Source organism: Lathamus discolor, chromosome Z (genome assembly GCF_037157495.1).
Source record: "Lathamus discolor isolate bLatDis1 chromosome Z, bLatDis1.hap1, whole genome shotgun sequence".
NCBI lineage: Eukaryota > Metazoa > Chordata > Aves > Psittaciformes > Psittacidae > Lathamus > Lathamus discolor.
This window is the reverse complement of record NC_088909.1, coordinates 72802227-72924122: the sequence shown is the minus strand read 5'-3', so window position 1 is coordinate 72924122 and position 121896 is coordinate 72802227. Positions and strand designations below refer to the sequence as shown.

General features: G+C 41.3%; 2 protein-coding genes and 1 long non-coding RNA gene across 5 annotated transcripts; 1 reads left to right on the top strand and 2 right to left on the bottom strand.

Annotated features, from left to right (window-relative positions):
* Positions 1-5912: 5912 nt before the first annotated feature.
* Positions 5913-47822, bottom strand: LOC136004980 (uncharacterized). 3 transcript variants are annotated; one of them, XR_010608633.1, is made up of 7 exons: positions 47605-47822; positions 43579-43743; positions 19444-19489; positions 13302-13378; positions 10516-10723; positions 9756-9928; positions 5913-7357 (listed from the first exon to the last, which is right to left on the bottom strand). It is a non-coding gene; the product is annotated as an uncharacterized LOC136004980 (long non-coding RNA). The 3 variants fall into 3 exon arrangements; XR_010608634.1 differs by having other exon boundaries at positions 19444-19485; XR_010608635.1 differs by lacking the exon at positions 19444-19489.
* Positions 47823-48118: 296 nt separating this feature from the next.
* Positions 48119-64754, top strand: ZFAND5 (zinc finger AN1-type containing 5). The gene is given in 7 exon segments (XM_065662016.1): positions 48119-48353; positions 48356-48440; positions 51786-51943; positions 52433-52544; positions 52957-53054; positions 62739-62864; positions 63087-64754. Coding segments are annotated over 7 exon segments (948 nt in total). The 5' UTR covers positions 48119-48133; the 3' UTR covers positions 63236-64754.
* A 20470-nt stretch (positions 64755-85224) lies between these two features.
* GDA (guanine deaminase) lies at positions 85225-111345 on the bottom strand. The gene is made up of 14 exons (XM_065662236.1): positions 111212-111345; positions 105635-105723; positions 103814-103985; positions 101696-101783; positions 99136-99241; positions 96886-96913; positions 95606-95713; positions 94464-94571; positions 92111-92208; positions 91248-91315; positions 90635-90781; positions 88128-88246; positions 86430-86457; positions 85225-85380 (listed from the first exon to the last, which is right to left on the bottom strand). Exons 1-14 carry the CDS (start codon positions 111332-111334, stop codon positions 85310-85312), a joined length of 1353 nt encoding a protein of 450 aa, XP_065518308.1. The 5' UTR covers positions 111335-111345; the 3' UTR covers positions 85225-85309.
* Between the last annotated feature and the right edge of the window lie 10551 nt (positions 111346-121896).

Below are 121896 nucleotides of genomic sequence, written 5' to 3'. Positions count from 1 at the left end.
ACTCTTGGATAGTAGTTTGTGGCAACTTCTGTTTGTAGGCCCTCTCAGAACTTTCTCTGGACCTCAGAATGATTTCTGGCTATAATGGTTGGAATCACTTGGCAATCTCTGTTATTAAAAACAGAGAAAAGATTTCTGCGTCTCTTTCAGCATGTAGTAAAATGAGCAAAAATAATTTCTCAAGTTGTACACTGTCTGTGATGTGCAATGATATCATAATCAAATCTGAATAAATCCAGTCTAAATGCAGTGCTACATAACATTATATGCCTGACAAAATAGACTTATTAATCACAGATGAGAAGAATTCTTGGTAGGGCTTCAGACTTACTTCAGAATTATATTAGAATGAGGCATTAAGTCATGGAAAGGGGAAAAAAGTCAGAGACAGACAGAACTACTCAACTGTGTTAATCATTCTTTTAGTATGTTACAAGGCAGACTGAAATGGCAGCGGTCGAGATAAAATGAATGTGCTACAGGTCTTATTTTGTAGCTTGCTGAGCATATATTACAGTGGATGCAACTTTTTTAGGCTTTATTTATCCTTGGAAAAGAGAAAAGCAAGTTATGGAAACACATTATGGAATGTTAAGGTTTATCTGGCATCAATGGTCTTCGCTAATAGATTGAACATGGCTACATTTTATCCATATTTCTTTAGTATCTTCCATCCAAGGATCGAAAAACACATTATTAAAATTAGTATATTGATATATATAATTACAATAATTGACATGTATTAGTATAATATCCTTTGTTTCCATCATGCTGGTCTGGCACCCTATTTACCTATGCTTGTGGCATCAAGGAGTAACAACATTTTTATTGGTCTATGTCAGCTTCAGGAGGATACAAATCACAAGGAAACCTGAAAGAGGAGAAAGTTTTTATGGGATTCCTGTGGAGGTAGGACTCTGCATTCTCTCTGCCTTATTCTCATGGACATGGAAGTACTCAGGACCCTGTGCAGGACAGCCGCCTTCGAAAGCATGGAGGCAATGAGACACACTGGGACATGGAGAAGGTCCCATTCACTCCTGCACACACCAGAATGGTCTGATGAAATCTTGTGAAGTGTATGAGTTCTACTGCCTTCACTGGGCAGACATGCAAAAAGCCAGCAAAGTAATTGCATGACCATGTATACCGAAACATTGCCAATTACTATTTCAACAGAATTATGTTGAACCTCCAGGCAGCATCTGATACCCGTTGGATACTCTTACCACAGTCCACCAGTGATGCAAGTATTATCCCATCAATGATGTTGGCAATGCATTTAAATCCCCTAACTAAAGTATCAAGACAAATTTAAGCTACGGAAATTAACCTGATGAAAGACCTTAAAAACAAATAATAATTTATTTTGAAGCATCCTTGCTTCAGCTGTTCAGCAATTACAGCTCATGGAGCTGGTCTGCCTGTGAAATATTTTTTTTCTGTCTTTCTTCACGTTTTTGTCCCTGATGAACTCTTGTATTCAGTCCACTGTATGGCCTTGCGAACAGTTTACATCTTTACAATTGAGAGTGTATTGTAACTATATTGAACTAAACACACTCATAAAGGCAAGTTTGGGTCAGATACTCATTTCACTTGTGACAATGAAGGGCAGAGTATATTTACTCAAGTATACCAGGATAAGAATAAATGCAAGGGACAGAGCCTCTAACGAGCATAATGGCTAAAAGAAATGCTCATTAAGTCACTGTTTGAATTTATTTATGAAAATTACCTTCCATTAGATGACATTTTTCTTTCATTTCCAAGGACAATTTATGAAAAGTTTTTGCTATACAAACGGAGTCAAGATCAACTGGCTAAAGAACTACATTATTTTCTTATTTATTGTTTACTTGGGTTCTGTAACAGGTGATATAAAAAATCAGTAAAAAGCTTGAAATGTAATACGACTACATATCACGAAACAACTGCACTTATAATCAGTTCCAATCATCAAACCTGAAAATTATTCTGCATATCTTCTGAAAATGTCTACATCTTTTCCAAAGTGGCAAAACTGAATACCCTCAAGGATCTTGAGGATATGACTCTCAGAAAACCTAAACTGCTTTTAATTTGAAAAAAAGTGTAAAGTTATTAAGGTATTTAAACTTCTTCTAAATATTACACATAGGACAGGGAGGGAAAACATTCTTTAGATGATCCGTTATTTATTTACTCTGCAGGAAAGAGAACTGTTAAAGAAAAAAGGTGAAGATCACAGTAGGAAAGCAATAAAGCAGAGGGTAGCATAATGAGGAGGAAAAAAGCCACACAAACTTTGACTACAAATTGAGGGTTTGACCTCATTTATTGCCTATCTACTGTTCAGAAACTGAACCTAATGTCATATTGGAGACAAAACAGGCTCTTACAGCTGGCAACCCACAAAACGTAACAATGTCCTTAAGTTGGTTTGTCTGGCATACAGTGGAGTTATCTACAGCAGTTAAGAATGTCCTTGTGCCTTATACCTATTTTTTTCCCAAGATATCATCAAATAAAGAATCTCTTTATAGAAGAAACCTCCCTTATGGCAACTGACTTCTGAGACAAAAACTTCTGAAGAAGGTTACCATGAAACAAAGAGAGATGCAACAACTATCCCTTCTTTCTCCTCCATGAAGTAACTTTTTTGAGGGGTACTGGATAGCAACACTTGTGATTACGTGATTTTTTTTCCCCAACGCTTTAAGAAATATTTCAAAGTCATAACAAAAAGCACAGCAAAGAAAAAGAAAATGGACCTACGCAGAATGAAACAGGCTAATATTGTTAACGAAAGACCATGCTTTGCCCTGGGCAATATGCTGTATAGCGGAAGTGCTGTGATGACATTCACCAGCCACATTCTTTGCCTGTTCAAGATGAATCATCTTTATCTTCCTTGTCTTTACTCATACTTGCAACACCAGATCTTTCTGGTGATAGCCTATTTACCACGACTACTGGGAAATACATCTGTTTTATTAACATTAACAAAAAAGAGCAGCGGTAAGAGAAAAGGTCCTAAGGTCAAACTCAGAATTGTTGGTTTGGGTGAATTCTGAACCTACTGCTTCTGCTATTCACTGCCCTGTCCAGACTCTCTGTAAACACAGGCTTTAGTGTGACTATCTTTTGGTAAATGGCTGCTTGATAAATATAAGTTTGGCTTCATGTAGGCTTCAGCTCTTATATCACTCATTCGATCATTATTCTAAGATTTCAAAAGCACATATTATTAGCCTGCACCTAGTTTATGCAAGCATTGTGCAAGGAACCAAATCCATTACGAGCTATTTGAGCATTTTGTCTCATGGCTCATTCTCAGCTTGGCTAAATAGGGCAAATGCAATTAAATATGAATAAGCTACCTTGAAGGCTGGAGAAAAAAATCATATGGGGATAGTTCACACACAGAAGTCTCTTGTTTGGCATTGCTTACCCACAGATCCCTCAGGAAAAGAAAAAACTTGGATAAACTAAATATTATGGGGGTTAGACAAATGCTTAACTGGCAAATGGGTGTTCTGGTTTATGACTGGTTGTTACCATCCTCTGCCAGCCATAACCAGTGCTGCAAAAGGGAATCCAGGACTACTTGTTCATTTAACAGTTGGTTTATCCTGGCAGGTGGTTTGAGTTGACCTACCTGACTTTTCCTGATGTGGATAACTCATTCACAGGATCCCTTCCACTGGAACAAGCCTTTGAATGGTAACCTTTGCCTGGCAGATGGTAGCAAAAAGCTGGTAACAATAATCTCTTCATCTAGCAGAGGAGCATTCAAAAGTAGTCAGTCTTCACTTAAATGACCATCACCCCAGTAGGTCACGGTCAAAGTACTCTAGCTACCACAAATGTCAAGAGAAGGCACTGACAGAAATAAATATCCTCTCTGATAACATAAGTCCATTTCTTTCAGATCATTATAGATTATCCAAGTCCTTGAACAAGCGTCTTGAAATCAAAAGGACATTACACAGCAGGCACCTCCAGAGAGTCACTCACTGTCAAGTCAAAGCTGGTCAGAGTACTACCATAAAATACAACAATGTAAAAATACAAGAAGGTAAGGTTAGCAGTTATTATTTTCCATTATCCATTAGTCTGTGGGACATAAAATAGAGTCTTCAAGGTTGTGAATCCTGAAAACTGAATTCACTACAGAGAAGAAAAAGTCCTCCCCAGACTAGAGTATATTTATAAGGTACCTCTGTCCTTTAATATCCAGTAGTCTTTGATGAAGAAAAAAAGATTTGATGAGCTACAAAGAGATGATTATTTTTAAGCATGTCAGTAGCACCACAGGTAAATGTGCTACTCTACAAAGGCTTCTTTAGGCAATCACAGCATAAGCCACAAAATCTCTGCCTTGAGGAGACTGCAGTCTAAGTTCATTTATTCTCTAATTGGCAATTGTCATGCACTGCTGTTCTTTACACAGCTCAAAATATGTGTATCCTACTAACCACAGTCAAGAAATGGCTAATTTGGCGATCATTTCTTGTCCAGAAGCAACAGAGTTGACCATTAGAATATACACCTTAGTGACACAATGGGTGCACAATACCACTACTAAATATCTTCACAATGGGTGCACAATACCACTACTAAATATCTTCACACAAGTGCAAGATTCTTACTAGGGTTCAATTAGTTAGAACTACACTTTTTAATTTTTTTACTCCCCTCATTCTCTCTCATTCTCCCCTAACAACTTCATAATTATTTGTTCCAAAGAACCATTAAATTCAGGAGATATTTGTAAGAATACCATAAAATCTTAGCAGAACCTGTGACAAAAAAAAAAAAAAAAAAACAAAAAACAAAACAAACCAACCAAACAACAACAACAAAAAAAAAAAACGATAAAAAAAAACCAACCCCCCCCAAAAAAACCAACAAACCATGAGGCAGTCATAGATGCGAGCAGTTAATCTAGGCATCCTTTTCTGCAGTACTTTTGAAATAACTGGAATTAGGTCCACCATGGAAAGATTCAGTGAAGTCACTGTAATGATTCTTCTGTAAGTCCTCCTCCTTTTCCCTCTCTCACTCTCAGTGAGGCAGCAAAGGGTTTCCAGTTTCCTTTTTGAGGTCAGTGCCTCTCACTAGTTGACATGATTTTCATCTCTCTGCTGATCTCCCATGGCTGTTAGTCCTACTCAGACTCCCTTTTCTATATCTTGAGCTGTTATCTTGAGCTATAGCAGAAAGGCAGACTACTAAACTGTTGAATTTATTCTAGTCACGTCTGAATAATAAATTGTTTCAAGACTCTCCTATGCCTGGGTTGTCCTTCATTACTGCAAAACTGTTTCCCTGGCCTTTTATCTTGGTGTTACATTTGTTTGAAACTTTCCAGCTCCTCTGTGTGATGTTCAAGCACCTGCAGCCCTCACCTTCTCTTCCCTTTCCAATTTGCTTTTGCCTCACTTCTCAATCTCCTCTCCTGTAGAAAGAGATTACAACTATGACACTGCTGCACAAAACACTTAATCCCCGAAATACTCTTTCATCCATGCTAGTCAACTGTAGAACAATTATTTCATTCACTCCTCAGACACACACGGCTGAAGATTCACTCAGGAGTTCAGTAAAAGGTTATTCACAGATTACTCTAACTTGTCCATATTGATGTCTGATGGGATTTGAGAACTATCTGCAGGAAGAACATGTCATCCTACCGCGTGCAAATGTATGCTAATTGGAGGAAGAATGTGCTGGATAAGGATACAGACCCTAACTGATTAGCACATTGAGTCCAATGCAGTTAGATCTTATCCTTGCCACAAACCTAAAATGTAACTGTGACTGATTAAGATTTTGGGGTTCTTTTTTCCTTTTTTTTTTTTTTTTTTTTTTTAAATATTGCTTGGGAATAGAAAAGGCAAAAACTTCCTGAACAATTTGTTCTTTATTTGAGTACCAGACAGGCCTTCAGCAGCAGCATGTAGTAGCTTTACTTTAGCATATTACATGCAGAATATGTACTTCCTTTGCTATTAAGTAGACTGGCTTGAAAACATCTAGGGTTGGCTTTCAAATATAAAATGTCACTTAATTAATGTCAAGCAAAGTATTTAGTTAATTCTTTCCTTTTTTTTTTTTTTTTTTTCAGTAACTGCTACCATTACCTGAGGTACAAACCAGGTTACATGTGGCAAAGACTTCATTATAGTTTCTTTTTTGTGAACACTGTTCGACTGTCAATCTGGTTTTTTTTTGAGACAGCAGCTGAAGCTTCGCTTGCTTGTCCTCTGCTTTATCAACTCTATGATGTGTGCGAAGCCACAGCTGAAAGTTTACCTGATTAGGGCTTGTCATTTGCACTGTAAAAATCAGATGGATTTTACCTGCTCATATCTGGGAATGATAACTGATATAACAGCATCTGCAATAAACAGGGTAGAATTGTAAACACACTTGATGTAACTCTTTTCTGATCTTTTTGTACCCCATCAGGAGCAAAACTGTGCTTTTTGTTAATTACATGGATTACTGTAGTCTTTAAAACAGGTTAGAATCTAGAAAACTGTGGAAGAGCACCTCTTGCACAAAATCAATTTATTAACCTGAAAATCCAGCAAAGACTTTGGATCTTCACCAAAAGGAGCGTGACCAGCAGGCTGAAGGAGGTGATCCTGCCCTCTACTCTGCCCTCATGAGATCTCACTTGCAGTATTGTGTGCAGTTCTGGTGTTCTCAACAGAAAAAGGACATGGAACTGCTGGAACAAGTCCAGAGGAGGGCCGCAAGGATGAACTGGAGCACCTCCCGTATGAAGACGGGCTGAGAAAGTTGGGGCTGTTCAGCCTGGAGAAGAGAAGGCTGCGTGGAGACCTAATAGCAGCCTTCCAGTACCTGAAGGGGGCCTATAGGGATGCTGGGGAAGGAATATTCATGAGGGACTGTAGTGATAGGACAAGTGCCAATGGGTTAAAACTTAAACAGGGGAAGTTTAGATTGGATATAAGGAAGAAGTTCTTTACAGTGAGGGTGATGAGGCACTGGAATGTGTTGCCCAAGGAAGCTGTGAATGCTCCATCCCTGGCAGTGTCCAAGGCCAGGTTGGCTAGAGCCTTGGATGACATCGTCTAGTGTGTGGTGTCCCTGCCTATGGCGGGCGGGTTGGAACTAGACGATCATAAGGTCCTTTCCAACCCTAACTATTCTATGATTCTATGATTCCTAGATAACCACCCATGTTGTCATCATTAGCCTGCATGCACGAGGCTGTGAGAGTCTTACTCCATCTTCTCCTGTAGGAAATGGCACCCTTTCCTCCCAGCTGAGGTTCCAGATACAGTCGCCTTCTCTCCCATGTTCAGCAGATCCTCCCTGGAGTATTGCATCTCTCTCTGTACTGTGAGATTAAAGAGAAGCAAGAAAAAAAACTCCTGTTAGTAGACTATGCCCACCTGCTTTTTCACCTGGGTAGATGGCTTCCAACATTACCCATTTGGGTTGAAATCAATTTTTCTACAGTTTTTTAGTTTCTCCATATTGTCAGCACAATATCTTGACCAAGACATTGTCAACCTCCATTAAATCATGTTAATGATTGTGTCTCTGTGAACAACTCAGAAAGGTCTCAATGTCTTTTGGGGTAATAAAGCACAGAAAGAATACAGATATTCATGCACATGCTGGATGGAGAAAAAATCTCACTTCAGCCAAATACAAAAGTGTAGACCAAGAATGTGAAGAGTCCCAGTGACCCTTCCAATCTCTGATCCTGAACTTTAGGTTAGACCACACCAGTGATTATACCCATCACCCCATACCATATCCATAGAACCTCTCCAAGGATTAGAGCTAGGTCAGAGGCTCCTTTGCACTTCCCCAGATGCTTCCTACCAGCTACTAACTCTGCCAGATCCTAACCAGTCCTTTCTGTCAGATGCAAATAGGAGACACACAGTTGACCATTTTCCAGTGCTTGCAGCTTCTCTTCCTGTGCCAATTCTGTGTAGCTTTCCTGCACTGCCTGCTGCCCAGTTTACCAGATAGATTTCAATCGTATTTAAACCAGGTCTAGACCTAAATAAATGACATAATTTCTGCTACACTGTAAGGCTTGAGTCTCACCATAATGAAGTTGTAGCAGTGGTAGATCTCTTGATAAATGCTAGTCTAGACAAGTCTAAATGAAACAAAAGAAAGTGTTTGCGACTCTTCTAATGACTGATTTACATTCACTGGCAGAAGGCATGGTCTTTCATTTTAAACCTTAATACCACCATTCTTTAATCTCATTCACTGTTTATGTAATTGAGTTCTTATCTTGATAACTATCACCAAAGTATCGATGTCTCAGAAGGATTACATTAACAATAATAAATATCTCATCTTTTCCATCAGGTAGGAGCTGGAACTTAACTAGGAATAATTTAAGCAATTGTTACTCCTGCATTGCCCCCAGCAAGCAAACAACTCTTGTTGACTGAAAAACTAGTAAACAGAAGTATGGCGAAACAAATCATCAAAGTAAAAGAACTGGGGTGTGAAGCCAGACACATTTATAGAAATGCATTAGTCATACCTTGGAAATCAATCAAGACTTTGGGGAAAAGGGAGCAGAAGGCTAGAGAGGCCAAGAGGTAGACAGAACTAACAACTTCCCTCAAGACAGCTGACTAACATTTAGTGCATGAGCTGAAACTTGTTTATTTAAGCCCTGCGAACCCTGTACAGGTTTCTACTGGTCAAATGTTTAGGAGCTGGAGGTAGATACAAGTGGTGAAGGTTACTCCCTGGTTACCACCACAAAAAAACAACATGCTCCTTTCCAACAACATCACCTTTCCAACTGGGACTGGCACAGGGAGGCCAAGCAAAGAGACCTTCCCCTTAGACCCTGGGAAACAAACGGGTGGCAAGTGGGAATGTCCTGGAGAATAGCGTTGTGCATGTTTATGCACCAGACATTGTGTACAACCCAGAAGTAAGACAAGTAAAGGAAGGTGGGACAGGCTGGTTTGGGATTCCTTATTTATTTACTTATTTTCTGCAAATTCACAGCTACTGAAGGGGAAAGTAACAAGGGGAATTGGAAGGGTGCTTATCTCTCTCAGCACCCACCCCACCCCTCCCTCGTTCTCTTTCTCTGCCCGTGTCACTTTTTCACCTTGTCACTGATATCTTTGTTGCTAGAAATGGGTATTTTGGTGAAAACTGTGGAAAAAATAGCACTGTGCCCAGTGAAAGTGTCCTGCATAAATGTAAGGATTGATGCTTTAAACAGTTTCTAAAACAGGAGGATCTAATTATTTTTAGGTTTTTGCCAGTCAAACATCTCATCAATGAGATTCATTCCTCTGCAGATATTCTCTCTCTTTTAATATGTCTTCATTATGAATCTTAAGGAGGTGGCCCACACTGTAGATGTGGGCCCAAACAGCACACTATTTCACAGCACTAATAAACCTCTCACATCCCAGTGTTAAAGGTGAGCTGTAATGAACTTGTCAAATCACTTAAAACTCCTGTAATGCTCTAAGCCCACCTCGTGGTCTGCTCCTGCTGCCGCACATCTCATCTAAAATCAGTCAGCTGATGTCTGGCCCACTTCACGGCTGAACTCAGAAGCTAATTCAAGTTAAAAGCTGAATTAATTTGGTTGCAGCTACCTGAGATAGATCTCTTGTTCCTGAGACCAGTACATCTCAAGACATTACTGCTTCACTGCTAGAGTGGAAATGTTTATTCATGCAGGCAAAACCATGACCCAAATTTTAATAGGAAGAGGATGAAAGCTGTACCTAATTGCCAGCTGAAGTGAGAACAATTTTGAGTTCAGTGCACAGCAAGGTCAATGCAAAACAACCTTTTCACACAAACACTCCCATTACTACACTGGTGTCTTCTTTCCTTTTTTTTCATGGTTATGTATATCACTGGAAGGAAATCAATAGTCTCTGATGCCCATTCCTTGCTGGAAGGGAAGGAGAAAAATAATCCATCATTTTTACAACTGGCCCAAATTTCCTGCTGAAAACCTGCTGAAAAAAAAAGATTAAGTATACAAATACAGTGCATATGGCATTTTCTCCAAATAAAAATATTAACACTTGATTTTTCTAGAAGAAATTACAAAATTACATTATTATGCTTGACACGCTATTTTGTCATGAAACCGCATTTGAGTATATCCAAATAGCAACTCACAGGACTTTCAGTACAGCCAAAGCAAGAGAGCCAACTATGAAAAATGTAGCTGTTTTGGTCAGTGAAATGGTTCTTCAACAACATCAATTGCAAATTAACATTCATCAGAAGACTGGAACTTTGTTATTGTTATTTCAAGGGATGATAGGAGTATTACAGAAATAACAGGTTAATGTCTATAATGCAGTCAAATTCAATGGACTGCTCCAGAAAGAATATGAAAAGGCATAAACAAGTTTTGACTAATTATTAACTAGGTTGACATGACATAGTGTGTGTGTGCATGCGTTGGATAGAGATATTATTCTTACACAGTATTATGAATGTGTCATATCTGCAATACCAATTACTCACCTCTGCTTCCAGACAGACTGAAAGTACTTGCTGTTAAACATATGTACCAATTTAGTCAGTACACCCTAATGGATTAAGTGGAGAATACTGTCACAGAGGGCACTGGTGATTCAGACGTTACAGCTCGGTAAATGAATTCTGGTTTTTAACCATCTTCTGTTCCCTCATGTTACAGTAGCTTCCTCATTGTAAGAGACCAGGGCATGAGCTGGAAAAACATGTCCGCAATTAACAGCTAGTATTAGCCAGTCATTACATTGCAGCAGTCCTGAGCTCCCCACCACCACTTTCTCTGCAAAGCTCACAGAATAAATGGCCTTGAAAGCTCTCTGAGCCCCCAGTAGCTCCTCCATTTGTACTTTTCCGCAAAGGTCAAGTGATACCATGTGGCTGCACTCACCCCTTCTCTCTGTGCAGCTGTTCATCTTCTTCTGCAGTTACTAAGCGAAACCTACGCCCCACATGCAGCACCACCCTGTTCCCCCCAGTCCCGGTGATAGGCCAGACCTAACTCCCTGCCTAACACCACTATCAGTCAGGAGCTATGACTGCATTTTCCACACCCTGTTGTGCGAGGGACCGGTAAAGGTCAGGAAAAAATAAGTTAAAAAAAATATCCAACAAACCTCTGTCCTATTTTCAAATCTCAAAGGGATACAGCTGTAGTTTTATCAGGATCAAACTGGCTTTTACTTCCTCCTAACCAGAACCTCTTCAGAGAAGGCCTTAAAACTGCACATCTGCAAAACCCATACCACAGAGAACTGTCTGTAGAGAGTATGAAACTACTTCATCCATGCAAGTTATCCCACCAGCTTCAATAGGACAACTTATTTTGTAGGTGGATCTATATTCTTGAGAATTTGCAGAACTTGCACTAAAAATAGTTATTAAGGGAGAAATAAATTATTAGTGAATAATCAGCCTCAATGTGCCTTCTATGTTCCACAAGGAGAGTGAGGTTTAAAGATTTAGCTTTCCACTCTGCTTATGGATAAAGTATATTCAGCACTGCAACATGCAGAAGGACAGCCTTCCACAGGATAGAAGGGGATGAAAAAATCCACTTCCTTGCCAAAAAGGAAGTAACGTTAGCACAGATCTTAGCTAGTAATTTAATGAGATGTTTTGTCCCCTGTGCATAAAGCTTCCTCATGTGATTATTTCCTATTATTGCCTTCCTCCAGATGAATTTAATGACAAGATTATAACTTTAAATGACTGGAAGGTACACCTAACATCCACACCAGTTCACTCTGGAAGCAGTATGCATAGGAAACTGGAAAATTTTGGCACAGGTACCTGCTTCCAAGACAAACAGAAGAGATACTCCATGGACACTGGGGCTTACAGAAGAGTCGGTAGACAAATTTATTTCAAAACTTGAAAAGGTGGCAACTTGACGGAAGAGTAGGACAGGGTTCACGTCCACCTTATTGACAGACATGGCTTTGCCTACTTCCTTGGCTGCATTAATCCATTTAAACACCCTGTCATTACAAGATTATTTTGCAATAGAGGAACCTTGAACCTGCCAAGAAAGTAAACACTGCTCAAACATGCACATTTCCTACATATTAACAGGCCAGAATTTCTGGGCATGAGTGAGAGGCATCTCCCAGGACACAATAAATTATTATAACGCACTTTCTTCTTTTCGTGCTTTTGTCTCAAAAGATGCGTCACTACCTGTCCGGCTAGCATCCCACGTTAATAGTCTGAGAAGCAAGCTATTGATACTGTTCTCAGAATTTAGCCACTCAGGCAGACACGACCAAAGTCATATTGCACAGTCCCTATAACACAGGGACCGCAACCCCAGCTGACCCTGAGGAGTCTTTCTAACAGGCTGTCAAGGAGCTGTGGCCAGATTCACAGTGCCACAAGGCTTTGGTGCTCCAGAATAATGCTGTTCCTTGACATCAGCACAGGTCAAAATACAAGGACTGAACTGGCTGCCAGCAGCCCACATACAAAACTACAGCTCTTATTCTGCATTTCAAATAATGTAAAAGTCTAGACTGGGGGGGGAGGGGGGGGGCCTCTAAGCATCGTTTTTGTGTATGCAGATGTGTGAATCGTACACCCAGAATTGTGTCATACATACAATGGAATTTAGTTCCCAGTGTATGCATTCATTATGGGGATCTTTGCTATTTCTAAGATTTTAGCCTTTATTATTCCTGAAGAAGAAAAAAAGCAGTAACACTGTGAACACTAAAAGTTTAAAGCTAGAATGACCATTAAAGAAGCCAAAGTATGTTACAGTTGTGCAACTGCTTAGAGGTCCTGTGATTTTTGAGTGCAAGGAATCAACACTACAGGGCTGGTACAACTGTTTTTCTTACAAAGTGGAATACTTCCCTTCAGCAAGGAGAACAACGAGTTCTTGAAAAGGTGGATTGTTTTGTTCATTAGTATCAGTAAGGCCCTGCATGCCAAACTGTCTCCATGTTTGAAGGGTTAAGGACTTTGTGCAAGTGGTTCTTGGCAGACACAAACTAACTGCTGAAAACAATCCCATCCGTAATACTGACTGCCATCAAGTTTCCTCTCCTGCTAGCTGGTGGAATACGAATTGTGAGAATTAAGATCTATTAGCTTCTCTATCCTTCTACTGCCAGGCCAGTCTTATTCCCTGACATATATTTAGCACTGCTTTCAGTTTTATTAAAAAAAATATATATAAAAGTTGCATACAGACTTCCATCAGTTCTTTGCAATGCACAAGCCAAATTGGAAAACTTTTCTTAACGTGTAGCTTCTGCCTGATTTCATGGCATTACCTCCTTCGCATGCCCTTGGCAACTTCTCTAGATGTTGAAGCTTCTTTCCACTTGTTTCCACTTCTGCCATTCCACCCCTGTCAAATGCCACATCAAAAGAACAGATTCACAGCAGTGACAGTTTTTAGCTTTCTCAAGCTAAATTCTCAAATTTTCAAAGCAGCTCTACACAGGACGGCATGGCTGCTGGTGTTGACGGTAAGCAGCTACTAGAAAAGGCAGAATTACACAAAGGTACGGCAAGACACTTCAGCTAGTAGAGGCATGACTGAACCTTTACTGAGGAACAACAGGCTTTCCTTGTATGTTTCTGCATCTCACGCAGTCTGTTTACAAAACTAGAATCTACAAAGAAAATACTGCAAGTCAAAATCTGAAGTTTCCTCTTGCTGTTTAGATCTTCTTGTAATGGAAACTGAAAGACTTCTCTAACTGGGCAATTCTTCTGAATTCTTAAAATGCCATGTTTATTCACATGTAATTGTATGTGCTAGTTAGAAGCAGCATTTCTATATAATGTATCTTTCCTGAAGCAGCCTTTCCATATAATGTATCTTCTATCTATTCTTCAGACTGAAGTTGCAGGTTCTGCAATAAATATCCCACTTCAGAACATGCCAGGTGCTCAGTATGCCAAAAGCCCAGTTTAAAAGACCAGAGTCTAGGCAGCATACTTGTATTCACTACCTTCCCACCTGCAGCTCCTTTCCTAATATTACAAAGGTGGAATGCCATAGAAATTAGAAGTATTTGTGTGGGTTATCATTCACAGGTGATTCAGCTTTTGATTTAAGAGAAATCTTCAGCTGCATCCATCCTCTTTCATTATGGAAAACGTTGCCGTAGCTGGCATACCAGAAGGTGAGAAAATCTTACTACTCTGCTAATTATCTCCTAAATTACTTGATGGCCTTGGAGAAAGGCTGGTGGTTTAGAATGTTCTGACAGTGTCAGATCACAGCACACCCACTAGTGCCAGGCAGCAGGTTGAGCATGAGTAATACACCTCATTTTGCTGAGTGCAAGGCTGGAAATCAATGGTGAGCATGCAAAGCTTATTTTAATGGGTTAACAGAACACAAAACAGGGTTACAGAATCAGAAAAGTACAAGATAGGAAAGCCATATTAGTTCATCTAGTCTTGTGCTAGCTTGTTCCCTAAAACATATTTTCTAGATTGTAGCCATCTCAAATCAGTTTCTTCCACTTTCTTTGAAGTGTTATATTCAATCTAGTATGACCGCCAAAGCTCTGTCAAAACCACAGTCATCACTAGTACTAAGTTTTATGAAAGATTTTCACTGGTTATCCCTCTGTAAGGCCAGCAACCCAAAACTTCAAAATTCTTCAGGGAGGAAATTTCAGGACCTGGGGAGAAAAGAGAAGTGTTGGAAAAGTCAGAACATCTTAAAATTATCCTTTATTAATGTCATATTTTCAACCGCTATGTTGCATTATATATATATTGTAAGGTACGCTGTACACATACTTAGTACTTGAAATGAAAAGTTATTTATTAAACATTGTAGATTTGCAGCCTAAATATTGATTGGGAAATCTTCATATGGTTCAAACATTTTCCTGTTTACTTTTTTGAGAGTAGATCCAGCAGCAGAACAGTCCTGATTTCTTCAGAATTTTTATATTTACACACTTTTACTGTGCATTTTCTACACAGAAATCTTCTCAGAAATTTACCTTGTACATTTAAGGATAAGAGGAAGGGATTCTACAGGTACGTATCAAACAAACAACAGACTAGGGACAACATAGGCCCCCTGAGGAAGCTTTCGGGAGAACTGGCTACACAGGATTTGGAGAAGGCTGAGGTTCTGAATGACTTCTTTGCCTCGGTCTTCACTGGCAAAGGCTCTGACTGCACCACCCAGTTCTTAGAAGGTAGATGCAGGGACTCTGAGAATGAAGACCTTGGGCCCACGGTGGGAGAGGATCTGGTTCCAGACCATCTTAAAAATCTGAACTTGCACAAGTCCATGGGACCTGATGGAATCCATCCGCGGGTCCTGAAGGAGCTGGCGAATGAAGCTGCTAAGCCACTGGCCATCATATTTGAAAAATCATGGCAGTCAGGTGGAGTTCCCAACTACTGGAAAAGCGCAAATATAACCCCCATTTTCAAGAAGGGGAAGATGGAAGACCCGGGGAATTACAGACCAGTCAGTCTCACCTCTGTGCCTGGTAACATCTTGGAGCACATTCTCCTGGAAGGCATGCTAAGGCACACGAAAAACAACAAGGTGGTTGGTGACAGCCAGCATGGCTTCACTAAGGGGAAATCCTGCCTGACCAATTTGGTGGCCTTCTATGATGGGGCTACAGAGCTGATGGACAAGGGTAAAGCAGTTGACGTCATCTACCTGGACTTGTGCAAAGTGTTTGACACTGTCCCACATGACATCCTTGTCTCTAAATTGGAGAGACATAAATTTGATAGGCGGACCACTCGGTGGATAAAGAACTGGCTGGATGGCCGCACACAAAGAGTTGTGGTCAATGGCTCGATGTCCGGCTGGAGACCGGTAACGAGTGGTGTCCCTCAGGGATTGGTGTTGGGACAGGTCTTGTTTAACATCTTCATTGCTGACATGGACAGTGGGATTGAGTGCGCCCTCAGCAAGTTTGCCGATGACACCAAGCTGTGTGGTCCGGTTGATACACTGGAGGGAAGGGATGCCATCCAGAGAGACCTTGACACGCTTGTGAGGTGGGCTGATGCCAACCTCATGAAGTTCAACCATGCCAAGTGCAAGGTCCTACACCTGGGTCGGAGCTATCCCAGGCACAGCTACAGACTGGGCAAAGAAGAGATTCAGAGCAGCCTTATGGAGAAGGACTTGGAGGTGTTGGTCAATGAGAAAATGAACATGAACCAGCAGTGTGCGCTCGCAGCCCAGAAAGCCAACTGTATCCTGGGCTGCATCAAAAGGAGCGTGACCAGCAGGTCGAAGGAGGTGATCCTGCCCCTCTACTCTGCTCTCCTGAGACCTCACCTGGAGTATTGTGTGCAGTTCTGGTGTCCGCAACATAAAAAGGACATGGAACTGTTGGAACAAGTCCAGAGGAGGGCCATGAGGATGATCAGGGGACTGGAGCACCTCCCGTATGAAGACAGGCTGAGGAAGTTGGGGCTGTTCAGCCTGGAGAAGAGAAGGCTGCGTGGAGACCTCATAGCAGCCTTCCAGTACCTGAGGGGGGCCTATAGGGATGCTGGGGAGGGACTCTTCATTAGGGACTGTAGTGATAGGACAAGGGGTAATGGGTTCAAACTTAAACAGGGGAAGTTTAGATTGGGTATAAGGAGGAAATTCTTTCCTGTTAGGGTGGTGAGGCACTGGAATTGGTTGCCCAGGGAGGCTGCAAATGCTCCATCCCTGGCAATGTTCAAGGCCAGACTGGACGAAGCCTTGGGTGGGATGGTTTAGTGTGAGGTGTCCCTGCCCATGGCAGGGGGTTGGAACTAGATGATCTTGAGGTCCTTTCCAACTCTAACTATTCTTTGATTCTGTGATTCTATGATTTTAGTTTTGCAAGTCCAGATATATGGTAAAAACATTCCTATTTTGTTAATTTCATGTATACCAAAGTACGTGCAGTGTACACCCTTGAGTGAACTCCAACATGTTCTTAATGTAAGTATAAATATTTTCCGATTCATCATATGCATAAACCTGTTACACACAACTCCTTAAAATAAATTTTATTCAATAGAGAAAAACACATTGTGTTCTAGTTCAAAAGCAGGGAAAAGTGTGGGAGGGAGTTTTCTAATCAGTTCTGAATGGAGGAAAGAGGGATGCTCTGCTGTCATTTAAAAGACACTTGTGCAAACTGACTGTGATTTTATATTTCCACAGAGACTTATCGTAGTTACAAGTATTAAGCAACTCCCAGGTTTTGATAACAATTCCCCAAGGGACTGTCACAACTTCTAGGGTTCACAGAAGAACTTCAATGTCAGCCATAAGAAGAGTTCAGCTTCAGTAGAGACTCAAGCAGTGCTGATGTAGTAGGTTAGGCTCCACCTTTAACTGTTTATACTTTTGATATTATTTTAAAGAACGTCCAAGCAAATCACACGATCCTGAGAGAACAGAAAGAGGACCCAGTATCCTTAAAGCAAAATTACCCAGAGTTTTGATTTCTCATGATGTCAGTTCAAGGAAGGATACTAAAGTGCCCTGAACTTTGAAAATGTGTTCAGGTTAAAGAAATGATCAAGTATTTTCGGAATTAGCGCTAGCTAACGTTGAATAACCAGATACTGCAAGTTTCTAATCACTGTATTTGTCTCTACTCCTCCAATGTAGCCAGTCATGATTGCAAGATCCTAATTGTTACACCTGCTCCCTTTTACCCAGGCAGATACATGGGGAAGATACACGGTGTCTTTATGTTTTGCAGAATTAAATAACAGGACATCAGCATATAACATAGCTTACAGAAAGCTTTGTGTAAAGACACTGTAGAACAAGGCTTTAAAGCTTGGGCTGCTAAGCTGCACCAATACAATCTGCGTGCACACCCTGTGCACATGTAAAATAGGTTATTCCATATTGTGTTATTTTTATTCATTTGCATTTTGGTAATGATGACTATGTTCTTGGCATGCTCTTACCACACACAGAGAAAAGGCAGCTTGAACACACACATGCACACACACACGTCTTCTTTCATGCAGTTTGGGAGAGGACTGAAACTGTGGCCTTACATAATGTACAGCAAACAAGTAAGCAACAGCTGAGTAAGATAAAAAGTAATTCTATCTCACAACAGTCAAACTCAGCAAATGTAGCTTCTCTTTATTAAATTTTGGTTTTCATTACAAAGAAAGCTGGACACTGAAATGAAGACAAGAAAATTGTGAACAGAAGACAGGAGTTTCCTCCCAGTTGTTACTCTTATCTCAGCATTGGCTCTGCCAGCGTTCAGAGTGGCAGCCTGGTTTATTTTCATGCACTAAAGTCATCGTTTTTCTCACAGAGCTGCTGAGGAAAAAGAATTGTGGCATTTATGTAGCAACACTGAAGCAGTGAGATAAATGGCCTGCATTTTCCAGCCAATTGCTGGCAGGCTTTCAGAATTAGCGTTAGGGGATTTGAAGTCTCCTTGCCCAGCAGCATCTCTTGAGTGCTGTGATGGTGTTCAGTGGGCCTGGCAGCTCAGCCTCTATTCTCTGACCCAGTCGTAATTCTGGTCTATGGCATTTTATGGCAATACACAAATCTTACCATTCTGTAGATAGGCCATAACTTGGAACAGAAAAGGGAAGACAACAAAACTCCATTTAGCATAACAAGTCTGGGATTGGTAGCTAATTTTAGGTTTTGTTTTTTTTTTTCAGATATTGTGGTAACGGAGTACTGTTGCTAGACTTCATCACCAGCTTAAAGTTGGGGCCTTGGTACAAAAAGGCAGGAGTACTCCCAGACTGTTGAATTTTGTTTGCTGAAAAGAAGCTAAATTCTAGTGTCATGGCCAGCACCTAGGTTTGGGATCACATCAAACAAGTCAACACCTCTCAAAAAAGCAGTCTAGGGCAGTTGGAATGAATAAATACAGCTCACTTGTGCAAGTCCATTTACTTCAATGACATCAACCCAAGCCAACCGAATACAGAGAAAAGCTTCAGAGCTTGTCTGCTTTCTTCAGGTTAAATCAAGGTGATATACTTCATTTTGAGCATACCATCTGAGCAGGCACAGAGAGGCAGCATCCCAACAGCTTTCATTTTACAGTGAGTTAATGCTTTCAGAAAATGAAGACTTCCTCTGATGGCTTCACTTGCTTGTAACAGTGCTGATCTCCATTCAAGGCAGCATTTTTCTAGCAACTGGATGTCAGCCATGAACCAACTAAAAACTGCAGCACCCCATCTCACGATCACACACGAAAAATCCTTGAAAGTTCTACTATCTCATCATCTGACTCTTCGGAACAGCCAGAGTCAGTGAACAGCCACAGCCACTGTAAAGGTCACTCACACTTCAGTCTGATAGTCAGGCAGACACACCACACACGTGGCACATGTACATTTGACGTGACACTGATTTGACATGACACGTGATGACTGATCACTTGGCCACAAGCCAAGTACTGTGCTAGTCAACAGCTGTGACAGTACCTTTAGTGGCCATGATCACAGGTTCCTCTGTCTCATCTGCAGCTGCCTAGGAAAGAGAATAAGCATGAGGCTAAGGAAAGAGAAGAAGCCTGCATAGCTGCTTCAGTGAGAACACCATGGAATAGTTTCATTTAGCACACTGTTATTCTAGAAGCAATAGAGGTATTGTTAGGGCAAAAAGAGTAGCTTGTGGCTGCAGATGATAGACATCTGAGCACTTCACATAAGTCACATACACACAGGTGACCTCCTGCAAGCACCTAGGGCATCTTGAAGTTGGTGATGCTCTGCTGTGGCCTGCAGGTGCTAACCAATAGAGTGCTAAAAGCCCAAGAAGCAGAGCTGTTGTGAAGAAGGTGGGTACACCCCTTGAATTACAGATATTGCCACTGTATTGCCCTCAGCAGTCCTCGATTGTTACTGCCTGTTTGGATGTACAGACATTACTGTGTGTTTTCCTGTCTTGAGTCTTCCTTCTCTCTTCCAGATAGCACAGCTGATGAAGATGAGCTTATAGCAGGAACTGTCTAGCAGTCACCAAAGCAACTGCAAGGTAACTGCAGAGCATGCTTTTTATAACAATGATCCCTGGTGTGCAATATCAATCTCAGAACCCAGTTCTGATGTGTTGGCTGCAATATTGTCTGGAGCTGTATAGGACACATTGCAGAGAGAAAAAGACACTGATTTTCCAGGCAGTCTGAGTGAACTAGGAGATGCCACCGCTTACGGGAAAATTGCTAGGAATACAGTATCAGGGATGTCTCACGTAGATGCCCACACATTTATTTGGCAAAGAGGCTTTTTGACTAACATACTGGATCATTTGTCCTAGCCCATGTGGTGTGACACCACTAGCCAAGGCCCATGATTTCCTGGACCCATGCTTTTGCTGCACCTCCAGTATGCCTTATTGAGGGTACATCAGTATGAGAGACACTTACTGACAAGAAGATAAAACCTTTATTCTATTGATCTATGTGATCTATTTAAGGACTTTGTCCTATTGGCACAAAGAAATGGTGGCTGTCTCTGTGGAATACCTCCTCCAGTGTTTTGTAAAATGGTATTTTCTTAAAAAGAATGGAAAAAGAGATCTCTCTGGCCAGGAACATTTTGTTTAATGGGCAAAAAGAGAAAATCAAACCATACCTGAACAAACAATATCTCTGTCTTTTGTAAACTGCAACTGTTTACCTGCTGTGCAAACAATGGGGTCTTGAACTGTAGGATCAGAGATGTCTCCATTTGGAAACTTTAACCTTTGGATTCAAGGTTCCTTGTTGCCTCCTGGATCCCCCTGGAGAACCCCAGCAGCTGAAGAAATTCGTGAAGTATCAGCTGCACTTCCAGAGAAATCAAAGCAACTCAGCTTCCATGGGCCACTCTTTTCACTACAGCAGGAATCACTAGCTGAAGGGTTATGACACTTCAAGGTACATTCCCTGTCATTCATGCCTGTTCAAACAGAAATGTTCACCCAATTCCCTGACCAGCAGCACCACTGATCCTCTGCAGAGCAGCAGGAAATACCTTGCCAGCCCCTAAGCTTGCCAGGTCTACGAAGTGTCCAGGCCTGTGAAAACTGCCTGCAGACAACTGATCTGATATTTCATCTGAAGCAGTACACCTCACAGCTTCACTCTGGTTCACTGATTTACACACTGATTCACTTTGGTTTTCTCTGCTCTCATTGCCTCTATCTCACTTTTCATGATACAAAGAAAGGGCGGTTTATTAAGTGGAACAATGTCAATGTACAAGATAAATATGTCTAATTACAGCAAATGCAAACCTAATTCATATTTAGCAACTGGCTATTTCTCACTGCTTCAGTACTCTTTGCCTATAATCTATCAGCCAGGCCTAGATGTGACAGTGCGGAGCAGGGCTAGTGTGTGCCATTATGAGATTGTGGGGTCCTGGATCCTTTGCAGGAGCCTGGGTGAACACACAGCCACATAGCAATGCTGTATCCTGCTTTCCATACAAGGGAAACCCAAGCACAGAGGCCAGAATGAAATCACACTATGCAAGAGCTCCACTGAGTGAGGTGATCACAGGATCAGGACCTGAGAGATAGACCCCGGAGGACACTTGTTCTGCAGAGTAAACATAACCTCCATTACACTGCCTCCTGTGTAGTATCCACAGCTGAGAATGGCACCCCTTACACCCAGACTGTCCACTTTGTAGCCTCTGCATCTAAGTGGGACATCTGATATACTTACCACTGAGCTTGTATGCTCTCAAGCAGTATCAGCTGCCTAAAGCTATCACATGTAATATATTATTAATACAGATGAAAAAAAAACCTGTTGCTTTGCTTGACAATGCGTCGTCTTTCTGCCAGCTATTATTGGAGTTTCTGAGGCACATATTCGTATGAGCAGCTGTTCCTCACACATAGGCTTTTCAGAGTCTGCTGCTGGTGGGATTTAAGGTCAATGTAAAGGCAGTCAGACACTAAAGAGGAACAAGAAAGCATGCTTTGTTAGTTCATTTATCCAATAAGACGTGCTTCTGCAATGCCTTTCCAGTTCCCTGATTATAGCAATTTTCCTCTTTCAGCAATTCTTTGGTTTTGCCTCCTTATCCTGCTGCCTTTTTGACTGTCTTCTATATCTAAGCCTTCCAAACCCAGCCTCTCTCCTTCATTCTGTCATGCTCACGTAGGTTACCAAACATAAGTTTTCAGATGTTGTACAGTGTTTAGCAGCAGTGTTCCAGGAAACCTCTGAAACACTTTGAATGTAAATTTTCTGCTGCTCATCATTCAGATTTTATGATAGCAAAGCCAAACACAAAAACCACCAGTATAGCAACTGGCACTTACGTTAAACTAGGGGAATATACGTCCTCTATGCAGATTTTTTTGAAATCAATGCAGCTTGAGTTACTACTGCGTAAATTCAACATGCGCAAAAGTTCCTATGTACAATCAATATTGACCCAAAAAATTAATCTTTCCTTCCTGTGCTGTCCATGCTGCTGGAACCTGGTTATGCAACACTGAAATCAACTGAAAGTACTTATCAAGAGTTAATGAAGACCAAATTATATTACAAACTTTTTCTTTTGAAGTAGAAAAGGAGGTCAAATGTAAATGCAGACCTACAAATATACTTTAAAAGTTAATCGTGACTTTGCGCATAAATCACACTATTTACACATACTGTCATAGTAACTATCCAGCCTACAGCAGCACCGCCTACAGATTTTTAACCAATATACATCAAATACACATTGCCCATGTCATTGTTAATGTCCCTGTCCTACAAAAAACCCTGAAAGTTCCACTCCTCCAGAAAAAAATTAGCTACAGATGTCTCTCAAGTTTTTTTTGCTCAGTGAATGCCATATATTGTGAAGAAAATATACAGTGTATTGGATAACATCATAAAACATCTGTATTGTTTCACTGACAAAGAACCTTTCCAGATGATGATGAAAAGCTTTAATGGTTAATGCTCAGAAGAGGAACTGACAGATATGTGGAACAAAAGGGTGGGTAGTTGAGCCAAACTCCAGCACCCCACTGCAGATAACTCCAAGTCTTGTGCTATACCGGGTGCAAGTCTCCAAGCTACGCATTTTTGCTAAGCATTCATCTACATGGAGAAATCTGTAGGTCAAACAATGCTGGTATTATTACATCAGTAGAGCTGTATCAGTAGAAATCCTTACATCAACACTCTCCTTCCTAAGACTGCTCACACAGGAATTTATTTCAGCATAACTATAGCACTATAATTACATCAATACAGTTCTACTGGTAAAAATTCCCATCTAGAAAGTGTTGTCAAAATTATTAGAAGAAACAATACCAATTCACCTTAATTTGTTCAGCCACATTTCTTCACTGCTATTTTTGTACAGAGAAAAAGGAAAATAAATCCATTCTCTATGTACTGCAGAAGGGAGAATTTTCTGCCTTGTCTGATATATTTTTCTGTGTCGACAGTAATTGCTATGAGACTTTAAGAATATGGTAGTGTAATGTAACTCAGCACCCAGAGACTCAAAAGGCAATACAGACCCCCGAAAAGACTCAGTAGAGCTCAGTGAACTATGATTAAGAGGGAAAATGGCAAATTTCCTGTTTGCACTAATTAAATATAATCACAGCTGACAAGTAACTGTTCCCCCTAGGGGCTTACTGATTCTGTTTGAAAGCTCTAATTCCAGATTAAATCAAAGTACAAATAGTTCCAAAAGGCATAAGAGGTAACACGGTCACTACTGAAATATTAAAATATAACATCAGCCATTTGACACGAAATCAACTGATTTCTTATCTGGCCAGTTCTTGTCATGATGAAAACCCCTGTTCATCCTAGCTCAATACCATTCTTCTCCTCTGCCTGCATTCAGTAATTTGTTCCTTTCTCCACAGCCAGCAATAAACTGTGGAGGTGGAACAATGAACTCTTTCATGGCAAGAAAGAGAAGAAAATAAAACCCCTTTCACTGGACATCTTTTGCTCTTGGTTTCTCTCTTTTCCTTAGACAATGGTTGGCTACTCTCAGAAAAAGAGAGGGATAAAGAAGAGATTATTAAAGTTACAGTGGTCAAAGAGGACACCCTTTTCACAGCACATCTCTTACCTATACGGTTTCAACATTCAAAGAGCTGGAACAACCCTTATCAATTATAAGCAGGCAACTGCTTGTAAGTGCTGGAGGATCTCAGCACACAGCTGCACATTGACACCATGTCTCCTTGCACACTATGAGGTCTACATGCTCCAAGTCATTGAAGCGGGATGGGTGCGTACACCTCCGTTTGGGACTGTGGATGGGCTGATGCCAGTGCAGGACCCTGCCCTGCTGGAGCACAGGTCTGGGGAGTGAAGCCAGCACTCCTCACCTCTGTCCACATGCAAGTCCTGTTGCACAGCATATGAACTCATGCATCAATCCCATGTGCTACAGCAGCACAGTGCAGGCACCAAGCAGAGATACAGCACATCCTATTTGCTTGGCTTCCCAGACCCACTCTAGTGCTGTCACCATCATCATAAAACATCCCCGACCAAAGTAAGTCTACATTGGTAAAACTATAAAGCAGAGACCAAGCCAAGCAGTAAGGCTCCACAAAGCTGCCAGTTACCTCCCATCAAAACATTAACCTAATCATTAGTAAAATCAGTGGAGCTCATGGTGAGTAAAGGAGTTTGCCCACATGGAGCAACTTGTGACACTGGAGCTTTCTTCTTTCAGTGGTGCATCAAACAGTCAAATAATGATATCCATAAGGATTCTTGGATTTCTTTCTAACAGGATCCCAACAGAAGCTTACGTTTTTAATTACTGCTGGTAGACCTAAAATCTGTATTCCATTCTCTCAACCCCAACAATTTTTTCCATAAGTTTTTGATTTAAAAAGTATGTTCTTATTGTTCCTCAGTGTCTTTTCAAATGCCTGACGCTCTTTAAGAACAATGTCTAGGCTGTTGCAAGAGCTTTGCTTAAATATTAATTTATTTTCTCCTCCCACATATTATTTCATTAGAAGAATACTCTGTCATTTACTACATGGTCTGGGTCCTCTTAAGAAATTCAGCAGTTCCTGAAAATTGTGAGTGCTTAGCTCCTCATAGAGGAGGCTCAAGACGGTATCCCTCAGGGAGCACTGCAAGGGAACTGGGAAAAGACTGAATGATATTCCCATCCAACTGAAAAGCAGATGAATAGCTGCCATGAGAACAAAGGCTGTGTCTGCTGGCAGAAAGAACTGAAACTATTCCAGTGTTATGGGCCTGGAACTTTGATTCTTCTTGGAGCGTCTTCAAATTTATATTCAGCCTCCCAGACTGGAAAAGGAAAGGAAAAAGGAGAGCATTTTATGTCATCCATGAAGAGAGGCTGGTAGGCCAGGCTGCCTTACACATCTCTGGCTTTGCTGTTTAGCATTTTAGGAAACTTAAGCCTCTTGGGTTTCTACCACTACCAGTCATTCCTTTAGTTCAAAGGTATGAGAAAAGCATTAGGATTCCTTATCTCTGGTAAGGATTCATATGAAAGGTGGTCAGGAGGGCTCAAGAACATGACTTCTTCAGCTTAAAGGGTGACTTCCTTTTTAAAAATCCCAGGAAATCCGTACATTTCCAGCTAACTCCACACCCTAAGAAAAGTTTGATGTGAGAGAAGAGTTAGCAATGCAAAGTCAAACACTGAAAGGTTCATAAATGTTAGAATAATGGTAAGAAAAATTCTGAGTGGAAAAAAATGTATGCAACAACATAATTAAAGCTGGTAGCATAATGCATAACCTTAAGCGGCCTGAAATGAGGCTGCCTCAGCAACCCCAACTTTTAAATACTAGAGGTTTCTGTCAGCTTTGCTTGTGGCTGTATGGACTTCAAAATGCCACAGTTACAGTGATCATGAAAAGGGGCACTGGTTAGCACCCACTTTTGAATTTATAAGATAACCACAAAACCTTCTTCCTAGAAAACATGTCTTAACTCCCAGCTCTTACACTGCAAACCTAGTCTGGTTGTTGATGCTTGGGAGCCACAGCATTTCCAATACGAGAACTTCTCCTGTAAGCTTTTACCTAACTTAGTTAAATTCTGCTGAGTTGATGAATGAAGCCACTATTGCTCCTCACAAATGTACCAGCATCTTCTGTCTTTTCTGCAGACATGAGTATGCACCAGGCTCAGAAGTTCAGCAAAAGGAGTCTGCTGAACTAAAGATGAGTGATTCTCTGTGACGTACATCTAACACAGATTCACAGGCATACCTCCAGCTGTTTGGCTCCTCCTACTCCCAAATTCAGGAAGTTATCCCAACAATCCTTGTTTCCATCTGTGGAATCTGCTAGCTCAGTTGTAGGTGAAACTCCAACATGGAGAGATACTACTAACACAAAAAGGCATATTATTTCCCACTAAAATACTCAGTGAAAAGAGAGAACCAGCTGATGGCATTAAGACTCACAAACTGGACATTGCCACCACTAACAGATCTTAAAAAAAAAAAACCCAGATCATCCTGAAATACTTTGAAAGCTTCTAAAACAAGTGCAAGACCAAAGATGACAAGGTCAGCATGCCTGAGTGTTGCTACAGTATTTTGTCATTTGTCACTCCTTTGGAAAGGCTTGTTGTAACAGCTGGGTGATTTCAGACACATAGTGTGACTTCTTCAGGATAACCTATTAATCCCATGAGCTTGATTCCTTACAGTATAAAGTATCTTAAAACAGAAAGGCAGACTTTCAACAGTTAGATCAAACCACAAGCTTCTCTAATTTCCTCAAAAGTTCTAGGAAGCAGAATACTGAATTCTGTGTTGGTTTAATGCTAGCAAAATTCCAAAACTTAACTGCAAGACTTATCTACTTTGCTTTCAAATATAACCTCAAATCCAAGTTTCCCAGTTAGAAAACATTCACGTCAGGGTCACTGGGAACTGAAAACACATGAAAATTAGGAAGTATCCATGCAACCTTTGAAAAAGCAGATGAAAAAAAATCTTTAGTGAAACACTGGAGCTCCTCAGCCAAAGAAAACTGAAGAACATGATGCACAGGTAAGTTTCAGGAAAATCAATATTGCCACTAGCAGATGCTGAGATTCTTCAGTGGGTGGTAAACACTAACATACAGCTCCTGCCCATTCCCCCAGCCATCAAGAGTTCACCTCATAACAGACATCCATTAATGTGTGGATTAATGGTGCCATGATCCCCGAAGTTAGAAAATGCTGTAAGGCTTCACCAAAGTTTTTCATTTCAGTAATACAAGCAGAAGCATATACTGAAAATCATGACTATTAAAAAAAAAAAAAAAAAAAAAAAAAACCACCAAAACCAGCCATCATTGGAGATGTAGGTGAAAACAAACACATTAAAATATGCAAGGTTAGATAGTCCAGAATTTAATCTGGCCTAGTAATTTGCATTGCATATCAGATATACAGCGACTCACAGTAATTACAGACATGTAGCATGTAGACAGAGACTACCTGCAAATACGCTGCATATCAATTCAATATGAATATAAACCTTTGCAGCTGGTTTATTTTTATCCTTTGACCCTCTGGGGACATGTTAAATGCATATTTCAACAATACTGTGGTTTCTAGAAAGTGAGAAGCTCAGCACCAATTCAGAAGTACAACTTGGGAGTAAGTTGTTATTGAACACAGTTTACTGTCAGAATGCATCAAAACATAGTTGTAACTCTTCAAAAAGCAGGTAACTTGCTTTGATGGTAGCAAACATTTGCTGTCTGTCAAGGAAAGTGCCATCTAGCTTCCCCTCCTCCCTGGCAGAGCATGAGGCTCAGAAAGTCCTTGGTCAGACTAAAACATCTGAGCAGTAACTAAAAACATCAGCGTTATCAGTGCTGCTCCCAGGCCAAGAGTCAAAACACAGCAGCTACAAAGATGGAGAAAAAATGACTGCTACTGCTGAACCCAGGACAGTGGTAAGTAATGCTTGCTAGCAAAAATTACCTATAAACTGAAATAACAACCAAATTCCATTTCTATGACCATTCATCATGTAACAACCCTCTCTGGTTGCTGCTTCACTTCTAGCCTCTCAAATTACAATACAGAGAAGGTCCTTGCTACTGCTTTACACTATTGATCTTTCTTTGTACCTTCCTGGAAATACAAACATTAGCGGGGGAGCCTGGTACCATGCACAGACATGTGGCAAAGTTGCCAAGCCACTGATTATTGTTTGTTTGTACTTGAAAAACACCGTTTCAGAAGTGAAATCTAGCTTTACTTGTAAACTAATCTCCAGTGATTATTGCATTTTGTCTCAAAGGTTATGAATCCCTGAACCGTGTTTTATTGGATAACAGTAGAACAAACCACGTCATGTACTACTCCCTTTATCTTAGCATATTCACTCTGTAACTCTAAATTTAAAAAATACTGTAGGAGAATGACACCAGTGCTATGAGAGTTTTGTGTAGTAATTGCAAAGTGTTTGAGAAACTCCCCTGTGAGGCTTGCCAATGAGGAGAGCAGAGCTCTGTTTTGGTGTCATAATATGGTTCTGAATGAGGCTTTCTGCAGTGGAAAACTTGTTCACTTCATGCATTAGTAAATATCACAAATCAGTTTGTGAAGCCAAGATTCCTCTGTTGGGCTTGTTATCTAAAAAACAAATAGGTGTATTCTGATGAACTGTATGCACTTCAGTATATGTTCTATATTACTCAGATTTGAATAGCTTTGGGGCGACTGCGCTTCGACTCCCAAGTGAGCAGCAGATGTTCTGGTGTGTTCTATGTTACTGTTTATATATTTCTTTCTATTTTTCAGTTGGATAAATGCATGTCAGTTCTCCTTCATTAGTTCCATAGCTTTCTCTGAGAATAAAGCCAATGTTTGCTATCTGCATCTAAGGAAAAGACGTAAATGAAAATTAGTACTTTTCATGTATGCACCTATGCAGGCTGGACAAATGTGCTGACAGGAACCTCATGAAGTTCAATAAGTGCAGAGTCCTGCACTGGGGAAAGAATAATTCCATTCGTCAATACATGCTGGGGTCACACAGCTGGAAAGCAGCTTGGCAAAAACGGACCTGGGGACCCTAGCAGACGCCAAGCTGAACATGAGCCAGCGAATGTGTGCTTGCTGCAGAGAAGGTGAAGAGTATCCCGGGCTGCATTACACAAAGCATTGCCAGCACATCACGAGAGGGGGATCTTCCCCTCTGCCCAGCACTGGCAAGGACGCATTTGGAGCACTGTGTCCTGCTCTGGGCTCTTCAGTACAAGAGAGATAGGGATGTACTGGAGAGCCCAGCAAATGAACACAGAGATGATTAAGGGGATGGAGAACCTCACATACAAGGAAGTGCTGGTGAGAACTGGGAATATTGAGGCTAGAGAAGGCTCAAGGGGGGAAATTTACTGATGTATGTAAATATCTGAAGGGAGGGTGTACAGAAGACGGAGCCAGGCTCTACTACTTTCACGGTGGCTGAGCATTAAAGCAGGATGCCCAAGAGAGTTTGCAGAGTCTCCAGCATTGGACACAGTCAAAAGCAGTCTGGACACGCTCATGGACAGCCTCCTCTGCAATGGGCAGTTGGAGCAAATGAGGTCCCTTACAACCACAGTCATTATTTGCTTTGTGATATTCAGATGGTCCACAGAATTATTTCTGCCACCAGCCCCTGTGAGCTGACAGACAACTCCTTGAATTGACAAGGTGTGATCAGGGCCCCACACAACCCTTCTGTTATCCTTGCACTACCTTGCAATAGGTTGGCTTCTCCTGTGCTCCACCTATACACTTCATATCCTGTTAGTGTAATATAATTTAACACTATTCTGACCATAAAAAGGCAAAGAAAGATGCACTTTTATACCACACAATTAGAGAAATAATGTTTAGTTATAATACAGTAGCATGGGCATGGAGCATGACATCCAAGGATAAAAGCAGGAAAAGAAGGGAGCATGACAAACCTTCCCAAAAGACATTTCAGATGTGAAAGTAATCAGGACATGTACCTACTCTCCAAAATACAACAGCAGGTAAAAGTTAGGGAAGAGAAATCAAGCAATATGCCATACAAAATCCCCTGCCTACACTGTGAGAATTTATTTGAAATTTTGATTAGGAGAAAGCAGAGTGTCCAGACACTGGCACGAGTAAAATGCCACCCAACGGCAAACAAACACAGCCCACTGGGCTCCGCATACCTCTTCTCTGCAGTTTCAATCCTGTAACCTGCCAATAGACCATAGATTTCCTCTAACAAAAGCCATGGTTCATGACTATAACCTCCCTGAAGACAAGAACCCGCTAGCTTGGCACAAGCACTTACAAGCATGACTAATTTTATAGCTGAAATGAGCAGAGTCATCACACAAAGGGGAAACGGGAGCCAGAAGTGTGAAAAGCCTTCCAACACCCTCCTGCCCAAATCTGGACACAAGAAAAGGCAGCAGCGTGCAGACAAGCCAACCCTTTGTCTCCTTTTGTTCCTAAAGCACACACCAGCCCTGTTACAAAACAGCTGCAAGCTGGAAAGGGCCTCGGCGCATTCACATTCATCTGCTCAGCCAGGGGGCAGGCCAGAAGTACTCACTAATAATTCCTGGCTATTTAATAGCAGCACAAAGGCCATCAGAGAAAAAACTAAAAACGATGGTGGGCTTGAATCACACTGGCTCTCTCTTTGTAAAGAGGGATAAAATAAATCAACTAAGCAGTGTATGTGCCAAGCTCAGATTCTAAGTCTTAAGCTATGACATTTTCATTTGGTGCGGCTGGATTTTAATTTTTCAGTATTTCTGCTAATGTCTGCAGGGCTGTCTTCACAGTAGTATGAATGAAAGCAAATACATTGAATGTGCAGGTTAAATGGCAGGGTTGTTGGAATTTCTGTATCACAGGAGAGGACATAAATTCATTGTGACCCTCTACTAGGGAGGATTGCATCACGTTACGAAGATGAAAAGAGAAGGAGATGAAGAAGTAATGCTCTGGCCACCAACTGCAAGTGGGGCATGAATCCTGGCAGGCCACAGCCAACATGAGAAAGCAGATGACAAAACCATGCTCTATCTTGCCACTGCCTTTCCATGAAACTGCTTTCATGGAAAGTGTTTATTGGAGACACATCTTAGAAGATCTCCATATACAGTATCAATTAAAAGCTTCTGATACACTGCCAAATAGAGAGGCCCCGAGTCACTTGGTCATTCTCAGCATCTCCACGGAAATATCACTGGTATCGTATTTGAAACCTTCCCCTTCTTACCCCATCCTTATTTTCGGCAAAAGAGAATCAACACCTGCAAGGCACCGTCAAACCCGTAGCGAAGAAAGTTCCATGTACCAGACTCATCAAATCTAAGCCCAGGGTAGAAACCCAAAAAAGGATTTATTTTCCACTCAGCATAGCTCAGTCAATACAGCTTAGCACTTTTGAGAGACTGCTAGAGGCTAAACTGAATTAAAGGCAGCTAAGCTGGTTAGGCAGTGGATAAGCAAACACCATGAGGATTTTCCCATCACGCTATTGAGCAATCACAGAGGAAGAGATGCTAAGGCAGGACCTTCCCTGCTGCTCCATAATACCATCTTGCCAGCAGTATAAATCAGATCTCCAGCAACCAGTTACCAAAAGGCTGCCCTGAACCTATTCACTCACAGCTCACCAGCCATGGGCAATCCCCTGTTTGTGCCCTGGCTGGCAGCAGTGCTTACCTGCATCCAAAGAAAGGTTTGGCTGCCCTCTCCTGCCTTTTTGCAGAGTCCCAGAAACTGAATTTGTAGTAAAAGAAACCAACATAATTCCACACAGCACTTGGGTTAATTTTGCTGGGCAAAAGGAGGTGATTGGTGCCCAATACTCAGCCACTAAAACACTAAAGTGTCTTTTTGAAGGTGGGATGTTATGACCAAAAGAGTTCACGTCAGCATTGTTTTCCATGGGAATTGCTCTGAGAGACTGAAAATACAAGCTACCCTAAGGAACTCTGTAGGTAGGATTTCTATGCATTTTATGTTTTCATTCATACATTTCATTACTTTACGTTCTTTTATAATCTTACCAGTAATGACCTTAATGTTTGTTGCACTTTGATTAAGTGCAAATCTTCAAAATGTTCTGGGATAGACAGCCTCAAGTGTAGAAGGTAAACACAGTTCCCTTTAATAAAAAAACATTGGTATATTTTTTCCCAGGGTATAGCACACAGGAACAAAGATTATAATATCTTCATGGTTTGGATGCCCTGATGCCCTGAAACTGTTAACGTAATTTTATATTTTTTTGACTTCTTTGCATCTTTGGTACCTTCCTTTAGAAGAAGTATTTATTTTCATTATCTGTTAGCCATAAAATCAGCCTCCCCAAAAGAGAACAACTGGTATTTGGTATCTTCTGCCCACAGGTATTTCCACAGGGTTCTGGTTAGGCTCAGTAGATGCTGCATTAATGTCTCTGTCCCTCTTCTGTTGTCCTAATTGCAAGCATGCAGTACTGAGTATTGTTTATGTTTTGCTCCACTACAGTCAATGAGAGTTTCACCATCAATTACAAAAGAACACAAGTTACATATGTGATAATATACCAGCCCTAATTATACTCCTCCTTTGGCACTTGTCTTTTATACTCATTTCTTAATCGCAGTTACATCATTTTAACTACTTTGGCATCATCATTTTGAGACTGATGACAATTACATTTGTGTTTCTTTTGGTTCTTTGAATTCCTCGGCCAATTTCCTAAGCATCCCTCACCTTCCTCCCCCCCCCCTCCTGGCTCTATCAGTATCTGGTTTAATTCCACTTCCCTCATTATGGCTCTAATACCGATGAGTTTGCAGGTCAGCTAACTGGGCTATGCATTTTTTGCCTCAGGTGAAGGGGACCCGCCGAACTGGATCTCAGTATCATCCCAGTTTGTACCTGCGGAGGAAAAGAAAGTAGCAGATAGGACCCATTAGCTGGTGGATTTACTGTCAGACTCACAGTCTGCCTGTATGCATCACACCGCATGTACACACCCCACCGGGGTGCCCAGGTTCCCTATCCAATCTCCCTTCTTCCTGGTGATTCCATCCTGCATGGCAGCAGTTCCAATCTTAACTGTATTTTTTATCATTGTGCTTTTCCACTGACATTAGGAAAGCAATTTTTATCTCAAACTGTTTCTTAATCTTCAAAGGATACAGGAAGAAGATTAAGATTGCAAAGGCAATCAAAACAAACTACAAGATGCCAGTGTTAATGTTAAGGCTGCGAACAGGTTACAATACAGACATCTGTTCTTTGCCAGCAAAAAGTTTCCCCCTACACAAAGTCTGCTATATTACACTGACGGATTATTCCTGTTCCAGCAATGTATCACTGGTACTAGAATATTAAAACCTCTTCCCTACTCCTCTTACAAATCAAAGAAGCCACACAGATGAAAACAGAGTTTTGTCATTATAAAAGCGCTGGCACCAGAACAGTCTGTAGCACAGAGTCAGAGATAACATCACCAAGTCAACTACAGCACAATCGTGCAGCATAATCCTGCTCTGCAGTTATCTAATCCTCAATTTGGCTAAAAGGCATCTGAAAAATAACCTCAACATTAGCAGTTGTACTTGCAGGGCCTACCAACAGGCTGTCTACTTAAATATCCACCAGCTGTTTTTATCACTTTCTGTGGACTGGCGTAAAAGATGCCCAAGTAGAAAGCTACGAGTTTGAAAAAAGAAAAAGGACACAAATATAATTTTAAATTATTAGCTATACTTTAGATGTAACCTTTTTTCTTGCGAGTGAAATCAGACATCATGGAGCTCTTCCACACACTGTATTCATCTTTCTTTCCTATTTTATGAGCTGCAGTAATAATTTTCTTCAAAACACTGTTCAGGGGTATATTGCCTCTGTTTTGCAAAAGCTAGTTCGTTTGTAGCAAAGTAAAGGAAAGAAATGTTTTCAATATTAAATTACACTCTTGGGTGTAATTATGCTCTCCTGTGCTTTTCAAATGTTGAAGTGATGAATCAAGTGAAGTAGAAGTGTCAGTAAGATAACCCACCTCCTTCAACAAATGACTAGTAGGAGATAAAGGAAGAGACCAGGATAACATTATGACATTCAATTACCACTTGAGAAAGGTACCTCACCACAGGATCTCTTGCCAGGAAAAAACAGTTTTTCTTATGTGTGCCTAGTTGGAGCGTGCTGAAAAGGTTTTCTCCAGCGTGTACAAAAGTACCTTGCACAGCTTCTTTCTTATGAGATACTGATGGTGGAGAGAAGATCTTGTAAAAAATCACTGTGAATGTTCTGGAAATGCCATTACTGTGACCTTGTACACACAGAACTCAGGGACCTCAATTTCCACAGGACTAAGAATCCAAAGCCCCAAGAGTTCAGTGCAATCTGACAAATTTTCAATAACCAACTCAGTGGCTATCTAGCTTTAAAATCTGCCTTAGTCATAAACTGTGTGTGAAACTTACAAAAATTAAAATGTCCTGCTAAAAACAGGGGATAATAGGAAGGTTATCAAAAGTGGAAGCCTAACAGGAGGAACCACGCTAACAATTCAAAAGCATATAAAACAAGTAAATTAGCTCAGGTACTGAAAACCTAAGAGGACGATAAGATAAATAGGATACTTAGACATACTGCAAAAAGAAGCAAGAAAAGACAATTATAGTCCAAAGAAGTAATTCTTTGAAGTTCTGGTAAATTATATATTTTCCCATACAGAAAAATGTTCATGGCATAGTTTGGTTTTTTTGGTTTTTTTTTAATTAGTTGTTGAAATACTTACTTTAGAAAAAGTCAATTGGCATTTTCAGGCCAATGATGAGAGTACGCAAGACAACTGATGGGCCATGGCAAATGCACACAAAGTGCCTGGAGAGGTACCAGTGGCATTGCTCAGGATGAGCCTGGAAATCTACCTTATTACTTAAAGACTGAATTCCAGCTTTCAAAGGAAGTTCTCCCTGCCTCTACAGTTTTCAAACTCCAGATTATCAAGCAATCAGATTTATCCAGTGGCAGAGTAACTAAACTGTCCAGTCTCTGCCAATCCACACAATTACAACAATGATCCAATGCTGTGAATAAACTAATTCATATCAGTAAATTTGCTTCTCAGGATTGTATAATGCTTAGAAACAGATTTCACTGAGTTTGTGTGAACTAGCATGGGTGGTCTGGGCTAATCTTGATAAAGGAGGAGTACTGTAAGTACTGAAACAGTCTCATAGGTATTAAACAAATGGCAGGGCACCAAGGTTCCTGGGGTCCTTCTTGGCTTCTCCTGCTGTCACAACATTTGTCTTTGTCCCAGACTCTTAGGTCAACGTGTTTGACTAAAGTTAGGTATATAAATCCATATTTAGGCATTGACCTGCTTTCTATAAGTGTTCAGTGTAATTCCCACTTTGTCCCAGTACAGGAGGCCCTCTCCAGCCCAGGAGAGAAATGCATCTTCTCCCCAGCAGCTGAGGCTTTCTAAAAGAAGTAGTAAATGTAATGAGATGATCAACAGGAAAATGGCTATGCATTCTACGTATCCATATTGTGAACACTGGAATTTTTTCTTATTATTTCAGATTAAAATGCAAGGGAGCATGCAGCATTACCCAAAATGGCAAGACAGTCTGGCAAGCGAACCTGGGTAGACAGTACTCTCTTGCTGCCATCTGCATTCCCTTCTGTATCATCATCTTATATTCAAGTCCGGGTAAACACCTATCTTTATAAACAATTTTTCTTTATTATTTTATTTCTAGTAATTCTACCAAAGGGAAGAGAAGTTAGAAACTGATTGCAGATACCTGGAATGGGTCAGGAACACACACAGACAAAGAAACCTCCTAGCACTGAGAAATTAAGAGGTAGAAACATTAAGTTTCCTCTAGGCTTGTGGTGCCTTTGGAGTGCAATGAAGAAAATGCTTTCTCAGATTTGATAATTTTGCATATTCATTACGTTTCAAACTGTACTTTCAGCAGTGGTTACATACTTTTTTTCAAGAATGTTACTCCTGGAAATGAAACATGAATGACAAACTGACATCTTAATGAAAATTATCTGCATTATCTGTTTACTTACAAGGCTTTTTAAGTAGACTAAGTTACATAGAGTTTAAAGACTTGCCAAAACAAGCAGACACGCACTTGCAAAAGGAGTCTGAAAGGAGTCTGAAACATTTGTGAATGTTTCTAAATTCACAACTTAAATAAACATCTTCTGTAGCTCCACAGTAACAACACTAGACTGGTGTCATGGTTTAAGCCCAGTCAGCCACACAGCCACTCACTCACTCCCTGCCCTTCCTCCCCCTGACTCCTGGAGGGATGGGGAGGAGAATCAAAAGAATGTAACTCCCACGGGTTGAGATAAGAACAGTCCAGTGATTAAGGCGTAACACAAATCACTACTGCTACCACCAATAATAATAATGATAAGGGAAATAACAAGGGAAGAGAATACAACCGCTCACCACCTGCCAACAGATACCCAGCCTGACCCGAGCAGTGATCTAACCCTTCCGGGTAACTGCCCCCAGTTTATATACTGGGCATGATGTGCTGTGGTATGGAATACCTCTTTGGCTAATTTGGGTCAGGTGTCTTGTCTCTGCTTCCTCCTGGCTTCGCCTCCTCCCTGGCAGAGCATGAGACTCAGAAAGTCCTTGCTCAGAGTAAACATTACTGAGCAGCAACTAAAAATATCGGTGTTATCAGCGCTGCTCTCAGGCTGAGAGTCAAAACCACAGCACTGCACCAGCTACTAAGAAGGAGAAAAAATGACTGCTATTGCTGAACCCAGGACAACTGGCACACAAACAATTCATTTGCAGAAGCCCAAACTCGTCACTATGTGAAATCAGGCTGTGGAAATTAGACTAAACTACATTTTGACTTTCGTGAGTTGCTATATACCTCTTAAAAGTCACTTAAGATATTTAAAAGCTTTAGGAATTTTGTCTAGATGGATCTCTAGGTGTCATAGCTTGGATACCCTGAACGTCATATTAGGCTCATGTTCAAGGTTTGGCTTACAGGAACTTTCCCAAGATCATCTTCAAAGGCTATCTCAGTCTGGGTATGCACCAGACTGCTAACTTCTTTGAAGAAAATCTCTGTGTGAGTTACTGCATAAATATCAGGGATACAATGGAGACATTTTAGTTTTCTGAGTGCTTGCAAATCTAGTGTTGCCTATAAATTTGGTGTTACCAGCTAACGAAACTCTACTAATAAGTAACTATGTGGTTACAGGGAACTGCCTATTTAAGTCACCTTAGAACTGCAGAAGGTGCTACAGTGCCATTTCATATACATGCATACACCACAGCACATCAAAGTACTGTAACTTCATATTCCACATGCCTCAGAACATTTTATAAATCCAGAATAAGCAGGATCTCAGAACAGCATTACCATTTTATTTCAGAGGGGTGCTTTCAGTTTCACCAAGCAACTTTTATACCAGTGCCTTCTGAAGGTGATATGCTTTACACACTAGAGACCAAAGTTCAGTTGGTCCTTATTGTTCCAGTAAAAATCTATATTTGCAGAGAGAAATTACCCGTGTACTGATCATTTTTCATTCAGTTTTGCAGGCATGTATGGATTTGTGGATATCATTTTCAGACTCTTCAGACCTGAACCAAAGTTCAAACTCCTTTTAAGTTCCAAATACTGAAGTAGTGTCCCCTCAGTGCAAGAGGAAGGAGAAACAGGAGAAAGGGTATATCAGCCCCGACCCTGTTACTTCTCTTAAAAGATGTATTCTACATAAATTTATATCTATCTAAAGTGTCTGAACATTTTTCATGTTTATTGCACTTACTTCAAAACACACAAATACTGGTTTTAAACTATTTATTTTCCTGTGAAATCAAATTGTATTTAATAGTTTTTACAACAATTACTGTTTTCTTTGGTCTACAAATTACATGGAATGTTATGTACCCATATCTAGCTCTAAGATCCAAATAAAACTATAAATAACACATTATATAAAATGTAAGTAATGCTACAAAAGATAGAATAATGTAAATAACTCTTAGAATTGGGGGCTATCAATATGTTATCCCACAAAAGACCTCTTTCACTCTCAGTGCAAAGATACCATAAACCCTAACCCTCAGTTAAGCACTGTTGAAAACTTAAGAAGGAAGAAAATTTTCAAAGACCAATAACTGAGTAATGCTTCACATAATTATATAGTCTTCTGAAGTCAGCAGACCTCATTCCAGCTAGTGGGGAACATTTTTATCCTGATATGCAAGTTTCAACTATGCCTTTTAAATGCTCCCTATTAGCCATAAAACAAATTTGGCTTTATACACACAACATGCTGGAAACCTGCTCATTACAACTTTGCTAGTATTGCGTGAGTCTCCATACTGCAGCAGATGCAAAGCATTTTTCTTTCTGTTTCATTGATCCAGTCTTAGCTCCAAGGCATAAGAATTCCTAGGGCTCTTTTGTGTGAAGGATCTAAGCAGATTAAAAGGGTAAATTTCTTTCATGGTTCCACCAATTCACATTCCCAATTTTCATTCTCTGAGGAAATCTGCTACAGGCTAGTTTTGACTCAATACTATGGTACTCATGGGGTTCCCACAGAACAGCATATGAGGGTGTTGGGGTACAACAAATGGAGATTAGAAGATATTTTCTGAGCAAATTGATGAATTATGCCTGAGCTCTTCCCATCATCAGGGAAAACAAAAGCAACATCGTCCTGAAAAGTCCTGTGAGGAGAGAGTTAAAGTAGTGTTGTTCGCAGGTTTTGCTCTTTTTAACTTCCTCAAACTCAATGACAACATTCATAGACCACTACCCAGGGGTGTCCTAACAAATATTTACATCTCTCTGGTAAGCAAATTATAAACCACATATCCAAATTAGCTCAAAAGAATCCCACTCTGAAAAGACAGAAAGGTGACCTGCTCCAAATAAAGTCCTTCCCTCATCGCCGGCATCTTTTTGTCACACAGAAATCTGAGTAACTGTTGTGCCCTGAACAAATTATCTTTCACACCAGATATGTCCCAGTATTGGTCAAAAAGGATCAGTTTAGATTGATATCAGACAAAAGAACTGTATTAAGGTACAGACAGCCAAGACTGAAACACAGAAAGTGAAAGAACATGATGCAAAATGCAAAGCAACTAGGGAAAACTAAAGAGAGACCTCAAGCGCATTACACAGATCAGTAGAAAAATTTTCAAAGGTCATGAAAAAAAAATTTGTTTACAAGATTTAAAATTAATTCTATTTATTATTTATATCCAGTATCAAAAATGCTACAAAACTCATTTATCACCAACAAATATTTCAGTAAATGAACAATGCACATATCCATTTCACGACACATGGCTGATTATGCTGATTGCATAATAATAATAATTATGTAAACCTTATTTTTTGTCAGGCAATAGCTTCTGATGAATAATTTGGAAAGTACTATTTTTAATGAAAATGCTTATCTATAGTCATACTACATTCTACAAATTTTATATTTTACACATGTAAAACATAACTATGTTCATAAAGCCAAGATTTAACCTATGCAACAGATTTTAGACAGACTGAGATACAAACAGCGTATCCCCAACTCATACTGTATACTCCTCTTTCAGTGCCTCCTGCTTCCTCACAGCTTCTTGTTCGCCTCCTTGCTGGCAGAGCATGAGAGACTGAAAAGTCCTTGACCTGGGTAAATGCTACTTAGCAACAACTAAAACATCCATGTGTTATTAGCATTGTTCTCAGACTAAAGCCAAAACACAGCATTGCATTACTCACTAGGAAGGAGAAAAATAACTGTTACAGCTGAACCCAGGACAGCTCTCCACAGTACAGTGGAAGCAGAAGACTCCAGAAGAAGAATCAGGAGGTAGAAAAAAGTCTCAAATTTGACGTGCTGAAAGCTGAACAATCTGCTTAATACAACATGATCAATGTTTGCAATATATTTGAGTTACTGTCAAAAAGCTTTAGTAATTACTGTATGAAAGACATAATATATTTTTTCAAACACAACTAATATATATGAGATCTAAGGTGCTTCTTGGTGTACAACACAGTGTTAATTCTGTGGATGCTGTGACATATTTTTCTTATAGCAACCAGGTATGGTTGATGCAGTTGACTGACATTTAGATCACTGGCTTCCAAATTTTTTGATTATGCATCCCTCCTACTAAAACACTTTCGAGCACAGACACACAGAATACTTATGCATTACATTCATTACTGAACATTTTCTTCCCCAGTGGATCATCTTACACATGCCACTTTGGAGACCACTGATTCAGATGATCTAAGTAACTTAATTGCAGTGCTTTGAATGCAAAACACCTGGGTTTCTTCCTTGCAGAAAACAGTTGGATGCAGAAATCTGTAGTCCTTATGGTCTGATAGAGTTTGCCAGTCACAAGTACAGGTTGTCAAACTATGGATTATATTCTGCCTATCAATTTCGGTTTTAAAATAATGCAGCAATTAGAGAAACTAAGCCAGGAGCTGACGCAGCGTGTCAGGGACAGCAGCTAATGACCCATGGTGAAAACATACTATTTGCTCGCTTTGGCTCCTCCCCGGAAGGTCCTGCCTTGGTTCCTCCCGAGAAAGTTCAGCTTTAGAACTCCCTGGAGAAGTCTCGACCCTTGGAGACCTTTCTAGATATTGCTGGCCACTTCTTCCGATGTAGGCTGGGCCCCCTGTGTCGGAATGTGTGTCTATTTTTGTTAGTATAAAAGCCTGAGCCTCATGCAATGGGGAGAAGCAGAACCTCATACCACCCAGGTCAACATTTCCTCCCTAGGGACGCCCACTAAGGTTGAGCCTGCCACCTCACACTGCGATGATGTTTCTCGGAGCTGGTTTCCTGATCACCATTACATGGTCTTTGGGGTTGGTAAGATAACCAAACACCAGAAGTACCCTTTAATGTATCTGTTCCTATAGTAATAAACTAGTTGTGAGCTCTCTATTTGTGTCTCATTTTTCTCACCCGGAATCCTCAAACTCTGGAACAGGCAGCCACCAAGTACTCCAGTGATACAAAACTATCACCAGAAAACAAGCTGCGAAAGTATTAAAATGTTGAAAAGAGCTCTTAAGGCTGAAAATAAGATGCATCAGAGCAGGATATGAGGACTTGCAAGAAGAGCGAGCACCCCATGCAGAAAAGCCCATGAACTGACATGTCTTTGGGAATACATAAACCTCTGAAGGTCAAAATGAGTCTGGGCAAGACTGAGGTGCCATTAGCACAACTAGGAAAGTGAATTGAGAAGCACTGGGTAGGATCAACACAACCAGCCTAGGTGAGGCACTCATTTACCATGGTCATAGTGGTTCGTAACTCAACATGCGTAAAACAAGGCCCGCTCTGGGCTGTTCGGTAATGTAGCATTACTTTTATCTGCTTCAGAATACAGACATTTCAGTCCCATAAAGGCCTTGCTACACCTGATTATGTATTTTCCTTGTTGATCACTGTAACACTGTCCATGTTGGAACTAACTAGGACTTCAGTTTAATAAAAAATGCACAGATTTTTCTGCCAAGCCCACAACCACTGTTCTACATCTCAGACCTGCATCTTACAAGCAGCAAATAGAACTGAACATGTTCAATTGATAAAGCCCCAAAATTACTTAAGACCTGACTGCTTACGAGATGATGGCTTCTGCCATGTGGCATTTCCACTGATCAGCATTTAAGGAAGACAACAGACCTAGATATTCAAAGAAAATGCATCCAACAAGGTATTTCCAATGCAAGCATTGTAGTGGGACAGCTTACACAAATGAGTGCTCCAACAGAAAGAGACAAGCCTTTCAGAAGGGAAGGACAGATAAGAGGAGGAAGGGGGGCCCCTCCATGTGAAGGAGCACTTAGATGTGTGGGGTTCAGGTCTGGGTAATAGCTTGTGGGTCATTTTTGGAGAAGAGGTTGATGAGCATGAGACTGTGGTTGGATGCCTTACAGACCAGGGTAAGGAGGAAGGTGAAGCTTTCTTGAAACAATCTGAGGAAGGCTCTGTGCCACAGACTCTCATCCTCACTGGGAAATTAAAACACATGGGGATGCCAGCCACCCAGAAGATTGCTGGAGGATGACAAGGATAACAGCCTGTTACACAGACACTGGATGGGCCAAGCAGGGCTGATGGACAGCAGGTGATGCTGTACTGACCATGAAATAGTAGAGTCAAGTTAGAGAGGGGTGAGGGAGAAAAGCAAGTAGCAGAGCACAGACCCCAGGCTTCAGGACAACGGACTTTGGGTCATTCAAGGAACTGGCAGGTGGGATACCATGGAAGTCAGCTCTGAAGGAAGAAGGATCCCAATAAAGGTGGTTAGCCTTTGAGAAGAGCATACTTGAGCACATAAACGGTTCACCTCTACACTCAGGAAACTAAGTAGATGTACCAGGAAGCCAATCTGGCAAAACAGGAAACCCATGACAGAACCCCAATACGAAAAAGGCAGCATACAGAAAATGGAAGCAGAGGCAGCCTACAAAGTGAGAATCAAAAAATACTGCCCAGGCACACAGGGACTGCATGAGGGAAGCCACAGCTCAGCTGGATTTGAGATATAAGGCACATCAAGAGGAACAAGAGGTTCCACTTATTACAACAGTAGTAAAAGACTGAACAGAAAAAAATACATAACTGGTGCTGAATGGAGTGGATCACTTACCCATAGCAGACACAGAAAAGATTGAGATACTCAGTGCATTAATTTCAAGTATGTGCATAAATTTCACTTCAGGAAACCCGTATAAAGTGCAATTAGAGCAGAACTTTTCCTAAATAAAATTAAGTCTATTAGAATTGGTATTCACAAATGTACCCTTGAAAACAGGTCATATAAAGATTTGCCAGCAGACCTTCCTATTCTGTAATAATGCAAATAATGATTCATTCACTATGACAATGATCACCATTATCATCTCTTTGTAACCTAGGAACAGGAGCTCTATTAGGATCACAATATGTCAAGCAGTACACAAATACAGAAAAAAAGACACTGACCAAAGAGCCTAAAGTCATTGTCTACATTTCTTCCACTGCCAACAATGAAGATGAGACCATCAGAGTGTCATTACGCAAGATGTCAGCATTACAGAAGAAAGTAGAGGGGAGAAAGTACTGGCAGCTTTTACCACCCTTCTTTGGTAAAGGCTTACAATTATGTACTATGAGGTAGACTGATACATATTAGAGAAAAAGAACCTGTGGGAAAGACAGGCACTTGTCCCTCTGTGCCAGACCGATCACCATCTAAATCTGAAAGAATAATCTCCACTAAAACATTTCAGATACGACACATTTCACCTTGGGGCTCTTCAGAGGGCAGCTGCCCTTCATCAGGAGATAAGCTTGCTCTTTCAGAGGAGTGCTCTGAACTCTGCTCCATACCCTGTCACCCTTGGATTCCCAAATTTTGTATTTCCTGCCTCCCTCACCTGCTAAGGTCCAGGTTCCTACACCATTGAACAATTAATGAAATACAACCAGGAGAACAACAGCTCTAACACAGCGTAAGGTGTGTGTTTCTGCTCTACATATTAACTTACAATCACGATGCTCACCTGAGAAGATTCGTTTAAAGTCTTCTCTCTCTAAACAAACTCACCTGCTTCTTCAGGAACGCAGCACACCTGATTCCAATGAGCAGACCAACGTGAGGTCCAAAATAGCCTCCTTCTTCTGAGGCTGTGAATTTAGTAAAATGTGTAGCTATTTCTTTGTTCCTTCTGGGGTTTTTGTTGGGTTGTTGGGGGTTTTTTTAATCCTTTCTCTAAAGATCTAAAGATCAGCAACTAGTAATGAAATTCATGATCAGCAATTTAAATGTGAAGTTCTGTTTTGGGGCAATGCTGCTGCTGCATTTTTGCTTTCGATCTCACAAGATACCTAGATCTTCTAGGTAAAGTAAGGTCAAATAAAAAATACCCAAGAAAATTCTATTTTAAAGGCCACCTATTTTCTCTAAGGTACTGTGCAGTAGGAGGGTATCCCTCAGGGATCGGTGTTGGGACCAGTCTTGTTTAACATCTTCATCTCTGACATGGACAGGGGGATTGAGTGTGCCCTCCGCAAGTCTGTTGATGACACCAAGCTGTGTAGTTCAGCTGATACGCTGGAAAGAAGGAATGCCATCCAGAGGGACCTTGACATGCTTGTGAGGTGGGCTGATGCCAACCTCATGAAGTTTAACCATGACAAGTGCAAGGTCCTACACCTGGGTGAGAGCAATCCCAGGCACAGCTACAGGTTGGGCAAAGAAGAGATTCAGAGCAGCCTTATGGAGAAGGACTTGGGGGTGTTGGTTGAAGAGAAACTTAACATGAGCCAGCAGTGTGCACTCGCAGCCCAGAAAGCCAACTGCATCCTGGGCTGTATCAAAAGAAGCGTGACCAGCAGGTTAAAGGAGGTGATCCTGCCCCTCTACTCTGCTCTTGTGAGACCTCATCTGGAGTATTGTGTGCAGTTCTGGTGTCCGCAACATAAAAAGGACATGGAACTGCTGGAACAAGTCCAGAGGAGGCCACAAGGATGATCAGGGGACTGGAGCACCTCCCGTATGAAGACAGGCTGAGGAAGTTGGGGCTGTTCAGCCTGGAGAAGAGAAGGCTGCGTGGAGACCTCATAGCAGCCTTCCAGTACCTGAAGGGGGCCTATAGGGATGCTGGGGAGGGACTCTTCATTAGGGACTGTGGTGACAGGACAAGGGGTAATGGGTTAAAACTTAAACAGGGGAAGTTTAGATTGGATACAAGCAAGAAATTCTTTACTGTAAAGGTGGTGAGGCACTGGAATGGGTTGCCCAAGGAAGTTGGGAATGCTCCATCCCTGGCAGTGCTCAAGGCCAGGTTGGACAGAGCCTTGGGTGACATGGTTTAGTGTGAGGTGTCCCTGCCCATGGCAGGGGGGGTGGAACTTGATCTTAAGGTCCTTTCCAACCCTAACTATTCTATGATTCTATGACTCTAAGGCAAACAGGCAGCCTCTGTCTAAGCTTTAAAGTTAGAAATCTCAGGTAGATATGCAGAGACACAGAGGCATTTTTTCTGTGGTTTGGGAAACTGGAGGGCCTCCCAGCATTGCAGCACCCCATAAAAAAATAGGATACTGCTAAGTAGTCATGCATGCTCCTGGTTTCTAGGCCTGAGAGCCTAAGACAGCCTATATATAGGAGTTAATGGCCATGAAAAAAACACATAGGCAAAGAACCTTAGTAGAGAGTTCTGCCCATTTCCCATTCCTCTGAGGCTCCTTATCTTTGGGAGAAATTTTGTGTGTTGACATACTTCTTGAACACTTACTCTGCTCTTTTACCTTGGAAAAAGGCAGAGAAGTAAATGGCTTTCAGTTGAAACTATTCTGTTTCTGCCCTCTACCCTACCATTGTTAAGAAAGGTCAAAATTACTCTCCAGGGCTGCTAGCAGACCCACTTGAATTTTTACAGCAAGTTTACTGTCATCCTCAGTTTTGGTTCTGGTCATAAAATCCCTGCAAGAGAAAAATACTACACATCTCAACTCCTTTTCATAGTTTTCCCCTCAAAGTAATAACGATATCCAGCTCTCAGAATCTTGAGAGCATTGATCTCAGAGGACTTCTCCTCTACATCATACATCAGGAAGCTGTGCTTAAATGTTTTTTTATAATAGTTGAAACTATTTCATACTATCAAGTAGTAACTGCTAGCCCAAACACTGCAGATCACAGGGGTGTTATTCCAAACACTGCTTAGAGAGCAGCTGCTGTTCCACGGCACAACAGCAGTCTTCTGCAGCTAGCAGAGCACCCTGTACTTCTGTAGAGTGTACTATACTGCAGCACTACGCAATGCCATTTACCTGAAGCTTTTGGGTCTCAGGAGACATTTGACAGAGAAAAAAGATGAGCTCTAGAAGACAGACACATTAGGCAGAAAGACTTCATAACAATTTCTGTGCTTTATTCCCCACATATCCATGCATTCCAATTCAAGCTGTTTTCTTCAGATTAAGTAACATGGAGGCCCATATATGCCCCAATATTCTGTTCCTTTGACTACCCCTAGAACATGGTGGAAAACAGTTCAGAAAAGTTGAATTATTCAGAACACTTATCTAAAGCAACTTTGAATTTTACAGCTGAAGATGTTCTATCCTTAAGAAAAACATCATGCTTGTAGGAATCCATGTATTTTCCACTTCCCAGGAACAAAGCAAGTAATATACCTATTAACAGTGTTTTGAAGTCATCAGATACCCTCTTTTCTCTTTCCACACTACCCAGGCTTCCAAGACCTTCCAATTCCTTCTCCCCAAAGCAATGCAACCTTTCCTCCTCTCTTACTCACCTCGGTCAATTCCACAGCCTCAAACAGAATAGCCTCCACCTGGGTCGGAGCAATCCCAAGCACAGCTACAGGTTGGGCAGAGAAGAGATTCAGAGCAGCCCTATGGAGAAGGACTTTGGGGTGTTGGTTGAAGAGAAACTTAACATAAGCCTACTTCAGTGTGCGCTCGCAGCCCAGAAAGCCAACTGTATCCTGGGCTGTATCAAAAGGAGCGTGACCAGCAGGTTGAAAGAGGTGATCCTGCCCCTCTGCTCTGTTCTCCTGACCTCACTTGGAGTATTGTGTGCAGTTCTGGTGTCCTCAACATAAAAAGGACACGGAACTGTTGGAAGAAGTCCAGAGGAGGGCCACGAGGATGATCAGGGTCTGGAACATCTCCCATATGAAGACAGGGTAAGAAAGTTGGGGCTGTTCAGCCTGGAGAAGGCTGCATGGAGACTTTGTAGCAGCCTTCCAGCATCTGAAGGGGGGCTATAGGGATGCAGAGGAGGGACTCTTCATTAGGGACTGTAGTGACAGGACAAGGGGTAATGGGTTAAAACTTAAACAGGGGAAGTTCTTTACTGTAAGGGTGGTGAGGCACTGGATGGGTTGCCCAAGGAACTTGTGAATGCTCCATCCCTGGCAGTGGTCAAGGCCGGGCTGGACAGAGCCTTGGGTGACATGGCTTAGTGTGAGGTGTCCGTTGGAACTGGATGATCTTAAGGTCCTTTCCAACCCTAACTATCCTATGATTCTATGAAGTCTATTGATGACTACATGAAGTACCCGTAACATCTCCGAACCAGTCTGGGCATGCAGAAGTACAGAAATATTTAATCTTGAGGTTCAATGAACCACAAATGCACAAACCTCAGCACCAGTCAAGGTCTGGCCTTCAAGTCCTCTTTGTGCTTTTACATGGTGACAGCCAATAGCTCAAGCCCTCAAAATGTGAGCATTCAGCTGGAATACACCTTGGCCTCTAGGAAGTGTGGGAAACCCTCGGGCAGGCCTGGGCACGAGCAGGAAGGTATCCGTTATGGGCCTGATTATGGGCCACAGAATAACAGGATGCCTCATACATGGAATTAGCCGACATCTTTGCACACCACAGATACTATTTCACTTTTCGCAGGCTGCACTTTGCAAGTACTCCAAAATTAAGAACTGGAGATCAACACAGCTCACAATATGCAGGACTAACGTCTCTACACCGTCACCTAGCACAAGTAAACCACCCACAACGGGGAGTCACCCGTGGCTGCTCTGCCATCACAGCCCACTCGCGGGCTCTGACGGCCGCTAAAAGACTGCCCAGAACTTACCTGCCGTACACTTTACCTGCTTTACACGTAAAACCCGCAGGCACACAAGAGCACCGGGATGCGGCCAGGGCGCTCCTAACGAGCGCGTTCAGAAGCCGAAGCATCCCTATCCTCAGCGAGTGCCGGCGCTGAGACACCCCGCGCGCCTCCCGGAGACGGGATCGGGCACCTAACAGCAAGAGGCCGCTCCGGGAAGGGAAGGGAAGGGAAGGGAAGGGAAGGGAGAAGGGAAGGGAGAAGGGAAGGGAGAAGGGAAGGGAGAAGGGAAGGGAGAAGGGAAGGGAAGGGAAGGGAAGCCCGACCCAGCCCTCCCCGCAGCCGCCCCGGCCGCGTCACGCAGCCCCGCCCCGGGCCGCCCTGCACACGGCTGCCTCGTTCCCTCCCACCCGGGACAGACGTCAGGCTGTGACGTCACCTGCTACGGCATCCTCCCTGGTCCCTCGGGAGGCGGCGGCACCATGGAGAGCGGCGCGCGCACTCCCGCCTCGCCTCGTGCGCGGCTCGTCACCGGCGCCGGGGAGCAGCGCGCATGCCCATGCCGCCGCAGGGGCTGAGGGGAAGGGGAGGCGGGGCAGATAAGGTTCACTCGCGCTCCTCCTACCGCAGCGCCCCGCCTCCGTCCCGCGCCTTGCCGCCGACCGCCCCCTGCGTGCGGCGCGTCTCGCCTCGCGCCGCCGCCGACGCGGCCGCCGCTGCTGCTTCAGGAACAAAGGAGGGAAGTGGCGGCGGCGGTGCCGCCAGCCCCGCGCCCGCTGCCCTGCTGCCCGCCGCCTGGAGACACCCGCTTCGCCTTCTCCGATACCCGCAGCGGGGTTTCTGGTCCCCGCCGGGAGGAGGTGAGCTGGGGGTGGGCGGCTGGGCTGGGATGCGCGGGGCTCTCCCGGCGGCGAGCGGTACATGGGCCTGCCCTCGGGCGGCCCCGCCGCCTCTGAGTCTGCTGGCGGCCGTGTCTCGAGCGGTCCCCTTTGGGGGGAGGGCTCGGAATGGTGCGGGGCAGCGCCGGCGGCGAGACCGGGAGATTTCCGTGGCCGGCGGCAGCGTGGCCGTGGGGGCCGGCGCGGGGCCCGGTGGCGTAGGGGCCGGGCGTGACTCAGGGGTTTACGAGGAGCGGCCCGGCCCCGCCACCTCGGCTGGGCACCCCCACCCGCCGCGGCTGCTTCTCAGTCCGGCATCCTCCGAATCTTTTGTGTTCCGGTGTCCTCGGCGGAGGAGGCGGGGGACTTGGGTGGCAATTAAGACGTACCGCGCTGCGGGCGCTTGGCAGAGGCTCCGCTTTTGTCTGACTCGCTCAGCCGGGCTTCGCTCTCCTCGGGAAGCGCCCGGCGTTGGTCTGCCTGCACCGTATCGACTTCTCCATCACGCTTCTCCCGAGCGCGGCCGCGCTGGGGCGAGCGCCCCGAGCAGCCTTGGTGGCACACACACGCCGCCTTTTGTTTTGCTTCTGTTTCTCTTGTTTAATCGTGGCACTTCTTGGAGAGGACGATGTAGAGGGAAGTAAGTATGTAGGTCAGCAAGCCCCTTGGTGGCGCGGCTCCCGGGTTCTGTGGTTGCTTTTGGTGCACGATGTCGGGGTCTTGCACTGAAAGGCGGGACCGCCTGGAGGGAGAGGGCCAGGGTCTGTGCCCGCCGCCTCTAGGGCGGCCCAGCCTCGCCTCGGGAAGCGAGGTTTTACACAAAACCCTCTACCCTCCGAGTTTCGCTGGTAACGGTGAGGACGAGTGGCGTGAGTCGCTGTTGGAGCGAGCCCCTCCAGGAGGGGACTGACGTACTGGGAGGGAGTGGGAGCGGCCCTGAGGCGAGAACTTGCTAGTGAAACGAGACCTTTCCCATGTTACTGTCGTTGCTTCCTCCCTTTGGGAGGAGTGGCCGGGTTCAACCACCCGGACTCGGCTGTGGCCCCTCGCAGAGCCCTAGTGGCGGCCACCGAGCGCCCTCCACGCGGGGTTGAGGTGTGTGGTGGAGGTGCCGGTCGGGTGATGCTGCGTTTTCCGGGTTGGCTTTCAGCACCCGCTCTGCCCGCTGCCCCGGGAGGGAAGGGCAGTAACGGGATTCCGCCGCCTGCCGCCGGGGCTATAAATAGGAGCTGATTTCAGCGGGGCGGCGGGGCCCGCGCCCGGGCACGTCACGCCTGACAGGCGGAAGCGCCGGCGTTCGCCCATGTGACGCGGGGAGGGGTCGGGCCGGTACCGGAGGGCTGCGGCTTGGGGTCGGCCGGGGTGAGCGCGCGGTAGGTGGAGTGGTGGCGGCGGTGGTCGCCTCGGCAGCAGCAGCGCGGTGACAGCCGGTCGCGTTGCGGCGGCAGGAGCTGCGACTCGGTCAGGGGCGTGCGCTTCAATCGGGGGAAGTGTGTGCTGCTGGCAGAGAAGCTGCGGAGGCTCCGGCTTGTCGTAGGTTAACACCAGCGTTAGCACTTCGAGCTGGATTTAGATGGTGGTGAAACGTGCTCGCAGCGCGCTCGTTTGGAAGCAGAGCAAGTCAGCTGAGGGTGGCGGTGGGAGTGTGTGATAGCTGTTCCAGTTTACCTGCTTGATAAAAGGGCCGAAGGACAGTCGTTACTTATATTGATATGTGTCTAGAGTGTAGATGACAAGACTTTTACTTTTCTCTAGGTGGGCTATGGTTTCTTCTGACTCCTTTGGCTGGTGTGTTCATGGCTGTAAAACACTTTAAAAAAAAGTGAAGCTGTTTTCTAGTCCAGAAGGGAAACTGTTTGTACCTGGAAGGTGTTACAAAGGTGTTAATAGTGTAGTATAAATAAAGTATTTATACTTGGAAAATGAGGTCCTGTGACCACCAGCAGGCAAGCAGATGAATTTTGCTTGTTTACTTTTTCCTGCTCTTGGTTTCTTTGATCACAGAAATTTAGTTTAGACAAAGGTAGTTGCTGGTTGCAGTTGTCATACAGCTGGAATGTAAGTTTACTACTTGCAGTGTGGGACTTCTTAATTAAAAAGTATTTCTCTGTAAGTTGTAGTGAATTAGCTTTTGGCATGTTTAATTTCTCACAGGAATCAACAGTCAGATATCTCACTGTAATTCTTCCTGGAATAAGAAGACGGCAATCTAGACATTATACTAAAATGTCTCCAGGTGCCATATACAATGCTTCTACTAAATTTAAATTTTGGGGGGGCAAGTGCAATATTCTTACATGCCCTCAGTTTGTAGCAATTGCTTGATTACTGTGGGCCAGTTTTATTGCCCTTGGGAATCAAAGATTTGGTTGTTCGTTTTTTTTTTTTTCTACTAACCTTGCTTTGCAGAGTTTAACTGGCAATGAAGGTTAAGTATTTTTATTCCTGACCTATGCAGTTCATGGCAGAGTTAGCATTTGTGAGCCTTTGGGATTTCACAAGTCTTGCTTCACTTTATTAGCACAACGGATTTAATTGCCATGTGTTTGTTTATGTGTAGGCTCTGAAATAGAACATATTCAACAGTTTAAAGTTGTTATCTTTATTTCTGTTGGAAGAGTAAGACCCAGTCTAAACTTATTTCAGAAACGGCCTTTAGATTCTCGGTTGAAATGCCTGTTGTACACATGTTGTTGCCAGTTAGTACTCAGTATCAGATTTTAGGTGCAATTTAAGCAGTGCACATGAGCCTTGTTTTGGAAACTCCTTCTAAAGATAGGGATACGGACTGCTGTGTTGGCTGCTGCCAATACTTCAGGGATTGTTGTTGTTCTGTTTGACAAATGTATTGTGAAAGTAGGATTTAATAATACTGGAATTAGCATCAAAATAAATAAAAATATTGATGAAAAAGTGGGGCTTTTCTGCTGGAATTTGGGATAAAAATAAACTATGTTATTTGCCAGAACTGTTTAGTAGATATGAACTTGGTTCTGCTTATTAAGCATGCTCCTCTTAGTATTAAGAGGCTGGTAATAAAGGGGGTTTTGTCTGCCAAATGCTGTTGTGCAACTCAGTGTCTAACAAGTACATTATTTCTCAGTATTAGTATGATGACACCTTTTCTTCCCTTAAAGGTTCTTAACGATGTTACTTGCCAATACAGTTGCAGTATCAAATGATATATTAACATTCATATAACCCTCTTTAAGAATGCTGATATCATTTTGGTGGGGCAGGGTGAGCAGACATGCTTTAATTCTATAACATTATAATTGATTTTGGTGACATGCCAGCCTCTAATGCACTTCTTGGTTTTATTTACAGCATCGAGATGACTCAGGAGACAAACCAGACCCCAGGGCCCATGCTGTGTAGTACAGGATGTGGATTTTATGGAAATCCTAGGACAAATGGGATGTGTTCTGTTTGCTACAAAGAGCATCTTCAGCGACAGCAGAGTAGTGGTAGAATCAGCCCAATGGGTAAGGGTATGTGTTTTGTGGTGGGGGTGTTTTGGTTTGGGGGGGTTGGGGGTGGGGTTTTTTTGTTTGTTTGTTTTGGGTTTATTTATGTCTTTTAATTTTTTTTTTATTTTTCATTTTAAAATAAAACTTAAAGAAGATGGCAAGGAGTCCCAGAACATTTTTCAGGAGAACTTATGAAACCTGTGTACTAAAACAGTGAATGTCAAAGAGAATACTACTTTAAATCACACTAAAGATAAAAATATATTTCTGTGTAATGTGTTCTGGTCTGCTTGGCATTCACCCGTAACTTACTTTCCCACTTATGCCTCCTCTTACAGTCTTTGTATTTTGGTTGTTAACAGTTTAGCCTGTCTTAGAGTACGAGTAATATGCAGTAGCAGTAAAGATTGTATCCAGACAGTTCATAGCTGTTTACGGAACTGTTTGCTTAACATGTATTTTACAATCTGTTTAAAACTAACTTATCAAATTCTTATTATATAGGAACAGCCAGTGGTTCCAACAGTCCTACCTCAGACTCGCCATCTGTACAGAGAGCAGACACTAGCTTAAACGACTGTGAAGGTGCTGCTGGCAGCAAATCTGAAAAATCAAGGTAAGATATCATTTTGAGGTTTGAATGAGGTGTGAGTGTGCCGCAAGTTGAAAGCCTGCGGCAATCCTGCCCTGTTGCAGTAATGTTCTGGGGAGGAAAAAGGGACAGTCTACCTTCCAGTGTTCCATGAATCTGTGTAAATGAGAGCTGATTAAAATATTTGGGGTTGAACTGCTACATTTAAAAGGATGGTTTTGATTTACCTGGAGAAGTAATTGCTGCAGGTTTGCCTGTTTTCTTCTAAAAGCTAAAATAGAGTAGTAAAAAATGCAGTTCGAAGATAGTAGAGGCAGAGGTCAAACATGTATCAGTAGGAATTGAAGAGGTACTTTATTAATGGATATGGACAGCTTAAGCTTTTGTTATGAGTTCAAAGCTAACAGAAATTGTGTGTTTCACTGCACTTAAACAGAAATGTGCCTGTTGCCGCCTTGCCTGTAACTCAGCAAATGACAGAAATGAGCATTTCAAGAGAGGAAAAAGTAACTCCGAAAACAGAAACTGAGCCAGGTATGTTTGCAGAGTAGCACTGTGTACAACTGGTGACATAGTGGGAGCTGACAGGTTGGTAATGTTCTAAGTAGGCATCTCCTGTTGTGGTGACGATCTTGAGGAACTGTTAAGATGATGAAAGATGCATCTTGAGTACTCCCCTGGCAGAATCAAGAAGGACTAGTGCCACAATAGGGTTTTGAGGTGCATGTTCAATGTTAGTAAAAAGAATCAACACCTGTGAGGGTTTTGACTCCCAAACCTTTGTTTTTAAAAAAACTGAAAAATTTGATTTTGGCAAGGTGTTCAGTTTTGAAGTGTTGAGATTTCTGTGTATTACCTACCAGTAGAATTCCTGCTGACTCATGGCAGTCAAAATTGCTTGTTGCATTTGGAGAATAGAGTTACTAATACATTAAATTTTACAGAGGAGTGAGTCTGTGGGTGAAAGGAGTATGTGGTTTAAAAATACTAACAAAAGCTGTTTAGAGTTCTTGAACTAATTTAGTAATCGGTAGGTATGGTCAAAGTATTGTTCTGTGAATGTAGCATACTTGCAGCATTAATTGCTGGGTGTGAATTGTCAATTTAAAAATTTTATGCTTGTACTGGAAGGTTGTAGCTGTAGTAATTGCAGCAAGCAGAAAAAAGGAATACATAAAATGGTAGTGGCAAACTAATGGGTGACATTACTGTTATTAGAACTGCCAGTAAGAATCTGTCGTTTTGCCAAGTGTAAAGGACAATCTATAGCTATTATTCATATTTTACCCATTTTAAGGTACTGTGGGTCAACAGTATGGTAGGTAGTGTCACAAAGGACTCTATTGATTAGATTAGGGGAAAAAATCCAAAAGCAGTACAAGACACTTGTTGATGGTATTGTTGTAAACAATACTATGGGCTGAAACCAGTGAAAGCTGTGTGTAAAGATCACTGGAAAAACTACCAGAGAATGTACACAAGTCTGGAAAAAAACCTGCCTTTCTGAGTATATACCTGTAAATTCATGAGATGGCCTCAGCTGCCGTAAAACTCCAGCTCCCTTTTCAGTGTTATGGTTTGGTGTAGGTTGCAGATAGCATAAAATAGAGTACTTTATGTACTATTCTTAGCGTTTGTTGGACATCTAAAATACAGAAAGTGTTGGCTGCATTCAGTGGTACATTGATCTCTGACTTGCAGGCAACAGATGATTGCCTAGACTTATAAAGATCCCCGTTGTGTCTGGACTTGTGTTTTTCTTCTCTTCCTTTTTCCAGCAGCATCCAAAGTGTGTTGGTCTCTCCTCTCAAGGAGGAACTGAAACAATGGTAAATAAGTCACATTGCCTCACACTAACAAATAAAACTTGGTGAGGTACACCTAAGATTCTCTTAAGATAATGCTACAGTCATGGAGCTGCTAATGAAACCAGTCTAGTTGTAAGTGCTGTCTGACTCTGGCAACTGAATTTCATAACCACCTGTCAGATAGTAACAGATCATGAACAGACAATGTAGCCTTTAAGCGAAGTAGCTTGTTCTCCTTATAGTATCTACAACGATATGAAGTCACAGTCTTTTCTGACAGATTTTCATTAGCAAATGACATTTTGGCTGTTTTCCTTACAGGTCAGAAAGATTTAAAAAAAACAACTTGTCATCAACAGATTTATTTATTTAATATTTTTTAGCAAGCTTTAGAATAAAATTATACTTATTTGCTGTTGGAATTGAAGTAGCTGACTTGAGAAGGCGAAGCTGAGAACAATGAAACAATGAAGCTTAACAACCTTTCCTTTCTTGATAATTTTTGTGTCTTTTTCTTTCATTTCAAACAGATTGAGGTTGCCACCTGTATTCACATTCAGCATAAATCTCATGCTAAGGCAATTGTATCTTGATATTTGAAAGAAGAAAGGCATGGTGGATGTAAATGACTTAGTTATAATTAACATGTGTAATGTCCTATATTTTAACTTCATAGTTAAACAGTGTAGTTCTGTGTTTAAATGATTCAAAAGTTAGAGATACCTAAAGGTTTTTATGTCCAAACTCAAATTACTAAGCAGGAAATATTTGCAAAATACTTTTCATAGCATTTTGGTAAGCTTTTACACTTAGTAGAATCATAGAATAGTTAGGGTTGGAAAGGACCTCAAGATCATCTAGTTCAAAGCCCCCTGCTATGGGCAGGGACACCTCACACTAAACCATCCCACCCAAGGCTTCATCCAACCTGGCCTTGAACACTGCCAGGGGTGGAGCACTCACAACCTCCCTGGGCAACCCATTCCAGTGCCTCACCAACCTTACAGGAAAGAATTTCCTCCTTATATCCAATCTAAACTTCCCCTGTTTTAAGTTAGAACCCATTACCCCTTGTCCTATCACTACAGTCCCTAATGAAGAGTCCTTCCCCAGCATCCCTGTAGGCCCCCTTCAGGTACTGGAAGGCTGCTATGAGGTCTCCACGCAGCCTTCTCTTCTCCAGGCTGAACAGCCCCAACTTTCTCAGCCTGTCTTCATACGGGAGGTGCTCCAGTCCCCTGATCATCCTCGTGGCCCTCCTCTGGACTTGTTCCAACAGTTCCATGTCCTTTTTCTGTTGAGGACACCAGAACTGCACACAATACTCCAGGTGAGGTCTCACAAGAGTAGAGGGGCAGGACTGCCTCCTTCGAACTGCTGGTCACGCTCCTTTTGATGCAGCCCAGGATACGGTTGGCTTTCTGGGCTGTGAGTGCACACTGCCGGCCCATGTTCATTTTCTCATTGACCAGCACCCCCAAGTCCTTCTCTGCAGGGCCGCTCTGAATCTCTTCTTTGCCCAGTCTGTAGCTGTGCCTGGCATTGCTCCGACCCAGGTGTAGGACCTTGCACTTGTCATGGTTGAACTTCATAAGGTTGGCATCAGCCCACCTCACAAGCGTGCCAGGGTCCCTCTGGATGGCATCCCTTCCCTCCAGGATATCAACCGGACCACACAGCTTGGTGTCATCGGCGCAAACTTGCTGAGGGCGCACTCAATCCCACTGTCCATGTCAGTGATGAAGATGCTAAACAAGACCGGTCCCAACACCAATCCATGAGGGACACCACTCGTTACCGGTCTCCAGCCGGACATCGAGCCATTGACCACAACTCTTTGTGTGCGGCCATCCAGCCAGTTCTTTATCCACCGAGTGGTCCGCCTATCAAATTGATATCTCTCCAATTTAGAGACAAGGATGTCATGTGGGACAGTGTCAGACACTTTGCACAAGTCCAGGTAGATGACATCAACTGCTTTACCCTTGTCCATCAGTTCTGTAGCCCCATCATAGAAGGCCACCAAATTGGTCAGGCAGGATTTCCCCTTAGTGAAGCCATGATGGCTTTCACCAGGCACCATGTTGTTTTTCATGCGCCTTAGCATGCTGTCGAGGAGCATGTGATCCAAGATTTTGCCAGGCACAGAGGTGAGACTGACTGGTCTGTAATTCCCCGGGTCTTCCATTTTCCCCTTCTTGAAAATGGGGGTTATATTTCCCTTTTTCCAGTAGTTGGGAACTTCACCTGACTGCCATGGTTTTTCAAATATGATGGCCAGTGGCTTAGCAGCTTCATTCGCCAGCTCCTTCAAGACCCGCGGATGGATTCCATCAGGTCCCATGGACTTGTGTGTGTTCAGGTTTTGAAGATGGTCTCGAGCCAGATCCTCTCCTACAGTGGGCCCAAAGTCTTCATTCTCACAGTCCCTGTGTCTTCCGTCAAAGACTTGCGTAGTGCAGTCAGAGCCTTTGCCAGTGAAGACCGAGGCAAAGAAGTCATTCAGAACCTCAGCCTTCTCCAAATCCTGTGTAGCCAGTTCTCCCGAGAGCTTCCTCAGGGGCCTATGTTGTCCCTAGTCTGTTGTTTGTTTGCTATGTACCTGTAGAATCCCTTCCTGTTATCCTTAACATCCCTGGCCAAGTTTATTTCTAACTGGGCCTTAGCCTTCCTAACCTGGTCCCTAGCTTCCTGGACAACATCCCTGGACTCTACCCAGGCCGCCTGTCCTTGCTTCCACTTTTTATAAGCCTCTTTTTTCATTTGTATTTTCTTCAGCAGCTCCTTATCCATCCAAGGAGGTCTCCTGGCCCTCCTGCTGCACTTCCTTCTAGTTGGGATGCAGCACTCCTGAGCTTGTAGCAGGTGATCCTTGAATATCAACCAAGAGTCTTGGGCCCCCCTGCCCTCCAGGGCTATATCCCTTGGAACCTTACTAAACAGGTTCCTGAAGAGGCCAAAGTCTGCTCTTTTGAAGACTGTCCTTTTCTCACTGTCCTGGGGATCTCAAATTCGACCATCTCATGATTGCTGCATCCAAGGCTGCCCTGGAGCACCACATTCTCAACGAGCTCTTCCCTGTTGGTGAGCACAAGGTCAAGCATGGCACCTCTCCTTGTTGGCTCCTCTTTTACTTGCAGAAGGAAGTTGTCTTCCACACAATCGAGGAACCTCCTGGATTGCTTGTGCCAGGCCATATTGTCCGTCCAACAGATGTCAGGGTGGTTGTAGTCCCCCATGAGAACAAGGGCCTGCGAGCGTGAGGCTTTTCCTATCTGTCTGCAGAGTGCTTCATCCACAGGTTCTCCTTGATCAGGCGGCCTGTAACAGATCCCCACAGTAATGTCTCCTATGGCTGTTTTCCCTTTAACCCTGACCCACAAACTCTCTGTAAACTGCTCCCCTGTCCCCAGACGGAGTTCCGTACTCTCCAGCCTATCCCTAACATAAAGGGCAACTCCCCCTTCCCGCCTGCCAGGCCTGTCTTTTCTAAAGAGCCTGTAACCTTCCATTCCAGCACTCCAGTCACAGGAGCCATCCCACCATGTTTCTGTGATGCCTATTATATCATACCCCCCATAGACATGCACACATCTCCAATTCCTCTTGTCTGTTCCCCATGCTACAGGCGTTTGTATAGAGGTATCTGAGCCAAGATCCAAATGAAGCCGGCTCATTGGCTTCAGCAGCTGGAGTATATCTACATAGTTCTGAGCATTTATTATAGGTGTTGGCAACTGACTGGGTGTGTTGGGATGGAATGATGCCCCCCTCCCCCAACACATCTAGTTTAAAGCCTCCTTGACCAGTCTGGCAAGCCTCCTACCAAAACTGCTCTTCCCCTTCTTTATCATCAGACCAGCTCCACCAGCCCCCAGTAGACCTGGCCTACAAACTTCAGTCTCGTGTTCAAGACACCCAGACCCTGGACTATGACACCACCCTTTTAACCATCTATTAACCTGGTCAATCCTCCTAGCTTTTTTTTTTGGTCCTCCCCTGTGTCCTGGAGAATTGACAAAAAGACTATCTGAGCTCCAGAGCCCCTAACCACCTCTCCCAGGGCTCTGTAGTCTTTCTTTATGGTCCCCAGTCTACTACTATCTATATCCCTAGCAACCACATGGATCACCAGGTAATAGTCTGTGGAACTTACTAGAGCAGGCAGCCTCTCTGTAACATCCCTGATCCGTGCTCTTGATAGGCAGCACACCTCCCTCGAGATGGGGTCAGGCTGACAGGTGAGTGCTTCTGACCCTTTCAGAGTCCCCTATTACTACGACCCAACTTCTTAAGGATTGGATTTTAATACATCCTTTCCTGAAGTCGGACTATACCTAAAGCATTCTAGAAATAAAATTCATAGCTCCTTTTTTTTTTTTTTTTGTGCTGAGTTGCTGGAATTAGATGCAAAACCTATTGAACTACTCATGTTACACTGTTGGAGCAATATTTCTACCAAGTTGGTGAGGCATTGTGGAGCCCTTCCTTAAGAAACATGGGGTTTGGTTTTGGGGGGTGTTGTTTTTTTTTAGCAGGTATTCAAGTGGAAATAAAAGTTTGCACCAGAAAGAGAATTAAGTTAACTAGAAACCACTAAAAATAGACTGTTTGAAACAAGTATGTTTAAACAATTATATTGTTCCCAGTTACAGCATACTTTTAGCGTTTTCTTATACTTTTGTAGACCATTACCTTTTTGAATGATAAGTCAGGTCTGTGTTTCAAGATGTAATTAGTATCAGCATGTGTACCAGAGGCTTGGGGCTTTTGGTTTGGTGATTTCGGTGTTGAGTTTCTTGTTTTGGTTGTTGTTTGGTTTTTGTTGTTGTTTTTAAACTAAGTAATAGCTCTGGTTTAGGGAGCCGTATGATTAGGTATCATATTGTGAAGCCATAAGTATGCTCCCAAGGCTTTGCCTCACTGCTATGTTACCGTTTACTAGTACTGTGAAAGTCATGCAGTTTAAGCTGTTGGGATCTTACTTTGGTTCATTTTTGTTTATGAGAGAAGGTTTTAAAAACTTACCAGAAAGGGCTACCAGAGTAAGGCTAGTCACTTCTGTTATGGGGAGGGTTAAAAAGTGCTATTTCTTTTACTTTCATGAAGTATCAGATTAATTCCAGTATGAAGTCTCAGTGGGGAAATTCCTATAGTAGGCATGCTCTTTTGCAGCAGCCGTACTGGTTTATATAAGGAAAGCTACTGTGAAATTCTGTTCTTAGTAGTTTGAGTGTCAGCCACTTGTAGTCACTGTGGCTTAATAGTTCAGGGTTTGATAAAAGCTTTGTTCTCCACTCGTGTAGGACCTTTCTGCATACAGGCTAAGTAGCTGTAATTCTAGTAGTAGGAGTGAAGTGACCATGGTGATGGAAAGGGTACATGCCAACAGCAGCTGTGTTAAGCGTGGTTTAATGGTGAAAGGTGGTTTGTTTCATCTGAGCACTGTTACTGAGGAAGCAAGTCTACTGGTTAGCTGTAACCATTATATTCTAACTTCCAGCATTTTTTCAGTTAATTCATTCCATGTTGATCATAGAGCAATCAGGTAGAGCACTTTGCCTGAATATTAACACCATGATTTTTTAAATATATTGAGGACTGGAATTAACTTGCCCAGTTGGGTTTGGATCTGTGCTAAAATAAGCCTTTTGTAACAAGCAGTTGTCAGGATAGTATCTGATGAATTGATACTGGCTCCTGATGTCATCCCAAGTGCACAGTTCACATTATTTTTCGTCTAAGCCGCAAGTTGATGAAAATTGATTTTGTCCTGAACTTTAAGCAAGGGGCAGGGTAGGCAGCTTTGCCTGTGTCCAGGCATTACTCGGAAGCACATTTCAGAAGGTTTAACATTTATAAAAATGCATAATCAGACTTCACTCTGGGGTAAAATAATCGGAGAGTGCTTTCGTCATGGAGAGCAACATATTGAACATTTTAATTGGTATTTAAGGGACTATGTCCCATCTTGTCTTAGCACTTTTTAGTACCCATTACTGCATGTTGTGCACTGCTTTTTCTTGGAGCATGTTGTGGTGGTGGGAGGAGGATCCTGCTCAGCAGCCCTTTCAGGAAATGTGCCACCAGTTTCTTAGGGTCACTGTCTATTTCCTGGGCTGCCAGTTGCCACAGTTCCCTCATGGTAAGGGGGAAGTATACTTGTAGTAGTTGGTTAACATTTTCCCCTAGATGAATTTGTTCTCAGTGTCTTGTTTTATGGTAGAATGATCTACTAGGCTATCTGTTTGCCTTGGTGATTCCTGGGAAGTTGCTGTTTGCATTTCTGCTTCCTTGTTGCTGCGTTAGGCAGTGATAACAGTTGCTCCTCTTCTAGTTTTCTTTTAGTGCATGTTGTGAATGGCTTTATTTAGGTCTCAGTTGATTCGCCTCTTCTGCATTTTCTTTGCATGTAATTGAAACAGCATGGGCTCATATCGGTAGGGTGGTTGTGGAGATGTTTGGTGATTTTTTTTTATTTTTTTTGATTTTTTTTTTTCTTTTTTAAGGCTATAGCTGATGTCAGCTAGGCAGGTTGAATGGTGTCCAAAAGGTTTACACTGATAGTGATATTGCTGGGTTTCAGCCTGGTTTTCAGTCACACTCTCAAGCAGATTGAAATACCAAGCACTGCTTTCTGTTGGATTTAAAGACATGTTCAGAGAAATGTAACTATTCTTCTGGAGAATGTTAATCATCAGGACAAAGGTGGGGTTTGTTTTTTTTTTCCAAAACCCCACAAAACAACAGCAAAAAAAAAAAGGCAGCAGAAGAAACTACTCCAAAAAGTACTAGTGGTATTAGTGACTGTAGTGTAGTAGTTTATTTATCCCCCAGACTTAGCAAAACAGCAATGATACTGAATTTCACAAACTTAGAAAGGTATCTATGCAAGGTGACAAAAAATAAAGGTAGTAAATGGTCTTGTTCATTAGGGCTGTTGCTGTAATCTAGAACTAAAGTATAAGAATACATTAGCAACTATTGTTACACTGCATGAAAATTTTTGCTAATGAGCAGTGAAGGTTCCTTGTTACTTCTGAGAGCTTGTCACTGTTAAATCTTGTTTAAACTATGAAGTCTTGACTGGGAGCTTGTACAGTGAATTGTGGGGCTTTCTAGGTGTTTGTGGTAATAGCTGGCTTTTAGAAAACCTGTGAATGTGGTAATGCAAATGCAGTTGTAAAAAGCAAGTTATGAAGAGTAAAGATAGAAAAAAGTCAACATAACTGTTTCTTCGTGTTTGGAAAAAACCTGCTTTTTGCAAATATGCCACTTGTTAATCCAAAAGAATTTCAGCTAACAAATCCTATGTGTGTGAGTAAAGTTGATTACAAAAAAAGTCCCTAAAGGTTATATACACTATTTATTCTGGAATGTTTGACAATTAGTTCTGGTTTAGAACAACAGATGTTATCAAAGAGATGGGAATGTTCAGGAAAACTGTACAAGGATTGTACAAATGCACCTCTTAGCTTTCCTCTGTTCTAGGTTAGATATAGAAAAAAAATTTTTAAAAAAAAGTGTGTTTAATTGGAAATAAACCCCTTTTGTTTGTTTTGTTTTTTACAAAATGAACAGATTCACAAAAGTTCACAAAAGGACAAATTCTTAGCCTTCAGGGAAGGTAAATAAACATGTTTGTCTGAAAGTGTTCCTGACAAAGGCAATTGAAAAACTACTTAATTTTGAACATTAACATAGTTGGAACACTAACTCTGGATACAGCACAAAAATACAGATGTTCAGTGTAAATTGGCAGTTTGTTCTTTAAATTACTGAAAGTGTCAAAAATGTGAGGGCTTTCTTGAACTGTGTGTTTTGTAGCTGCGTTCCGGATCTGTCACAAAATCCGTGGCTTCTTAGCTGCTGTCTTGGTGATCTGTTTCGGGCATCTGACTTCCAAAGTGTAGTGGCAGAGTAACCTAGTACTACAATAGTAACACATTACTGAATTACTTTTTTTCTAAAAGTTAGTTATATTCTGTAACATTAGGTATATTCTCTACAGCTGTCCCTTCTATTCAACTGGTTTAGATTGAATGTTAATGAAACATATGATTTTTTTAAGTATTAAATGTGTGCATGGAACTTCTGGAGTGCTTTCCAAGCCCTTAACACCCTTAAACACCTGTACAGATGTACTAAGGAAGTGCCTTACATTTTCTAACAGGTGGAACTGTGGGGAAAGTGAGATTGTCATGTGTAGAGCCAAAAGGAAAGAACAGTACCTAAAAATCCCTCTTCCTGATTTACATTTTTATAGACTGTGTGTGTCGCATTTTAGACAACAAACATTAGGGTCTTAGTAGGAGCAATCAATCCTTAAGAAATACATGCATGCTACTGAATAGCTACTGAAGTTAAGGAAAAGACATTTAATCTTCATTTTGTTTGCTTGCTTTAACAGTTGTTACTCAACCGAGCCCATCAGTTTCTCAGCCTAGTACTTTGCAGAATGAAGAGAGGGCTTCTGAACTGCCCAAACCAAAGAAGAACAGATGTTTCATGTGCAGAAAGAAGGTTGGCCTTACAGGTATGAGAAACATTTCATCAGTTCTGAACAGATCTGTATGATTGGTTGCCTCTTGTAGATTAAACTGAATTAAATAGCTGTACTGTTATTTCCCTCCTCATTTTTCTTACTCTGTATGTCACAGTGGTTGAACACAACCCCTTTGTAGTGACTAAGCTGTTAATTTACAACTTAATCAAGTGTGAAGCTTCCTAGTGATGTTGATTCTTTTTCTATGTACAGGATTTGACTGCAGATGTGGAAATTTATTTTGTGGACTTCACCGTTATTCTGACAAGCATAACTGCCCATACGATTACAAAGCAGAAGCTGCAGCAAAAATCAGGAAAGAGAATCCAGTTGTGGTGGCTGAAAAAATACAGAGAATATAAATTAAGTGCTTGTGAAAAGACTGACTTTTTGGTTTTGTTTTTTTTTTTTTTTTTGTTAATACATCCTGAAGAACGTGAAAGAACAAGTGCATGGCCATTTTTCTCTGTTCTTCAAAGTTTTACTTTTAGTCTTGTCTGTCTTAACGATATTTCAGAATGTTTGGGTGTTTGTTGCAGGCAGAATTGGATAGATACAGCCCTTGAAAATATATATGCCCTCCCCAGAATATAATTGGATCATCAGAAACCTGCACAGGAATACACATGCACAGAGGACAGACTAGTTCAGATGTGCCAACAGATGTATGCTATGTGCATATTTGTAGCAGATCTGCCTTTCAAGATGTGTTTGAGGTATTCATTTTTGGCTGGTGTTATGTACCTGTTTTGGAGAAGGATATATCAAAATGATTGGCAGTCTACTTCTGTCATTTAAAATCTCATCCTAATTTTAGCTTCCACACTCTGTTGTTTTCCAGCAGAATGTAAGCTACGTATAGGCGCCCACCATTCCAGTAAGATGAGTGTTAGTGTGATATTTAAGAAAGTTGTTTTATCAGTTGCACTGAGAAAAATAGGAAAAATCAGATAAGTATGAGAAGAAAACTCTTTTGGAAAAGATTACATTAACTTAGAGTCCTGAAAACATGTTCTCAAAGGAAATGTCCTGCTGGGAACTTACAAACTGGCCTACAGACAGAGTCTGCTTTTCCATGCATAGACGAAAATGTTATGCGCCACAGTATTGCAAGATTGGTATACAAAAAAAAAGTTACATATGTTTTTAGAAATACCAGAGCAGCTCTATCAAGCAACATCTCCTATGAATAAGTTGCTGTTGTATTAGAGCAGTTTGTTATTCATATACTACTTACATTCTGTGTTTTCAGAGTTGGAAAGAATGTTAGGACTTAATTTTCTCTAGTTTTAAATGTAGCAGTTGGCACTGTTCTGCATGGAAAACCGTACCCAGCATTGCTGCTGTAGACTTAAGTGGTAGCTGGAACCACTCTTGGAGGGCTGCTTTATCATTTTTAATTGTACTTGGGTGTAGGACTGTAGTGTTCTTGGGTGTATTGCATGGGCTGCATTATCTACAGCATTGTACAATAACAACTCTAGAAAAGGCAGTATACTTCACTGATGCTTGTCTGGTAATATCACTTCTGTGTTATAATGGAAGGGGTTTTTGTGATGTATGAAACTTGTGATTTTTTTATATAAACAAGTACAGTTTAGATAGACTAGTGTTGTGATAATGCCTGTTCTCATCTGTAAATAGTTACGTATGTACACAAGGCGCTATTCATGAACTGATTTTTATCACAATGTTCAATCTTAGTTTTTACTTTACTATTAAATTACCAAGTTTTTGCTTCTAACTTTGTTCTTCTGGGTTATTAGATATGCAAACATGTACAGATAGTTCCTATTTATGTATTGCACATAATTATGCTACCCAGCATTTATGCTATATTGTATTATGTAAATAATAAAAATCATGTACAGAAGGAAATAACTTCCTTTTGTGGTAGTGCATTGGTTTTAATTACTGCTGTAATCAGAAGGTGACCTTCTAGAGGTTGAGGTGCAAAGTTAGTACTAATTCTTACAGGTATCTTAATGTTATCTTAGTATGCTTATTTGAGTATACCAATTTCTCTTAAGATAACTTGCATGAGCAGCTGGAACACGGATTACTACTTGGTGGCCTGACAAAAATGCCAGCAACACAACACAAAGCGCTTAAAGGGGGCAAAGGAGTGGATTGGCAATGAACGTCAAAGCTTTCTTTTGCCTACAAAGCTTATTTTCAATGAATCTGTTGTAATAGAGCCAGTATACTGACTATGCCATTCTGTCCACAGTTTCACCAGCACACCTAGGCAGTTACTGTGAGGGTCAGCATCCAACAGATGTTAGATATGCCAGATTTATCACTGGGAGAGAAGGACAGAGGACACTGTAGATGTTGCTTTGGAGGAAGACATCTTGGACTGCTGGGTAATGCATAGAAATTGCTTATCTGAAATGGATAATGTGCATCCCACCAGTCAGCCGATATTTGCATGATAAGTTAGTACTGTAGCCACTGTATACGCCTCCAATAAGGGAACACAGGAATGCTTGGAAACTTCATTTTCCAGGGTGAATTTTATGACTTGATTGTGAAACTGCATTAAAGCACTAAAACTGCAGTTTTCTGCCTTTTGTATTAAATCAGCTTTTCCATTGCAGCTTAAAATGCCCCACTCCCTCTTTTTTTCCTTTGGAACCTGAAAAGGTTATTTGAGGAGAATGTGTCTGTTTTTTTGATACTGTTGTGGCTGGTGTTTTAGGACAGGTAGTATAGTACTGGTACTTATTCATTATGATGGCCTCAATCTCACTGTTTTTCATCTCAACAAAGGCTGTACTTTGGAAGACATGTTGAAATAATGGGTCTCATTTTTGAAAAAAAAAAATAAGAAATTTGAAATAATTGTGGAGGAAAGTATGAAATAAAAAATTCCTCATTGTCCTGTAAAATCATAAACTTTATCATATGTAAATTGCCTATAAGTGGCATGTGAGTCTGTAATGTAAAAGCAGGTCTGTAAGCTCTACTGGGCTTTGTTGTGTTAATAATTTATTGTAGTGTCCGTAATCATTCAGGAGCCTTAATTCTTCTGTGGCTCACTAACCACTTGGAGGAGAGGAAGGCTATTTAACAAGAGTAGGTATTGAGAAAGTGGGTGCAGGAGGGGGTATTTAATCTTTGGTGCAAACACTGTGGTACATCTGCCAAAACAGAAACATGATCACGTAACACCGATCCTCGTTCACCATTTGGCTGTTAAGACACTGATGTTTTTAGCTTATACATAAACACACTATTCTGAGAAGAGTTTTCATCTGTCCCAAACAAGTTTGCCAGATGATGAGGACTTAATATAGTTAAGGAACAAAATGGAACATATAAACAAATGAGTATATGAAAGCAGGTAGGTGACTAAAACCTGTTTAGTAATCTTCAGTCTCTGAAATACTTGCCTACTTCGTGTTAACACCCATGCAGCATTATGTTCCGCAGGATTCTCTATGATAGGCTAGGGCTGTGTTTGCTAAATGAACCACCAAGGCTTCAGTGTTCATGAAAAATGTTTAAATCCAAGGAAAGAGTTAGTGTCATTGACTAATTGCATAACAGCCATTAGTTGGACACGAGACACTTTGGCTGCCCACTGCCTCAATTGCTAAGCTACTTCAAAATGCGGTTGCATCCAAATTGGTCTTATTCTCCATACCCCTTGCCAGCATGCCTCACTCTTAGGAGAAATGATCAAGTTTTAAAATTATTTGTTTAGGGGTTTTGTTAGTTTCCTGAGCTTATTTTGATAGGACTGTGAGCACTGTTGATGGTAAGTCACTTTCAACCTGCTTTTCTGGGTTCATGCATTTCCAGGTTCCTCTTATACCTTCTTCTGGTGGTACAATAATGAAATCAATATAAATTGAGGCAACATGACCTAAAGGATGAAGTGAAGCTATGATTCAGTATGGCTGCTCACAGAATGAAGCTTTCAGCTTCGTTTTCCCACTGCAGCCATGGGTATCTCAGCCTCTTTGTCCAGTGTCTGAAATGCATCACTAAATGTTAGCTGTTCATATTTAGAGATGTATCTTTGGACTTATTTTTAGTTGATTTCAGGGTCAGATTTCATTGACAGTGGTCATTGCATGTAGTTTTATTTTCTGAAAGTATAGTGATGTTTATTCGCTTGCTGGCATACTCTTCTGTGAGAAAGGTGTTTGTTAGAAGCACAAGGTGCTTGTTGAACTGCATGGCAAATACTTAGGTAGAGAAATGCTCCCTACAGCTTAGACCTTTCATCTTTAGAGGCAGTGCCCCTCTAATTTTTTTGCGTGATTAGTGATTTTGCAATATAGTGAGATCAAGCCCCACTGTGAAACTTCACTTGTAATACCACCAAGACTATATAGCACTGTAGGATCTGATGAAAAGAGAAGGAATTTAATTCACTGTTCCTCATTCCTGTTTATCTACTCTTTACCACAATTGTACATTTATATTGTTTAAAACCCACCCAACATGCTTCATTTGCTGATCAGGATTTTCCTGAAGCAGACAGCATTTTTACAGTAGATTTGAAGCTTACTTTACTAGGTCAGAAAGAAGTTGGGCACATGGTGAATATGCCCTGGTTTCCCAAGGGAGCCTGTGAAACAATTTGTGCACCGGACCATTTGACTTTGATAATGCTTCTGGGAGACCAGGTCAGACTAGGTTTAAACAGGATTAGGCTAAAGGAGATTTTCCTTAGTTGTATTTTAAGTAGCATGGGATTTATGAGGGGAAAGTAAGTTTTTGACCTGGGAAAAATCTTGATCCCTTTCAGTCTGACTACACTCTTCAGAGTGAGACCGAGTTGGTTCCTTTGATTGCTATAGTGGACTCACCTGATGTACAATATCCATAGAGATTTGTGGATTTCTACTAGCTAACCTTCTGACTGACCTTGTAGGGCCAAAGACTTGGGTGTTTTGCTGCCTCTTCAGTCATCACAACAGCTCATAGAAAGCTCACCGAGTACTGGATTTAGTGCAAGGAGGAGGCAGTAAGAGGCAGGAGTCATGCTTCATGGTTTGCTAGCTGAGTCCAAGCACTTAACGTGCATGTTGCAGAAGTGGATTTACGTTTGATTTAAAGTGGTATTTTGCTGATATTAGTAATTTAGTCTCTTATACACAAACACCTGATTATAAAGGACCAACAGTGGAAATAGTTCACTGGCTCCCCAGCAAGATGCTCTGAGCCAGACTTTGGAAATCATAGGAATGTTAGGAAATGGCCTTGAGGTACAAGTTAATTTACTCAGCATTTCACATGAGCAGAGGTGGTTGTGTTAGACAGTTTGTCATGTAGCGAGACTGAATCACAGGTCAGGACAATCATTCCTCCGTGGAGACCCAGCCTTCAGTAAATAGATGCATTTAACAGTTGTCTGCAAATAGCTGCTGGAGACCAAAGTTTGTATCACTGAATAATAACATCATTAGGACTTTTACAGTTCTCTTACTCTTTGTTTCCTAGAGCCCTTCACAACAGTGGGTGAGGGTTGCCGTCCCCTGTGCACAGAGGTGAGGACAAAACACAGAACGGGTCAGAGGCGACACAGCCCTGTGATCCTGGCTTCTGTGAGCTGAGCCATATTACCAGGCTACTGCCAGCAGCTGCTTCACTCTCCTACAGAGTGAGTTTCCAACCCCCGTCCACCCCAGTGGAGTAGGGAGGTTTTTGTCCAGGTGCTCTAAGTCTAAAAGCCATGTTTTACAGAGCAATACCACAGACCACAGAGCGGGTGGGTGAGTTAAGCTGCCGTGAGCAGTGGTACAACAATCTGGGGTTGCCACAAGTGCAGGCCAAGCCTGTCTTTCAGTGGGAAGAGCACACAATCCATGTCCTAAACTACCCCTGGCTGCATAGAATAGCAGTTGCAATGCCAGGTTCCAGACCCAGCTCTCCTCGTTTCTTCAAGGATGCCTCTGCCACATCTCTGCTTCCCCCAAGCTCTGTGGTGGAAACAGCTTCTGCTCCTTCCTGAGTGCAGTGAGAGCCAGGAGAGGCGCAGCAGCTGGGGCCTGAGCAGGCACTGCACAAGCTGCACCTCTATCTAGAGGTAACTTCCCATTTGTACCTCATAGCAAACTCTACAGCCTCAAATTATCTGTGTACTGCAATATGTTTTTATGGAGGATCAAATCCACCCACCACCATGCTTTGTCCTTGATCAGGCTATTAAAAATCTTCAATTGCTGGCATTTCAGCTCAGGAAACTACTGTGTCACACCCACACCAAATAATAAAAGCAGCAAATAGGCTAGAATAGCCTTACCCCATTGCACTTCTGTTCCCAAACCTTGGAAACATCCTTACTCTGTAACTCCTGCAGCCGCTTTGCTGGCCTTTGCTTTCCTCTTTCCTCTTTCATCCTGTCTCCTTCTGGTAGCACTCTAACAGTCTGAAGCAAACCTGGACGTGATTTTCTTAAAGCATTTCAAATAATTTCAAAAGCTACTGGGGAAGGGAATTTTTTAACCAACTGCAGTAAGAGGTTTTGCCAAGAACATAGCTTTGCATAGCTTATTTACTGGAGAAAGGAAGTTAATACATGCGCAGCCTGCTTCTGAGTAGCATTTTGGTTTGGGCTACGAATCGAGGGCTATTTTTAAAAAAGCTAACACAAGAATGTCACTATTGACTGCAAGTCCTAAGCAGTCAGGGTAACTTCCACTTTTTTTTGTGCTAACTATGCCCTTTTTTAGGCCATGTTTGACCAGCATCAGTTGCTGACTTCTGCTTATTTTTGTTTTAACCACGTACAATTTAGTTACGTGTAGTACAAGCAAAGGGATTGAGTGAAATCCTTTTGTTTTCCCAAACCTGGTCATTGTATTCTAAAAAAGTCCATTGTTCAAAGACACCTGGCTGGTGCACAGCTCTTCTAGATGAGAGATGGATCTTAAAATCCCTGCCCTTTGCTCTCCCACCTCACTTGTCTGAGCGCGGTGTGCAGAGAAGCGAAGCCTTGTGCTTTTCAGAGATCAGGTGCACACTTGCTTTATTAAAAGGTTTTGCATTTGCAGGGTTGCAGCCATGAGCATAATGTATAGCTCTTTTGTTTCCTACTTCAAAGAAAAATCTACCACAGCTATCAGCTCAGGAGTCTGATTAGGGTCAAAATAAGCTGTGGATAACCACAGTCTTCTTTGTACCTCCGCTTCCTGCTGTCACGTCCACAAGTGATTGCCAGAATGACCTCGCGCTGCACAAACTCTGCTGGAAGGGAAGGGTGACCGTGACAGCCTAGCAGGGTTGATCCCGGACGCTGCCATCCCCATGCCAGCAGCACCCCGACAGCCCTGGGTGGGCTGCCCTTGCCCCTCCCGCAGTCCTGGGCTGGCTGACAGGGCTGTGGGAGTCCAGCAGTACCCCTGCGGTGACAGCCCCAGCCCTTCCAATCCCATCCTGGCAAACCCTCCTCCAGCAACGGCAAGACTCTCCCGGTCGTTACTCAGCATGTGAATAACAGTCTTTTCTTCTCTCCCTTGCGTGTTTACAAGGAATTTCAATATAAGGAAATTGAATTTAGAAGGAAGTTATAATGAAAAAACACACAAAACAGGGGAAAAAAACCCAACACCAAACACCCCTACCCCACCCCCCAACAAACATAACGGCCATCTTAAGGTTCCCCTTTCCAGGATTACAAACTAAGGACAAAGCTACCCCATTTGTTTAGCTAAAGAAATTATCAGGGACATCAGCTAGTCCTACAACGAAGTTTCAGAGCCAAATGAATATTTTGGGCAGGCATGTTTATTTTATCTGTGCTGACAGTGCCAAGCTCCAGCACCATGAAATTGGATTGCTTTGACAGTATCCTGCTGAGCACCAGACCTCAGAGGCATTTCAAGTAGCCCAGAAGGCTAACCAAAGGGCATGGCCATTCACAGTGCCCCATCAGTGCCGCTGCACCACCGTGGTGGATGGTGGATGGAGAGTTTTGGCAGTGTGCAGGTGCAGCCAGCAGACCAACCCAGCCTCCTCCTTTGCACCACAGAGGGGGGAGCATTTCCACCCATTGCACTGATTCTGCTGGTTCCCATTCTGCTGGGGCAACTGACTGAAAGATGGACAAAATGCCTGAAGTCGGCGAGGCAGAGCTGAGCCTGCACAGGACAGGCCAGCATCCCGTCCTCCAGCAGTGCTCCACAGTTTCACACCACCACACTCACTGCAAGTGCCAGGGAAGATTGAATTTCCCCAAGGGATGCTGACCTTGCTTTTACCTGAGCTCAGAGGCAAGACACAAATGTGTCACCACAGCCTGCACAAAGCAAGCTGCCATGTGGATCTCTCCAACAAGGGAGGGTTGTGTCTCAGGTCCCCTTCTGGATTTTCAGAGTGATGTTTTTCCTTTAGAAGTGATGAAGATAGATAGAATTTCTGCAGTATGCAACTGTCCTTCATAGGGCCTCTGCATGAATTTTACCAATATCCAACCTGACTTGTGAGATGTTTTACAGTGAAGGGTGCCTGGCTGCCCTTGCAAACTTCAAGGGGAGCACTACAAAATGTAAAGTAAATTATTTCTTGGAAGGGGGTGAGGGGGAGTGCTTGTTTTTCCTGTCTGCTTTATGATTTTACAAAGGTTGCAACTAGGAATTCTATGTCATGATCTGACATGCAAGCAGCAATAAACGACAGCACTTGTTCTGTTTTTATGATGATACAATAAAATAGTAAAAGCGGAGTCTCAAAGTCCACTGTGCAAATATTTTAACCCCTGGTGTCATGGTCAACTGTTATTTTAGTATTGAAGAGTACACAGTTCCCTAAAGATGATCACCTTCTGCACAGTAAGCAGACCAAGGGAAATGCAGAGGGGAGTGTGGGAGCTAGCTGTTTATGCCACTGAGAGACACCACACAAATCATGTGCTTGCTTAATTTTGTCTGAGTATTAGTATGCATTTTAGTGGGCAGTGGAGGAGTCTGCTTATTAAACACTTCTTGGAAATCCATTATTTCAGCCCCCTTATTTTGGACTTAAACATGTAGAGATTTAGCGAACTCAGTGAGTCACAATCACAGCAAATGCAAAAGACAGTTTGGTGCATTTAGCATTAATATCACATATGCAATTAACATTTCAGAAGCCAGGCTAAATAAGAAAACCACCCAAAACAGCTATTGAGGCAATATTAGTACCTAGTTTGCAGAGTTCTTTGCTGAACAGGCAGCAGTCCCCTTTATAAACATTTTCCCATGCTGTTGAGGCTGGAAGTAGTTGTTAAAATTATGCCTAAAGAAAAGTTTAACTGTCCCAGAGCAGCATGAACATTACAGAGGGGAACAATATGATTCTATTTTTCACTATCAGAATGGGTTGCTTAGACCTTTGCAAACAGTCAGTAGTGGCTTTTTTTTTCTCCAGAGAGGAGCAGAGCTGGCAGGTGAATCCTTGAAACCAAGAGAGATGCACATCATATCTATCTCCTGTCTTGGCAGAGAAGCAGCAGCCTCCTGCTGGTCTTTCCTCAGCTCTGCCAAGGACAGGAAAAACAATGGGGCCATGCTGATTTTCTTGCCCTGTAGTGTAAAAGGATGGGTAAGTCTTATTAAAGGACAGTTGTGGTTATTACGAAGTAAGTCTTAGTAATGATGTCTAGGACCTTGGGTTTTGTAAACTTCTTTCACAAGAAAAGACCAGCTGAAATTTTCATGGTCTTTGCACTTGAGAGAATGTCAGGGTTGCACAGTAAACTTGGGTTTAGAAAACAAGTTACAAGCGCTTATCATTGCTATATACCAGTAGCATGCAGTTCATCCATCCATCCCACATTTGTTACCATGGTATCTGAATGCTTACCTACTTGTTCTTGGAGGGCAATTTAAAAAGGAATGCAGTTGTTCTGGGCGCTCTGTGAGTTACAGAAATGAGTATGAATAATGATCCAAAGAGGTATTTTCCACTTTGTGCACCTATTTGCGGTCAAGCTATTTCAACTTTGAATTTGCTGGGGTCAGAGCTTGATAAGTCTGTAGTTTAGCCTTGTCCCAAAACATAAAGTTTTGGTAGGGCTCATAGACTGCACATCTGCACATCACAGAACTTGCAAAACATCCCTGGAAGAAGTTGTGAAGGGTGACACTACTGCAGCTATCATGCCTGTTGGTCTTGTGCCCTAATTAGGAGGGTAAAATCACCATGCTCTAATTGTACTGTCAGAAAGGACCTCTTTTAAGAATTAGGTTTTATGTAAGTAAGAGCCTTGCCTCTCCCCTTTTTCTAAGCTCTGGCATCCACTTAACTGCTCTCTTTTTCCTAGCAGCTCTCATCCCACACACCACATTTGCACAGGGAGGAAGACACTGTGGACATTTGATACTGTAAATCAGTCTTGGCTCAAGATAAGAACATTAGCTGCACAATATCTTTTCAGAAGTCTGGCCAACCCTGAATCTGACACTGTCCTTCGGCAATGCCTATCTCCCTGTTTCTATCAGCCTTGGCACAGAGAGATCAGATGTTTCCACAGCGGCAGATGATTCCCAAGCTGTTTGGACCTTGCACAACATGTACAAAATGTTCTGCTGCTTCCAGGTCTGGTTTGTTTGGAAGCTAGGTAGGACTGGCTGTTACTCTATGCTTTCTGTGAAACCAGTCTACTTCATGTGTAATTTGCTGTCCAGCCCTAAGCTTTCTCTGTCAAAGCAAATTGTGAAATAAATACATGAAAACACCCTTTTGATAAATCTCAGCCAAAATGATAAGAAGCACAAAACGCTCCTACTTTTCCTTGAAACCAGTTTTAAGGACAGTGATGCTAATGGAAGAGGTGACACTGTATTTATTCACTATAGCTTGCAGTCTGGGAATCAGGGGTGTGTTTAGGCAGCCAGTTTAAAACAAACAGAAGACATGACTGTGCCACCCAACACCTAATGAACAGGTGTGACTCACAGGCACTGGACGTTACAGAGAGCAAAAATGTGAATGTTTCAGAAAGGCCTTAGACAAGGTCAGTCCTTTTGTTCACTCACTTTACAACTCTGCTTGAGGAAGAGCACAGCTATCCCTGCAGGATGAGCCAAGGAGGCACAAAAGCACAAAATGCAATCAGTTCTAAGTAACACTAAGTTTGATGGCTTTGTAATGGAAAATAACTGAGGTGCTTGAAGGTAGTTGACATAGGTTTAGGTCCTTAATACAAAAGACTTTAGTACAAAAAGTGTAAGAAAAACTGAATAGAAAAACAGGACCTGGGGATGGGGAGTAGCTGGGACTAGCAGATGTCCAGGATGGGAACAGTTAAACTAACTGATAAGTAGAAGGAAGGGATGATTGCTGTGTTTGTGGTGTTAATGAACCCATTAAGCTGGTGTAAACATCTATTGGGGAGTATCAGGGACTAGCAGATGTCCAGGATGGAAGTAGTTAAACTAACTGATAAGTAGAAGGACAGGATTATTGCTATGTCTGTAATGTTAAATCGGTGCTTCAAAGACTGCCTGAAGTGATGAAGATTGTTGGAAGAAGTAAACGACTTTCAAAGACCAACACCACATTTTTGTATGCATGCGGGAAACTTTCTGGAAAATGATGTAATTCATGTGTATCCTTCTCCATATGTATGTATGCCCAGTGACTGTATGAGGGTGGCCTGTGTAGCAATACGGTGACACACGTTAGGAGGAGCTATCCCCCCTGTCTCCCAGTGCCACAATAAAGAATACCTGCTTACCAACTTGAAAACTTTGTTGGTGAGTTTGTTCCTGGAGTTTTCTCCGAATCAAGGAGGGTGGATGTGATGAGTAGTGTTTGGTGTGCACTAAGCAAATACCTGCTCTCCATATGAAGAACATAAGTCAACAGCTCTGGGGTTCTCGAGCCCACTCCCCTTCCCTGTTGTTTTTATCAAATTGATTGTTTCAAATGAATAAGAAAGGGGTGGGGTGTTTAGGTCTGAAGATGGTCATTTGATGGCCAGGGTCATTGATGCGACAGCTGAAGCCCTCTGTGGATTCACAGAAGATGTATTTAGTAAAAGCAAGAGTTGTTCAAGCCACCTTGACACCTAGTTAGTCCCATAACAGCCTAATATGCCCAGAAGGATTTAGAGATGACATCTGACAGGAGAAAATCAATTCTGCTTGCAATGGGTGAAATTTTACTTTCTGCTTTTTGTTTCTGTATTTTTAATTTTCATTCAGTTGCATTTCTATTAGAAAAAGCCACTAAGCAACTATTAGCTTGCAGTAACTTTCTGCTGCTGGCAGCCTAAGCTGGATTCAGTGGATACCCTAGAAGTGGCACTTCATGAACTAATTATAGGAGCAGCTGCTTGCAGTATCCCAGAAAAATGATTCCAAGCTGACACAGGGATACAGAAAACCATGATCTCCCAAGTGAGCACTTACCTCAGAGATATAAGCTCTTTCACCTATAAGCTGGATATAGCTTGCCAGTTGTGAAAATTCATACTGAAGACATTTTATCTAAATGATGGTTAAATTCCAGTGGCATTGATGAAACATTGGTAACAATACTTTCATCAAACTACATTTTTCCACCAGAAAGTGTTTCACATCACATTTTACAAGCAGCTCTATGCTGAATGTTTCAGTCAGCAATCACTTGGCTTTTCTTGCAGGGAAAAGCCGAGACGATGTTGCTGTGAGAAGAATCATTTTGTCTTTGCTGTGTATATCTAGGGTACCCAGGGATGGGTGGGGAACTGATCAGTTTCTTCAGTGCCATGCCTCTGGAAAGTGCTTTCTCTGTAAATCCCCACCATCATTTCAGGTGACCCCAAGCCCAGCCTGTGCCCAGGCAAGGAGCAGGAGGGGTGCTCTGTACCCTATTGTCCTAGTGGTTTAGGTGCTACCTTAATGGCCTCCATACCTGAAATCAGCCATCAGTTTAATGAGGTGATGTGACGATGAAGTAATGACATTCACTTGCCTGTATTACATTCTGGGTTTTACTGTACCAAGTGTACCTTGCTCTTTCTGCACAGGCGGTTGTGCCTGAATACTTGTATCTCTCATTATAGTTTACCATCCTGGCTAGAAACAAAAGCCACCCCTGTCAGCATTAATTACAGATGCTCTTTACTCAAAGGGGAATTAAAAATGCTCCTTTTTAGGAGCATGTATAAATACATTCCATTGTAAACCATTCTTTCTGTTTCACTCTTTCTTCTCTTTCCATTTGCCCTGCAAATTCTCAAAGGGTTTTACAAAGCAGTAGTAGTATTACCAACCACTGTTCTTTTTAAAGAGAATAAGAACCTGAAGTGTAGGTGTTTATGAAGGTTGCTCATAGAATTATGGAATGGTTTGGATTGGAAGGGACTTTCAAAGGTCAAATAGTCCAACCCCTCTGCAATGAGCACAGACATCTTCAGCTAGACCAGGCTGCCCAGAACCATATGCAGCCTGGCCTTGATTATCTCCAGGGGTGGCACATCCAACACCTCTCTGGGCAGCCAGAGTATTCTACCCACTATTCTACCAGGGCCAGTATTCTGCCACCCTCATTGTAAATAATTTCTTGCTCACATCCAGTCTGAATTTCCCCTCTTTCAATTTAAAACCATCACCCCTTGTCCTATTGTAACAGGCCCTGCTAAAATGTCTCTCCCCATGTTTCTTATATGCTCCTTTTAAGAACTGCAAGGCCATAATAAGGTCACTTAGGGGAAAATTTCCAAAAGTGCCAATCTGATCAGTTCATCTCCATTTTAAGTGTTGAGTATTTCCAAAGATCAGGCTGATTTTTTGCAAGCACTTGCACCCTTTTTCTTCCAAACAGTGTCCCATGACACACTGCCTCACCTTACCTTAGTCTCAAAACAGACAGAGCTGTCTATGCACATGAACTGTATTAGAAGATGTGCAAGTATAGCAATTTGAATTTAGTTTTACTCTTGACAGTTTGAGATGGTGTTGAGGTGAGGATGCCCTAGTGATAGGGGCACCAGCCGAAGAGTGCAGGAAACTGTGCTCTCTGCTCTCCAACCAGAGTTTGGGCTGCTTATGTATGCTGGCTGAGTGATGAGGTGTCCAAGCTACATCCCAGACTGTTAGCACAGAGTTCTAGCACCGTGCTTGATGGACAAAACCCCCATAATAAGCCCAGATGATGAGCATTTAGCATGTGCGTGGTGTCATGCTGCTCTTATCTACTGTGCCTGGAACAGCACTAACCCACCCACTCTGTGGATGTTTCTTACAGCTATGAACCTTCACAATGTGCTGGGGGGATGAGACTTGCTTAAGTGGGAGTTGAGTTTAAACTTTAGCTACCATTTTAATACTTCTAGGTTTTAAGAAGCAAAATGTCTTTTATATTTTGAGATAGGTTAATAGGTTTGCTTTGTAGGTTAATTCCTAAAGGACAGTTTTAATCAAAATTAACACAAGAATGCAGTCATAAACTCATTATTTTGGAAGGAAGACAGCTGGTTATGGAGTACAAGCATAGAGCAAGTAACCTTCGTCTTGCATTTTAACTATGCACATAACTCATGAGCTATAAACCTGTTAAGTTCAGTTATAAATGATCCAGTATCCGATCCCAAACCAAGAAGAGTCCTTGTTTTCTTCCTAATAGCCATGGGAAACTGACAAAATCAAACTGGTAATGTGTTCTTGACTATTCAATAGCTTTTTTAAGCCTGCAAATTCAGTGTTTGCTTGTGCACAATGTGCCTGCACCAACTCATTGTAGTGAAAAAGGTAATTATAGACTGAGATTTACTGACAACATACTCAAAGGCTCTCAAATTTTCAAACTGGCTCACAAATTCCTTATACTGTAACACCTACAGTCACATTTGGGATTTATAATGCTTTAAATAGGAAGTCTCAACATAGTACTCTAGCAAAACGTTGCACATACATTTCTTGCTGCTATTTTCCAAAATAAAATGTTAAGTAGCAGCATTCCTACATTAAAAACCTAAGTGTGCCTTTCTATTCAGAAAAGTTGTGTATACAGAAGTTTTCTTTTGCTTGTCTTTTCTCTGTAGTTTGAATGACTTCTGCTGCTAAATTGGTTGATGAAAATACAGAGCAGCTTTATTTCTTGTGGACATAATTTTGCGTAAGTTGATAACAACTTTCATATAATTCTCAAAACCTCAGAATACAGTTCCTCAGTGTGTAATTAGTGATTCTCCTGTGGTAGCTTTTGTACTAAGAAAACCCACTTCTGGTGAGTTTCAGAGCTGCTTAAACTGGGGATATATTTACACCTAACATCTGCAAAGTAAGAAAGTGAAGAGAAACACATTACAGGAGATATGACCCTGTATGCTTGCTGTCAAGCACAAGAAGCAAGCATTTCAGGATAGTCTACTTAGGCACAAAATAATAAAGAGGTTACTGAAGCACTGGCTTTGACTTATCAAGCCAACAAATCTGGTAATATAGATACATCAAAAGCTGTTAGAGGGTTGAATCTGGAAAAAGATCCCCAAAATACCATTGTGCACGTTAAGCAGAATTTGCAAACCACTATGATGGGTGTGCCTGAGTATCCCCAAGGAAAAGGTGAGTTCTGTGCATCTCCAACACTTTGCTGGGTATTATGATCTTCACCTTAAATCTTCATTTGTCAGTTTGACACTATTTTCTCTCTCTCCTCCAAAGTCAAACACATAAAGAGATGAGGGGTGGTGTAAATACAAGGCCTCTTTATTTTGTTTCCACAGTACATGACTTCCCATTTAGCATGATCAAAACCAAGCAGAACAGCAGAAATTGCATAAGCCATCTTTATCTAATACATTGCTCTTCTTTGAAACTACATGAGCACAACAGGAAGGATAAATTCAACATTAACTACGGTTAGGCACTTTTCACAAACAAAAGAACCAGAGCCTGCACACAACAGGCAACAAGCAGACAAAACCAAGGACCAGAATCAGAAAAGCTTATTCCACTGGGATGTCAACATTCCTTTGGGGAAAGAAGGTCTGCCTTGAAGCAAGGTCTGAAAACTTCCTCAGCTAAGGAGTATGTGCATCCACTTTTTAAAAGTTTCATCAGTAAAAGCTTTTTAAGTAAGATACAGCCCAGCTCTGAAGCCACAAAACCAGATAGCACACAGAGATCAAAGCCTTCTCTTGTCACTAAGATTGGTCCATTCTCCTGAAAGCTTATATCTAGGAAGTTTTTGTACCTAAATGTGCCTAGGAGCAGTTGGCTAAGCAAAGCCTTTGGTGACTTAAGTGCAGATCAAGGTAAAACGTTTTTATGCTTTTGTTAGCTGCTCACAGTTTACCTCTTGGTCTTTTATGTCCTGGTCTTGGCTGGATTTGTTAAGAGCTGACTTAAATCATTAAGCCAAATCACTGAGTGTAAGAGCTGTGCAAACATAGTGTCTACTTGCTGGGGCAAAGGTTTTGAGTTGTTTTAGGCAGACAGGTGTAAGATTGCCTTTTAGCCCTATCCTTCACCCAACTCCACTCATTCAGCACTTACTTTCAAACTAAAACTGGGAGTATGAGATACCATGGTCTAAAGCCAGAATAAAAGTGAGTCCTGACCAGAGGAGGAAGTATGAATCTAGGCTTGACTATTGCATTCACTTCTACAGAAGTGACTGCCTCTGCAGAAGCCACAGGGTACCCCTTTGGTTGGAGTACACTCTGATTCAGGGCCTTTTCCAAGAAAAAATTTCTACCAAAATGTCCAGGAGACTGCACTCCAAAAACATTGCTCAGCTTTTTGAAAACAAAACAAAACAAAAAAACCAAACCAAAAAACCTCATAGCGCTATTAACTTTGCACAACAGATTGCTGTGGATGTTGCTGATGTCCTTTTTGCTTCCCAAGAATTGTTTTTGTTGATATCATTATTGGTTTTTGTACATTCGCTGGCTTCACTGCTGAGAGAAGCACGAGTTGTTGCACATACAGTACCAGGGCTTAAAAAAGCTCCAACTTTAAGCCGAAGTACCTAGTACCTAGAAATTCACTATCAACTACATGTTCATGTAATTTAAAACCCTGTGCTCTCTGCAGTGTACTTAAGTTCAAAACAGTCTGATTTCTTAAGACAGCTAGCTTATTTTCAGTTACTCTAGCCACACCGCATGCTTGTCTTCCAGTGTTCAACTCAGTCACCACTGCTCCATGAGGCACATGACAGAGGATGATGTCTGAAGCATGCAGGAGCACAGATTGTTCCCCAGGACCAGACTAGTTTAGTCTCAGAGCCTGGCAATGCTAAATGCTTCATACGACATTTGGAGATAAAGCATAGCCTGCCCTTGCATGAGGTTTCTTCTGGAGTTTTTACAGTTTTGAAGTAGAGGTTGAGAGATTGAAAAGTGTTACGTAATTGTGCTAGGATTAGCTACAATTATTTGGGCTTGTATTATCAAGCATGTAAGTAACTACTTGGGAAATGTGCTCAGTTGTTGGGCTTCAATAGCTTTCAGAAGGAATGAGGTTTGTGATTTAACAGAAAATTGCCTGAAAATGTATCTTCTTTTCTGAGCATTTCCTACTTGAAACTTCACTGTCATTTTGGTTTTGAATTCCTCTGATATAGCTTCTTTCTGCTTTGCATTATTTTGCATTCTGATACCACCCTTTTAAAATTTCTTCCCTTTTTTTTTCTTTTCCTTTTCATGGTCCTTTCTCAAAGTTTCAAAATACTTTGGCTTTTTTTTTTTTTTAAATACCTGCCACTTGTACACTATCATTTTAGAGATGAGTTGACCAGTGCTACACACCGGCTGCAGATAAGGCAGCACCATTTATTCATAGAAATCCAGTATTTTAAAAGCTGTCCACCATATCATCTGTTATGGATTGTTCATGGAAATGCTCAAACCAATAATTTCAAACAGCCTGTTTGAGTAATGTTGTTAATATATTTTCATTTTAAAACTGGGATATTCTTTGAAAGACAATACGCAAGTCTTCATTTCAAGACTTGTGAATTGTTTTGAAATGTATGATCAGAATACTTACATTCTCCTTTGTTTGGTAGAATAGTAAATATTTAGCAAGGATTATTACCTTTTTGCTAATCTGCATTGCATAATCATTATTAAAATACAAAAGAATCTACTTCTCTGTAAATATTTTAAAATTAAAACATTACTGTTTATGTGAGCTTTCATTAAACTATTACAATTTTTTCATTCATGAGTGTATAATCACGCACAGATTTTTATATAGGGTCATTTTAACATAATTTTTTTTTAACAATAAGTCCACTTACAATACAATAATGAAAATGTTTAGTCCAGTGAGCAAACACATATTTTTTCCCCTACAAAGCTTTCTGGTTGCACAAACCCCATAGAATAAATATAACCCAAATGTTGCTTTAGGTCAAGGCAACATTTTAAAGTGCAGAACTCCACTTGCCACACATGAATAATTCAAATAATGCTGCATAATGCATAGGCAATACCTACTAGCATTTCATTAATAATCAAAACCTAAGGTGACACAATGAGATCAACCTGTAACAGTAATTTAAATACATTCCATTTATAATAAGTGCTCATATGAACATAGAACACAGTAAGCATATTGTCCCAACAAGCAAGCTTTCCATAAACTACCCTTTTCTTTGTCTGAATGGTGTGATAACTTTGAACACAAAAGACACATTAAGAAACAAAGATCAATCCACAAGCTGGCAAGAGAATTAATAGGGAGTGACATTTGGAAACAGCTGTGTGTACATTTTTCCAGAAGCTTTATTTTCAGTCAGTAGCACTGTGTCAATTTATACTGACTGAAAATTATCCCTTTCTTTTCTTCCACTTGCTCATCTCCCCTCAGTTTTTGGTTGCTCTATTTTTACCTTTTTTTATTTATTTTTTTTTCCTCTTAAGAAGAGGAAGGAAGAGAGAAGGAGGATGCTTTTATTTGTCTTCAGGTACTAAGTTCTGTGACAATAAGGCTGGAGGGAAAATAGTCCAAGTCCTCAGCTCCGTCTCCATTAGCATTTTGGTTTGAAACAGTAGTGCTGTTCTGAAGTGAATTTCCAATCATCCTCTCTTACAGAACCTTAGTTCAGTTTGCAGGGTGGTTTTGGTATGCAAGAATTGAGTTTATTTTGAAGAAAACGACACTGGAGGCCCAGCTGCATGCCAAATACACTATAGCCTCTAAACGAGACACAAAGAGTCTGAACCAATAGTTTGGCCTACTTCAAACTGCATATGCAGTGGGACATTTATCCAAGGAAACAAACTGCATATCCAGTGGGGACATTTATCCAAGGAAACAGACTATATGAAGTCTGAAGTTAGGTATAGCGTAGATTTACAAGTCCCAGCAGTAACTGCTTTCATCTGCTTATCCTCCCCTACTGGAACAAGTATTTCGGAAATCTGCACATAGCCAGAGAGTCACACGGACTGAAACTTCACAGTAAGATCCTCAGGAACTTTACCAAAATTGCTTCAGAGAAGTTCAGCAACTACATCCTCTGTATCTCCTAAACTCTTAAATTTCTGTGTGTAAGCCATCTTGCACTGAACAAGCTTTCAGGACTACCTCAAAGAACCCAACCTCACCTTTCTTTCTGACACTACAGCCTTCTTCCATTGAATTCTATTTCAGGTGCTGCAGTTGAAAGTACCTGCTGGTTTATTTGTTGTATTAATTCCTCCACTGGCTTCCTTTCACATAAAATTAAGGCTTCTTTCCTTCACCCCTAAGCACTTCAGCAATTAGTGTAATGCTATATAGATCGTGGTCCTCACTCCTTCTGGTCTTTGGCACTGCAGGGGCCCATGGCACTATCTGCAAAAAAAGTTCCTCCTCCAGCTAAGATTCTTCAAAAGTTGAGTCTCCATTTCTGAGTCTGGGTAGTGTCTGGGTACTAGACACTAGTAAAGCTATAATCAAAAGGCAGAGCTCCTACCTTGTGCCTGAATTTAACAAGAATTAAATTGCTCATGACACAGCCAACACTCAGATACAAAGCTCATTGGCAGCAGTTATCCTAGGGCTGCCAAAGCATCCCTTTGTAACTGGGCCAGCAGTATAGTGTTGAACTTGTTAAAGTTTTTCTGTATTCCCAGTTTTCAAATAAGCAACTCCTCCTCCCCCACAAATCTCTTTAAGAGAAATGCTGAATCCCATTCTTAACAACACTACAAAATAGTGAGAAACAGTGTAGTCAGAGACAGTTAAGGCTACCACTAAAGTAAAAGCGCTGATTTAATTTATAGTTCTGAAGGTGAAGAAGTAGGGCACAAACACATTGTACACAAAGCTGTGTAATCTTTCTCTGCACCAGAAAACATTCTTGAAGGAAAGCCAAAGCTGAAAACCATGCAACTCCCTAAAAATAGTTTTAAACAGTAGCCGGGAGGATTAAAATATATGTCTCACAGATCTTTGGTTTTGGAATGTGAAATCTGGTCAATTAAAGTCATGTCAAAATTCAAGAGGAAAAATGCCCCCTGAATCAGGAAACCAAGTTAAAGAGCTGACAATTGTATTTGCCAAGCATGTGTGCTACTGTGTAGGTGATTGGGACACATGAAAAACAAAGTGGTTAAGAAAAACACCCTGATGGAATGTGGAAATCTTAATCCCCAAATCTTGACTCCTAAAGCCTTAGGAATCATTGATCATAATGGATATGAAGGCTGCACCTCCGCAAGTGCACTCAGAGCACAGCGCCCTGTGAAGATACCGAGCTAACTCTGCAGGAGGAAGCAGCGTAGCTGCACCCCGGTGTGCCTAAAAGCCAATATCCCCTGCTGGTCAGTAGGGCTAATTGGCTGTGGCAAAAAAAAAACCCACACTGAAAAGACTCTGCTGCTTTAAGTGCCCAAGCCAGCTCTTACATTTCCACTTGATGCCATACTGGCTCGTGTAGACGTAACCATAATGGTACACAAGCTCTGAATATGCTTTTAATATCAGAAAGTTATCAGTGATGTTAGGTCAAGTACTCCCTCAGAAGTAGACATGAAATGAGACTTTGGTGCAGTAACCTCCCTTGTTCTGTGAACACAGGGAAGTCCTGTGCCTTTATATCCCCATAACAGTGAGATAATAGTGTGAAAAAAAGCTTAGTGAAATCAAAGGAGTTTGAAGCAGGCCATAAAATAATATTCCACACATATTTGTAGTAACTCAACACAATATTGTCTCTACTGACACTGAAATTAAAGCTTACATCTTTTGTCTTGCAAAAAAAAGTAATAAACAAACAAGAAGCAATCCCCTCTCAAACCAATTTCAGGGAAAAAAAAGGAGATGTCTCTGATACAAAATAGCAAAATATGCTTTTTTAAATAAAAGGAAGTCACACAGATTCCCAAAATAACAAGGGCACACTTTTTACCTGGAACAGTACAGGGCTGGAACTATGGCTGCCATATTGAAAGAAACCAAAGAGCACATCAAAGCTGAGCTGTGTTGTCCAGTGACAATTTCCACCTCAAGTCAAAGATGGTAATGGCCAGAAATACCCTGTTTCTCTTGGATTTTTTAAAAACTCACTCACTTCCCTTACAGAAAGAAGGGTCTCCTGTCTGAACAGTCAGGAACAAATGACCTTTAGAAAGTTCTGCAGGAAGCTGAATTAGATGAAGCACTCTCTCTAGTCCAGAAAAAAATCATAATTTGTTTGCCATTGAATAGCTGCTCAAGTATCTTAATGCCTGCTTCTAAATTAATACAGGGTTCATTCAGCTGTCACTCAGCTGAAATGATTGCAACAGAGTAGGTGGAAGGTCTGGCTGACCAGTTCTAGACCTAGAAAATTCTGTGGAAATGCATTTTCAGCTGATGGTATCACAGAACAATGCAGCCCTCCCACTCTCACAGGCCATGTCTCTACGACTAATGCCACATTTCTTTCAGTTCTTCCACTAATTCTCTTCTGTCTGACTACAAATGACAAATTGGAGCTCTTCTAATAATAAGGACCCTTATTTTTTTATGAATACATACTTCTCATCCAATTTCCCTTAAAAAATAAGCTCCTAAAGAAAACTGAAAAATGTTCTAAATGCCCCCAAATGCCACTGATTTATCATACTTGGAAATAATATAATATTACAGAAAATGATTTCTTCCATTATGTTCATTACCTGAAAAATCAATTTACTAGCACTGGCTTCTCTTTATTTATTATTTCTTTTTTTTTTTTTTTAATTCAGATGCATTATAGACAATTATGGTCTCCCTGCTCTTCATAATGCTTCCTACACTATTATTAAAAGGAATAGCAGGTGTCCTCTTTAATTAAGGTATTTACCAAATCCCTTATCTATGCGCACATGCTATTTTACACAGAAATTTAAATATTCTTTTCCTCTAGAACTATGACAATTTTGGTAAAGTAATTCTTGAAAGGTCTAACAAAATTTTAGTGTTTGCAAGTTTTAAAACATTAAACAAAAATGAGGTGTCATTCCTGATGGTCAGGCACTGTGTTTAATCAGTCTATTCCAAATCAGATGCAGAGTGATTAGCAGAGTATTTTGGAAAAGGGAAATGGATTTATACTGAACTTGAAAAAGGAACCACTTGTCTTCCAGCCACGTACACTTCAGAAATATTCCGATCGTCACCTGAAATAACATGGTCAAAACAGAGATTTGGACTTAAATCTACGCAATGATTTAATTGATGAAAATTATGCAATCCATAAATGAGTTTTGGACTACATCATTTGCAGCGACTGTTTCCTAGGACTGTGAAAGTTTATTTGGAGAAAAATAGTCAGGGCTACCGCAAAGATCAATGGATGTTTAATAAACTACCCGTGCTTTTTTTAAGAAACACAGCATTCAGCTGCTAATGTGTGACATGGGCTTTCTACATATTTAATAGATTCAGACCCTAAAAAAATTACTTATCTGTACAGAATTCATGTTGTTGCATCTGAACTAACTTAGGTACCAGGCAGCAGTAAAGCTGGATTGCCTCAGCCATTTTCTTGAAAAGGTAAAAGTTGAATTGGAGAATGACTCAAACATGGCCTGAACCAACACCGGTTATCTCTTTGTAGCAACATAACAGGCAGTGTAGCTCTTGTTCCATATGATGCTCTACAAAGAGTATCTGTTCTCTAAGCAGGGTAGAATTGTTTGGTTTGGGTTTTCTGTGTTTTAAAGGCCATCTTTTTTTCTTTTTTGGGGGGGTGGGGGGGGAAGTGAAAAATCCACAATGGTAACTGGTCTGCAGAAGTCCTTCTGAGCTGAACAGGTTCTGCACTGGTGATTAGCATGTCAGTGTTATTTTACTGTGAAATACAATTTAGCTCATACTGTATATAAATATAGGTGTGTTAACAAATATTACAAAGTGCATCTGATCATGCTAAACTATGTTTCAAAGAACAAAAGTTAAACCATTCAATTCTTACTCAGTATTTATAAATAAACATCAATAAACAGAAGTAAATGCTATTTTATGCAAATAAATACCGATAGTGACATTAACGTTTATATACATTGTAAATAACTGTATTTAATTACTGTAAACAAATGTGTATTTAATTATGTATAAATAAGTTCATTAATAACATTAACATTAACTTTGGCAATTTTTTATATAGGAAACAAGAAGACAATTTTATGAGATTCATAAAATAAAAAGGCAGAGATTCAGAACATACCTAGATACAGGAACTTCTGGAGAGTGTCCTAAAAAAAAAGTGTGAGAAAACCAAATTCAAAAGCATATCTGCTATCCTATATCATAATTACTTGAAGCTTGAAAGAACTAATATAAATAGTTTCCCATAATATTCCTATTAGCAGTAGCCCAAATCTTAATCTGCACGTTTCCTCGTCAGCAACTTTCAGTAAAGAGGCTGTATATCTTGGGAAGAAAACACTGCACAAGTTTGACAGTATAAACAAACACATGCCTAAAACAGAGTACCTTCGCTTCCTGTTTCTTAAGAGTTCTCAAATTCATTTCCTTATTGAAAAATAAGAAAAACAATTATGCATTCTTAAAGTCCCAAGGATTGTTAAGTTATCTAAAAATGTTTAGACTTAAACTCAAAAATATTTTTTCCAGACTTATTTGAATTAGGAAGAAGGTTTAAAGAATTTAATCTAATCCATATTATTGTGGTTTAAACAGACTAAGGAACAGCCACCTTACCACTTATGCCCACATAGAATCATACAATAGTTAGGGCTGGAAAGGACATTGAGATCATCCAGTTCCAACCTCCCTGCCATGGGCAGGGACACCTCACACTAAACCATCCCACACAAGGCTTCATCCAACCTGGCCTTGAACACTGCCAGGGATGGAGCACTCACAACCTCCCTGGGCAACCGATTCCAGTGCCTCACCACCCTAACAGGAAAGAATTTACTCCTTATATCCAATCTAAACTTCCCCTGTTTAACCCATTACCCCTTGTCCTGTCACTACAGTCCCTAATGAAGAGTCCCTCCCCAGCATCATTATAGCCCCCCTTCAGATACTGGAAGGCTGCTGTGAGGTCTCCACGCAGCCTTCTCTTCTCCAGGCTGAACAGCCCCAACTCCCTCCGCCTATTTTCATACAGGAAGTGCTCCAGTCCCCTGATCATCCTCGTGGCCCTCCTCTGGACTTGTTCCAACAGTTCCATGTCCTTTTTATGTTGAGGACACCAGAACTGCACAAAATACTCCAAGTGAGGTCTCACGAGAGCAGAGTAGAGGGCAGGATCACTTCCTTCGACATATCTAAGTAAACAGTGACATTCAGAATAGAGACAGCGAGCAGGAGCCTGGACACATCACTAAATTCAATTTGATCATTACCTTTTCAAATCATAAAGGATTTTGCATGAAATGTGCCTATTGCATAATGTCAATACTTCTTACATGTTTACATAAAAACTGTGCTTTCAACTCAAATAAGCTGTCTTGAGTTTTTAAGTTTACAACAGCAGTGCAGTCAAGGTAACCTAGTCTTTATCTAGTAACAGGTGGCCATTTTTGAGTTTGAATTCAAAGCATTAACTAAAACTAAATTGCTTTTTCTTGGCTGCCATCTGTCACTGCAAATAGATTAATTATCAGCTTGGGCTAAATAAGCATGCATTTTAAAATGTTACATGCATTTTTGCTCATGGGGATGTGGGACAGTCACTGAGGACAGCAAGGCTGTAAAAAAACATAAAACCAAAATACAAACACCAACAAAGAAATAACCACTGGCCTTCTTTGCTGCATACAGACAGCAGTGGTATATTACATCTGATTCCTGTTATTAGAGTAACTCCCAAGAGATTTATTCTGCCTGTATCACAGACCTTCCCCACATCCTTACTGGTAATTTCTTTGATAATTAATCCTGTTCTGATTACCTCAAAATTATCAGCAGAGAACAAGTCAAAAGGGCTGTCTGAGGCCTTCGTGTTGATTAGCAGTGCATCAAATTCTTTGCCAACCTCAAAGTTGCCAATCACGTCATCTAGTCCTAGAGCTGAGGATGAAAATAGAAGAGATCTTCAACACAAACCTCTTTCCACCATCTGGAAGCACCTGGAAATTTACTTGAGGTGTTCATGAGAAAAATGACAAGAATTTAGATGAATACAATGAAAAACATGAAAGCAAATTCAACAGTAAGTACGTTAGCATCTGAGTTCTTAAGTAACCTCTCAGTAAAAAGAAAAAAGTGTATTTTGGTGACTTTCTGAAGGGCATATGTTAAGGGTAAAAGAAATCTGAAAAACAGTTTGAAACCCTCTTTTTATTTTTGTTCTTTGAATGTACTCCATTAATTTTGTGTCATTGCAGATGTGATGTATAGACCACTATCAGTTTAAAGGGTAACAATAATTGTTTGCATTGCAAAAGCATTAAAGTTCCAACAGGGGTAATAAAATGAAGTCACAGAAAGATTAAAGTATATAATACTGCTGACCTTGCTAAGACACTATTAGATTTAATTGTTTAAACAGCTTAAGTAGCTTTGACAGTTTGTATATACTTATTATAATAGTCATGTATAACAATATGATAATAACAGAGGTGTGCAGAGAGAACAGTTTAAGGTAATTGCCAGGAATAAAGAACAATATGGTGTGGAAAAATAATCATAGCCAGATCTGAAGACTCATACCCACCTGTAAGGCTTGTTATTTCAAAGCTTTATTACAACCTCTGGTTCTCAGGTTCATAAGCACTGAAAATCTACAGTTTCATCTTCAGCAGCTAGGAACTTGCAAGTGCTTGGGATACCTAAAAAGAGGCCTCTGTGTCTCCTTGGAAATTACTTAAGATAGTTATAAATTGGACAAAGTATATGTGTACTAACTCAGCTTCTCCAATACTCCTGAGTTAAACTAAGTTATCAGAGGGGATAATATCTGCAAATAATTTGTTCGCTTGTTTTCAGACTGCTCCTCTCCAACAAAAGAAATTCAGCCTCCAGTGATGTTTGTGTGTGGCAGGAACTTCACAGTACTTTAACAATGGTTAAACTCCTGCAAATGGTGAAATATTTTGACTACCTACCAGTTTCAAAGAAAACGAGCTTATATACTACAAAAAGTAAGGCTTGCGAGCAGACTGCAATTTTTAGATTAAACACAAGGGGGTGATAAGTGCTTAGGAGTCTCGGCAAAACAAAGACCCGCAACACAAATAATCGCTCATTTGAATCTCTGCAAACCCTACCTGACCAGGCTACTGGAAAGCTGTATGAATAGCTTTTATTCTGTCCTCGAAAGTGACTCGGTAAGTAAAAACCAGCTCAAAATCAGTATAAAAAATATTCAGACTACTAAGTAGACCTAAGAACCCAGATATAACAAGAGCAAGAGTAGCTGGGAAGAGAGATCATGTGCGAGCTTGGGATTTTAACAAATATTCCTTTCCATATCTCAGCTAATTTATTCCCACCTTTCATGAGAACAGTATATACTGTGAAAAAAAACCCAAACCCTCTCCTTTTTTGTCCCCTGCCCATTTTCTGTCTTCTTTCCCCATTACACCCTCGAGAAATTCAAATGCAGTGCTGAGAAGACCTGTTTGGCAATATTTTCATTACCTCTTTTAGACTTCCATTAATAGTTCATAACGGTGTTTTCCAACAACTACAGGAAGACTTAGGACCAGTTCTTTAGCAGTTAGCTCATTTCTGCTATCTGAAATGGTATTAAATTTTTACTTACATGTGGATTTGCTCTCTGGTAAATCGTACAAGTTCTGCTAAAACTTTGCTAATTGTATAAATCTGTATCTGCATATGACCATAGCAAAACATGCCAGCGAACCAAAATAACTGATATACTATATGACGTACACTATATGAGTATATTCTGCAGATGTAGTTATACCTTAAAATATACTTTTGCATATCCTGCTTAAACTTTGTGCTTTTCTCTGACTGAGCAGTGATTTTCATGATGTTTTGATTTGCTGGAAAGACAATGATGAACTGCCTCACTGAGAGCTACAAAAACAGAAAAAAATTAGAAACCAATGACATACAGGATTCATGATTGTACAGTAATTGCACATTTCCTCTAAGTGCTGGTTGCTGAGAAAACAAATTTCCAATTGGTGTGATAAACACACTAGCACTGATGATTAAGAAGTCTGAGGATCTTTGAAAAGAAAATGTACAGCCCTGTAAAATCATTAAGATTCTATTGTTAAACTCTCAACATCAATATGAATACTCCTCTGCAATGAACCTAGTATGGGTATGAGAGACTGAAGAATCTCTCTCCCCAGATGCCATTTTAGATGCCGTCACTCTGGCACCAGAAATTCTGTGAATTCAGCCACCTTTTAAAGCGAGGGAGACTTAACATCAAGAAGAGCTGTAGTTCTCTAAAGAAATCCTAAAGAAATTTCTTACCTTGGCTTCCTCCCAGAGTGGCTAGTTGAAAAGCTTCTTCAAGAGTTAGTCCTGTTTCATTCACTTTATTGATCTGAAGGGTATTCGATGCCATCACTGTTTTCCTGATGGCATCAAGCATAGAAGCTGAATATCCACCAGCAACATCTAGAAGAGATCAGACTCTTAGAAACAAGCTTTGGGAATAATTCTCTGGGTTAAACTTCTATGAGCTTTAATTAAATGTTACAAACAGATGTGTTAAACACAAAGTTTTACTGCAAAGTGCTGTCTCTGGATGTGTAATTCCTAATAAATGTGCTCTCACAGACAATGTCAGGTAAATAGAACACAACACACAATATCAGAAACCTGAAAAGTTGTAGTTGAAGCCCTGTTTACTCTCACAACAGAAAGAGAACTTTCTTCATTCATTTTTGGTTTTCTTTTTAAACACTTTTAGAACCAGCTCTAGATTTCAGTACTCTAGACTTCACTGCTCTAGAAGCAGCGAAAAAACAAAAGCAGGTCCATAAGCTGGAGACATGCTGTCTTTTAAATACAGAGAAGTAGGCACATTTTTGCATCCCCCAGTGGTTTCCGAAAGAAACCATTTTTACAGTAAACTACTAACCTGTGCCAAGGCCAAGTTTCACATTGTTTTTCAGGACCTTTTGCACATTTAAGACACCATTGCGCAACCTGGATTGGAAGAAGAAATGTGTTCTGCATGAAACATGCAGAGAATGTTCAGGAAGAGTAAGGCTACAGAGCTGTTCATGACACAGGATATCAGAACATGTGCAGTAGATTTGGTTTATTAAACTGAGCCAGAACATTTGCATTCAGACACCTGAAAGATGGGGTTTAAGCATTTACAACAAAGGCAGTTTTTCTCAGTTAAAATATCCCAGTTTTATAGTTATTTGCTGATAACAAGTTTTCAGTATACCCATGAAAAAGTCCAAATATGGTGTAAAATATATTCCAGGAGATGGGAAGTCATGTCATGAGCTTCAGTAAGTCAACACAAACAAGATACTGATTATGTTAAAAGCAAAATTACTGTTAACATTTGGTACAGTATCCTGGCTGGATACTACACAATATCTCATTTCTCCTCAACAGAAAAAAGATTATATTGCACATTCCCATTTCCCCAAAACATACACATACTTTGGAAGGGAGATGGCCTGATTTTTCAATTGATAGAACAGTCAGAAGAAATTAAGATTAAAGGAATAAATATTTATTTATATATAGAGAGATAGATATGTATATGACTATGTTGAAAGATCACAGTTCAGTCCAGGTCCATGCAGAAGTGGAGCATGAATGGTCATGCTCAATCCAACATGTCACTTCTGGTGGAACAGAATAGTACATATATATAGTATATATACAGAATATGTAGCAGCTGTGTAATAGTAGGCTGAACTCGGGGTACTATGTGAACAACAGCTTGATTTAATTGTACACATCTTTTTCTTAACTTACGAAAAATTAGAATTGGGACAATGTGAAATTGCAGCTCCACGAAGACTAAAAAGTTTCAGCTCCTCTTCAGAAAGATAACAGGCATGAGCCATCACTGTCTAAAGAAAAACAGAATCACCAATTTACTCAATATTACATTTTTTTTTATTTTTTGCTGCATCTCCTTTAATAAACAAAAGGACACCTGTTACCACCAAGGGAAATTAATGCACTGCTCAAATGAAGCTCTTGGAAGGGGAGAAGCTCTCATTAACTTCAGTATGCCTGACATACTCACTCTCTCAGCTTTTTTTTCATTTATTAACCTAAGAAGATAGGGTGCTGACCCTTGCAGTGACCTAAAAGCTTCTAGGAACAAAAGCAAGAACTCCCCAGTTGCCCTAATGCTGCAGTAATCTAACAATTTATATTTTGTAGCTAACACAGATTTTAAGTACTGGAGCTAGGAACACATCAGAGAGAATGGAAGATGTACGTACTCTTCTTACATGTTTCCCATTGTCTCTCCAAAGGTTTGCACCAGGCATACATACACATGGAATATTAATGGAATATATATATACACACACATATATAGATACATATACATATATGTATATGGAATATTCTTTAATTAAAAGAATCTAATTTTTTATGCAATTGATTAATGACTTTTCTTTCTTGGCCTGCATAACTGACTTTAAAAATACGATCACAAGCAGTATACACAAAAGACAGAAGTATAGGATAGTATCATTTAATAGGACATAAAGCAATTATTTCTAGACAAATCTAATTGGAATTACCTCATATGCCAAATGCCTACTCAAAATGAAGCAAGAGCTCTGTTAGGCCTTGCAATCTGCCAATAACAATGAGAACAGCACAAGGCCTGTTTCCGCTGAGCATCTCCTAATAGCACTCTAGCTGTCTCCCTACTTATCTATCTCCCTACTTATCAAGCTCAAATGTAACTGAAAATGCAATGAGAATAGGCACATCTTAAGGACATACATATTAGCTGCTGACCTGTATCTCTGCTGATCTGTACTCTTTTTCAAAAAAAAAAAGGAAATATTTCACCACAGCTCTGAAAAACATACTTTCAGAACAGCAACAACAACATGAAAATATTGCTGCCTTAGTTTTGGTGGTTGGGGAGGAGGAAATGGCTTCAGTTTTGTTATTGTGCTTGTGTTAATCGAATACCTGAAAGCACTGGTAACCCTGATTTTCAGTGACTTTTCAGTGTTACGAGTATAAAGGTCTGACAGAATTAAGGCCTGGTTTTGCAGAGCTAATAATTCTCTTTAGGATACCGACGCAACAAATCAGCAAGCATAGGACTGCATGAGAGATCAAAAGTTAGTACTGTATACATATTAAAGTAGTCCATATTGAATTCTCAGATGAAAAGGACTGTAAATAAGTAACTTACTGGGGTACAATTTCAAAGAAACAAATGAGAGTTCAATAGCTAATTGTCAAGGAGTTCCGAGCTGCCCTTTGTGCCTCTGAAAATTCTTTCCTAAAATTTTAAATCAATTTGACAGATGTTTCAGCACTCTGACTGTAGTTGAGCTGTTCATACTCACTCTTGCATGGGCTCTCCATTGTCTAAGAAGCACTAATAAGTGCCTGGCACTCCAACCTGTATTTAAGTGGGGGCTGGTACCAGATCTGTTTTCATTTATCTACCAACATAAAGACTTATTGAATTTCAACTCTTCGGGCCACTGTGCCTCTCAACACTTGGTAAAATCAGCCAATAAGAGCACTTCTGAAGTCAGAACAGTAAAGTGTACCTCTCTGTGTGTGAGGTTCACGCACAGAACACAAAGAGTTGCTTTTTTGTAGGAAACTGCCAAAACATTAAGCTGGTCCTACCATTACACCATAGAACAAATCTTCTGCAAGAATATTGTAATATAAGGACAACTGGGTACTGCCCAAGAATTGCCATCTCCCACAATACCAACTTTACCTAGTTTTCTTCTAACCCCACTGTCCCAATTCTTTTTGGAGTCCTTGGAAAATGGATCAGGAAGCATAAAATACCTTTATTGTTCATTTACCCTAAAATGATTAGGAAAAGTGTGAGTTTGTCTAAAGTTCCAATAACTTGACCAACATCTGTACAACAAAGAACATAAAAAACAATTAACCTAGACAATAGAATCACAGAATAATTTGGGTTGGAATGGACCTTGAAGCTCATTTAGTTCCAATCCCTCTGCCATGTCAGTGACACCTTCCACTAGACCAGATGTCACTGACCTTGAAAAAACAATAGAAACATTTCAGGTACCTACAGTTAACCATCATATTGTCTACATAAATCTAAGCTACGCTGTGGAAGTTTTTATGCAGCTACCTTGCTGGTAAGCAGCTTGTTTTTATCATATAATTCAGTGTAATTCTGGTAGGCAGGAAACATGTTCTCCACAAGTTTGAGTTCTTCTTCATTTTCACTTATGTGACTCTGCAATAAGAAAATACATAGGAATGAGTGCTTCAAATAGCATTAAACCTGGCATTACAACCTTCTGAGCAACCTAATGTGCTAAACATATAACGACAGAAAGTAGTATTTGTAAAGCCTACAGTTAGATCTAGTCTTTGGCTTTTTTTTTTAATTGGAGAGGTCCTTGGGACCCAGGAGAGAACCTCCATTTGTTTCTTTAAAAGTGGAATGAGACGGTATGCTTCGATTATCTGTCACAGCAGTTTGGTGACATGATGGCCCACTTGTATTTGGCAAATTTCAACATAATAAATAAAATAATACAGATAACTATGAGGTGAAAGAGAAAACCAGCCTATCACACAGCGCACCCTCAGATCAAGGCAACATACAGGTAGCTGCTCCATGTATCTTCAGATGGGCTGATTAATTCCTGGTCTGACAAAATGAAAATCTGATCCTCCTGTACTCCCACCGGAGGATATATTTTCAAAATTCCCACTTTGCAATGACAAAAAATCCTAATGTAGGATAGGTTTTAAACAGAATATGCTTAGAACTGTGAAATCAAAAAAGAAATATCTTGACATTTCAACAGACCTGAACACTTTTGAATTTGTCTTTATTAGACAGAGGAACTTCATCATGCAGAAAATCCTACAGCAATGTTAACAGTGTTAAATAAGATATGAAGATGAGCAATTGTTTAATCTACTGAAATGTGGTCTGCACAGAAGCAGCAGAAGGCAGAGACAGATGTGGAAACCTTGGACTAGGAGAGAGCAACGTTTAGCAGACCCAGATGCTGGTCTTCTAGTGACCATGTGCCAGGGCTTGCTGAATTGTGCATCCTCCCACCTATGAGCTTTCTCATTTCCTGTGCAGGTCACAGCATTCTTGCAGAGCACCATTAATAAATTCAGAGGAATGTAAAAGACAGATCCCAAGGTAAGAATGTGACTGAAGTATTTTCCTGGCATTATGAAAACTCCCTGATCCGTATGCTATCTATCCAAACTATTTAAATTGGATACAGAGCTCTCTCAGGTTACCTGCACATGGAGGTCACGAGCCTGTGCTAAATCGCCAAGCGCACAAAGCAAATCCTCTGTGCAGGAAGGGCCAAAGCGGGGAGTTATTACAGGCTGTACCCTTGGATACTGAAAATATTAAAAAGACATATTAGGGATTCTACCTCTATATATCAGTGTACAAGCATTTACACAGAAATTATATTTTGCTCCATCAATTAATGCTTACTGCATCCTTGCCAACTCACACTGTAAAGCCATTTACTTGTTTTTATTAGAAATTTCACCATTGAAATAGAGAATCAAAGCGACGAATGACCACATGTTTTTCTGAGTCCCACTTCTGTGAGTATCAAAGATTCAATGATTCAAAACTGAAGAGCTCTTGCTTGATCTTCTCCAATCATTATAGCAACAAATTGTCCCTACACTTCCTAGACAGGAAGATTAGTGGTAGCAACAGATACGTTAGACACCAAGACTAGAGCTACAGATGTTTACCTTACACCTTGCACTTATGGATTAAAATTTTCATAACAAACAGACAACAGCATTGCAAGTCTGCCTTCAGTCACAGGAAATAATTGTGCATGCGGCACCATTAAAAGACAGTATATGATAACTTGATTTGCAGTTTCTTATACCATCTTCCTGATACAAGGATCTCAGGACTTCTCCGTATTAGCCAGTTTAGTAATACATATGATTTAGACATGAAACTCTATGCTCTTGAATATTTTGAGACACAAAAATCAACAAATTAAGCCACTGAAAAAAAGAAAGGCTGATACGAAAGGTATCCCTGATTGTAATATGTATGGAGTGTCAATTCCGTATTTACACCCCAAGAGTGTAAACCTGAATTTCTTTAGAAACACACTGGAAGACATATGCTGACCCAAGATACTAATTTGGTAATGGGTTAGCAACTGTACTGTAAACACACTGATTTCTGCTGGTGAGAACTTCTTTTCACTAGTCTATTTATATACCACAGAGTGAGAGACTGTGGCTTTCACCAGAAAATTTTCCTTTCTAGGAAGCCGAATATATTTTAAAGTTGAAGCACAGAACATTACTCTGCTGTGCTCTCACCACTGAATTTACACTGCTACAAGTCCATTTCTCAACATGGCTAGCAGAACATTTTTCAGACTGATGACATCTCTCTGCTATACAAAAAGACGTATATTTATTGACTTGTCACTAAGTCAGGAGTGTTTCTCAAAGGGATTAACTATTTCATATATTTACACAGAATTTCCTGAATACAGAAGTGAATAAAGAAGAACTCTACTTACTTTCTTTTCCAGTAGTTCTTTAACAAACCTGGAAAAAGGCAGAAAAAAAATCTGTTAGAAACCTATTACCTGTGCTATAAATTATGACAATAGCTACTTGGATACCTTGTTAAGTATTATAGACATTTGTTACAGAAAGTTGGGCCAGGTTCTCAGATGAAATAAAAAGAAGCAATACAGTGAAGTCAGGATAGTTACACCAAATTATGCTAGCTGTGAATTTGACCCTAAATATTCAGAATCTTTTTCATTTGCAGTAATTAGCATTAGACATGTGGTAATTGCTCTGAGTTGCCACTAAAAACCAAATGCGTTACATTAAATTCATTGAAAACATAATTATAAGCTACAGCTGCAACATTAGAGAAAAAATATTGCCCGTGAACCTAAATTACAGCATTAAGCATCATCTATTATTTAAAATCCTATTTTTAAAAGATGCTGCAATATTTTATGCTCACTTACAGCACTTGCATATGTCCTCATTCACTTACAGGACCCTTGCTTTTGTGGAAATGCTTATAATAATGTTAGCATATAGCTATCTACCTTATAGAAAATACAGTATAGATTTACTTACTTTGTTAAATAAAAGAAGCTTCCTCAGGGACCTCTACGTAAAAACCTCAAGCAGTCACTACAGATAATGCAGATGAGCAAATAAAACTACCTCTGATTTTGCGGGGAAGACATTCTGTGAAAATCCATATGCACAGTGTATGCAAATAATTTCCAGAAGCCTGTTTGAGATGGTTTGTGGAGAGGATCTCTGTGAATTCTTATGCCATAGTTATATTTAGAAAAACCTGTAATTTTGTTCACAATAAATGCTGAATCAAATTTGTCAAATATCTTCTGATGAAAAAGAAAATAATGCTGGAGGCTAGATTCACAACACTGAAGGTGGTGCTAGATCAGCAGCTAGAAGTGAGAAACCCAAGCTCAACCTCCACAACAACTGGAAAAACTTGAGCCCACCATCTGACTGTCAGAGCCAAAACGTAATGTGAATTAGATATCATCTGTCTGTCTCTCCTCTCATTGATTCACCTGATATAATAATAAAAGATTGACTGGAGCAGAAACTGAAACACAAAGCACAACTCTCAGATGATGATCCAAAATCTCCCGAAACAGATGGCTGTTTTCATTCGCCTTTACATTCTCTGAAAAGTGTCAGCATTGTTTCAAAACCGAAATACCTGTCTTAAAATACCCTACGCTTTTTTGGCTTATATACTTCATTATAAGGAAAGAAGCTCAGATTCAAACCACTGTCTTCTGTAGCAGTAGAACAGATTTGAACATCTGGGTCATCTTCTTTCCAGATGACTACAAATATTACCAGCATATAACGTATACAGTAGAGTGCAAATTATTAATACTACATGTTTTAAAATGTCTTTAAACATAAACACTGCTAGAAATCCATGACCATTTCTAACTTTTACTTGCATTCTTCTAGCATGATTTGCAAAAGTAAGGTAGCAACTTCACACAAGTGTAGCAAGACCTTTATATTACTGTTATTACTGTTTCAAATATCATTCTCTTTCAGCATGATACTTGAAACTTTATACAAGTTGAGAAATAGTCCCATGAGAAATGCTGTATGCCTGCTTACGCATTTTCTGAGCATGGATGTGAAACATAAGGGTAACCTAAGATAGCAGGCTGCCATTCTCCAGTCTTAGATCCCCTCCGCCATGTACATTTCATTGATTTCATTATCTTTCATTCTCTCAGCTGCAAGTTAGACTAATTTCACTAATGCTATGCTGGAGAAGATAAGAACCACAGCATGTTTGAAATGGGGTACATGAAAGCTGGCTCCTACAATCTGAATAAAGCTTATCCTAAATGAGGGAAAGAATTTGCTCAGAAGTTAATGGGAGTAAAGGAACTGATTGCCACCCCACCATTGCATATCAGGTCACATCACCTCCACACACAGAGCTGTGAAGGGAAAAAAGAAGGCAGAAAACAGACAACCACCTACACATATTCTCTGCAAACCCCAGAGCTGCAGCTTTTCCCTTTCTTTGGAAGAGCTACAGAGAAACTGCTTGGGCTGTGTGGCAACCACAGAAATTGCCAGAACTGTAGAAAGCAATGCCATCAGAAGGAAAAAAAACCCTGTTCCTAATAAATTCACACCTGTAAGTTCTTCAGTCAGATTCACATTCACTTTTCAGATGGATAAGAAAAGTCTTATTTCTAAGGGTTACGCCATCAATTTAATCACCTCACCTTTCTGTCTCTTGGACAGAGTCTTCAGTAGTCTCTTTGTATTGTGGCACACTGTCATTCATATCCATGCAGACTTTTCCAACAAATGCTCGTTGACCAAATTTATCTGGTGAGATCCATAAAAGAATAAAAACTCAGAATCATTTGTTCTCAAAAACTGCTATCAAAGCCTGTACTGAAATCAAAATAGCAAATGCCACCCCAGCAAGTTTCATTTTAGATGAACAGAATTTATCTTTTCTTATCTTTAAGTTGAGACCATCCCTGTGACTCTTAAAGCTAAAAAAGAAAGAGAGGAAAAAAAAAATAAAAATTCTTCTTCCACACTAGTACTCAAATTTTTAAATGTTCTAATTGAGGATGAGATTACTGTAGTTTTACCACAACCAGAATTCATAATGGCTGTACATGAAGATGACTGCTCTGAAGTAGAGGATGAGAAACACAAAACCAAAGTACAGTAGCTGTAATAGAAGATTACCCTGAGCTGAAAAAAGGCACAAAGACATCAGCAAACCATTTCTTCTTAAGAGAAAGGAATGAGGCTCCTAACATGTCTCCTACATGCAGTTGGAAGGAGAAAATTACCACCACTGCTTCTAGCATCCTTTCTTGAGCTTTATCCATACTAAGACCAGGAACTCACGTGTAAGGCTTAGAAAGAGTGCATATAATGTTCAAATCTAAGCTTTTAAATGTACTTGTAAACTAGATCTCTTTTACCCACTTTTACTGTCTGAGTTGTTGAATACAACAGCTTTAAAGTTTCAGGTTTTCATAAAAAATCAGAAAGGGAATTTTTGATGGATACTGAAATATTCATTAAATTGCTCTGCTATGGGAGCTGGCTGAGCCTTGAGAAATCCTGCAAGACTCACAACACTTTCAAACAGAAGATATTTGCACTGGTGAACAAGAAGGAAAGGATAAGATCCTGATGCAACTCCCATTGTTATGGTTTCTGAGGGTGTTTGGAAACTTCTCATGTTGATTCTCAACTGAAACTTGAGAGTATCAGGAAGTAAACGCACTGACTGCACCTCTTTTCATTCAGCCCTTTAATCCTCAAATAGCAAAAGGCTGAAAAAGCAGAAAACTGCAGCTGAAGAGCAACTCCAGCATACTTAAGCTCTGCAGCAGCTGATTTGGAAGTGAAGAGAGTAGCAGAAACAAGAGTAGGAGAGGGGCGGTTAAGTGAATAACATAGCTTCACTAAGGGGAAATCCTGCCTGATTGATTTGGTGGCCTTCTATAACAGGGCTACAGAACTGATGGGCCAAAGCAGCTGATGTCATCTACCTGGACATGTGCAAAGCGTTTGACACTGTCCTGCACAACATCCTTGTCTCTATACTGGAGAGAGATAAATTTGATGGACAGACCACCCAATGGAAAAAGAACAGGCTGGCAGGCTGCACGCAGAGTTGCAGCCAACAGCTCAATGTCCAAGTGGAGACCTGTAACAAGTGGTGTCCCTCAGGGTCAGCACTGGGACCGATCTTGTTCAACATCTTTGTCAGCAACACGGACAGTGGGATTGAGTGCGCCCTCAGCAAGTTTGCCGATGACACCAAGCTGTGTGGTTCGGTTGATACGCTGAAGGGAAGGAATGCCATCCAGAGGGACCCAGACAGAGATGGGCCAATGCCAACCTCATGAAGCTCAACAAGGCCAAGTGCAGGGTCTTACACCTGGGTCAGAGCAATCACAAGCACAGCTACAGGTTGGGACTTGGGGGTGTTGGTCGCTGAGAAAATGAACATGAGCCGGCTGTAGTGTACGCTCGCAGCCTAGAAAGCCAACCGTATCCTGGGCTGCATCAAAAGGAGAGTGACCAGGAGGCTGAAGGAGGTGATCCTGCCCCTCTACTCTGCTCTTGTGAGACCTCACCTGGAGTATTGTGTGCAGTTCTGGTGTTCTCAACATAAAAAGGACATGGAACTGCTGGAACAAGTCCAGAGGAGGGCCACGAGGATGATCAGGGGACTGGAGCACCTCCCATATGAAGACAGGCTGAGAAAGTTGGGGCTGTTCAGCCTGGAGAAGAGAAGGCTGCCTGGAGACCTCATATAAGCCTTCTGGTATCTGAACGGGGCCTATAAGCATGTTGGAGAAGGGCTCATAATCAGGGACCATACAGACAGGACAAGGGGTAATGGGTTTATACTGAAGCAGGGTAAGTTCAGGTTGGATGTAAGGAGGAAGTTCTTTACTGTCAGGGTGGTGAGGCACTGGAACAGGTTACCCAAAGAAGTGGTAAATGCTCCATCCCTGGCAGTGTTCAAAGCCAGGCTGAACAGAGCCTTGGGTGACATCTCTTAGTGTGTACTGTCCCTGCCCATGGTGGGGGGGTTGGAACTGGATGATCTTGAGGTCCTTTCCAACCCTAACTGTTCAATGAGTCTATGATTCTGTGACAAATAAAATGAACAAAAAAAAAATAATTAAAAAAATCATTAGTAAAACGAGAAATTGCTAGCAAGTCTATAACTCCTAAGCTCTGTTTCCTTCAACTAATACAGTCTGCACAATACCCTTCAAAAGTCACTGTTAGCCTTACCGATAATTTCAGCAAGAAGAAGAGAAGTATCTGTATAAATTGTTGCAAAGTAGCAAGCTGTAGTCGTGCCATTCTTTAGAGTTCGTCTCTATAAAAAGAAATCAACTGTTTCAACTGTCTGGAAAAAAAGATAGTCAAGCTGCCAAAATGCAGAACAGGCAGTCTGATTTCAAACTGCAAGAACATTAAGTTATTTTGAAATTGTGCAGTGAACTGAGAAAGTAAAATATAGATTTTTAATTTCATAATAGCTTTTTTTAAGTCTGAGTGTTCATAAATACACAAACTCCTCTCCCAAATTTACACAGGACTTTCACAATGGCTAAACCCATAAAACCCATTCTATATTTCCTTCAGTTGAACTGGAAATAAATTCTGACTTATATTTAGAAATACAACCAGTCTTTTATGTTTTTTCATGGTTTTGAAAGGCTCTCCAATTTTCACAGTGAAGCACTGTTTACCTAATGCTAGCAGAGCAAGGCTTCTGGGTTTTCATTCGGTTACCTGATGTGGCTGGTAAAAATATCCGTACTTTCATATATAACACCCCTTTGTTATGCCTGAATACAAAGGAATAAACTTCAAGGTAAAAGTAAACTGAGAACAACTGGTCAGAGTGCAATTCAATTACTGAATTATATCATTTGGAAGGAGAGGCTGGTTGATACCTGCTCATACTAGTTTGGAAGCACGTAAACAGTAAAGGAAGAGCCATATAAAGGTACATTAAGTCATGATGAAATTTATACCATCACTTGACTAGACTTGAGACTAATGCGTACTCTACCGGTTACCCATTCGTCATACAGGTTTAAATAAATCTTTGGATTCTGGCAACAATATAATTTGAGAAATCTTTAAAATATTTTTAAATGAGATAGAAGGTGGGACATTCAACACAACTTTTGAGAATAGTTAGAACTAACTTTTTACAACATGAAGGCAAGCTCTCTTTTCTTTACAATATTCAAATTAAAGGAAACAGTTAAAAATACGTTTTTAAGGGTTTCAAAAATGAGTCTCAAAAATAACAATGTCATTAATGAGGCAAACTACCTTGGTCTTTCTTAGCTTTTAAACCCCAAGATTCTCTACTTCTGGATTCCTAACATCATTGTTAAATTCAACCTAAAAACATGCTGTTCCAAATCATCAGCTTGAAGAATTTTCTTACCTAAAAGTGGACCACAGGAGGTTCCAGGTATAATATGGTAAATGTCACGTACTTTGTTTCTTTGACAAAGTGTAGAAAGTCTTTATTGGAAACAGAATTTTGATTTGAAAAATTCACTAGTTTTTCATTACAGCTCCAAAAGTACAAAGATACATATGAAACAATATCTGCTCTTTGCAGGTTTAGTCCTATTTCTAACAGTTTTAGACAAATGCAAGGGAAATTATGCTGGCCAGATCATTTAATCTGTTGAAGATATTTCAGTCCACATATTAAAGGACACATTTCCTTTAAGCACAGGATCAGTATGCTGCAGAATCAGTATACCTGCTTATTGTTCATCAAGTAGAATTTGACCTTAAAGCCTTTATATTGCTCAAAACCAGCCTAGCTCAAACACAGTCTCCCTCTTTGGCCACAATACCATTGACAGACTTCATCTAAAGCCTCTGCAGTGACAATCCTGCTACAAGGACCTCAAATGTAGAAACATCTTCCCTAATTACTTCAAAGCACCCCAGACTTGTTGTCTATGAGAAGCATCTTCTCTTTCATGTGGCCTTTGCAGAAAAGGAAATATCCTCCTATTTTTAATTTAGGGTTTTCTTTTAATATGCTTTTTTATTTCTACACCTGCTGGCTATACTCATAGAGTATTCTTAAATGTTGGTCATTGCACTCAGATATCAGAAAAGATGATATATAAATTTGTTGTTAACCTTGGGATTAAATGAACTGTTTTACCAGCAACAACAGAACAAGACTGGAACTAGTAGGAGACAACCTTGGCTGGCATTAGAACAGTGGCTGTACTGTTGGTTTTATCTAGTTTTCATGACACTAAAACATGCTCTACTATTTCTAGTGACCTTCTGAAAACTTACATGTATTTCACAAATACGAATATCATCAAGTCAGTAAATTATATTTGCAGTACTTACAACAACTCTGGTGTACACTTCTTCTGCAAAGTCACTGTCTTTGTATTTGGCTTCTGTTGGGAAGGTGTAGGTAGTCAACCACTGCAAAAGAGGTAGATCTACTCTTGTACCAGCAAATGAATACTGGGGAGCATGAATGTGTGTATCAACCATTCCTGGCATGAAGAATTCACTAGGGAAAGAAAAGAAAACAGTAGTAGTCAAAAATGTTAATAAATTTTCCAGAGAAAGTAGTTTTGCTTTAAACAGTGTTTGAGGAATATCCACCAGAGTAAACGGCAAGTACAGATAAGCCTTTCACTTTCAGCATCAGCCTATCAATTGCTACTGCACCTCTATCCATACTCTTTTTACAGTATATAGGAGTTGAAAAATAACTTTCATACAGACCTATATATAGCTAACAGGGTAAACAATGTAAGAGCATGATGAATCCAATGATCTTTAGTAACACTGAATACCAACAAATAAAACCAAACTGGCTTCATAATAACTAAAATGATTCAAGCTTAGAACCCACCTGATAAAGACAGGATTTGGGCACAGGCTTGCTTGCTAGTATGGCTATATTTGGAATACCTTTAGCTGCAAGAACATTGTATTTACAAAATGGTAACTCTCTATATCTCAGTTTTCCTCTAAATACGTCTCTCTCTGTATATTCAGTCTGGAATTTCAAGGTTTAATGGAAGAACAGCCACCATGTCTACAAATGCAGACACAGACACCCATGAAAAAGATCTCTACTGAATACCTGGACAGGAAAGGCATCCTCACAATGGAACTGTAATCTTTTTTGTTGTCATGTAGTGTTCATGCAATAACGGGGATGAATATATCAACATTTTGGTGGAACTTCATACAGTGTAAAATTTTTCACATTCTTCTGCCCTTCTCCCTGGCTACTGAATGAACAGTGATTTAGTCTCTTTGTACTTTCCCTTCTTCCTGTTTTAGTGCATGCTAGAAATGTTGAAAGATGTTTCACAACCTGATCCATATTCCCAGCACCATCCATTTTCGTCAGGCTATTTCAAGTGACGAAAACATCTGATGACTCACAAATACTGTATGATTGGCCTTCCAACAAAGCATACAGGTTTTTAAACAACTGAATACTAAATCAGTGCTGCAGCTCTAAATTCTAAGCCACAAGTGGTTTACACTCGTATAGTTTACAGCTGCTACATGCAAAGCATTGGAGGTGCAATCCAAAACTATTTCACTTCACCAGAAAGGTGGGGGATTACACTGGCTGAGGAAAAAAGAAACACTCAAGCTGCAATACAGTTCGAAATCCAAGCCTCTGTGTTCAGAAGGTTTAAATATTCTAATTTTATTAGAATTTATAAGGGACTGTATAGAAGCCCAAGCAAGTGCCTTATATCTGTAGTGTTAGTGGCACCTGTATTTGCTAAGTCTAGACTTTTGAGCTAGTTAGGCACAGCCCATTGCTAAGAAAATGGATATAAAATGTTATTTCAAGAAAGAACATCATTTATTTGTGTAAGCACAGAAGAGGTCATGTATGACAGATACATATGGCATTTTGTCCCACACAGTGTAAATCAGCCAGTACAGTTCAGCCATGGCTGCAGTCACAAACCAAGGAACACAAAAAACCCACAGACCATCCACCCTCTAAGGCCCATCCAGGATGGAGGCAGCTCTTGGATTAAGAGTTCTCACAGAGCTGAAAGGGAGTTTTGCCCATGAGACTGGACATAATGTGCTCCCTGCCAAAATGTATTCACAGAGACTTGCATTACTTCACTCAAAATAAACTGCATTAGCTGAAATTAATCTAAACAAAACACATACTGGTTACTCAGTTCTCTTATGTCAGATGTTTTGAACCCCCACTTCCTAGCCAGTTGCTCTTGCTGATCAGTTTGCTCCAAAAACACAATCTAGAAGAAAGAAAACATAGTTAGATACTGCAAACCTGTATCCCTCATCAGCTTTACACGAAGGCAAAATGAATCACATCTTAAAACAGATTTTGCACACTCACTACAAAGGTTATAGTTTTGCACTGCAATACTTGTTCTGCCTAACTATCAAGTATGATTTTGAAATGCCTACTCACAATACAGTGAATAACTGCACCCACTTTGCAACTAGTAAGGAAACAATTAACTCATTCTCAAGTGATGAGACTGAAGCAATAATTCCCAAGTAAGGACTTCAGTGTCCACTGGTGTTCCTGTAACATAGCACTATGCTAGCAGTGTGGCTGCTCGTTGTAGAGGTGTGTGGCAGCCTTACCGGAATGCAATTACAGCGTTCAGCACCAGAAGGGTCAAATTAATTGTTTTGCCTAGGAGTGACTAGCACTGAGCTAAGTATTTTCTAATTTTCTGCTCGTGTCATTACTGTTGGTTTTTTGTTTGCTTGGATTTGCTTTTTGGTTTTGGTTTGGTTCTTTTAATTTTATTTCTGAAGTACCTGGGAAGAGAAAAGTGAGGGGGGAAAAAGTGAGTCTGTTCATTTTCCAGAACAGATTTCAAGCATGCCTGACATCTTCATTTATTTCAAAAAAACTACAATCTGGAGCCTAACTCAGCCCCATTTCACTGTTGGAGGACACCGATGCTACTGCTGCTGAGTTTCTGTTGCCAAGTCAGGATTTTAGCACACTCTATTTTAAAATTGCATGGTATTTTAATCTGCAACATGATGCTTGGCAGCTGAATCCTCAACTACTTAATTCTCTGGTCTGGCAATAACAGGCACAACTCTCCAAGAAAGACTGGGGAGTCTAGGAACTGCAATGCCCACCACAGGCTCCAGGTGGGATCTGGACTCCCACAACACTTCAAAGAGTAGACAGAGGACCCTGCTGCCCACCCCTGCGAAAGACTGTCTATCCTGGGCTTTCAGGAATTCTTGCCTAACCAGAGTTTCTGGCTGTCAGAAAACAACTCATGGACTTCTAACTCCCTTGGTGGAAAAGCTCGTTCCTCTAATTTCAAGGGAGACCTCTTGCTGCTATTTGTACCCTTCTGCTCCTGGGAAGATTCCCACACTGAGGGCCTGTATTACCTTCAAGACAGCTGTTATATTATGAGGCAGCAATTAAAAAATCATGTAAGGGCAAGATCAAACAGTTGTAAAAAGGTGGTAGGAAGGAACTTAGGAGGAAGATGAAGAGGACCAGAAGAGCACTGTTTATCAGTTACTTGCACTCCCTTTGTAATGTGTATGACATAAACTTTTGCATTTTCTACCTTTTTCTGTAGAGAAAAATAAGCAAAGGCAGCTAAGCTGTATAAAAGAAGGTTTTGCCTGCTTATCTTGTAAATGCACATATGGCTTATATGATTTACATTGTCTAAAGAGTAGATGTTTAAAATTTTTAGTCACTAAAAAAAATTAAAATTATACCTTATAAATAAATACCACACTAGCAAAAATTGCAAGAATATTGTAGTCCATTAATACTTCTCATGAAGCAGCATCTCTCCTAAAGAGGAATATATCCAGCTTAATTAGCTATATATATGAGAAGGGCTTAGACTACAGACCTACAGAAATTTCTGATGAGCAATAAGGAAAATGTCACTCTGATGCTGAAATCAAAATGGATGCAGAATGTGTATTGTTAGAGCTGCAGGAGGAAAAAAAAAGGGGGGGGGGGAATGGGGGGGAAAAAAACCAACAGAGAGAGAAACATGAAACACCAGATGGCAAATTCTGGAAACAAGTGTTACCATGGAAAAGAAGTGGCTGTTACACTCTCTTATGGTGCAGATAAATAAAACACTGAAATCATGGAAGTATGAAGAAAATATTTTTCAAGGGAGATGAACACAGGGAATCAACCTTAAACTTGACACCTGGTCCATTACTGTCAAATGCAGCAATGGATGAATCAGCAAGACATCTATACTCGTTGCAAACAAACTTCCCAACAGTACTCTTTGGTTACCTAAGAGATGCTCCCCATTGCTTTAGCGTGTTTTTGTTATGGCCACCTTTCCAACACTGAATGCTTTAAGGTCTTTAAGGTTGGACATGCATGAGTATTTGCTTGCACATTCAAGGTAACCAGTGTGGTGCATTGGTCCTTTAAATTAGTTCTGGGCCTTAACACTGTTAAAGCAAGAAAAAACCTCTATGGCAGAGTCACTAGAAGTGCACAGGCAAGACTTCCGCTTGTAAAGAAGGAAGTAAAGGAGAACAACCTTTGGCAAAGTTGTATCGCATAAGCAGTATCAATGACTGCTAACACTAGCACACAAATAGTTCATTCAGTTCTGATGTGTTACCTGTGTGATGGTGCTAAAGGATACAAAGATAAGGACCTGAAACCTCCTTACCCTGGCGTCTAGCTCAGGCCTCTTTTATTCCCAGATACAGAATCATAGAATCAACTAGGCTGGAAAAGACCTTTAAGATCAAGTCCAATGGTTACCCCAGAACTGCCAAGTCCACCACGAAACTGGGTCACTAAAGGCCTCATCTACGCAGTATCTGAACGCTTCCAGGGACGGTGACTCCACAAGCTGGCTCATGTTCAGCCATCCATCAGCATCCCCAGGTCCTTTTCCTTTGAGCAGCTTTCCAGCCACTCTTCCCCAGGCCTGTAGTATTGCATGAGGTTGTTGTGACCCTTGCACCGGACCCAGCACTTTGCCTTGTTGAACTTCATACAATTGCCCACAGCCCATCAATCCAGCCTGCCCAGATCCCTCTGCAGAACTTTCTTATCCTCTAGCAGATCAACACTCCTGCCCCACTTGATGTCATCTGCAAATTTACCGCCCAAAGCTCCTCCATCAACACATGGTAGGTCCACTAAACTACACATCAGCCCTGATGCAATAAAGTCTGAATGCCTCCAAGCAGCACAGTGCAAATAACTTTGCTACCAGAAGAATGAAAAATGAATGTTATTGGCTGGAGAAACACAGAGGTTTTGGGGTTTTTTTATCCAGCAGTGCTTGTGTTAAATTTGTTTCTGGCTATGACACTCATAAATGAACATACATGTAAGGGGTCCATCCTTGTTTCCCCTCCCACATGCCTCTCTTCCCTTCTTGTTCCCACAGTGACTAGTTGACTTTTGCAATTAGACATGATGCTTATTGCTTGCCTAGTTCCCAAAACTAGAATGCGATGCTAGCTGAGAGGCAGGACCCAGCTCCCAAACAAACAGCCCAGCCTCCTGAGAAAGGCTAAGCAGCAAACCGCAGATGGATATTGGTGTCTTGGTACCTTCCACCTTATGCAGCTAACACACGTCACATGTTATCCCAGCTGGCTTAAATTAAACACTTATGTTTGGCAGTATGCAACAGTATTAACTCTTATTCCTCAACACTTTTCCTCTCTAAAACAGGAGGTTTTAGCTTAACACTAGTTCTATTTACTTAATATTCTATTCACGTAATTACACCACTATTTCAATGATAACTCACATGTTGCACATGTGTCTGTTTCTTTTACTCTAAGGAACAGTCATCTTTCTATTTGCATTCCTCAAGAGTGGCACCACACTGCTCACCAAACTGCTCATTTAGACACAGTCCTGATTCTGCCAACTTAACAATAACTTGGGTCTTCTTACCCGAAAGCAGCGTTTTCCTTGCTAAAGCTCCCTTTAAACCTATAGGCAAAGCACAGAGAGCTGACATTTCACTTGAAGTCTTTATCAGCCAAGTGTCCCCACTTGCAGTGGGGGTCTGGGCATTGCTTCTGTGGCACTGGTTGTATGTGCCTGTCCCTTGGAGGACACACTCATACTGAAAACAAGACCTGGCTGTTCACAAATGATGATCTGTTAACCCTCTCAGAGGCAGTGTGAGATTTTTCCATGATGGAGTCAGAAGAATGATACCCACTTAGTTAAGTTTACTTCTCTGGGAGTAGTACTGAAATAGTTTTGGTTGAAAATTTGGACAATAAAGGTAAGCAATTTTCTAACCACTATGTCCTCCTTGAAGAGCCAGTTCTTCAGTGATTCCAGTGGAAGTTCTGCATAAGGTTAAATTACAAGCAATAGAATAAAAGGTGACAAAACTCACTATTATTAGGTCCTGGAATAGTAAAATGCCAAGAATTTGTATTATAAAGAGAAGAAAATGGAAGTCCTTGTGACTGTATTCTGTTGGGAATTTAATTTCGGACAACAGTGGTGTTCTACTGGAAAACACTTCTTTTAAAAAACATAACTGCATGGGAATATTCCAATTTATGCAAGGGAAACAATATCCTTGTCCACTAGAACAGGGGAAGAGAGTGACTGGTTGCACAGATCCTTAGATACAGCTTACTAAGGTACCTGCTTTTTAAGAAAAATCACTTAAAAGTCTTGATTTCCTATGGATGCTGAGCAGAAACCCTTTTCTGGAAACTGCCATTACAGACAGCAACAGAGGTATGAGTCTCTGCCTCCTGCACCCACATTACATAAACCAAACCCTTTTTTCATTCATAGCTCTATTGTTTTAGTTGACAGCAGCCAATACGGAATTATGTAAGCTTTCATTCCCCTTCCACACATGAAAATACAGCTTCTCTGAGACTTTGCTACGCCTTCCACCACACTCCTCAAGAGCTGTAAGAGAGCTGTCTTTAAGCAGGCCCGCATGGACCTGTATGAACAGAGGAAAAAAAATACTGTAATGGCTGAAAGTGTGCTTTGAACAGATTTCAAATGGTACTGACACAATGAAGCCTGTTATTTAGCCATAAGAAAGAAAATCACCTCTTTTTATTATCTATATAAGGTACCTATATATGTTACTTCTATAAAAAAACGGCCTGTGCCACTAAAATGCCCCACGTCATCACCTTCCTAACTCCTTGTAGGTATATGTCGTGCTTTATCTTGTGACAACAGAAAACCCCCAACAAATATAAAGCCTTAATCAGAAGACTGTGCATGAGTAAGGGGGATACACTGTAATAACGCACAGTCATTATTTTGATACTCAGATAATGAAAAACACTCTTGTGAAACTGAAAGAAAACCAAGAGAATCTGAAAGCAAGCCCTGAGCAGGCGCGCTGCTGTTTTGCAAATACTCAGCACGCTTCAAAACCAAATTTAAGCTAGCCGCAGACTCCTCCAAGGAGATAACTCGCCATCCCAGCTACCTCCAGCTCCTACGAACAAGAAATCGCTTCTCCGCAGCTCTTCTGCCGCCGGACACCGAGTACTTGGGAGTGCGTAATTTTGCCACTTTCTCCCTAGAGCGCTGCGGAGGCGGCCCTACCCCTCCGGTCCGCTGACTGGGACCACCAAGGGTCGTTTTCACCTCAACCCAGGGGCCCGCAGGCGGGGAGAGGGCACCTGAGCACTCCGGCCCCAGCGGAGCGGAGCGGAGCGGGACAGCGGGTCGGGAACCCCCGCGCCCCCCCGCAACGCGCCTTCTCTCGCCCCCGCGCTCACCGTCCCGCTCTCGTCCACCCCCAGCAGGTGTCCGTGGAGGACCTCCATGGGCGCCGCGGCGTTGGAGTGTACGAAGGTGCCCCTGAAGACGTGTGCGAGCGGCGGACGCTGCGGGGAGTCCATGGCTACGGCGGCGGCGAGCAGGCTAGCGGCACCCGGCGGGGCTCTCTGCGCTGCGCCGCGGCGGAGGCGGTGGGGAGCTGCCAGCCAGCGGGCTGCCGCCCCTCCGTGTCTCCCGCTGCCGGCGGCGGTTTCCTGGAGCTGTCACCATTTCCCCACCCCCTGGTGACTTTCTCTTCGGGGACTGGTTTCAGCGGAGGGAGGCGGGCGGCCGGGTAGCCCCTCTCCCTTTGCCCCGCTGCCGCCGGGCGGGAGGTGCCCGCGGGCGGCCGGGACGCGGCCGAGAGCAGCGCTGGGTGCCCCCCACCGCAAACCGACCCCCACTACCCTGCCCGCCACCGGGATGGCGGCCCAGCCCCTTACAACAGGCGCAAAAGGCCGGAGCAATGCCTGGCGGGGTTGGGCTTCCCGGTGGCTTCCCGGGAAGCGCTGAGACATGTAACCAAGTGTTTGGCAACACTTTGTGCGTGCCCGGCAGCTGACTTCTGCAACCGAGCTGGAGGCTGCAGCCGCTTTCCAAAGTTCCATGTACAAAAAGTTGACGTTGTAAGCCTGCTGTGCCGCAGGCTGCCAGCAGCTGGTAACCTGTCTCTCCGTGCCTGGAGCACTAGGAAATTTATCGGACGTTTTCAGGAGAATAGACCTAATTTTAATATACTATAAGCATGTGTTTTGGGGTGGCCTTTACTGCTTTGTTTCACCTGTTCTGTCGTTCTCCATGATCCAAGATTAATCTCTCAGACTAACTCAGTCCTCAGCCCCTGTACTGCACTTTGGTACGGTATGGGAGTAGAAAATAGATGCCAGCTGAGGTACCAGAACGTGGGCAGTCAAATGCCTTATTCAGTGGAGGAGATGGTCTACAGAAAAAAAACCAGCCTCAGGAAAAGAAACAGCAATAGAAAAATTAGTTTTGTTGATCCAGAGAAACTAGAACCATATTCTGCTCCAACAGCCTGTCAAGAACACATGAGAAGAGGTTCACCTCTGGGAATACTGAAATAAGACTTCACAGGACCAGAATTACATACACCAAGGGTAACACCTGAATTCCCCTTTGAAGACACCTCTTTAATCAGGTTGTGAAATGCTGAATGAACTTGGCACCCAGGGCACTGGCACCATCATTCTCAAAGCTCAATTGCAAAGTTTGTCGTTACGTAGTTTATCATTAAAAGACCTTTGCACTTCCCGCTGTGCTGACACCATACAAATGCATAGCAGATTATCTTTGCTACAAGTTCTCCGGGTCTGCTGTGAGGGGAAAGAAAGATAATGGAAAAGCACAGAATGAATTTAATTTTGGTCTGTTGTGGGCAAGTCAACAGCCTACGTCTTGACTTCTTTAGGTTCTTGAAGGAAGTTTAATAGATAGTGGACTTACTGATGCCAACTGAATGATCTTACTTGGACTCTGCTATCGGCTTAGTCAGGCCATAAAGTGTCAAAAATAAAATGGACATGTTAAAGTGACCTTACTTGCTGATATTGGTAATTCCTTGTGAGAGGTCTTGTAGTTTAAAAAGACTCCCAGTGAGATAAAATGGATTTTTTTAAGGCACATGGTGTTTTTTTATTGTATTTCTAATCTCTTTGACATGAGAAGTTAGGAAACAAAGCAGGGATTAATCTTGCAGGTTTGGAGAAGAAACTGGCATGAAAATCTTTAATGCAATTCAGTTTGCTTACAGCACTGTAATGCTTCCTGCTTCCTTGAATAAGCAGAGAAATAGTTATTTTAAAGAAATAGCACCAAAATTCTTTTAAATTAGCACCTGCAAAAGCCCTCTTAGAAAGGTGTTTCTCAGGGCGATATTTATGTGTTTTTTAAGGCTGCAGCTGAAATGGTCTATAATCCAAGCTGTCATGCCAGATGAGGAAAATTGTCTTTATGAGGGATAAGGAGTGAGAGATAAGCTGGTTTTTGCCACTGAATAACAAAAGGTAGAAGGAATAGAGCTGAGAAATGGGGTGAACAGAGACAAAGCCCTGAAAAGGTAAGTTCACTTGCTCTTCTGTGAACAGAGGAGTGAAAATGACTTTCCTCAGCAAGAGCTACTGCTAATGCAACTTTGCTTCTGCCCCCGTGGGCAGCAGCTAGCCTAATTTTCAAAGGTAGCTGGGTCGCACTGTATGCTGTCCTCTCCAGTATGATGCCCTAGGTAGCTGCATGCTCCACTTAACGAAATCAGGCTACATACATCTTATGGCTTCAGAACCTGAGCTCTTGCCACACAGACACATGTACACTGCTGTCCAAAGTAATATTCAGCAGAGCTCAGCCCTGTTCTTGAGAAACCATTTGGCTGCATTTGGTGGAGAATCTGAGACAGTTCCAGCTGTATTTTTCCATTAAAAATCTCAGGGATTTCCTCCACTTACCTCACATGAAAAGTGACACAGTGATTTCAGTGAAATTTAATACAGCCAGTAATTGTGCATGAGAAGAAAACAACCACTGACAGTTTCTGCCTTTAGCTCTTTTAGTGAGAAATGTCTGTAACAAACACTGTTAATGATAAATTTATTGGCATAAGTGGGTTCCAAACACTAGTCTTGTAATGTCACTGTTAAAAGAAGTAGAGGCCTCTTCTGCTTTTTTCCAGCTGTCATGAGGGAGAGCATGGAGCCCCTGAAGAGGGCTGGTGGACAAATACTTAACATCCTTTCCTCTTCCCAGACTTTTTGGGTTGTTAGTTTACAACATCTACACATGCATGCCTTTAGATTGGCTCAGGATGACCCAATCTAGACATGGCTTAAGATGAGACCCTGGCCAGCTCTGAAAAACTGAGTCATTCTTCAATGTTATTATAAGAGGATTACACTGATGCATGTTTAGTTTTGCTGGGACATGTTGGGCTAGGCACTTTACCTCCTTGGATAGAAAGGTAATGCTCTGTTGTGACTGCTACATAGAATCATAGAATAGTTAGGGTTGGAAAGGACCTCAAGATCATCTAGTTCCAACCCCCCTGCCATGGGCAGGGCCACCTCACACTAAACCATCCCACACAAGGCTTCATCCAACCTGGCCTTGAACACCGCCAGGGATGGAGCACTCACAACCTCCCCGGGCAACCGATTCCAGTGTCTCACCACCCTAACAGGAGAGAATTTCCTCCTTATATCCAATCTAAACTTCCCCTGTTTAAGTTTTAACCCATTACCCCTTGTCCTGTCTGAAGTCACTTGCTCCTTTTTTTTTTTTTTTCAAAACATTTGAGAGTTCAGAGAGAGAGGTTTAGCTTCTTAACAGATTGCACAATGTTTTGTTTCAATAGCATTTACATATTAATCTTCATTTTAAAAACTTCTTGAAATCACAATTATGTTTAAGTACATAATCGCCATACTTTAATCTACTGCTGTTAAAAAAAAAGGTCTGTCTCAGCAGTCAGTAGCTTTTCAGACTCTCTTTGTCTTCTAAATCATTGTCATCAAGTCAATTGTAGAAATGAATCTTTAGGCTGAGTCCTGAATCCTAACAGCTGAAGAATCAGTCAATGTACTTCTGGGAGCACAGGGACAGATTTTAGCATCATTCATTCTCATTAACACTTTCACTTCCTGTTCTTCTTTTTCACTTGGTACTCTATACAGAGCACAAATTCAACAGCTTGCTTCAAAGTTTCAGAGCACCTAAGCCAATCCTGCAACTTCTGAGAAATATAAGAGATAGAAACTTGTTTCTCTCCCCAGTTTCAAAAGATAGTTGATGGGTTACATGCCACCAAATAGAAGTTCCCATTGTCAGGAGCCAGCTGGGGTAAGTAAGTGCCTGTGGAGCCTGAGTGTACGGGTACAATAATTATTGTTCTGATTTAGAAGTGAATGTTCTTATTGCATTCTATCATCAACATGTACCTTGCCTATAATTTGTAACATAGCAACTAAGTCAATGGAGAGAAAAAATGTAGTTGATTTATCTGCTCTTGAGTGATGTTTGTCTGTAAAAGAAAGAGCTGATTATGCAGAAAATGCTTGGCTTTACACAGAAAAAGAAACTGAAGCACCATAAATATATACTCTCAAGTATGAAGTTAAGTTGGGAGCTAGGGTCGATCCATTACACTCAAAAAGAGTAAGAAAAAATTACCATACAAACAAGCTCCATTTCATTTACTAACATAGACATTCAATCTTGTCCTGAGTTCAGCAGTAGCAGCCATTTTTCTCCTTCTTAATGGCTGTGCTGTGTTTTTGACTTGCAGCCTGGGAACAATGCTGATAACACCAATGTTTTTAGTTTCTGTTAAGTAATATTTACTCCGATCAAGGACTTTTCAGTCTCATGCTCTGCCAGTGAGGAGGGGCACAAGAAGCCAGGAGGAAGCAGAGACAGGACACCTGACCCAAAGTAGACAAAGGGGTATTCCATACCACAGCACATCATGCCCACTATAGAAACTGGGGGCAGTTACCTGGAAGGGCTAGACCACTGCTTGGGTCAGGCTGCATATCAGTCGGTGGGTGGTGAGCGGTTGTATTCTCTTCCCTTGTTATTTCCCTTATCATTATTATTATTGGTGGTAGCAGTAGTGGTTTGTGTTATACCTTAGTTACTGGACTGTTCTTATCTCAACCCATGGGAGTTACATTCTTTTGATTCTCCTCCCCATCCTTCTGGGACAGGGGGAGGAAGAATTGGGGAATGAGCAAGCGTCTGTGTGGTTCTGAGTTACTGGCTGGGCTTAAACCACAACAACTCTGCAGGTCCTGGACAGAGCTTTCAGCCTTTGATTCTCAAATCTACTAAGGCTTGGGAAAGCAAGGCTCAGATACCTCCAAAGAAAGGTGGCATGTTCTTGTGCTTTCCACCTCCAAAAGGGGCCAGTACTGGCATAGTACTGTCCTAAAATATCCAATCATTAGAATTTAAAGATAATACATTCTAGTTGTTCACTGATACATAACTACCTGAAGTGGAGACTGGCTGATGTTAGTTTTAACACTGATAAATATTTTCTGGCTTATTATTAAGGCTTGTTCCTAACAAGAGTTGTAGTAACTAAGCCAGAGAGGTTCTTAAGAAGAGTCAGGAAATCCTACACAAATCTCAGTAAAACATATCTCTGTCATTAGACGTACAAGCATAAATGCCACAAAAATTGCCAAACATGCTAAAAGACTCTGCTGATAACCTTGTTTTCAGTTTCCGCAAGACACACGGGATTAATCGGTAAACTTGCTAAATTGTACCTCTGACCATCCTAAGACAGAATAGAATGAAAATTGTGTCTGCTATTGCCAATAATAATAATGATAAGGGAAACAACAAAGGAAGAGAATACAACCGCTCACCACCCACCGACTGATATGCAGCCTGACCCAAGCAGTGACCTAGCTCTTCTGGGTAACTGCCCCCAGTTTATACAGTGGGCATGATGTGCTGTGGTATGGAATACCTCTTTGGTTAGTTTGGGTCTGGTGTCCTGTCTCTGCTTCCTCCTAGCTTCTTGTGCCCCTCCTCACCGGCAGAGCATGAGAGAATGAAAAGTTCTTGAACGAAGTAAACATTACTTAGCAACAACTAAAAACATTGATGTTACCATCTCTGTTCCCAGGCTGGAAGTCAAAAACAGCACTGCACCAGCTACTAAGAAGGAGCAAAATGACTGCTACTGCTGAACCCAGGACAGTATCCACCCCTTATTCCATACCATTCACGTCATACTCAGATCCTACATTTTTCAATATACCATCACTCTTGTCTCCTATATATATGTATGTATATATACACACACACAGAAAGAGATATCATTCCTTAGTGCATGGACCGATTCCTATAAAGCTGCTGAGTTCATCTGGTCCATGATGTCAGGCTCCATCTCTTGTAACAGTCTTTCAGAGCAGGAGAGATGGTGTGCAGTGTTGGGCTGTTGCCTGCTGATGACACCACAGAACTCATCTGGTTTCATCAAAGTTCATTCTTTGTTGGGATGATGGTCGGAGGGAAGTCAGGGTCAGTTGATGGTGACCTGAAGACATCCGGTTGGTGGGCTATAAAAGTGCTACATAGCATGCAACAGCACACAATTGAGTTCATTGGCTGTTTTCCCCAAAAATCAAATCCCCTTGAGGTACACATCGGACTTCCCCATCTTCCCGCATTACCTACCAAGTACACCCAGGTCCCTGAGCAATAGCAATCCCGTGAGTGGATTTGCCTTTACCTGAAGCATGAATAACCCAGACCGTCTTCCCCACCAAATTCCTTATGTGTACCGCAGGAACTTTATGCCCTTCTACAGTATGTAAAAGTTCTGACTGGCCTGGACCAGCCCTGGTGGCAGATCCTCTGGTGTTGAACAACCAGGCTGCTTTTGGTAAAAGTCCCACCACCTGTAGCTCTCAGTGTAGTTTTTAGCGGCCCATTGTACTGTTCGATTTTCCCAGAAGCTGGTGCATGGTAGGGGATGTGATATAGCCACTCTATGCCATGCTCTTTGGCCCAAGTGTCCATAAGGTTGTACTGGAAATGAATCGCATTTTCTGACTCAGTTCCCTCTGGGGTGCCGTGTTGCCACAAAATCTGTTTCTCAAGGCCCAGGGTAGTGTTCTGAGCAGTGGCATTGGGGCACAGCGTATGTTTCCAGCCATCCGGTGGTGGCTCCCACGATGGCAAGCACATGACGCTTGCCTTGGTGGGTTGGTGGAAGTGTGATATAGCCAATCTGCCAGATCTCCCCATATTTATACTTTAGCCATCGTCCTCCATACCAAAGAGGCTTTAACCGCTTGGCTTGCTTAATTGCAGCACATGTTTCACATTTGTGAATAACCTGGGCAATAGTGTCCATTGTTAAGTCCACCCCTTGGTCACAAGCCCATCCGTATGTTGCATCTCTGCCCTGATGGCCTGAAGTGCCATGGGCCCTCTGTGTTAAAAATAATTCACCCTTATGTTGCCAATCTAAGTCCATCTGAGCCACTTCAATCTTAGCAACTTTATCCACTTGTTGGTTGTTCTGGTGTTCCTCAGTGGCCGGACTCCTGGGTACATGGGCATCTACATGGCGTGCCTTCACCACCAGGTTCTGCATCTGGGCAGTGATATTTTGCCACAGTGCAGCAGCTCAGCTGGGTTTACGTCTGCGTTGCCAGTTGCTTTGCTTCCATTGCTGCAACCACCCCCACAGGGCATTTGCCACCATCCATGAGTCAGTATAGAGATAAAATACTGGCCACTTTTCTCGTTCAGTAGTGTCCAAGGCCAGCTGGATGTCTTTCACCTCGGCAAATTGACTCAATTCACCCTCTCCTTCAGCAGTTTCTGCAGCTTGTCCTTAGGGACTCCATACAGCTGCCTTCCATCTCTGACACTTCCAAAGCACTGGAGGGACTCACTGGACTAGATACTTGCCCATACAATTCCACCCACCCTGCCACTCATGACTGTCCAGCCTTGGGGAAAGACTCATGGTCCTCCTATATTATCATCTAACCCTAGACAAGACCTAAACCCGACTCTGCTTAACTTTCGATATCAGACAAAATGGTTGTGGGTAAAACACATTCTGTATGTGTGCCAACATGGTGATCCCCATCACAATCAGCAGGCAGGTCTCAAGGGTGCCCAAAGGCCATTCAAAACCTTCAGAACTCTCAAATGATGCTGTAAATAGTCTGGTGGGGAGGCTGGGGGTGTAACAGAATGTCTCCTTCATAGGTTGACCACCTGGGGAGGGAAAAAAGATGGTAATTGCTAAACACATCCATTATATACCTCCTAAAGCATAGAGGTGATGACCACACTGGGAACACAAACCAGATCCGTTTCATGATCAGTGGGTCTAATGTATTACAAGTCATTACCATAAAGTACACTAAAACAAGAACCTTAGCCCAAGGCCCCAGCCGATAAACACTGACACAGCAAATACTGGCCGTAAGTAAGGTACAACATGCTGAAACTCTGAGATCAAGAGCAGCAACTTTGAGAGCCAATAAATCAGCACTGTGATGAGTGACTATTAATCCAAAACAATGAATGCTTATCACAAATACGATTAGACACACTCTGGTCAGATCTGTCATTATTTCAACTGTTCGTGCCCCATGCTGGGTGCCAAAAAGAACTGCCGTGGTTTAAGCCCAGTCGGTAACTCAGAACCACGCAGCCACTTGCTCATTCCCTGCCCTTCTTCCTCCCCATGCTCCCAGAAGGATGGGGAGGAGAATCGAAAGAATATAACTCCCATGAGATGAGATAAAAGGAGTCCAGTAACTAACGTATAACACAAACCACTACTGCTACCACAAATAATAGTAATGATAAGGGAAATAACAGGGGAAGAGAATACAACCATGCATCACCCGCAAACCAATACCCAGCATGACCTGAGCAGCGATCTAGCCCTTCCGGGTAACTCCCCCCAGTTTATATAGTGGGCATGACGTGCTGTGGTATGGAATACCCCTTTGGCTAGTTTGGGTCAGGTGTCCTGTCTCTGCTCCCTGCCAGCTTCCCCTCCTCCCTGGCAGAGCATGAGGCTCAGAAAGTCCTTGGTCAGAGTAAACATGAATTAGCGGAAACTAAAAGCATTGGTGTTATCAGTGATGTTCCAAGGCTGAAAGCTAAAACCACAGTGCTGCACCAGCTACTAAGAAGGAGCAAAATGACTGCTACTGCTGAACCCAGGACAGAGAATTAAAAAAAAAATCAAACACTTGTTGAGTTCCAATGGCAATAGTGATGTGTGTAAATTGAGCTAACTTGTTTATACAGAGCTAAGTAGTTTCATGGATTACCTGCTCCGAAACTGAAAAGGAATTTGTTTCTATGACTTGTTGACAGAGGGTTTCTTATTTCCATGCAGAACAGTGTTTTTAAGGTGTCTAAAAGCAGCAGCGTCTTATTTGAGCTCCACAACATTTCCAGCTTCCCAATAGTTCCTCTTAGAGAAGAAGGGGGAGAAGAAAGGGAGGGGAGGGAAGGAGGGGAGAAAGGAAAGAACAACTTATCGATGATAACCGTTAGGTATGCATGTCAGAAGGGAATCCTGACAGAATTCACCAAAGTATGTGGTGCTTCTCCCAGAACCAGTGCCAGGGCAAAGGTGTTCTTTTGGAAATGCATCTGCAAAAGCTGTGAGGAAACTATAAAGACTATAGCACTATGAACACCTACACAGGCAGCATACTGCCACAAGGCAGAACACCGAGATATGGAGACATGCTGTAGAGGCCATGTATTGGTGGTACAAAGCATTGGATCAGGTCTCCTTTCTAGCCAAGTGCTCTCCAAGAACATAGTGTCATCATACTTGTAATTCTTTATTTCTTCATCTTAATTTTTTCACTAATGTCAGAACTAATATTTCTTTCTTTAGTTCTGTTCTTATGTCACTCCTATTTATGCTGCAGTCTTTCTGCTGTGCATGCTATCACATTCAGGTTTGTTTCCAGATGTGTGTGTTGTCTTGCAGCATTCAAGGACTGCTATGGTTTGTACAATGTTTTCTTCAGACTTTCTCAAAAATTCCAGTAAAATGACCCACCTACCCTTTGTTTTTTTTAAAAAAGTGCTTTTCAATTTTTCACATCAGTTGTATTAAGAGATTTCCTTTTTTTTTTTTTTTTCAGATTTTAATCTAAACCACTATACTTGAGGTTAAACTGTGACATGTTCCATGGCTGTTCCCTTCACCCACTCATGCAGCAAAATTTATATAAAGAAAAAGGACAATTGTGATCCTGTAGTCTGATGATCTATCTAATATGCACCACTGGCAATGCCTGAGGTTATGCATATTTAGGTACATCTCTAGGAAGACCTTGTTACATAATTTGGCAGTAATGGGGAATTCATTATGGCTTATAATACATTATGTTGATTTTTTTTTTATTGATAATTATCTTTCCTGGCAAAAAGGGAGAAAGCCACATTATTTATAACTTGATTTTCTTTTACTTTGCATTTCCAGACACACAATTTATTAAGTAGAAAAACTCCTTATGAAAGCCGTGCTTTCATTAAGATCAAGCAGACCCCTTCACACTCTTCAACAAACTGAATAGATTGTGCCTTTTGTCTTTCAAGGTATAGTTTGGTTTTTCAGCCTTAAATGTTCCTCCTGGCTCTTTTCTGGATCCTGTCTAATTTTGGTGTCTTTCACGGACATTAAAAACTGGATGTGATATGCCAGAAGCAATCATGCTAATGCCAAACGCAGAGGTTATGTAATGTCCCTATTTATATATCTGAAACCAGTATATTTGCATCATGCTGCTGTACCGAGAAGCCATATATGTTTATCAGTCATAGTTTCAGCTGCCAAATAAATATACCCTACAGTCTTTGTTCCTAAGTGTACATCTTGCATTCATTTTTGTTGAAATACATACCACTTGTTTGAGACGAGGCAGTTAAGTTCTTGAGATCGCAGAACTGGGCTCCGTACTGTTAACTGGTTTCCGTACCTATATGTCTTTTGCAAATTTTACCAATGACTATTTTGTATTTTATTCCAAATGGCTAGTAATAACTGTGTAGAGCCAAGCTGCAGTATCTGCAGAATTCCAGTAGAGACACACTATTACATACTTACACATTTATAGCA

Excerpts from the sequence above, each read along its gene's own strand:
- GDA (XM_065662236.1), bottom strand. The coding sequence starts at position 111,334 with ATGGACTCCCCGCAGCGTCCGCCGCTCGCACACGTCTTCAGGGGCACC. Across the intron at positions 95,714-96,885 it reads AAGAACTACTGGAAAAGAAA|TATCCAAGGGTACAGCCTGT; the intron begins GTAAGTAGAGTT and ends TAATATTTTCAG. Across the intron at positions 94,572-95,605 it reads CTCGTGACCTCCATGTGCAG|AGTCACATAAGTGAAAATGA; the intron begins GTAACCTGAGAG and ends TTCTTATTGCAG.